The sequence below is a fragment of the Diuraphis noxia genome, unplaced genomic scaffold, assembly GCF_037042655.1.
Source record: "Diuraphis noxia isolate RWA-SAM2 unplaced genomic scaffold, SU_Dnox_SAM2 contig0004, whole genome shotgun sequence".
Taxonomy (NCBI): domain Eukaryota; kingdom Metazoa; phylum Arthropoda; class Insecta; order Hemiptera; family Aphididae; genus Diuraphis; species Diuraphis noxia.
The window spans coordinates 33,871,616-34,005,875 of NW_028301714.1; the positions used below are offsets into that span (position 1 = coordinate 33,871,616).

Genomic DNA, 134,260 nt, shown 5'->3' on the forward strand with positions numbered 1-134,260 from the left:
ATCCGATATGCCTTTTCGTATATGTAAGCAATTTAAAGTCATAGGCCGTGTTTGATTACCTATCTAGCAAGTCGGTCATCATCGGCAATAGTCTATAGCAGGGATCGGCAACTGGCGGATGGCAAAACTATGGACCCTGTCAACACATTGTACTTCATTATGTTATTTTCTGTAATAGTATTATTATTAATACGGACATTTATTTAATTTAATTTATCAAACTCAGATTATAGTTATATCATAATTCATTGAAAAATATTTTATCGGGCAGGTAATAATCGGTTTTATTTCAATGTTATCGGCCGACGGCCGAGTCGCAACAATACCAAATATTTCGATTTTCTAAGAACTCCGAAGAACCGACGGCGTAAAATTATATTTATTGCTTATCGTTAACTAAATCGTTAACTATTTAGTTTTAGTACGGGTACATTCGCCGGTGGATACAGTGCGTGTTTCGTTTTATATTATTCGTTCAATATGTTGAGTAAAAAACGCAAAATCGACAGCGAAAATAGGAAGTTTATGAACGAGTGGACTGAACTATATTGTTTTATATTGCCTGAAAGGGTTGGAGCCATTCCAGTCTGTTTAATTTGCAATTCAACTGTTACTATTATTAAAAGTGGAAATTTAAAACGGCATTATGAAACTACTCATAAAGATTTTCATACAAAATTTCCTCCAGGCAGTGAATTGCGTAAAAATAAGCTCCATGCATGTATGTTATCTTACAAAAATAGTACGACTACACTTATACGGTGTATGAGTGAACAAGAGAAATCAACTGAAGCAGCGTTGCGTGTGTGCTGGGTTCTTAATAAGCACCAAAAACCGTTTTCCGATTCCGAAATAGTAAAAGAGTGTATGTTGGAAGTGGCCACTGCACTTTTTCAAGAAAATAAAAAAATCGTTACCTCTATCCAAGATATTCCTTTGTCGGCAAGGAGTAACACAAGAAGGACAGAAATGTTGGCAGCCGAAAACAAAAAAAGCTTATTTGAACTTTTACATAAGTCACCGTGCTACTGCATTGCGCTTGATGAATCTTGTGACTTAGTTGATTCTGAACAAATGTCAATTTTCGTGCGATTCTTTGACATTGAAAATAAAGTGTTTAGAGAAGAGTTACTAGCAATATTGACATTTGAAGGCAGGACTCGTGGAGAAGATTTATTTAAGAGTTTTGATGACTTCATGAAAAAATCGGATTTGAGTTATGATAAAATTGTGTCAATTTCCACTGATGGAGCTCCAGCGATGATGGGAAAAGAAAAAGGATTATTAAAAAGAATCCGGGATATTAACTTATCAATGCATAATTCACCAAACATCACTTTGTAGTAAACTCAGTGCTACACTGAAAGACGTTATGGACGGTTTGATCAAGTTAACCTAACCTAACCTAACCTATAGACTCTATAGGTAACTGACTATAATATTTTAGACAACACGTTGAACAACAATAAGTAACATTGCAGTGTTTCGCAGAAACTATAGTTTAAATATTATATATTATAGTCATAAGATCACATAATATAATAATATATGAAGATCGAGTGTAGTCACTCACATGGGCGTATACCCTATGCGTTTGCAGACCCTTCGGGCAGACGCTTGGGAGCACACGAACAAATTAGTAACCAAAAGTGTAAGATGAAATGTCATGCTCATTAATTTTAGGATCATTTATATCTGTGGGAGAGGGGCATATTTTATCAGCCGCATACCCTGCAAATAAAGTCTGCGCACGGCTATGGATACAAACAAGTACAATAATACTTAAAAAAGTATTTAAAATACCATTCAAAATACTTCATGCTGAAAGTATTTAAAAAGTTATTCAATAATTAAAAAAGTATTTGAATACTTTTACTCAAATACTTTACAGGACTGATTGTAGATAATACACAGTATCATCTACATTCTTCAGTCGTGGATCCAACTCTTGTACTTAAAAAAAATTCGTCGCGAGTTCGGTACGGATGGGCCTAACTTTTGCGATTTTTGGAATTTTGTATCTAACTCTTGATGGTTAGATTCAAGCAGGGTTACTCTACTATTACTTAAATTTATATTATATTTCAATAATTGCTGTGTAAATAATTAAAATTACATTTGTTTATAAATTATAATATTAGATACTCTAATTTATGATGCAGAGAGCCGGTGTATTTACCTATATTATATTGTAAAATAAAAATAGCTAATAGGAATAGATTCTACTGATTCTAGTGATCTAATGTTGTTTTGTGATTTATTCTTCGGTCATTGTTAATTTGTGTATTTTGACCAATTATTATTAGTATAATTATATATATTAGTATATTAATTATTAGAATAACCCCTTCCACGTCAGCCAACATTGACGTCGCGGATGATTACATAGACAGCGCTAGTGCGCTACAAATGATGTCCATTTGACCATTTGATTGCGATCCGTATCAGCATTCAGCACGCGTACGGCATACCTGTTGCCGGCGTTATCACCGCAGTTGTCACTTGCTGAAGTGGTGTCCACGGCGGAAGACGGATTAAAGACCTAAGAAGCTTAATGTTGTAGTAAGTTCACCATGATTTAAGTATTCTTAAGACATTTTTCTGAAATTTAGTTTTATTGCGTCCTCGGACGTTACTCGTTCATTGAATTCATGTTTTTCTTCTGTCGACAGGACAACTAAAACATATATTATTATACATACCATTGACGTCCATACATCGTTGTCAGCAAACATGATCCGGTCCAACATATTGAAAGTAATAATCACAAACATAATATTAAAATATGTATAGCATTCAAATACAGTCAAATAGTCTGTGAGTTGGTATAAAAAAACCTTTGTGTTGAATGTATTTACCGCAAAAAGTGGTTATCGCCAGATAGTAATTTTCTTGATGTAGGTAGTGATGTACTTATCTATTCTTATTTCAAATATTAGATACAAAATATTAAATACTTGTACAAATAATTGATTTTTATTTTCTTGATAAAAATAAAATATTTATTATTTATTGGTATAATATAAATACAATGTTTAACAGCTAAATCATGGGTAAAACATCCAATAACGCTACCTACTTAAACTATATACATTTTTTTTTGTGTTATGTAACTGTTTAGTGGGTAATTATTCAAACCGAGGTCAAATTATAGTTTCTATATTTCATTTTTCTATTTGATTAGAAACCGGATCGATTATTATTTGTCATACTATTCTATCAACTTTTAAAAAGTGTTTCCAGAATAAAATACTTTAATAAGGTTTTTTTAATTAGATAAATATTATTACTTTAGATAAGTCAGTATTCTTTTACATTGCATCTATTTCAATAAATACTATTACAATTATTTATGTTTATCATATTTATTATGTACATATTAGCTACCTACTTGACATTTACCACTTAGGTATAAATTATTTACAGGTTATTAACGGAAGTTATTGATTAATTATAAAGGATTTACATTTTCATGATATCTAATTATTTAAAGCGGTGTTTAGAACATGGTTATCTAGTACCTACTAGTAATGAATAATGATACTATTATAAAATTGAAAAAATAAAATATTCATATATCTATGATCATTAATCCATTTCAACATACATGTTTTTTATTATTTCTGTATTAATTGCACATACTATTAGAAAATTAGGTCTATAATACTTACATTTGAATACTCAAAATATTGATACCTTTAAATTATTTTTAATTTGTATAGTAATAAAAATAAGTTAAATAAGTAATTACCTATAAATCTAAAACTAGTTTAATATATTTGGGATTAATATAATTATTATTTTGCATACTTGGAGAACAAATATCAAATTATCATCACATATCTTTTAGAACCTATCTAATTAGTTAATTTTTAATAGTATATCAAATGTAATCCATTTTATCTACAATGGTTGTTCGAAATAAGTTCCTAACTCTACAGTTTTATTAACTTATCTAAGATCAGAGGTTATAAATCATTAAAATACAAGTAAAGACGTCAATGTTCAAATCTAACAATAATTAGTATCAAATGTATTTATAGTTTATTTTAAGCATTTAATAAATATTTGATTAATATGTTTTTTTTTTTTTTAGAAAAATGTATTTCAACAAGCAATTAGATTCAATGCAACATGTAGTGCTATTCCAAAAGTTCCAATGTACATAGATGGAACGTTTGTTGAATCAAAAACAAATGATTGGATAGATGTACATAATCCTGCTACAAATGAAGTAATCTTATTAATTTTACTAGTATAAATATAAATATTCTTGAATATAGAACAGTCTTGTTAATCTAAACCCTATACGAATCACTGAATATCTGGATTAAACAAAATTAAATGAAATTAGGAAAACACACTGTGGGCCAACCACTGATATCATAATGTAATGGTTCTTATACTAAAGTAGCCATCTACACAGTTTGTTTACAAATTGTAAAAAATAAAAATAAATTTGCATATACAATAAAAATCACCATAGATTTGAAAACAATTGACAATTTTTTTTTATTGGTGTTTTATGCGGGTCTGTAGTAACCAGATGTCCGAACTAGCAATGCTAGGATAAGCTAGACTACAATATTTCCATTACATTATTTTTTAATCAATTTATTAGGTCATTTCTAAAGTACCAAAATGTACACAAAGTGAAATGGAACATGCAGTAGAATCATCCAAAGCAGCTTTTAAGTTGTGGTCAAAAACTTCAGTGATGAGAAGACAACAAATCATGTTTCGTTATCAGGAAATCATCAAAGCTAATATGGTAAAATTATTTTTATAGTTTTATAGTATTCAATTTCATTAGTTCATTTTACATATTTAAAATGTATTTTCAGAAAAAATTATCTGAGAACATAACCAAGGAACAAGGTAAAACCTTAATTGATGCAGAAGGAGATGTAACTCGTGGACTTCGTAAGATTTTTTGATGTTTTATTTTATTGTAATACACAAATCACAAGTATATAATTATGTCAATTTAATGATTATGTTGTTCTTCAGAGGTTGTTGAAAATTGTTGCAATTTTACCAGCTCAATCATGGGTGAATCATTACCGTTAGTAGCTACTGATATGGACATACATTCTTATCGTGAACCTCTTGGAGTAACAGCTGGCATTGCTCCATTTAATTTCCCTGCAATGATACCCTTATGGATGTTTCCTGTTGCTATTTCTTGTGGAAACACATTTGTTATCAAGGTAAATATGTGCATTTTTTAATTTGCCCAGATTTAACAGATGTCCAGATCTGTATATTTATTAATCTGACATTTATCAAACATTCTTTTACTTAATGATTATTGATTGTTAAGATACTGTTAAATCATTATTTAGTTAGTGATAGGCAATAACTAAAAAGTAATAACACCTAAGTTTTTATTAGCAATATTTTAAATTAAATGTATTACTAATGTTTTTTTCAATTTTTATTAGCCTTCAGAAAGAGTACCTGGCAATTGTATGATGCTGGTAGAAATGCTGTCAGAAGCTGGCTGCCCACCTGGTGTTGTAAACATAATTCATGGCAGTGTAGACACCGTGAATTTCATATGTGATGCACCAGACATTAAAGCAATTTCATTTGTTGGTGCAAATACTGCGGTAACTTACAGTTTTGATGTATTAGTAATTAGTATATTAAGTGCTAATATATTGTGTATAGGGTGAACATATTTACACTCGAGGTTCTAAAAATGGTAAAAGAGTGCAAAGTAATATGGGTGCAAAAAATCATGGTGTAATAATGCCTGATGCAAACAAGACTAGCATGCTGAATTCATTGGTTGGAGCTGCATTTGGAGCAGCTGGACAGCGGTGTATGGCATTAAGTACGGCTGTGTTTGTTGGTGATGCCAAGAATTGGCTTCCTGAATTGAAGAGTCGTGCTGAAAATTTAAATGTCAATGCTGGTAAGTAAATTAAAGTAATCTATGTTAGTTTTTATTTTAGTTACTATTTATAAAGAATTAATATTAATTCATTATTTTACATTTAAGGTCATGTTCCAAATACTGATGTAGGACCAGTTATATCACCAGAAGCGAAAAATAAAATCCATAATTTAATCCAATCTGGTATTGATGAGGGAGCTAAAATTCTTTTGGACGGAAGAAACATAAGTGTGCCAGGCTATGAAAAAGGAAATTTTGTTGGACCAACTATTCTCACAGATGTGAAGGTAAAACTAATATTGTAATGATAACATTTATGATAAACTTAGGACTATATCTATAATTCATCCCACTTTTTTGGAAAAGTATGTCAGAGAAGGTGATTTTCTCTCAAAGGATTTTAAGTTATTTGTTATTTTTATAGTTAGATTTTTTTTTAACTACCTATATTGTTTTTTTTTTTCATTTTACTACAATACAGCCACACATGAAATGTTATACTGAAGAAATATTTGGACCAGTGTTGGTGTGCTTGACTGCTGATACCTTGGATGAAGCGTTGAACATAATTAACTCAAATCCATATGGTAATGGTACAGCTATATTTACAACAAATGGAGCAACAGCTAGAAAGTTTACTCATGAAGTTCAATGTGGAAATGTAAGCATATTTTTATTTTTATTTCGGAATTATACATGTAATATTGATTTGTATTTCCATTTAGGTTGGTGTAAATGTTCCCATCCCAGTTCCATTGCCAATGTTTTCATTTACTGGTACACGAGGTTCATTTTTGGGACAAAATCATTTCTATGGCAAACAAGTAAGTGTTATTTTGTTGGTTTAAACTATTCAAAGTTATATAGGAATGTATACATAACTTATTTCTCACAATGGGATTATTTTCTCTTTAGGGTTACCACTTTTTTACGGAATTGAAAACAGTTACACAACTTTGGAAAGAATCTGATGCCACAGATACCAAAGCAGCTGTTTCTATGCCTGTGATGCGATAATTTTTAACATAAGTCTGATATTTTATAGAGTTTATAATATAATCTTGTTTTTGTTATTATAATTTTTAATAAAAAAAAAATGTAAATTACAAGTATTGTTGAATATTTTATTAATTCTTTTAGTATTATATTTCCCAGTTTAAAAAAATTAAAAATGTTGCTAAAAACTAAAAAAAAATATATCAATTATTTAGAATATTATTTTTAGTCTTTAAGAGGCTACACTTAAGAAGATGTTACACCCACATTTGTTGTTTCACATTATAAAATTTAAATTGACATAATATTATTTTTAAGTAAGTTATTACTATTTTAAAATATACAATTTTAAAAATCATGGGTTTTAATACTAATTGATCAGTCTTGTACTCTTGTGTAACTATAGTGCCGTTTTTATGAACCATTTGTTTATCGCGATGCTGGATTTTAATTTTCAGGTACTTAAACTTAAATTTCTGTATTTGCACAAGTATTAAGACCTAATATATGATTTATAGAAACAAATTATGGGAGCATATATTTATATGTTATGGGTTCCCATATTGATATATAAGTGTGGATACATTAAGAGTTAATTAAAATGCCTAACAAATGTTTTCTGTCATGATACTTAGCTGGCATAGCCAGTTATAACAAAAAATTAAACTTGGAAAATAAAAAACTGCCAGTTAAAAAAAAGTGTACAAAGTGTTCACTGTAAAAATGTACACTGCGCATTATCTTATATAAACAAATACATTGTATTTATACACAATATTTTCCAGGCACCATAGTCAAAATAATTTTAAAAAATAAATGATAAAGTTAAAATTAATAAATAAATGATCAATCACTAGATATCGAAAAGTATTTAAAATATGTATTCGAACAGTCAACAAAAAATGTATTTGAGTACAAATAAAAATACTTGAAAAAAATACTTATAAGTTACAAGTGCCAAATGTCTATCGATCTAAAAATGAACAATAGCTCATTTTGTGAAATTAGAAAAGGGTACCTAATACTATAGGCACAATAGGCACATAAAACAAAAATCGCGTAAAATTTTGGCATTCCCATAACAACATATAGTCAACCATAACTATTATTAATATTATTATATAAATAACACAATAACAATAGTATAATATAATATATATTAATTATTAATATAAGTTCTTACTCAGATCCGGTGTTCGTACAAATTAAGCTTGAAAATAAGGAGCAAGCGTTTTTTTAAATGATGAATACCTACCGTCAGCCGTGTTTTTTTTGTATTTTATGAACCACATATTTGTCTTCGAAGATATAAAAGTATATACCTAACGTGAATTTAGTTTAAAATTTTCGATTTGTTTACAAGCTACATTTAGAAACCTTTAAAAAAACTGCCACCCGACGTGTTGGTATTGCTTTGTGATTCAACTATTCGAATGTCATTTTGTATTTTCAAATTGTGTTGTTAGTTTGTGGCTTGTCGCTTATGAAACTAAGGTTTTAGTTTTCAATTTTGATAATAATCATTAATGGCCATAAATTGTAACGTATGTTGGTATATAGTAATATTGTATTTGTGTACTCAATACCTTATAGGTACTCACTCCTACAATGTTTGACTTTCGTTTGTTTCTTTGTTACTGTAATAGTGTAATATAATTTATAGTATAAAAATATACAGTTTTAATTTTATAATTGAACGTATGTAGTATAAGTGCATAACTACCTATATAGTTTGTTCTTTGTTATTTGCTAGTTAGGTTAGTCAATATTTTACCCATAATAAGTACCTTTGAATTGGCTTCTTACTATTTTTTTTCAAAAATTATTTGGTTACCAAAATGTTGTCAATATTTTAATGTAAGGTTATATAACATTATGTAGTATAACACATTTTTATAAAAGTTTATACTAGATGTTATGTAGAATAATATAATAATGATAACTTATTAAGTTTTAATTATATTTTTATGCATGTGTTTATTATAATTTATAAGAGAAATAATAATAAATAGATACCTATATATAACTATAGTCACTATTATTAATATTTATAATATATGTATATATAATATATATGTTACAGTAAAAGATGTTAAATTTATATTTACGTAATTAACTAGCAATTAACGTTAATAGATAATAATAAATATTTTACAAGGCTTATAACGTTAATAACTAAGGATTTACGTTAATTCCAAACAATATTAGTTAATCATGTTATTTGTATTTAAATTGTTATATTATTATTTATTTTCACATGACAATAAACTGTGACATTTTGAATTGCATAATTTTCCTACTAATCGACAGGTGTATTTATTTGTTTTACACTTCATTTTACAGTGACATCTTTGATAGCCTTGTGTGCCCATAAGACTACTACATCCTGCTGCTTCTCGAAGTGTTATCTCTTTTTTTTTAGATGATTCAACCAGAGTTTTGAGATCAAGCAACATTTCTTTGCATGGCACAAGTTGAGATCTCGTATACTTGTGTTTAAGAAAACCATTTTCGGTACCTAATTCAAATATAAATACATAAATACCTATAAATTTAATTTTTCATTAACATTTTCCATCGTATGTGGAAATTATCGATAATCAAACCAAAAAAATAATAAACCACGATAATCTCTAGCTAATTAGGTAATTATTGTTATTTACTAGAAAATAACGTTATTTTGATGTTTAACATCATTTACTGTAACATATATATATATATATATATATACATACAATAGTTAAGTGGGTTGTGGGCATGTGTGATATATACGCCAGCATTATACATTATATTATATTATATTATACATTACCTACTTAGTAGGTATCGCCAACACTATAGTCTATAGCAGTGGCGTGTATCCAAAAAAAAATTGGTGTTGCTCAAATAATTTAACCCTTATACTTATGTAACACCTAGTACCTACTGATAAAATGTCGCTAAATTGTATTCCTATTATTTAATGTAATACTAATTTAATTTAGTAAATTACATTATTATACTAGTTGTGCATCGGTTTTAAAAAAAAATATATAAATAAAAAAAAGCGGATACCGCTCTGCTGTACATTAGAGGGGGAAGGGGGTTGACCTCTAAATAGGGTGATAGGTATCATTGTATACGAAAAACGATTCTGAACAGAGATGATTTGTCAGTCTAGGATATAGGTATTATATAACATATTGTCATATATTCTATTTTGAAACAAATATTTTATTTTTCAATTAGGACGCATTTTGCATAAGACAATAAGACATGGTTAAACAATTTTTTCAAAAACATTGCATGTAGTTGTAATCTTAGAATACACTATAAAGACAGCAACATGTACTGTCAAGAAAAATAAAAGAAAGATAATTGAATCATGATAAAATTATGTTTTTTAATGGCAAGTGGCTTATAAAGTCTAAAAATTGTATCCACAAAAATAACGTAGAGATATATTTTGAAAATATAAATGGAAAGGGGGTAATGGCGCCTGCAAGCAAATGTTTTTAAAACATCAAAGAAGAAATTTAGAAATAATTGTAATCGTAGAATACAATGTGAAGACAGCAATATGTATTGTCAAGAAAAATAAAAGAAGGAAAATTGAATCATGATAAAATTATGCATTTTAATGGCAAGTGGCTTATAAAGTCTAAAAATTGTAACCACAAAAATAAACTATAGCTATATTTTAAAAATAAAAATGGAAAGGGGGTATTGGCGCCCGCAGGCAAATGATTTATAAGGATCAGAAAAGAAATTTGGAAAAGATTATAATCTTAGAATACACTATGAAGACTGCAATATGTATTCTCAAGAAAAATAAAAGAAGAATAATTAAATCATGATAAAATTATGTTTTTTAGTTGAAAATGGTTAAAAAATTATAAAATTGTCTACACGAAAATAATATATGGATATATTTTAAAAGGAAAAATGGAAAAGGATTAGTGGTGCCGCAAGCAAATGATTTTAAAGGACCAAAAAAGAAATTTGGAAAAAAGTATGGTCTAGGAATACACTATAAATACTGTATAATGTATTCTCAAGGGAAATAAATGTAGGATAATTGAAACATGATAAAATTATATTTTTTAGTTGCTAGTGGTTAAAAAGTTTAAAAGCTGTATGCACAAAAATAATATATGGATATATTTTGAAAGGGAAAACGGAAAGGGGGTAGTGGTTTACGCAGGCAAATAAATTTTAAGGATCAAAAAAGAAATTTGGAAAAATTATAGTCTAGGAATACACTATAAATACTGTATAATGTATTCTCAAGGGAAATAAATGTAGGATAATTGAAACATGATAAAATTATGTTTTTTAGTTGAATATCGTTAAAAAAGTTTGAATATTGTGACCGCAAATATAAACTAGAGTTATATTTTGAAAATAAAAATGGAAAGGGGGTAGTGGCGCCTGCAGGCAAATGATTATTAAGGATAAAAAAGAAATTAAGAAAAAATAATAATCTTAGGATACGCTATGAAGACTGCAATATGTATTCTTAAGAAAAATAAAAGAAGAAGAATTAAATCATGATAAAATTATGTTTTTTTAGTGGCTAGTGGCTTATAGAATTTGAAATTTGTGTCCACAAAAATAAACTAGAGCTATATTTTGAAAATAAAAATGGAAAGGGGGTGTTGGCGCCCGAGGGCAAATGATTTATAAGGATCAAAAAAGAAATTTGGAAAAAATAATAATCTTAGAATACACTATGTAGACTGCAATATGTATTCTCAAGAAAAATAAAAGAAGGATAATTAAATCATGATAAAATTATGTTTTTTTAGTGGCTAGTAGCTTATATAGTTTTGAAATATGTGTCCACAAACATAAACTAGAGCTATATATTGAAAACAAAAATGGAAAGGGGTGTTGGCTCCCGCAGGCAAACGATTTTTAAGGATATAAAAAGAAATTTGAAAAAAATTATAGTCTCAGAATATACAATGGAGACTGCAACTATGTAAATTCAAAAAAAAACAAAAGAAGGATAATTAAATCATGATAAGATTTTTTTTTAGGATCGAGTTGCTTACATAGTTTAACATTTGTGTCCTGAAAAATAAACTAGAGCTATATTTTAAAAACAAAAATTGGAAAGGGGTTGTTGGCGCCCGCAGGCAAATGATTTATAAGGATCAGAAAAGAAATTTGGAAAAGATTATAATCTTAGAATACACTATGAAGACTGCAATATGTATTCTCAAGAAAAATAAAAGAAGAATAATTAAATCATGATAAAATTATGTTTTTTTAGTGGCTAGTGGCTTATATAGTTTTGAAATTTGTGTCCACAAACATAAACTAGAGCTATATATTGAAAACAAAAATTGAAAGGGGTGTTGGCTCCCGCAGGCAAACGATTTTTAAGGATCAAAAAAAGAAATTTAGAAAAATTTATAGTCATAGAATACACAATGAAGACTACAATATGTATTGTCAAGAGAAATAAAAGATGGATAAAATTATGTTTTTTTAGTGGCTAGTGGCTTATAGAATTTGAAATTTGTGTCCACAAAAATAAACTAGATCTATATTTTGAAAATAAAAATGGAAAGAGATATTGGCACCCGCAGGCAAATGATTTATAGGGATCAAAAAAGAAATTTGGAAAAAATTATAATCTTAGAATACACTATGAAAACTACAATATGTATTCTTAAGAAAAATAAAAGAAGAAGAATTAAATCATGATAAAATTATGTTTTTTTAGTGGCTAGTGGCTTATATAGTTTTGAAATTTGTGTCCACAAACATAAACTAGAGCTTTATATTGAAAACAAAAATTGAAAGGGGTGTTGGCTCCCGCTGGCAAACGATTTTTAAGGATAAAAAAAGAAATTTGAAAAAAAATATAGTCTCAGAATACACAATGGAGACTGCACTATGTAAATTCAAAAAAAACAAAAGAAGGATAATTAAATCATGATAAAATTTTTTTTTAGGATCGAGTTGCTTATATAGTTTAACATTTGTGTCCTCAAAAATAAACTAGAGCTATATTTTGAAAACAAAAATGGAAAGGGATTGTTGGCGCCCGCAGGCAAATGATTTATAAGGATCAAAAAAGAAATTTGGAAAAAATTATAGTCTCAGAATACACAATGGAGACTGCAACTATGTAAATTCAAAAAAAAACAAAAGAAGGATAATTAAATCATGATAAAATTATTTTTTAGGATCGAGTTGCTTACATAGTTTAACATTTGTGTCCTGAAAAATAAACTAGAGCTATATTTTAAAAACAAAAATTGGAAAGGGGTTGTTGGCGCCCGCAGGCAAATGATTTATAAGGATCAGAAAAGAAATTTGGAAAAGATTATAATCTTAGAATACACTATAAAGACTGCAATATGTATTCTCAAGAAAAATAAAAGAAGAATAATTAAATCATGATAAAATTATGTTTTATTAGTGGCTAGTGGCTTATATTCTTCAAAAATTGTGTCCACAAAAATAAACTAGAGCTATATTTTGAAAAAAAAATGGAAAGGGGGTATTGGCGCGTGGCAGGCAAACGATTTTTAAGGATAAAAAAAGAAATTTGAAAAAAATTATAGTCTCAGAATACACAAAGGAGACTGCAACTATGTAAATTCAAAAAAAAAACAAAAGAAGGATAATTAAATCATGATAAAATTTTTTTTTAGGATCGAGTTGCTTACATAGTTTAACATTTGTGTCCTGAAAAATAAACTAGAGCTATATTTTAAAAACAAAAATGGAAAGGGGTTGTTGGCGCCCCCAGGCAAATGATTTATAAGGATCAGAAAAGAAATTTGGAAAAGATTATAATCTCAGAATACACTATGAAGACTGCAATATGTATTCTCAAGAAAAATAAAAGAAGAATAATTAAATCATGATAAAATTATGTTTTTTTAATTGCTAGTGGCTTATATTCTTCAAAAATTGTGTCCACAAAAATAAACTAGAGCTATATATTGAAAACAAAAATTGAAAGGGGTGTTGGCTCCCGCAGGCAAACGATTTTTAAGGATCAAAAAAAGAAATTTAGAAAAATTTATAGTCATAGAATACACAATGAAGACTACAATATGTATTGTCAAGATAAATAAAAGATGGATAAAATTATGTTTTTTTAGTGGCTAGTGGCTTATAGAATTTGAAATTTGTGTCCACAAAAATAAACTAGATCTATATTTTGAAAATAAAAATGGAAAGAGATATTGGCACCCGCAGGCAAATGATTTATAGGGATCAAAAAAGAAATTTGGAAAAAATTATAATCTTAGAATACACTATGAAAACTACAATATGTATTCTTAAGAAAAATAAAAGAAGAAGAATTAAATCATGATAAAATTATGTTTTTTTAGTGGCTAGTGGCTTATATAGTTTTGAAATTTGTGTCCACAAAAATAAACTAGAGCTATATTTTGAAAATAAAAATGGAAAGGGGGTGTTGGCGCCCGCAGGCAAATGATTTATAAGGATCAAAAAAGAAATTTGGAAAAAATAATAATCTTAGAATACACTATGTAGACTGCAATATGTATTCTCAAGAAAAATAAAAGAAGGATAATTAAATCATGATAAAATTATGTTTTTTAGTGGCAAGTGGCTACAAAAGTTTAAAATTGTGTCCACAAAAATAAACTGGAGCTAAATTTAAAAATAAAAATGGAAAGGGGGTATTGGCGCCCGCAGGCAAATGATTTTTAAGGATCAAAAAAGAAATTTGGAAAAAATTATGTTTTTAGAATACACTATAAATACTGCAATATATATCCTCAAGATAAACAAAAGAAGGATAATTAAATCATGATAATATTATGTTATTTAGTGGCACGTGGCTAATAAAATTTTAAAAATTATGTCCACAAAAATGAACTATAACTATATTTTGAAAATAAAAATGGAAAGGGGGTATGGGCGCCCGCAGGCAAATGATTTTTAAGCATCAAAAACGAAATTTGGATAAATTAAAATCTTACTATACGCAATGAAGACTGCGATATGTATTCTCAAGAAAAATAAAATAAGGATAATTAAATTATGATAAAATTATGTTTTTAGTGGCGAGTGGCTTATATAGTTTTGAAATTTGTTTTAAATGTTTTAAGGATAAAAAAAGAAATTTGAAAAAAAATATAGTCTCAGAATACACAATGGAGACTGCACTATGTAAATTCAAAAAAAAACAAAAGAAGGATAATTAAATCATGATAAAATTATTTTTTAGGATCGAGTTGCTTACATAGTTTAACATTTGTGTCCTGAAAAATAAACTAGAGCTATATTTTAAAAACAAAAATTGGAAAGGGGTTGTTGGCGCCCGCAGGTAAATGATTTATAAGGATCAGAAAAGAAATTTGGAAAAGATTATAATCTTAGAATACACTATAAAGACTGCAATATGTATTCTCAAGAAAAATAAAAGAAGAATAATTAAATCATGATAAAATTATGTTTTATTAGTGGCTAGTGGCTTATATTCTTCAAAAATTGTGTCCACAAAAATAAACTAGAGCTATATTTTGAAAAAAAAATGGAAAGGGGGTATTGGCGCGTGGCAGGCAAACGATTTTTAAGGATAAAAAAAGAAATTTGAAAAAAATTATAGTCTCAGAATACACAAAGGAGACTGCAACTATGTAAATTCAAAAAAAAAACAAAAGAAGGATAATTAAATCATGATAAAATTTTTTTTTAGGATCGAGTTGCTTACATAGTTTAACATTTGTGTCCTGAAAAATAAACTAGAGCTATATTTTAAAAACAAAAATGGAAAGGGGTTGTTGGCGCCCCCAGGCAAATGATTTATAAGGATCAGAAAAGAAATTTGGAAAAGATTATAATCTCAGAATACACTATGAAGACTGCAATATGTATTCTCAAGAAAAATAAAAGAAGAATAATTAAATCATGATAAAATTATGTTTTTTTAATGGCTAGTGGCTTATATTCTTCAAAAATTGTGTCCACAAAAATAAACTAGAGCTATATATTGAAAACAAAAATTGAAAGGGGTGTTGGCTCCCGCAGGCAAACGATTTTTAAGGATCAAAAAAAGAAATTTAGAAAAATTTATAGTCATAGAATACACAATGAAGACTACAATATGTATTGTCAAGATAAATAAAAGATGGATAAAATTATGTTTTTTTAGTGGCTAGTGGCTTATAGAATTTGAAATTTGTGTCCACAAAAATAAACTAGATCTATATTTTGAAAATAAAAATGGAAAGAGATATTGGCACCCGCAGGCAAATGATTTATAGGGATCAAAAAAGAAATTTGGAAAAAATTATAATCTTAGAATACACTATGAAAACTACAATATGTATTCTTAAGAAAAATAAAAGAAGAAGAATTAAATCATGATAAAATTATGTTTTTTTAGTGGCTAGTGGCTTATATAGTTTTGAAATTTGTGTCCACAAAAATAAACTAGAGCTATATTTTGAAAATAAAAATGGAAAGGGGATGTTGGCGCCCGCAGGCAAATGATTTATAAGGATCAAAAAAGAAATTTGGAAAAAATAATAATCTTAGAATACACTATGTAGACTGCAATATGTATTCTCAAGAAAAATAAAAGAAGGATAATTAAATCATGATAAAATTATGTTTTTTAGTGGCAAGTGGCTACAAAAGTTTAAAATTGTGTCCACAAAAATAAACTAGAGCTATATTTTGAAAATAAAAATGGAAAGGGGGTGTTGGCGCCCGCAGGCAAATGATTTTTAAGGATCAAAAAAATGAAATTTATAAAAAATTATAGTATCAGAATACATAATGTAGACTGCAATATGTATTCTCAAGAAAAATAAAAGAAGGATAATTAAATCATGATAAAATTATGTTTTTAGTGGAGAGTGGCTTATAGAGTTTGAAATATGGGTCCACAATAATAGACTAGAGCTATTTTTTGAAAATAAAAATGGAAAGGGGGTATTGGCACCCGCAGGCAAATGATTTTTAAGGATCAAAAAAGAAATTTGGAAAAAATTTATAATCTAAGAATACACTATGAAGACTGCAATATGTATTCTCAAAAAAAAAAAAATAAGGATAATTAAATGATGATAAAATTATGTTTTTTAGGATCGAGTGGCTTATATAGTTTAACATTTGTGTCCACAAAAATAAACTAGAGCAATATTTTGAAAAAAAATGGAAAGGGGGTATTGGCGCCCGCAGGCAAATTATTTATAAGGATCAAAAAAGAAATTTGGAAAAAATTATAATCTTAGAATACACTATGAAGACTTCAATATGTATTCTTAAGAAAAATAAAAGAAGAATAATTAAATCATGATAAAATTATGTTTTTTTAGTGGCTAGTGGCTTATATAGTTTTGAAATTTGTGTCCACAAACATAAACTAGAGCTATATATTGAAAACAAAAATGGAAAGGGGTGTTGGTTCCCGCAGGCAAACGATTTTTAAGGATAAAAAAAGAAATTTGAAAAAAATTATAGTCTCAGAATACACAATGGAGACTGCAACTATGTAAATTCAAAAAAAAACAAAAGAAGGATAATTAAATCATGATAAAATTTTTTTTTAGGATCGAGTTGCTTACATAGTTTAACATTTGTGTCCTGAAAAATAAACTAGAGCTATATTTTAAAAACAAAAATTGGAAAGGGGTTGTTGGCGCCCGCAGGCAAATGATTTATAAGGATCAGAAAAGAAATTTGGAAAAGATTATTATTTTAGAATACACTATGAAGACTGCAATATAGATTGTCAAGAAAAATAAAAGAAGGATAATGAAATCATGATAAAATTAAATTTTTTAGGATCGAGTGATTTATATAGTTTAAAGTCTGTCAGCACAAAAATAATATATGGATGTATTTTGAAAGGGAAATTGGAAAGGGGTTAGTGGTACCCACAGCAAATGATTTTTAGGGATCAGAAAAGAAATTTGGAAAAGATTATAATCTTAGAATACTCTATGAAGACTGCAATATGTATTCTCAAGAAAAATAAAAGAAGGACAATTAAATCATGGTAAAATTATGTTTTTTTAGTGGCTAGTGGCTTATATTCTTCAAAAATTGTGTCTATAAACTAGAGCTATATTTTGAAAAAAAAAATGGAAAGGGGTGTTGGCTCCCGCAGGTAAACGATTTTTAAGGATCAAAAAAAGAAATTTAGAAAAATTTATAGTCATAGAATACACAAAGAAGACTACAATATGTATTGTCAAGATAAATAAAACATGGATAAAATTATGTTTTTTTAGTGGCTAGTGGCTTATAGAATTTGAAATTTGTGTCCACAAAAATAAACTAGATCTATATTTTGAAAATAAAAATGGAAAGAGATATTGGCACCCGCAGGCAAATGATTTATAAGGATCAAAAAAGAAATTTGGAAAAAATTATAATCTTAGAATACACTATGAAGACTTCAATATGTATTCTTTAGAAAAATAAAAGAAGAAGAATTAAATCATGATAAAATTATGTTTTTTTAGTGGCAAGTGGCTTACATAGTTTGAAATTTGTGTCCACAAAAATAAACTAGATCTATATTTTGAAAATAAAAATGGAAAGAGATATTGGCGCCCGCAGGCAAATGATTTATAAGGATCAAAAAAGAAATTTGGAAAAAATTATAGTCTTGGAATACACAATGCAGATTGCACATTGTATTCTCAAAAAAAACAAAAGAAGGACAATTAAATCATGATAAAATTATGTTTTTTTAGTGGCTAGTGGCTTATATTCTTCAAAAATTGTGTCCACAAAAATAAACTAGAGCTATATTTTGAAAAAAAAATGGAAAGGGGGTATTGGCGCCCGCAGGCAAATGGTTTATAAGGATCAAAAAAGAAATTTGGAAAAAATTATAATCTTAGAATACACTATGTAGACTGCAATATGTATTCTCAAGAAAAATAAAAGAAGGATAATTAAATGATGATAAAATTATGTTTTTTTTGTGGCAAGTGGCTTACATAGTTTGAAATTTGTGTCCACAAAAATAAACTAGAGCTATATTTTGAAAATAAAAATGGAAAGGGGGTGTTGGCGCCCGCAGGCAAATGATTTTTAAGGATCAAAAAAAGAAATTTATAAAAAATTATAGGATTAGAATACACAATGTAGACGGCAATATGTATTGTCAAGATAAATAAAAGATGGATAAAATTATGTTTTTTTAGTGGCTAGTGGCTTATAGAATTTGAAATTTGTGTCCACAAAAATAAACTAGATCTATATTTTGAAAATAAAAATGGAAAGAGATGTTGGCGCCCGCAGGCAAATGATTTATAAGGATCAAAAAAGAAATTTGGAAAAAATTATAGTCTTGGAATACACAATGCAGATTGCACATTGTATTCTCAAAAAAAACAAAAGAAGGACAATTAAATCATGATAAAATTATGTTTTTTTAGTGGCTAGTGGCTTATATTCTTCAAAAATTGTGTCCACAAAAATAAACTAGAGCTATATTTTGAAAAAAAAATGGAAAGGGGGTATTGGCGCCCGCAGGCAAATGATTTATAAGGATCAAAAAAGAAATTTGGAAAAAATTATATTCTTGGAATACACAATGAAGTCTGCACTATGTTCTCAAGAAAAACAAAAGAAGGATAATTAAATGATGATAAAATTATGTTTCTTAGGATCGAGTGGCTTATATAGTTTAACATTTGTGTCCACAAAATTAAACTAGAGCTATATTTTGAAAATAAAAATGGAAAGGGGGTATTGGCGCCCGCAGGCAAATGATTTATAAGGATCAAAAAAGAAATTTGGAAAAAATTATAATCTTAGAATACACTATGAAGACTGCAATATGTATTGTCAAGAAAAATAGAAGATGGATAAAATTATCTTTTTTTAGTGGCTAGTGGCTTATAGAGTTTAACATTTGTGTCCACAAAAATAAACTGGAGCTATATTTTGAAAATAAAAATGAAAAGGGGGTTTTGGCACCCGCAGGCAAATGATTATTAAGGATCAAAAAAAGAAATTTAGAAAAATTTATAGTCATAGAATACACAATGAAGACTGCAATATGTATTGTCAAGAAAAATAGAAGATGGATAAAATTATCTTTTTTTAGTGGCTAGTGAATTATAGAGTTTGAAATTTGTGTCCACAAAAATAAACTAGAGCTATATTTTGAAAATAAAAATGGAAAGGGGGTGTTGGCGCCCGCAGGCAAATGATTTTTAAGGATCAAAAAAAGAAATTTATAAAAAATTATAGTATCAGAATACACAATGTAGACTGCAATATGTATTCTCAAGAAAAATAAAAGAAGGATAATTAAATCATGATAAAATTATGTTTTTAGTGGCGAGTGGCTTATAGAGTTTGAAATATGTGTCCACAATAATAAACTAGAGCTATTTTTTGAAAATAAAAATGGAAAGGGGGTATTGGCGCCCGCAGGCAAATGATTTATAAGGATCAAAAAAGAAATTTGGAAAAAATTTATAATTTTAGAATACACTATGAAGACTGCAATATGTATTCTCAAGAAAAATAAAATAAGGATAATTAAATCATGATAAAATTATGTTTTTTAGTGGCAAGTGGCTTATATTGTTCAAAAATTGTGTCCACAATAATAAACTAGAGCTATATTTTGAAAATAAAAATGGAAAGGGGGTATTGGCGCCTGCAGGCAAATGGTTTATAAAGATCAAAAAAGAAATTTGGAAAAAATTATAATCTTAGAATACACTATGTAGACTGCACTATTTATTCTCAAGAAAAATAAAAGAAGGATAATTAAATCATGATAAAATTATGTTTTTTTAGTGGCTAGTGGCTTATATAGTTTTGAAATTTGTGTCCACAAACATAAACTAGAGCTATATATTGAAAACAAAAATTGAAAGGGGTGTTGGCTCTCGCAGGCAAACGATTTTTAAGGATAAAAAAAGAAATTTGAAAAAAATATAGTCTCAGAATACACAATGGAGACTGCACTATGTAAATTCAAAAAAAACAAAAGAAGGATAAAATTATGTTTTTTTAGTGGCTAGTGGCTTATAGAATTTGAAATTTGTGTCCACAAAAATAAACTAGATCTATATTTTGAAAATAAAAATGGAAAGAGATGTTGGCGCCCGCAGGCAAATGATTTATAAGGATCAAAAAAGAAATTTGGAAAGAATTATAGTCTTGGAATACACAATGCAGATTGCACATTGTATTCTCAAAAAAAACAAAAGAAGGACAATTAAATCATGATAAAATTATGTTTTTTTAGTGGCTAGTGGCTTATATTCTTCAAAAATTGTGTCCACAAAAATAAACTAGAGCTATATTTTGAAAAAAAAATGGAAAGGGGGTATTGGCGCCCGCAGGCAAATGATTTATAAGGATCAAAAAAGAAATTTGGAAAACATTATTATCTTAGAATACACTATGAAGACTGCAATATGTATTCTCAAGAAAAATTAAAGAAGGATAATTAAATCATGATAAAATTATGTTTTTTAGGGACAAGTGGCTAATGAAATTTAAAAACTTTTTCCACAAAAATAAACTAGTATTATATTTTTAAGATAAAAATGGAAAGGGGGGTATTTGAGCCCGCAGGCAAATGATTTTTAAGGATCAAAAAAGAAATTTGGAAAAAATTATGTTTTTAGAATACACTATAAATACTGCAATATGTATCCTCAAGATAAACAAAAGAAGGATAATTAAATCATGATAATATTATGTTATTTAGTGGCACGTGGCTAATAAAATTTTAAAAATTATGTCCACAAAAATAAACTAGTGCTATATTTTGAAAATAAAAATGGAAAGAGATATTGGCGCCCACAGGCAAATGATTTATAAGGATCAAAAAAAAAATTTGGAAAAAATTATAATCTTAGAATACACTATGAAGACTGCAATATGTATTCTCAAGAAAAATAAAAGAAGGATAATTAAATCATGATAAAATTATGTTTTTTTAGTCGCAAGTGGCTTATATAGTTTTGAAATTTGTGTCCACAAAAATAAACTAGAGCTATATTTTGAAAACAAAAATCGAAAGGGGTGTTGGCGCCCGTAGGCAAACGATTTTTAAGCATAAAAAAAGAAATTTGAAAATAATTATAGTCTCAGAATACACAATGAAGACTGCACTATGTAAATTCAAAAAAAACAAAAGAAGGATAATTAAATCATGATAAAATTAAATTGTTTAGGATCGAGTGTTTAGATAGTTTTGAAATTTGTGTCCTCAAAAATAAACTAGAGCTATAATTTGAAAACAAAAATAGAAAGGGGGTGTTGGCGCCCGCAGGCAAATGATTTATAAGGATCAAAAAAGAAATTTGGAAAAAATTATAATCTTAGAATACACTATGTAGACTGCAATATGTATTCTCAAGAAAAATAAAAGAAGGATAATTAAATGATGATAAAATTATGTTTTTTAGTGGCAAGTGGCTAATGAAGTTTAAAATTGTGTCCACAAAAATAAAATGGAGCTAAATTTAAAAATAAAAATTGAAAGGGGGTATTGGCGCCCGCAGGCAAATGATTTTTAAGGATCAAAAAAGAAATTTGGAAAAAATTATAATCTTAGAATACACTATGTAGACTGGAATATGTATTCTCAAGAAAAATAAAAGAAGGATAATTAAATGATGATAAAATTATGTTTTTTTTGTGGCAAGTGGCTTACATAGTTTGAAATTTGTGTCCACAAAAATAAACTAGAGCTATATTTTGAAAATAAAAATGGAAAGGGGGTGTTGGCGCCCGCAGGCAAATGATTTTTAAGGATCAAAAAAAGGAATTTATAAAAAATTATAGGATTAGAATACACAATGTAGACGGCAATATGTATTGTCAAGATAAATAAAAGATGGATAAAATTATGTTTTTTTAGTGGCTAGTGGCTTATAGAATTTGAAATTTGTGTCCACAAAAATAAACTAGATCTATATTTTGAAAATAAAAATGGAAAGAGATGTTGGCGCCCGCAGGCAAATGATTTATAAGGATCAAAAAAGAAATTTGGAAAAAATTATAATCTTAGAATACACTATGAAGACTTCAATATGTATTCTTAAGAAAAATAAAAGAAGAAGAATTAAATCATGATAAAATTATGTTTTTTTAGTGGCTAGTGGCTTATATAGTTTTGAAATTTGTGTCCACGAAAATAAACTAGAGCTATATTTTGAAAATAAAAATGGAAAGGGGGTGTTGGCGCCCGCAGGCAAATGATTTATAAGGATCAAAAAAGAAATTTGGAAAAAATTATAATCTTAGAATACACTATGAAGACTGCAATATGTATTGTCAAGAAAAATAGAAGATGGATAAAATTATCTTTTTTTAGTGGCTAGTGGCTTATAGAGTTTAACATTTGTGTCCACAAAAATAAACTGGAGCTATATTTTGAAAATAAAAATGGAAAGGGGGTATTGGCGCCCGCATGCAAATGATTTTTAAGCATCAAAAAAGAAATTTGGAAAAAATTATAATCTTAGAATACACTATGTAGACTGGAATATGTATTCTCAAGAAATATAAAAGAAGGATAATTAAATGATGATAAAATTATGTTTTTTAGTGGCAAGTGACTAATGAAGTTTAAAATTGTGTCCACAAAAATAAACTGGAGCTAAATTTAAAAATAAAAATTGAAAGGGGGTATTGGCGCCCGCAGGCAAATGATTTTTAAGGATCAAAAAAGAAATTTGGAAAAAATTATAATCTTAGAATACACTATGTAGACTGGAATATGTATTCTCAAGAAAAATAAAAGAAGGATAATTAAATGATGATAAAATTATGTTTTTTATTGGCAAGTGGCTAATGAAGTTTAAAATTGGGTCCACAAAAATAAACTGGAGCTAAATTTAAAAATAAAAATTGAAAGGGGGTATTGGCGCCCGCAGGCAAATGATTTTTAAGGATCAAAAAAGAAATTTGGATAAATTAAAATCTTACAATACGCAATGAAGACTGCACTATGTATTCTTAAGAAAAATAAAATAAGGATAATTAAATTATGATAAAATTATGTTTTTTTTGTGGCAAGTGGCTTACATAGTTCGAAATTTGTGTGGAAAGGGGGTGTTGGCGCCCGCAGGCAAATGATTTTTAAGGATCAAAAAAAGAAATTTATAAAAAATTATAGGATTAGAATACACAATGTAGACGGCAATATGTATTGTCAAGATAAATAAAAGATGGATAAAATTATGTTTTTTTAGTGGCTAGTGGCTTATAGAATTTGAAATTTGTGTCCACAAAAATAAACTAGATCTTTATTTTGAAAATAAAAATGGAAAGAGATGTTGGCGCCCGCAGGCAAATGATTTATAAGGATCAAAAAAGAAATTTGGAAAAAATTATAGTCTTGGAATACACAATGCAGATTGCACATTGTATTCTCAAAAAAAACAAAAGAAGGACAATTAAATCATGATAAAATTATGTTTTTTTAGTGGCTAGTGGCTTATATTCTTCAAAAATTGTGTCCACAAAAATAAACTAGAGCTATATTTTGAAAAAAAAATGGAAAGGGGGTATTGGCGCCCGCAGGCAAATGATTTATAAGGATCAAAAAAGAAATTTGGAAAAAATTATAATCTTAGAATACACTATGAAGACTTCAATATGTATTCTTTAGAAAAATAAAAGAAGAAGAATTAAATCATGATAAAATTATGTTTTTTTAGTGGCTAGTGGCTTATATAGTTTTGAAATTTGTGTCCACAAAAATAAACTAGAGCTATATTTTGAAAATAAAAATGGAAAGGGGGTGTTGGCGCCCGCAGGCAAATGATTTATAAGGATCAAAAAAGAAATTTGGAAAAAATTATAATCTTAGAATACACTATGAAGACTGCAATATGTATTGTCAAGAAAAATAGAAGTTGGATAAAATTATCTTTTTTTAGTGGCTAGTGGCTTATAGAGTTTAACATTTGTGTCCACAAAAATAAACTGGAGCTATATTTTGAAAATAAAAATGGAAAGGGGGTATTGGCGCACGCAGGCAAATGATTTTTAAGCATCAAAAAAGAAATTTGGAAAAAATTATAATCTTAGAATACACTATGTAGACTGCAATATGTATTCTCAAGAAAAATAAAAGAAGGATAATTAAATGATGATAAAATTATGTTTTTTAGTGGCAAGTGGCTAATGAAGTTTAAAATTGTGTCCACAAAAATAATCTGGAGCTAAATTTAAAAATAAAAATTGAAAGGGGGTATTGGCGCCCGCAGGCAAATGATTTTTAAGGATCAAAAAAGAAATTTGGAAAAAATTATATTCTTAGAATACACTATGTAGACTGGAATATGTATTCTTAAGAAAAATAAAATAAGGATAATTAAATTATGATAAAATTATGTTTTTTTTGTGGCAAGTGGCTTACATAGTTTGAAATTTGTGTCCACAAAAATAAACTAGAGCTATATTTTGAAAATAAAAATGGAAAGGGGGTGTTGGCGCCCGCAGGCAAATGATTTTTAAGGATCAAAAAAAGAAATTTATAAAAAATTATAGGATTAGAATACACAATGTAGACGGCAATATGTATTGTCAAGATAAATAAAAGATGGATAAAATTATGTTTTTTTAGTGGCTAGTGGCTTATAGAATTTGAAATTTGTGTCCACAAAAATAAACTAGATCTTTATTTTGAAAATAAAAATGGAAAGAGATGTTGGCGCCCGCAGGCAAATGATTTATAAGGATCAAAAAAGAAATTTGGAAAAAATTATAGTCTTGGAATACACAATGCAGATTGCACATTGTATTCTCAAAAAAAACAAAAGAAGGACAATTAAATCATGATAAAATTATGTTTTTTTAGTGGCTAGTGGCTTATATTCTTCAAAAATTGTGTCCACAAAAATAAACTAGAGCTATATTTTGAAAAAAAAATGGAAAGGGGGTATTGGCGCCCGCAGGCAAATGATTTATAAGGATCAAAAAAGAAATTTGGAAAAAATTATAATCTTAGAATACACTATGAAGACTTCAATATGTATTCTTTAGAAAAATAAAAGAAGAAGAATTAAATCATGATAAAATTATGTTTTTTTAGTGGCTAGTGGCTTATATAGTTTTGAAATTTGTGTCCACAAAAATAAACTAGAGCTATATTTTGAAAATAAAAATGGAAAGGGGGTGTTGGCGCCCGCAGGCAAATGATTTATAAGGATCAAAAAAGAAATTTGGAAAAAATTATAATCTTAGAATACACTATGAAGACTGCAATATGTATTGTCAAGAAAAATAGAAGTTGGATAAAATTATCTTTTTTTAGTGGCTAGTGGCTTATAGAGTTTAACATTTGTGTCCACAAAAATAAACTGGAGCTATATTTTGAAAATAAAAATGGAAAGGGGGTATTGGCGCACGCAGGCAAATGATTTTTAAGCATCAAAAAAGAAATTTGGAAAAAATTATAATCTTAGAATACACTATGTAGACTGCAATATGTATTCTCAAGAAAAATAAAAGAAGGATAATTAAATGATGATAAAATTATGTTTTTTAGTGGCAAGTGGCTAATGAAGTTTAAAATTGTGTCCACAAAAATAATCTGGAGCTAAATTTAAAAATAAAAATTGAAAGGGGGTATTGGCGCCCGCAGGCAAATGATTTTTAAGGATCAAAAAAGAAATTTGGAAAAAATTATATTCTTAGAATACACTATGTAGACTGGAATATGTATTCTCAAGAAAAATAAATGAAGGATAATTAAATGATGATAAAATTATGTTTTTTAGTGGCAAGTGGCTAATGAAGTTTAAAATTGGGTCCACAAAAATAAACTGGAGCTAAATTTAAAAATAAAAATTGAAAGGGGGTATTGGCGCTCACAGGCGAATGATTTTTAAGGATCAAAAAAGAAATTTGGATAAGTTAAAATCTTACTATACGCAATGAAGACTGCACTATGTATTCTTAAGAAAAATAAAATAAGGATAATTAAATTATGATAAAATTATATTTTTTTTGTGGCAAGTGGCTTACATAGTTTGAAATTTGTGTCCACAAAAATAAACTAGAGCTATATTTTGAAAATAAAAATGGAAAGGGGGTGTTGGCACCCGCAGGCAAATGATTTTTAAGGATCTAAAAAAGAAATTTATAAAAAATTATAGGATTAGAATACACAATGTAGACGGCAATATGTATTGTCAAGATAAATAAAAGATGGATAAAATTATGATTTTTTAGTGGCTAGTGGCTTATAGAATTTGAAATTTGTGTCCACAAAAATAAACTAGATCTATATTTTGAAAATAAAAATGGAAAGAGATGTTGGCGCCCGCAGGCAAATGATTTATAAGGATCAAAAAAGAAATTTGGAAAAAATTATAGTCTTGGAATACACAATGCAGATTGCACATTGTATTCTCAAAAAAAACAAAAGAAGGACAATTAAATCATGATAAAATTATGTTTTTTTAGTGGCTAGTGGCTTATATTCTTCAAAAATTGTGTCCACAAAAATAAACTAGAGCTATATTTTGAAAAAAAAATGGAAAGGGGGTATTGGCTCCCGCAGGCAAATGATTTATAAGGATCAAAAAAGAAATTTGGAAAAAATTATAATCATAGAATACGCAATGAAGACTGCAATATGTATTCTCAAGAAAAATAAAATAAGGATAATTAAATGATGATAAAATTATGTTTTTTAGGATCGAGTGGCTTATATAGTTTAACATTTGTGTCCACAAAATTAAACTAGAGCTATATTTTGAAAATAAAAATGGAAAGGGGGTATTGGCGCCTGCAGGCAAATGATTTATAAGGATCAAAAAAGAAATTTGGAAAAAATAATAATCTTAGAATACACTATGTAGACTGCAATATGTATTCTCAAGAAAAATAAAAGATGGATAATTAAATTATGATAAAATTATGTTTTTTAGTGGCAAGTGGCTAATGAAGTTTTAAAATTGTGTCCACTAAAATAAACTAGTGCTATATTTTGGAATAAAATTGGAAAGTGGGTGTTGGAGCCCGCAGGCAAATTACTTTTAAGGATCTAAAAAGAAATTTGAAAAAATTATAGTCTTTAAATACACATTGAAGACTAAACTTTGTATTTTCAAGAAAAATAAAATAAATAAAAAATAAAGGATAATTAAATCATGATAAAATTATATTTTTTAGTGGCAAGTAGCTACAAAAGTTTAAAATTGTGTCCACAAAAATAAACTGGAGCTAAATTTAAAAATAAAAATTGAAAGGGGGTATTGGCGCCCGCAGGCAAATGATTTATAATGATCAAAAAAGAAATTTGGAAAAAATAATAATCTTAGAATACACTATGTAGACTGCAATATGTATTCTCAAGAAAAATAAAAGATGGATAATTAAATTATGATAAAATTATGTTTTTTAGTGGCAAGTGGCTAATGAAGTTTTAAAATTGTGTCCACTAAAATAAACTAGTGCTATATTTTGGAATAAAATTGGAAAGTGGGTGTTGGAGCCCGCAGGCAAATGATTTTTAAGCATCAAAAAAGAAATTTGGAAAAAATATATGTTTTTAGAATACACTATAAATACTGCAATATGTATCCTCAAGATAAACAAAAGAAGGATAATTTAATCATGATAATATTATGTTATTTAGTGGCACGTGGCTAATAAAATTTTAAAAATTATGTCCACAAAAATGAACTATAACTATATTTTGAAAATAAAAATGGAAAGGGGGTATGGGCGCCCGCAGGCAAATGACTTTTAAGGATCTAAAAAGAAATTTGAAAAAATTATGTTTTTAGAATACACTATGAAGACTGCAATATGTAATCTCAAGAAAAATAAATGAAGGATAATTTAATCATGATAAAATTAAATTTTTTAGGATTGAGTGGTTATATAGTTTAACATTTGTGTCCACAAAAATAAACTATAGCTATATTTTGAAAATAAAAATAGAAAGGGGGTGTTGGCGCCCGCAGTCAAATGATTTTTAAGGATCAAAAAAATAAATTTATAAAAAATTATAGTATTAGAATACACAATGTAGACTGCAATATGTATTCTCAAGAAAAATAAAAGAAGGATAATTAAATCATGATAAAATTATATTTTTAGTGGCGAGTGGCTTTTAGAGTTTGAAATATGTGTCCACAATAATAAACTAGAGCTATTTTTTGAAAATAAAAATGGAAAGGAGGTATTGGCGCCCGCAGGAAAATGATTTATAAGTAACAAAAAAGAAATTTGGGAAAAATTTATAATCTTAGAATACACTATGAAGACTGCAATATGTATTCTCAAGAAAAATAAAATAAGGATAATTAAATGATGATAAAATTATGTTTTTTAGGATCGAGTGGCTTATATAGTTTAACATTTGTGTCCACAAAAATAAACTAGAGCTATATTTTGAAAATAAAAATAGAAAGGGGGTGTTGGCGCCCGCAGTCAAATGATTTTTAAGGATCAAAAAAATAAATTTATAAAAAATTATAGTATTAGAATACACTATGAAGACTGCAATATGTATTCTCAAGAAAAATAAAAGAAGGATAATTAAATCATGATAAAATTATGTTTTTTTAGTCGCAAGTGGCTTATATAGTTTTGAAATTTGTGTCCACAAAAATAAACTAGAGCTATATTTTGAAAACAAAAATCGAAAGGGGTGTTGGCGCCCGTAGGCAAACGATTTTTAAGCATAAAAAAAGAAATTTGAAAATAATTATAGTCTCAGAATACACAATGAAGACTGCACTATGTAAATTCAAAAAAAAACAAAAGAAGGATAATTAAATCATGATAAAATTAAATTGTTTAGGATCGAGTGTTTAGATAGTTTTGAAATTTGTGTCCTCAAAAATAAACTAGAGCTATATTTTGAAAACAAAAATAGAAAGGGTGTGTTGGCGCCCGCAGGCAAATGATTTATAAGGATCAAAAAAGAAATTTGGAAAAAATTATAATCTTAGAATACACTATGTAGACTGCAATATGTATTTTCAAGAAAAATAAAAGAAGGATAATTAAATGATGATAAAATTATGTTTTTTAGTGGCAAGTGGCTAATGAAGTTTAAAATTGTGTCCACAAAAATAAACTCGAGTTATATTTTGAAAATAAAAATGGAAAGTGGATATTGGAGCCCGCAGGCAAATGATTTTTAAGGATCAAAAAAGAAATTTGGAAAAAATTATGTTTTTAGAATACACTATGAAGACTGCAATATGTATTCTCAAGAAAAATAAAAGAAGTATAATTAAATCATGATAAAATTATGTTTTTTTAGTGGCAAGTGGCTAATGAAGTTTAAAATTGGGTCCACAAAAATAAACTGGAGCTAAATTTAAAAATAAAAATTGAAAGGGGGTATTGGCGCCCACAGGCAAATGATTTTTAAGGATCAAAAAAGAAATTTGGATAAATTAAAATCTTATTATACGCAATGAAGACTGCACTATGTATTCTTAAGAAAAATAAAAGAAGGATAATTAAATCATGATAAAATTATGTTTTTTTAGTGGCAAGTGGCTTATATAGTTTTGAAATTTGTGTCCTCAAAAATAAACTAGAGCTATATTTTGAAAACAAAAATAGAAAGGGGGTGTTGGCGCCCGCAGGCAAATGATTTATAAGGATCAAAAAAGAAATTTGGAAAAAATTATAATCTTAGAATACACTATGTAGACTGCAATATGTATTCTCAAGAAAAATAAAAGAAGGATAATTAAATCATGATAAAATTATGTTTTTTAGTGGCAAGTGGCTAATGAAGTTTTAAAATTGTGTCCACTAAACTAAACTAGTGCTATATTTTGGAATAAAATTGGAAAGTGGGTGTTGGCGCCCGCAGGCAATTTATTTTAAAGGATCAAAAAAGAAATTCGAAAAAATATAATCTTGGAATACACAATAAAGTCTGCACTATGTTCTCAAGAAAAACAAAAGAAGGATAATTAAATGATGATAAAATTATGTTTTTTAGGGGCAAGTGGCTAATAAAATTTAAAAACTTTGTCCACAAAAATAAACTTGAGCTATATTTTGAAAATAAAAATGGAAAGGTGGTATGGGCGCCCGCAGGCAAACGATTTTTAAGGATCAAAAAAAGAAATTTAGAAAAAATTATAGTATTAGAATACACAATGAAGACTGCAATATGTATCCTCAAGAAAAATATAAGAAGGATAATTAAATCATGATAAAATTATGTTTTTAGTGGCGAGTGGCTTATAGAGTTTGAAATTTGTGTCCACAAAAATACACTAGATCTATATTTTGAAAATAAAAATGGAAAGTGGGTATTGGCACCCGCAGGCAAATGATTTATAAGGATCAAATAAAGAAATTTATAAAAAATTATACTATTAGAATACACAATGTAGACTGCAATATGTATTCACAAGAAAAATAAAAGAAGGATAATTAAATCATGATAAAATTATGTTTTTAGTTGTACATGTTCAAAAATATTAGAACATCGTGACCACAAAAATAAAAAAAGGGAAATTTTGGAATAAAAATGGAACGAGGGTATGGCGCACGAAGGCAAATGATTTTTAAGGATCAAAAAAAGAAATTTGGAAAAATTTATAGTTTTAGAATATACTATGAAGACTGATTTTTGTATTCTCAAGAAAAATAAATAAAGGATAATTATTAAATCATGATAAGATTATGTTTTTTAGTTGTACATGGTTAAAAATATTAGAACATCGTGACCACAAAAATAAACAAGTGCTTTATTTTGAAAATAAAATTGTAAAGAGGGTATTGGCGCCCGCAGGCAAATGATTTTTAAGGATCAATAAAAGAAATTTAGAAAAAATTATAGTCTTGGAATACACAATGAAGACTTCACTATATATTCTTATGAAAACTGAATGATAATAAGATCATGATAACATTATGTTTTTTAGTTGCACATGGTTAAAAAGTTTGAAATTTGTGAACACAAAAATAAACTAGATTTTTTATTGTTTATTGAACTAATTATGATCAGAGGACGCATTATTTATTGTGAATGACATTAGTTCTTATGAAACACTGGTATAACACTAATACTCGTATGGCTTTAAAACTGTGATCCAAATTATGACAATTTCAATCAGGTATATATATTTTTTTAAGTATTTAGTATTCATTATAAAAGCTAAAAAAAAAGTATGTTTAATACACTAATATATAAGTATAATATTATATTTATTATAAATGTATTATTAATATTTTCCTTGTTGATTTTTAAATATTTTTCATTGTTATGTTGACAATTTCGAATACCTTGTTAGTTAGTAAGAAAAGATCTATGCAAAGGTCACGACCAGTGATGATAGTCATCTATCATCACTTGAGCTACACTTACCATTGTGTATAGGTACCTAACCTAAACAAACCTCCAAATGACTTAATTAACCATCTGCATGTCCGCGGGGAAGGCAGTGCCGTAGCCAGGGTTAGGATTTGAGGAGGGAATAAGTGTATACAGTACTATACACCCAATACCCCTCGGGAAGGCTGACTACGACACTGGGTTTAATAAGTATCAATCTAAATGATCGTAGAAAAATAAATGCTATTTGGGTAACGCGTGACAAACAAATGGTTAACTAGGACACTTTGAATAAAAAGATCCTTAGTTGATTTCCGATATATGTGTTTGATTATCAAGTTGTTCTTTTGATTGTTAACCTCTTAGAAATAGCTCTTATTATTAAGATGTTGAGCCTCTTGAAATATTTTTCTCCCTACTAGATTTTTAGGACTTCGGAGCAACTACTTCTTAGATAATATATTTCCTATGGATAGAGCCATACCCATTTTTTTTTTATGTATATAACTTTAAGCAAATATTTATATGACAACGAGTGTCTGGCCGCGATGAATATGCATAAATGAGTATACGTGAGGGGAACTGTTGTTAACACATCCATAACACACTCTATCAAGTCATAATCAAAAATTGTCATCTAAACTCGCAAGTATGATTGGATGTAAATTGTACAAGTAATAACTAATAATTATTAAAGATTTATGAGTTTGTATTGTCTACGACTTACAAAAGTCCTGTTGAAGAGAATGAGAGTGCGACATCCTCATTAAAGCAAAACAACTTTTGTAATATTACTACGATAATGGTGTAATATCTAAATTATTTCCCCTTCCAACACACTAAAATTATAGTTATCATGCTTTTCTGGGCCCAAAAACGTTGGGTGGTACTATAATGGTAATTTAATTTTTATTTTTATATGGTACCTAATAAAAACGACCCTAGACACCAGAAATTGAATTATTACGATTTTGAATATTTTGTTAAATGAAACGATCTAAAAAATTGTTTACACAATCTTTTCTACAGTAAAATATTATTATTTATTATTTCAACATAACACTTTGCAGTGTGATTGGTAATCTTTACATCACAGTGTCTGTACATTTTTTGTGACAAAGATCAAGTGTCCAGAAGAAAATTTAATCATCTAAAATATCTCAAATTACATACTTATTGTTAATTATTATTATTAAAAAGTTATAGTATGAAGTATAGTATCTCATATAGACTTAAACAATGTACAATTGGTTTCTTATTATTTTTATTATTACATAATATTCATTTTTTTTTTTTTTAACAAATCCTTCGGCAATTATATATCCATATTGCGTGTGTTTGTTTAGAAACACGTGAGTATGTGGGGTAAGGATTCGTCACTAAGAACCCAGGTGGTCACCCATCCAGGAGCTAGTGACGCCAGGCGATGTTTGACCACGGCAAACCACCGCGCCACACCATACCCCAAAATACAGTATACAACTAGTGTGCATTGCATATTCCAGGCCAGAGGCAATTTTTTTGTAACTGCATAACCTGATTTTACTGTTTGGTTTTAAACACATGTAAATAAGATGTGGATTCGTCACTAAGAACCCAGGTGGTTGCCCATCCGGGAGCTAGCGACGACAGTCGATGTGTTGTCCTTTAGGTCCAAAATTTAAATTTTTAACATACCAATACCATTTCTATTATATGAGATAATTAGTACTTGTACGTCTATTTTTCATCAAGTTAAAGAATTTTTTTTTTTTTATAGCTAATAATAACAACAACACGTATGTTACTTAAAATATTGAATACCTAGGTAATAAATACATACGTGAACAACAAATTTTTTTTTAAGTTCTAAAATCTTAAATTTAAAAACTCCATTAGACTAGTCGAAAAAGTATACGATAAACACTAGTATAGATTCCAACACTCAACTAAAATAATACTTTAAAAATGATTGTATTTCTCAGAAAAATTAGGTATCACCAGATCTTATTTCTTCTTTCCAGCATTAGAGATTTGGATTAATTTTAAAAAAACTAGTAATATAAGTTGCTTTCAATTTCATAATGAAATTCTTTGAACTCTTAATCACCTTCAAAAGTTGTTTTTCTTTTATCTGGACAAATTAGGTACTATTACAAATTTTTATTTTAAAATATTTTATGTTTTCTAGAGCAAAGACTTTTTATGCATTTTATATATTTTTTCTTTTTGTAAGCTTTATTGTATGCTTATTTCTAGGTTAGTAGTAGTACACAGCATATTTAAAAACTTATGTGATTAAATTCTAAATGTTTTAAGGGCATCTTTTGATAGTTTATCGAAAATCAAGCACTTAGTTAAATATTTTTATGGATCAAAATATAATTATATTAATTTCGATAGAAAAATGAAATTTTTACTCGCTTTTTAATTTTTTTTTTTTTTTTAATATATACAATATATCATGTGTCTCAAATAACAGGGTACACTTTATTGCTCATTAACCAGTAAATGTCTTTCAATTCTGTTTGTTAGGCATCAAACTTGACAAATCAATCATAAAATCCTATATGACTTAAAATTCTTATAAGTCATGTATTTCTTCATTATTTTTAAATAGAAATAACTATTTTAAATATCATTTTTGGATATCATGAAATTCTCATACAAGGAAGGGCTCATCTGATCATACCAATCTAGTATGTCGGAATACAAAAAAAAATATTTAATTTTCAATAATTTACAAAATAAATAATGACATTGTACACTGTAAAAAAACCAAATATACTGGAGACCAAACCAAAAAACTAAGAAGTATAAATAAAATATAAATAATCACACAGAAATGTTTTGATTCAAATAAAATAAAAATATATTATAACTATATTATAGTCCAAATGATGACTAATAATAAATAAAGATCAAATAAATATATTAATATAATATCAAATTTAGGTAATTAAAATTATAGTCAAAGCGTTGAATAATAATAAATAAAATATAATCCAAAGAAGATTAACAAATTTTTTTTAAAACAATTATACACAGAGTTGTTTAGATTCTAATAAAATTAAAGTTATAGTCCAAACGACGACTAATAATAAATAAATATAATCCAAAGAAGATTAATACAATTTTTATAATAGAATTTAACACAGAAATGTTTAGATTCAAATAAAATAAAAATATATTATAGCTATATTATAGTCCAAATGATGACTAGGTAATAATAAATAAAATATAATCCAAAGATTAACACATTTTTTATAAACGAATTAAACACAAAGATGTTTAGATTCAAATAAAATTAAAGTTATAGTCCAAACGACGACTAATAATAAATAAAAATAATCTAAAGAAGATTAATTATACATTTTTTATAAAAGAATTAAACACAGAGATGTTTAGATTCAAATAAAATAAAAATATATTTTAACTATATTATAGTCCAAATGATGACTAATAAATAAATAAAATATAATCCAAAGAACATTAAAATATTTTTTATAAATGAATTAAACACAGAGATGTTTAGATTCAATTAACATAAAAATATATTATAACTATGTTATAGTCCAAATTATGACTAATAATAAATAAAGACCAAATAAATATATTAATATAATATCAAATAAAATTAAAATTATAGTCAAAGCGTTGAATAATAATAAATAAAATAATATAATCCAAAGAAGATAAATAAATTTTTTATAAAAGAATTAAACACCTAGTCGTTAAGATTCAAATAAAATTAAGATTATAGTCCAAACGATGACTAATAATAAATAAAACATAATCCATAGCAGATTATCGGGAATATAATTCATAGCTGACTTTTAACAAATAATTCTGATTTAAATACAAAAGAAAAAAATAAATGTCCAGAAATAACAACAACGATCAAATAACTGAAACAAACAACAAAGTTTACCTAACATAAGTGTTCATAATCATGGACAAAATGAATTTTTCAATAATATCAAACAAATGTTTCTTTTTCAAAAATAATATCGAACTATAAGATTTCACTTTTGATATATCACATATAAATTGTAAAGAAAACAGAGTATCAGACGGGCTATAATACAATAACATAAATACAAACGATAATAACATTGGAATCGACAAATCACGTACGAATGTACGACATAAATCCATCAAATTTCAAAGATCAATACAATTTTGCAATTACAACAAAAGCAATTAATGAACCCAACGAAAATATAAATAAAAACATATTAAGGAAATCACAACAATTTGTCATAATAAATAACATATTATATTATCCAACGATGCACACCATATTATACTGATTATAGCATTTTTTTTTTCCTAATGCATGATTTTGAAACTTATTTTCCAACAGATATTATACTAATACCGGAAAAAGCATGCTTCACAGCATATAAAAATTATTAAAGGAACTAAACGAAATTAGGAATGTAATTCCACAAATAGTAAAAAAAAATGGCACAAATTAAACGAAAAAATTATTTATACAAAAGTCACGGAATAGTATGCTTTAATCCAGGTGACCAAGAATTAATAAAATTTCCATTTTCACAAATAAGCAAAACGCCTAAATTAGTATAAAAATACAGAGGCCAATTTAAAGTAATCTAAAATCAATAAATAAATATCAGAATTAAATTATAAAGTAAAATTAATCTTCGATAAAAAAACTAACTGAAGACATCATTCATGTTAGAAGAATAAAATCATATTATTACAAGTTAACCATACAAAAAAAATACAAATTTAACATAATAACCAATTAAAATGTCATAATTTACAGATTTCTACAAGACTATAGGTACCTAAAAATAATACTAAAAATCTAATTACAAATCAATGTTCAAAAATAATAAAATTAAAATTAAAATTTTTAATTTATAAAAATAAATAAATGTAAGCTACAATAAATTAAATGGATTAACCATTCAAATTCCAGATCATAATCATGAAATCCTTATACAAGAAATGGCTATAAAGTAAGGGTATAATTAAAGGGTAAAAGTGATAAAGTGTACCTACCCTGTTTTGTGGTACACACGGTATATATATATAAACATATGATAAATGCGTAAAATATTTAATTAAGTAATTTTTATAGTGTAATAAAAGAATGCAGTTTTTTTTAAGGAATATTTAACTGCATAATATATTTGATGAATTTTTAGTAAGTACCTACATAAAAGTCCTAGCTCTACAGTTATTACTTTATTAGTTATAACTTTTACTTCCAATCATGCCTACTTTCAAGTTTATTTTTTTAATCACAATCATAGTACAATCTAGTAAAGTAATATTAAACAAAAGTATTAAAATATTTTATTTTGAAATTGAAGTCCTAAGATGAATATTTTAAGAATGAGAATTTATAATATTTAAATTTTTTTACTTATCAACCCACAACTCTAATACTTTTTTTTATTAAGCATTACAATACTTTTCATAATAAGACTATTAACTATAATAGGTACCTATGTTTAATGAAATTGTAAATTTGTATAAAAAAATAAAATTTGTTATTTTAAAGATAATATTCATTTGATTGATGTGATATTTTAACAAAATATGTAATGACAAAGTCATACTTTTTACAAGACTTATAATAATGTAAACAATCAACAATCAAGAGCTTTTTTGACTTGATAACACCTAAGAGGATGTCAGTGCATTTCTTTTTTTTTTCTCTGACCCACGCACAAATATTACGTTCACTATGATCATAATAATTTCTAAAATTAGAGTGAAATGGCCTCTTTTAAAATTTTAAGATACTTATTATTAATACCTAGAGCATCTTATAGGCTATATTTGAAGCGAGTTATGAATACTTTAAAATACTCATAACTCAGTTAATAATTAAAGTATAATAAGCCTATGATATGCCCTAGATAAAAATCTAACCATTCATTTTTCTCTAATTTTAGAAATTATTAAGATTATTGTGAACAAAATATTTGATATATTGCGCATGAGTCGGAGAAAAAAAATTCCACTGACATCCTCTTAATCGGCCTAACCAACCTTCTCTTTTTATTCTATCCCATAAGTCGAAGGTTGTAAACCTTACCTAACCTGGTAGTATCACTCAAAGGGTCGAGTGACCTTTGCAATTTAAGATCCTTTCCTACATATTCAGAATTGTTAACATAACTATTCTACCTAACTATCCCCCTTCCCCCACCTAACCTAATCCTCTCTCTCTCTGCCACTACCCCTCTTTCTTCCTATCACTATCACGCCCTCCCCTTCACCTATCTCACTGTCGCTCACAACCTCTCACAATTCTCTCTCGCTTTTTGTTCTGTTCCCCCACCTAACCTTATCATCTCCCTTTGACACTACCTCTCTCTCACCCTATCACTTTCACACCATCCCCCTCACCTATCTCTCTCACACTCACTCATCTGATATTCCCCCTCTAATCGTTTTTCTCACACTTGCACCCTCTCTTTCACTTTATCTCCTTATCCTTCATCCTATCTACCTCTCTCACTCTCTCTCACACTATCCTTCTCACGCCCCCTCTCTTTAAAAGTCAGTATAGTACCTACCTTACCTAACCTAACCTAATCTAACCTTACCTCACACTATCTATCTCTCTACGCTACTTCTCACTATCTCTCTCTCTCTCTTTCCCATCTCTTAATCCTTCCCTGCCCCCACTCACACACTCCAAATCCCTATAGTACCTACAGGTCATCGTACCTGATAATTGGTAAAAATATTTAAACATCATTGAGGAAATTATTAAAAAAAGAAATTTTTTAAATATTATACCTGACCAATTTCCTAATTTTTATCACGATTTTATTGATAACTTGAATAGTGTTACACCAGTGGTTACAAAACAAATAATTTAAAAATTGCAAGTAATCTATCCCCTGATCAATTAATAAATTAATATAATAAAAATAAACCTACTGAAAAATAGAAAATCACTTACCTAATATCTGAATCTAGTATAAAACTTCATCTTTGAAACATTGTTAATACATTTCACACAGGCTTCACAACGAATATGATATTTAGTTGGCAAATCTTCACTGACGAATACCATCTCTGAAATTTCAATAAAATATTCAACAATATTTTCTGACCTAGGTATTCATTTTAGATTCTGAACGAAGTAATGAATGTATTGATTTTACAATGATGTGTGTTTTTTTTTTTTGTGTGTGTCTGTACAGCATAACTAGTCTAAATAATGCTTCAACTTCAAACGTTGGAGGTGGTTTCCGATATAAAAGTGAATGTTAGGGTAATCTATATACAGTTTAATTTTAGAGTTATTTATAGACCACTGAAATTTTAGATTTTTCTGAAAATTTTTTTTTGAAGTGTCGATAAAATTTTTTTGGCCCTATAAAAAAACTTGAAAACTGAATACATAGTTTCTAATAAGTTATTCTTATAGTGATTAAAAAATATAAGAATAAATAAGCAAAATTTTTTTTTATAAACGTTTATAGTTCAAATTTTTACGAAATCTGTCGAAAACACGAAAATTTGCAAGCAATTTTGAAGTTGAAAAATCAACAAATGATTGTGTTTATAACTAAGGATTAAAAATACAACACTAAGTTTTCCATACGTTTTCCCTCAAATAGCTATAGAGAAATCTCGAAGCATCATTATAGTAAAAATTTTAAGTGCGTTTGAATTTTAAATTTTTACGAAATGGCGTAACGATAACGATTTATCCTCAAACGATTTTAAATATTTGTTATCATTCAAAAAGTATAAGTCGTAGATACTTGAAAATTTTACCAGTTACTTAGATTGGCATTTTCTTTACACGATTTAATTTTCAAAATATTTTGACTTTTTTTGAGATATTTATATAAGTAGATAACTGAAATTTTCAATTTTACTGAAAATTTTTTTTTGAAGTGTTGATAAAATTTTTTTGGCCCTATCAAAATACTTGAAATTTTAATATAAAGTTTCTCATAGGGTATTCCTATAGTGATTAAAAAATTATAAGAATACCTAAGCACAATTTTTTTTTATTAGCATTTGAAGTTCAAATATTGACAAAAATTCTTCAAAACCATGAATATATATTTTTTTTTTAAAAAAACGTAAAAATCACAAAATTCGCAAGTTGTTTTAAGCTAAAAATTCATTAACATTTTCTGTTTAAATACAAGATTCCTTACAAATTTGTCATTCTTTATCACAAAAAAATGTGTTATTATATTAAGATGCGTTATTATATGAAAAATGTTTTGAGCGTTTGAGTTTTAAATTTTTATGAAATCGCGTAATGATAACGATTTATCCTCAAACCAGGTATACGAGTATGTATATCTATGATAATACAAGGTATTATGAATTATGATAACTACATGCAATGTTTTTGGAAAAATTGATTAACCATGCTTTATGCGAAATGCGTCTTAATTGAAAAATAAAATATTTGTTTCAAAATAGAATATATATGACAATATTTAAATATAATATAGCCTAGTTTGACAAATCATCTCCGTTCAGAATCGTTTTTCGTATACAATGATACCTATCATTGCATTCAAATTTAACCTACCCTTGTCAGAGGTCCACCCCACCCCCTAACCTGTACAGCAGAGTGACATCCACTAACCCACTTTTTTAATCTTTACAGATAAAATATAGCTAAACAATCCATTTAATGTTATTATGTGTTTTGATTATTTTATTCAAGAACTTATTAATTTTATATGGCTATAAAAACATTATACCTATTGTATGGCTACTACGCTACTAAAACTCTAGTACCTATTCATTTTTATTTTAATAATTTTTATACACACTTTAATTATTATTGCGTATTTTAGTTTGTTTATTTATTTTATTTCAAGAATTCATGAATATTATTATTATTATTCTATAATAATTTTTGAAAGATTGAGTTTTATAAAATGAATGAAAATTCGATTGCAATAAATTAGAGTTTGTTTATTTACCTTACTTTACGTAACTTCATAATAAATAGTGACTGTACAATTTTGAAGAAAATAATAACTCCCGTGTGTATGTATTAGGTAGATACACTATTTTAACAGTTATTTATTATATGTATGATAACTAAGTTATAATATATTTTTCGTAACCGCTTAGTTCACCACACAGTGATCAATTCTTTTAGCCTTTAGGTCATAGGGCTTTATAGGTGTACCTACAATGTAATAACTTAATAAGTACCTATGATATTAGATAGGTATAAGATAAAGAATAAAGGTTATAAATAACTATAAATATTTATAACATGCATAATTTATCGAAATAAAATATATTTAATTTTAAATTCCTTACTTCTAACGTTGGATTTGGAACAAATTACCATTTACGAATTAAAAATTGATCCCTATGAGTTTTGGATACTGGAGTTATTAATTAAAACGGATATAACAATTAACTAACTAAACAAAAATTAAAAAATGTCGATTACAAACACATACCTAGGTTATAATTATTATACGTCTGGCAACCTGAAAAACGACGCAGCGCGTTTATATTATTCGATCTCGCGTATTTCTTAATTTCGCGCTTAGAAATAAAATATGCGTCAACAATACTTGGAACTTGGGAATATATTTTTCGTGATGTTAAATATTTATTTAAAGCCTAACATTAGATTCAAGCCTCAAAAGAATATGAAAATAAACTTACCTCAAACATCGACTCTTTTTCGGGGTTTTGGTGAAATCCGAGACGTGTATGGGTACACTCCGAAATCGACGTAAGAACGCATCAGATACTTAATTGAAGTCTGAAAATATTATTAATTATGAAATTAAAATTATACGGAATACAGAATATTTTTAGTTAATGTTTGATCTAGTGATCATTGAAATTATAATTTTAGAATCTTTAATCGACTGCCACTTCTGATTCTGAAAAGACAATTGCCACAGATTATATTATGTTACGCTAATAGGATAAAACCAAAGATATTATGTAATATTTCAATAAAACTTATTTTACCAAGGAGGTTCACGTTTATCAATAATGTTCATTTAAATAATTAAATGTGATACAACAATAACAAAAAAATATTTGTAATTTTAAATTTAAATTATATTTTATTTGATTATTGATTACGATCATGCTTCTTTTATGCATTACAGGTATTATATATCTAAAATAATCCAATTAATGTTTAATTTTTATCTTCCCTACCTAGTTATAATGTGTTAATTTATTTTTTTTGAATATTTTATTCAAGATCTTGTTGTTTCTTCTCTAGTTCACTAACCACAACAAGCTATCTACTAAACCTCAGATACCTACCGGTTCGTTTTTATTTTAATAACGTAAAGATTAATTATAATTACTTTTATTAATGTTTATTTATGTTACTTCGATAATTTTTTTTAAATATTATTCCAATTTATTATTTATTAATTTTTGATTTATTGTGTTTTTTTTAGAAAATTAATAATAAATGCAATTTTAATAAATTATTGAATTAGGTACCTACGTAAAATATAAAATAACCTATTCATGAAAAACCCTAGACATAACTAATTTTTTAAGAAAAACAAAATTGTTCAATCTTATATAAAAAAAAAAAATGTTTTATCCTAATTAAATAACTTACCATTGTATTAGTACCTACATATTATATTTGATCATTATTGCAAATAAGTAAAACTAATGGCCTTTGTTGTCGATGTGAATATGCTCATTAAAAAAATATATATGTATATATATAAAATTGTTTACCTATATATCTGTAAAAATTTAATTTAATTTTAAATGGTTTAATTTTTAAGCAATATGAATTAAAAATATAATGTATAAATAGGTAATAATATATTAATCTATGTCAGTTGTTGGCTTATTGTATATATTTTGTATAATATTATTATATACCCAAATAAATACCGAATGCAATTCATTATATTAATCATTTTATGATAATTTCTAATGTACAAAACCTTATCAACCATAAATTTTAATTTAAGTGTGTTATTGTTCTATGAAAATATTAACAACTATTAAAAATGCAGAATTTAATATTACAAATAATATAATATTGGATGGTTAAATACTTCACCTTCAGTGATAAATACATGAATATGAGAACAGTAAGTAGGTACTTAGCAGCTACACAGTTGCAATTTTTTACAAGCTATATTATTATAATATTGATTAGACGATTTACCATTGAAAACCATTCATGACACATTCAAATAAATCAAATGAAAGTTCTCAAAATTTCATTGAGCTAGTAGGTGCCCATGGAAACTTAGTGTGATTAAATAACTGACTCTAATAATAAATAATAATTTTATGTTGATCTCAATGATCTTGGGTTTATGTTACAACACAGTTTGTATTCTGTTTACAGATTTAGATAATGAAGATTTTGATGATAGTATTAAAGACAAGGACTGGAAGGAGAATAAAAGCTCAGGAACATCATAAGAAAGGTCTAAAATCAGAATTTGATGACATTTTAACTAGAACAAGTTGTCATACTAAAGATTTTTGTAACAACTTTAATTAAAATACTATCGGTCAAATGGTGTTATAGAGAGATATTAAATTAATTAAAGTTAAAAAAGAATTCCCTGATAAATTGTTTTTACAACAATTTAAACAACTTTTGGCAAGCAAATTATCAAGAAATTATAGTTTTAAAGAAAAATAGAAATTCAAAAATAAAATTATCAAACATACATTACATATGAAATTTGCATTTATTGAAAAGCCTGGAATCTTACAAATAAAAAAGATTTAATTTAATTTTAAAACTTATTCCAGATACTTATTATCATTTTTATAAAAACTTGAAAATATCTGAAATTGATAATACTTATAACAAATACTAATAAAATAATAATAATAAAAAACTATGAAGATGGTGATTAATTTATATAATAAAATTAGACTTTATTTTAGATTTATTTTCAAAGCCATAGGTAGCATAATATTATTAAACATAAGGCCATGATAATTATAATGAGTAACTTTTTTTAGATTCTGAACGAAGTGATGAATGTATTGATTTTACAATGATGTGTGTTTTTTTTTTTTTTGTTTTTTTTTTTTTTTTGTGTCTGTGTACAGCATAACTAGTCGAAATAATGCTTCGATTTCAAACTTTGGGGGTGGTTTCCGATGTAAAATTGAAAATCTTTGGTGCATTATAGAGGTAAAAAGTAAACATTTTCCAACAGTTTTCAAAAAAATCGAGAAAAACAAAAAAAAAATGACAGAAAAACGGGAATTTTTACGCAAAATCAGTTTTCGACCAAATCGATTTTTTTATATGGTTGTAATTCAAAAAATAACTACTTTAAATACTTGAAATTTTCACCAAATGTTTATGTTAGTGTTCTCTATATACAGTTTAATTTTCAAAAATTTGACTTTTTTTGAGTTATTTATAGACCACTGAAATTTACATTTTTTTTGAGAATTTTTTTTTGAAGTGTCGGTAAAAAAATGTTGGACGACCAAAAAAACTTGAAAATTTAATACAAGGTTCCTTATGAGTTTTTCTTATTGTAGCTAAAAAAAATTAAAAATGGTAAGTCACAATTTTTTTTAATAAGCTTTTATAGTTAAAAATTTTACGAAATCTGTCGAAAACGCGAAAATTTGCAAGTAATTTTGAAGTTGAAAAATCATAAAATTTTTTGCGTTTATAACTAAGGATTAAAAATACAACACTAAGTTCTCCATAAGTTTTCCTTCAAGTAGCTATAGAGAAAACTCGAAGTATCATTATAGGAAAAATTTTAAGTGCGTTTGAATTTTAAATTTTTACGAAATAGCGTAACGATAACGATTTATCCTGAAACGATTTTAAATATTTGTTATTATTCAAAAAGTATAAGTCCTAGATACTTGAAAATTTTACCAGTTATTTAGATTGGCATTTTCTTTACATGATTTAATTTTCAAAATATTTTGACTTTTTTCGAGATATTTATAGACAACTGAAATTTTCTATTTTTTGGATATTTTTTTTTGAAGTGTCGATAAAATTTTTTTGGCCCAATCAAAATACTTGAAAATTTAATACAAAGTTTCTCATAAGTTATTCTTATAGTGATTAAAAATTTATAAGCATACATAGGCGCAATTTTTTATTAGCATTTGAAGTTCAAATATTGACAAAAATTTATCAAAACCATGAATATTTGCAAATTATTTTGAAGTTGAAAATCATAAAAAATTTTGTGTTCATAACTAAGGATTAGAAATACAACACTAAGTTTTCAATAAGTTTTTCTTCAAGTAGCTATAGAGAAAACTCGAAGCGTCATTATAGGAAAAATGTTTTGAGTGTTTGAGTTTTAAATTTTTATGAAATCAGGTATATGTATATCTATTATAATATAAGGTATTATAAATTATGATAACTACATGCAATGTTTTTGGAAAAATTGATTAGTCATGCCTTATGCAAAATACGTCTTAATTGATAAATAAAATATTTGTTTCAAAATAGAATATATGACAATATTTAAATATAATATATCCTAGACTGACAAATCATCTCCGTTCAGAATCGTTTTTCGTATACAATGATACATATCATTGAATTCAAATCTAACCTACCCTAGTCAGAGGTCTACCCCCACCCCCTAATGTACAGCAGAGCGATACCCACTTTCCCGCTTTTTTTACATTGTATTTCAAACAAGTATTACCTATATTATTAAAATAATAATAAATTATTCAAATTCGTACATAATGTTATAGTCTTGTACTCTTATTGTTAAAAAGCATTTGATAATTTAATAGTCATTATCAGTTTAGAATATATATTTTTATTAATTTGTCATATTATTTGTTACTTTGATACATAAAAATAAGCTTATTGACTTAAAGACAAGTGGTATTTTGTTTTTTATTTAGTGTTTTATAGTAAATTATTTTTAAAGATATTGATTGCATACCTACAACTATTAAATGATTAATTTTCATCCTTATATATATTACATGTACAATTATAAATTATAACACAACAATTTTAATTAAATTTCAAAAAAACTAACAATTAATAATATTTTATTATTCATTAATAATTCAATGTTCAATACTGCCATAATTGGATATATGACACAAAAATAAACATAGCTTAAATTCAATACTGCCATATTTTGGTATGTCTGAAAATCAATTTCTGTATGCAATACAGCCACATATCAAAATATGACAGTCTTGAATTTACTTAGAAAATTGTAAAAGGCCATAATAAGTCTGACTTTTTGGGTTCAAGGGAATATTTTATTATATTAATTAATTAATTTATATTATATTATATTTATTTATTTATATTATATTTTATTTTAATATTTTATTATATTTGAAAAACTCACAATATAATGTATGTTTAAAGTGCCTATTGTAGTTTTTAGTTTCAAATGCATAGGTGAAGAACTCTTTGCAAACATCACCATTGTAAAAGTGTACGAACGTGTACCTCAATTTTTTTATAATATTAAGCCGCAAAAGAATTGGTATTAAAACAAACTTACCTTAAATATCAATTATTTTGAGTCCGCGACGTGTATGTACTCCGACGCTGAAATGGAAACGCATCAGATACTGCTGAATTGAAGTGTAAAAATAATGTGATTTATGAAAAAAAAAGATTAAACGGAAAACAGGACGTTTTTCGTTCATGTCTACTTTGCTATCTAATTGAAATGTTAGAATCTTTAATAGACTGCGTCCTCCGCAACGACTTTGACAATCGCCATGGATTTTATTGTACTAAATCAATAAGAGAAATCCATAGATACCTAGGTATATATTATAATACTACTTTTGTATCAACGATGCCCTTGTATACAATCTGTTCATTGCAGGGCATCGGGCAATAATGAAATGAGATAACTATACCGAAATAATGCATAACTTTAAATTTAAATTATGTATAACAAAATAAAGTAGGTACCTTGGTATTAATTTAATTATTTTTTTAAATTTATTTATTCGATTATCGATTAAGAATATTTAAGATGGTGTTTAAATGTTAGAAGCACGTGCATATTTTTACTAAAATATATTTCTTTATGAACTATTAAATAAAATAATGTGATTACTGCTTCTTAAAGTTAAAATTAAGTTATACAGTGTACACATTAATTTTCCGTACCGACCATGTAGTCGGGCGACAGCTAGTTTGTAAAATTCCAAGTCAAAAGTTTTGTCAGAATACGAAACTAATAATTAATTACAAATTTGTTATTTATTATAATTAATTAATTATATACGGCAAAAGCCACCGATATGCCAATCATGTGCCACCACAATCTCTTTAAACACATCTTCGTAGCATAATAATATTGTTAATCATAAGCTCATGACAATTATAATAAGTAGGGCTAGGGTTTTAAAGCAAATACTTCTTTTTTAATATAGGTACGAGATAGAAATTTAATTTTTATATATATAAATTAGACTCACGCTATTATTATTCCAAATAAATCAATTTATTTTAGCTTTTTTTATTGTTTCTTTCAGTTATTTTAGATGTCGAATTTGTATATTATGTTTATAGTTATAACTTAAAAATTATAATATAGGTACCTACTATTGTTTTGAACATTTCCTATGTCGTACGTGTGTAAGACGGAGACAACACATGCGGGTTAGACGTCCTCTTAATAATAAAACTATAGGTATACTATAGGTAGGTATATATATATAGCCAATAGCCATATATAAGTAGGTACTCACTATGACACTACTCACCACTCGAATAATTATATTTATATTGTATTTTTCTATAAACACTTAATTAGTTTATTATTGTAATAATATTGTCCTTCTAGCAATACCCATCTAGTACCCACCCACCCACCCATATAATATAAGGTGTTGCTTCAGCAACACTTTGACCCAAGGTTACACGCCACTGGTCTATAGGAATAATTAACAACGCGAAGGAGTAAAGTACTTTTCTTTATTTTCTTGTTCCCACTCCACTACAAAAATGGTAGGTATTACATATATTATGCCGATCGCTCTAACCCTTTAACCGATTTCAACGAGTTATTATTTTTATCGTGTAAGTAGTTACATCTTTATATTGTTCGGTAGAAGTTTCATGATTTTTGGTATAATATTATATTTGATGACATTATGAAGACTGAGTGAGATAAGTATGAATTATGAATGCATAATAATAATATATTTGAAAACATAAAATAATAATAAATATTATATTGCAATACTAGGAAGATGGAACCCAAGACTGTTTTTTGAATTTTATGTTTAATAAGAAATTAATGGTGAATAATGTAAAAAGTTTCTGATTACGCCATCAACTGGTAACTGTACGTTCTCGACGAATGCTTGTAATAATCGAAAAACTTTATATGAAATATTAATTCGGGACTTCATAAAATACTTCACGTTTCTTGTATGAAAAATTTCCAAAGCGAATTAAAATGTATTGATTTTTTTACGGTTAACTTTAACATTCAACTAATGTTCTGACCTCATAACGTTTTGACTGATAAAAACTGTATCGCAATTGTATAAGTATTTACTCGTGTATCGTGCACTCTCGTGCATGCTTTGTTGTATATATTCTTATCCAGTACTATATTTCTATCTTGATGACAATTATTAATAATATAATTCAGAAATATGTCTAAAAAATCCATTGACTATGATACCACCACATTGACATTGAAACGGAAAAAAAACAACAAACAATTTTTTTTTTATGTCCTGAAAATTATGAATAACTTTTGCACTAAAATTTTTTTACTTAGTAAATGATACTAAAAATGTTAATAGATTTTAAAAAGTTTAATTGAAAAAACTGATTATTTAAAATCTATGATTATAATAAATATCTCATTTGTTTCTTCCATTTGTTATTCATATTAGATTCTGATGGAGCGAGGAATGTATTGGTTTTACAATGATGTTTATTTCTTTTTCTTTTTTATTCTGTAAACACTTTTTCTCCCTCTAAACTTGCTCAAAAGTATTAAGTATAGTATTTTTTCTGAAAGATAATCTTGAGCTGGTACTTTAGAAAGGTCATTTTTCGATTTTCGAAACGGTACTCGAAACAAAAGTGGTTAAAGGAGAAAAAACGTACGATCTCACGAATTTATAATATTAAATAATTACGAACGACGTTTTTTTTTTTTAAATTATAACAATATAATTAATATAGTATAACAATATAATTAATATAGTATAACTTGAATGATAAACCGTGTCCACTTAGAATCGTTTTTCGTATACAATGATATTACATCATTGAATTGAAATTTAATACCATCCATTACAGTAACCCACTTGTAATTTACTGTACTGCAGAGCGACATCCACTTACTTGCCCATTTTTTTTTGTTTTTTTTTTTTTTTATGCTAAGAAAAGATCAATAGATCATTTATTAATGATTTGTTAAATTTTTGTAAAAATCATGAGATGTTAAATCTAAAAACGAAATCTCAAACACAAATTTTGAATTTGAAAAAAACTCAAAGGCCTCAAAACTCCAAAAAAAGAAAAAAATGCGAAATAAAAACTTCATTTTTAATTCCAAAATTTACGAAACGTATATATTATAAAACGAGCATCATTTAGCTAGCTTTAGAAAACAAATTCAAAGTGCATCAAATCCCAGTCTTAAATGTGATCTGTTGACAGTGTTGTAAAAGTCTGCAGGTATATTATGACGAATCGATAATTAAGGATTATAAGAATTACATCTACAATCAAAAATTCACAAATTATATTAAATAATATATACATTACATTTTTAATTACATGAATGGTTATTTTATTTTATATTATTATATTATATCGAACAATATAATATAATATAATAGGTATCTATTATGATATATTTCATTGACTATCATTCGTTTCGTAATTGAATTGTATTTATTTTAACATAAATATATAACATCATATAAATCTTTAAATATTGAAAATTTCAATAAATATTTTATCTATTGATATTTATAAATTTTAAATCATAAATTTAATTTTGATACACTCTAGTCTTTACAATCATCTGTTAATTATTACTGAGTTGTGTTGCTTAATAATTTCTATGTAGTATACTAGTATGATGTATTTTTTTTTTTTTACTTACAGAAAACAATGAACACATTTGAATTTTAATACATCTATTTTTACAGTATCTACCTAAGCATTGAAATTTTTGAAAAATAAGATGCGTATAATATGATAATCGTGTTGGTATTATGTTTATATTTCATACAATTGTGTTTTGTAATCATTTTGTGTACACAAGTTATTATAACATAACCGAATGCACAGTGAACAAAATGTTTTTTCTAAATGTACCATATGCCACACATAATTGTTTTTTTTTTTTTTTTTTTTTTTAGTAGCTAACACTTTATAATATGTATAGGGTGAGATTTTTTGTTACACCAGAAATTTATAAAAGTAATATTTATTATTTTTAAATTTATGTGTTATGCCAACTATAATAAAATATAATACTATACATTTTATGATAGTTAATATGTTATAGTTGAATACTTATTTAATTTAACTTAATAAAGCGTTTAATATTTGTAATTTTATTATTTTTGTTTAGCTAATGTCTAAGTATCATAATAATTTTAATGTAAAAAATATATAATATAACATAAGAATAAAGAAATCCCTTAGATATACTCAAACAAATCTTATTTAAAGTACCTATACAAGTACGCGACAAGTGGTATACTATGTGTCATGTAATAGGTATACCAATACCACTTAGGGTAGGTAAACTATGCCTATGTTCGTAACATACAATATTGAATTTCAAACGTTGGTATTATTAAATTAAACTGAGCTACGAAGCTAAAAAATATATTTTATGCGATCTTGTGTCATAAATATTATGCACAACTATCATAAAATACAATAGAAATTAAAGTTATTTGTACTTTTCATGATTTGCACACTTTAAATAATTTTTCAGAAACGCTATAGAAGCTTTATACGCCATTTACACATACTAAGATTTTTCAAATTTCAAGACATTTATATTAATTGCATACCTATTGTTTGGTTCATTTATGATTTTTACTCTATTTTTTTGATTCTAATATGTCGGATTTATACGTAAAAGTTTCATATATCGCTTATATCCTACTAATTTATTATTTAACACGAAAATGCGATCCGTACATAAATATTTTTGTATTTTTTTTTTGTGATTTTCTGCTAAAATGAAAACAAAATCTATATCCTATATAAAATGTATGCAAATTTTTTACTACAGAAAATTACTTCTCATTAGCATCACAGTGTGTTGATGTGTGTGTGTGTGTGTATAAGAGAGAGAGAGAGAGAGAGACGAACACCTCGACCACTGAAATTCGAGTAGTGAAAAGGACTTGACATATTTGGGACGCGTATCAGTACACAAAATCAATTCAACTTTACCCTGAATATATTACATAGTACAGACGAAAATCAAAAATATGACTATTGCCTGTAAATTGTGGTTATTGGCTGTGGTAGGTACAGCGTTCTTATATCAGGATGGCCCACAAGGCAATGGCGTTTTATGCGTAAAAAAAGTCGAACATTTATCCAAAGATAATTCGTCCGGAGATATATTATCTGAAGAAAACAATTCCAGTAGTGAGGATGATTTGGATGGTAGTGGTATGGCAAGCGACATCAAAGATTCCAATGAAGATGATGATGATGATGATGATGATGATGAGCGTGGCATTAAATCGAAAAAAGGATCCCAAAAAAGTAAGAATAAAAATGATTATGATGACGAAGATGATGAAGACAGCGAAGACGAATAAGACGAAGAAGATGGAGAAGATGAAAATTCAGCAGATAGTTCGGACGAAGATTATGAGAAAAATAAAGGGCTCCATAAGAATATCAGACATAAGATAAATAATAAAAATAGAATCGGGGAAATGCAAATGTCAACGATAACTATCATCACAGGAAAACCAGAGGATATCTTAAATTATCTCAACGCAGGTTTTTAAATTTGTTTTACGTTATTGATAGTTTATTCAATCGTTGTATTTAGGACATTTAGGTACTCTTTTGTTTTTTTCACCCAATCTAAATATTTCATGAATCAAGTTTTTGTAAGCGATACAACGAGTTTTTTCATCGAGATACAATTTATATGTGTATTTGTAAAATTGTGTTGTTTTATTTTAGATATAATGCCTTATCAACCAGCTGCTTTAAATTTTAAAAATAAATCAAATTCTAAACTTCTAAAAAAAATTAAAAGTGCAACTACAAGAACTAAGTCAAGCAAGGACAAAAAAGAACCAAATGAAGATTTGAAGAATTACATGAGGCTCATCTTTAATAAGAGTTCAAAAAATAAAAACAACAAACAAATAGATTCAGATGAGGTAAGAGTTTTTAATTATCATTTATCTGTCTTAAAAGTTTAGATTTGTATTAACAATAATAGTTTTCTCTTCTTTTTGATACTTGGTAAATTTCAATAATTGAAGGGTGGGCGGGAATAACGTTCTATGTAGCCTAATGATACCTATCATTGCATTCAAATTTAACCTACCTAGTCAGAGGTCCACCCCACTCCCAATCTACAACAGAGCGATACCCATTTACCCGCTTTTTTTTCGTTTTTTTTTCTATAAATATCGAAAAAAAAATTATTAGTTGGGTAGAAAAGCTTGAAAATTTAATACATGGCTTCTAACATATTGTAACAATAGCAGTTGAAAAATATTCAAAATACATAGTCATGATTTTTTTTATAAGTATTTAAAGTTCAAATTTTGACAACATACGTAAAAATTACGAAAATTCTCAAATTATTTTAAGCTAGAAATTCATAAAAAAATTTCTTTTTATATCTAAGATTTGTAAGATTTGAAAATTTTTAATAATCTATAATTTATCCTAGACAGATAAACCATCTCCGGTTAAATAAAATATTGAAATGTCATTATTTCCAGAAACAAAAATTCTAAAAAATGGTCATCTTCAATTTATTTTGGAAATAATTAAATAAAAAATATTTGTTTTTAATTATTCTAGCAAAACATTAAAATAATTTAAAGAATAATATGATTGTAGTTCTTATCCCGGTGAGTTATATTATATTATTATATTATATTATATTATTTTATTACAAAACCAGAATTTTGATATCTCCATTATTTCGTGAGATATCGTGATGGGTAAATTCTCGCGGGATACCCGTATAGGAATATTAATAATATACTCAATAAAATTAATTATCATTGTTCTTAAATATTAAAAATATGATTGTATGAAATATAGGTTAATATGTAGGTAGGTACAAATACAATTATAATTAATGTTGTTTTTGGTACCTATTTTATTTTTTATTTTTCCATCAATATTATATGGATAATAAAAAGATCATAATTAGCTATAAATGTAATAAAAATAATTTCCCGGTATTTTTTTAACAATACTTATAATATATGACTAACCTAACCTAGCTGTAACATAATATCTAACTATATAAATGTGAAATGAAAATCTTTGTACGGGGTACGCTCTGTAACTACTTCAATCAGATTTTCTTGATTTATTTTTTAAACAGTGGAGCAAGTTTTTTGCATATATTTAGACCAATAAAGTTGCGGGGGTATAAATATGCAAAATATTAAATATTATAAGGTTACTATTGGTTTCAATTCTAAGGTGGATTATTTATTAATTATAGCCATTTATTATTGTTTTCACATTATTTATTATTTAGCCTATTCGTGTTTTTGTAAATTTGTAAATTTGTTGATCTACGGGACTTTGTCACGTGAAGTTTTGAACATGGTTAGTCGGGTATTTAACGACGAATTTAACACAAATTTTTAATCATATAGATTTGGTATCTTTAACGGCCAACGAAGTGCAAGGGGGTCAGCTAATATATTATATACGTCTGTCTCAAATGTATGGGTACTAATATTTTTTGATTATAAATGTAATCTTTTGGAATCCCTGGAAATCTCCAATAGTCCTCAGCCAATAGACGTTCAGCCAGCGAAACCAATCTAAGTTGAGAAGCAACTGGTCCATAGTTATGTGGTTCACAGGGGATATTCAATCTAAAACTAGCAAACCTCATAAATTTACGCTGAACCCTTTCAACAAATAATATGCTCAATGTGGGGTCTCGGATCAAGATCACTACTATATTTTTCCTTTTACCGAGGTCTAAAAATAATAATTCCAAAAAACATTTAATATTTTAATTATTCAAATACAGCAGTAATTATTGATTATTTATTTTTTAATATATGAAACATATTGTTTTTTGAAATTGGTTAAATTTTGAATGAATGAAAGCAACATATACTTTAAAAATATATATGTAATATGCATAATATTGTAAAATTGTATGGTTTTCAGTTTTCACACTATGAAAACTAATGCTTGTACATTAGATAATGAAGAATATACTATAATACCAGTACTCTGCAGAAGGTACTCACGCCGCTACTCGAAAATTGTACTCGTTGTGATTGTATTTACATTTTTATTTGTTTTTATAATATTGTTAAATATATCCACCATGGTCTGATACGCACAAGTCAGTTTTATATGGTCATGATTTTTTTAGAACAATTATAGAAATATTATTAAAAGGAATGTGTGAGATTTTTCCAAGCGACGTATATTACAACTATAGGTACCTACTTACACAAGTCATGTGCCTATAAAATTTACTTGTGCACAGCATTTAATGGCGGAGATATTGAAGAAAATTTATAAGACAAATAAAATATATTACCTATATTATACAATTTCAACGAGTAGTGTGCTATATTATACTGTATTTTTACCTAATATATGGCTCGTGTTTTCACAAAATTTCATACAATTTTATGGGCCTCCTATATGGCATATAGGCAACGCCGGGCGTAAGCCTAATAGCTAGTAATATAATTTATTGTATTACTATCATGGTAATTTATTTTATTATTATAGTACGGTTGGTTGAATTATTTTTCCCGACAATATATAGCCTTTGTCATATTATATAATCCTATATTTGTATAATAATATATTCATTTTATTAACATTTGAGTAAATATTGAATTACTTTATAGGACGTGTGATTAGGTTACATTTACAAGCCTTAGCTAAAAATATTAGACGTTTAATAGGTACATCCTTAACTACAATATAATTTGAAAATTTTTGATATTTTGTCAAAATTTGAACTTCAATTGCTTAGATATTAAATCTTGCCTATGTCTCTGTAATATTTTAAATAATTTGATAATAACGACTTATGAAACCTATTATTTCAATTTCAATTTTTTTTTTACCGAGTGAAATGTTTAATTGATAATTATTATTATATAAAAAAAAAAAAAAATAGAAGATGTAAAATGTCTATAAATAACATAAAAATAGTCTAAATAATAATATTATTAATTGGATATACGAGTTGAGTTGAAAAATTATAAAATACATTTTTAATTACCTAAGTAATTAGTTAATAAGTCCGCCTTTAGATTTACCTTGGTTTGTTTTAGTATATCAATATACGTCTTTATATTAGTGTACATATAATATATATTATTCTAAAACAACAAATTTTATAGTTGTTACTTAATATCGTAATATTAAATGTTAATATAATGGTTTTTTTTTCTTACAGATTTTAATGACTATCCTGAAGTCTACGTTGTTACATTTATTAAAAGATATATAGTTGGAATCCTTTGAAAAATCTATCAGTGTACTTTATCACCAGAATGTGTTGGATATTACACTTGTGTACATGACTGCAGCTGTAATTAATGATAATTAAATATCTTCAAAATATTTAAATACATCGTCTAGAATATTATGTTTTTTTAGAGCTTCCTAGATAATTTTAATTGCAATTCAACCATATTCATACACCTATATTAACGTTTAAATTTTTTTTATTCTATTAAAGTTTTTTTTTCCATATTTTATACATTGCGCATAATAATATACATTATACCTTATGGCTGTAGTGTTTGAAGGCAGTGACGGTGTGAAAATATGAATGCTTTGAACTCTTTGAAGCATATTGTAAATTTTAAAAAATTTACCCCCCCCCCCCCCGCCTCTAATTAGCAGCAGGGACCAAAGGGCTTTTAGACATAAAGCAATTTCTTCAAATAATCCTATGTCACGCCGCCACAGTATGAAAGAAATGTTATAATCTATAAGAGTTTTGAGGTTTTTTATGAATACTCATAAATTTCAAGTCATTTTATTGTTATCGAGTTTAAAATTTTATGCCAAAATGTCTCGTAAGAAAATAATATTGATGAAGGTACCTACTTATAAATTTCATATAACTACCAACGTTATTGGTAAACTGTAATTGGTAAATATAAGAGCAAATCATTTACACGTTTTCATGGAATTTGATTATTTTTTCAAAAATAAAAATGGTTCTAGCTCATTCATAATATATTTGTTTAAGGTTGGCATAACTTACAAAAATGACTGAATGTCCGTTTTCTAAAACTTGCCAAATAATTTATTGTGACGTATTGCCAAATTTTTATTTCTTAAATTACATTTTAATATAAGACGAACACTCTAATAAGTATAATAAGTATACATTAGACAATAATTTTAAAAATCTTAGCACTAATTCAGGTAATTCTTATTGGATAATCCGTTTTATATAAGAATAAAATGAATCAATTTTCAAACGTTTTACTGTATTTCATCCGTCGTTGTAATAATCGCTGATTCACTGATAATTTACTAAATACCATCATTATAGGTACCAAAAATAAATACAGGTACCTATTTTATAGGTAGTACTAAAAATGAAAAATAATCAATATAAATTGTTTTCGCTTTAATAGTAATCTCTTTCATACATAATACACAAATAACAACAGTATAAAATAACATGTTTTTTCATGTAAAATAGGGTTAAAAATTAGAAACGATTCAGTCGTACATTTAACCACGTACGTTAAATAGACTTAATTTCATGCAATAATCATCTGTTTTGAAAAAAAAAATTAAATAAAACAATATAAAATACAATTTAAGAATGAGCCAAATTAGTTATTTTAGCATTTTATTTCGCTAAATCGCATTATTAATCAATACGTACAGTATTGTAATTACTCTGCATCAATAAAAAATTGCTCATTTTATAGTTCAATCTTAACAACTAAATTATTAAGTTAACAAAGTCATCCAAATGGAAAAGTTATGGTCTAACAACTTGAGAAACATAATATTTGAATTGTCTGAAGGACAATAATGATTTTCTATATAACCTATTCAACGTTTTTCATTCTATTTATTTGGTCTAAAACATCTAGAATTAAAAACTTAACAATAAATTATATAATAATAATAAATATGTATAACACTTAGGTGTGTAAGTTTTTCTAAACATTCAAAAGATTCTAAAAAAAAAAAAAATGTATTTGCGTGAAAAGTTCCTTGACCAAAATTGGCCCCGCATCAAATACCTATTATAATACATCCATGGAATCTTTGGTCAGCTTTTCACACGCAATTTATTAACCAGAATAAAAACTTTGGTAAACAAAGTATGATTTATTATAATATTGTTATATAATATGAACTTACTAAATAATAATAATATTGTCTTATTATGATATAATAGATTCATAAAATGTTGGGAATATCGAGTTTAGACTCATACAATTGCTCAATAATAACTCACGGTATAATAATTTTCAATATTACGCGTGGTTCGAATTATATTGATTTGTAGAAAAAAGTATAATATTATGATTATTGCCAGGGTCGGCCTCAAAAGGAACTTTTAACACATCTATCCACGCAGAATACATTGTTGTATGTATATAATAATAATTAATAGTATTATAATAACAATAAAACATCTATGAAAATGAATAAATAGAATATTTTTAAACATTTCCCGTAAGAATAGTCGTTACATTATAATATGTATATTATTTTAAAAATGGAAAGTGAAAAAGTGCCCAAAGGACGATTTATTAAACTTACAGTGGAGATTTTTAAAGAATCGTATGTAGGTGTACAACAATCGTCAGCTCATTTATTTTATATATATTTTTTTTTAAAGAATGGCAGTGCGTAAAATTTAACTGTTATTTTTAATTTATTATTATTTATTTTGTTTTATATAGAATTTTGAATATTCTGAGCACGGTTTTTGTCACCTATGGCCCAACACCTACACTTAACGCGTCTTTTTCGACTACAACATTCTGTAGAACTTGCACGCCGCACAGCATAGCTAGTATATATGATACATATTAATTCTTATTTTTTTTTTCATAGCATAACATAATTACTATAATACTAAAACAGGTAGGTACGTAATATATATAAAATATGCGTAAATAACATACCTATTATAAAATATCGTTTTGACGTGGGTAAAATCACAATGAATATAATAACAGTATATAAACAATATTTCGTAACAGTAAATTATAATAATAAATCATTACCATCGAAAGGAATATTGAGACGTAAAACGAAGACAGGGTCCGTCATTCATACGGTGGACGACGACGATGACGGTTCGTTTGTTTTCCGTATTTTTTGGGTTTCGTTTAAGTCGTGTCGCTTCTGTTCCTGGTGACCGTGGGCCACGTTTCGTGACCTCCGTGGAGGTGACAGTCGCAACCGCAACGGCTATGGTCTGCGTTGGTGGAGGACGATCGCCGACGAGGTCTCATGGACATGGGTAAAACGGTGATTTTCTTGGGCGACTTGGGCTTGAACAACGCGTTGCCACCACGTTTGAGGTTGTCATCGTCGTCGTCGAAATCGACCCAGCGGCCTCTCGAACAGCTCATCGGCACGTTAACGCTGCGAGCTCGGCGGCGTCTTGGAGGATCGGTAGTTGGTGTCTGGACGATGGTTGCGGGTTTGTTGAATCTTCAGGAAAAAACAAAATCTTGTAATTATTTTTTAAAATCGGTTGTTATATGATCCGCAGTTTATTAGGTATAATTCTATAATAGCCAATATCCAATAGCCAATATAGGTAATGTAACAAAGGTATAGAAAATTAGAAAGGTTTAAAATATAATATGTGACAAAGTGTATTGATTCCTTAGTTTGATATGAAAAATACATTTCTATATTTATTTAAAAATTTCCTACTTTAAAATCCCCATAGAGACGTTTTTAATGGGGAGATGGGATGTCCTATAGTTGAAACTTTTTATAAAGGCATTTTTATGTCTATAATTATTATTTAATCTTATTACATTATATATATTGTATAATATAGTAAAATATATATTATTTTCGAATAATTAAGAAATGAACATATTGGGTATATTTTATAATGCTATACATTAGTTTGTAAAAGTGTATAAATTAAGTTGGGTTCACAGCTTCGTCATCTAATGTTTTGTTGTTTGCATTTCTTTTATTGTATTTTCAATTTTGGTTAAACGTTGTAGTAATCATGGCATTATTTACTAACCATATAATCTACCAAGAAATTTTCAGAGTGGGGTCGATAATTTTTGGACTGATGACGTAGTTGTGAACCGGGTTTTAATCAGTCTCTATCCCGTACAAATAATATAAGTAGGTATTATAGGTGACATTATGTATGTGGGTTATACAGATAAGTCTTGTTTTTATGTCCTACATAGGCCATCGAGCACCCTCAGTTCGTATCTTCGGGAAATGGGCGATGCGTGTCGTTAGACCGGAAATTATGACATTTGCAAAAATATACATACATGACTTGTTTGGCAGGAATTTCATCGCTACCTATATATTATGCTCACTCGTGGGCGATGGCGTGAAAACGGACTGATCAACGTGGAGATAGGGTTTTTCTAAGACTGATCGACGAACGTCGGAAAAGATCACGATTGTCCGCTAGAAAATATACCGTAAAAAATATCGACCACGTTCGCCGTATTTAAATTTCGGCCATTTATATCGGGTTGGGGTGATATTACGCTAGTGCCGTATTTTCACCATATTAATAAATTACATTTAATTTCAAAATAATTTTTTGTCGGAAATCACGATTTTCATTATTATGGTGAGGTGTGAAATTGATTTTAAGCCAGAAATGATAGTTATTAAAATTAGTAATGTGTCGTTTAGGTTTTTACCTAACTAAAATGTAGGTTATTCCTGCAGTCCTGCACGTCTATAAAGTATTCAACTGTTTTCAGTCGTCTTGGAAATTGCAGGAAGTAGTAACCTATTGGTTACGTAAGTGGTTGGATTAGTACTTTAGTGTGAGTTAAGTATGGTTGGTAATTTGGTGTGATAGTTGAAACTTGAAGTAGGTAGTTTGTATAGGCGTGTTGCAATTGGTTTTTTCGATCTACGGAATATTTTCAAGTGTTAATTTTGCGTTCAATTCTAATATTTAATTTTGAGTTTTTACAGAGAAAGTAAAATATTCGTTTATATTTTAATGTTTATTTATAATAATAATTAAAATGTAAATAGTTGAATATCAGAAAAACTGTTCTACCACCGCCCACTGCAGGTACAAGATCATATTTAATTGATGATATTATTTTATGTCTGTATAAAATTATACGACGATGCGGTTTTACTTTCGACAATAAACATATACGACATATTATTTACATGTTCCCTATATCTACAGTCCGTCACTATTTTATCAACAAAAAGTAGGTAGTGACATTAGAATAATATTCGTTAAAATATAATGTAAGATTTATCAAAGTCTCCGAAGGATATAATATATCAATACTATTAAAACAATTTTCCCGCGGATTTTGCATGTGATACCTATATATATATATATATAATATTATTATATGTATATTTATAGAGCATCAGCCAGACCACCGTTGCACTAGTTTCAAAAATATATTATAATAAACATGCGCTGAGTTTAGTCATGACCATGTGGCGGTACTGCTTCATTAATACGTGTATTTTAAACATAATATCGATAAAAAAAAATACTTTGTATTTTAATCGTACCATCATCTGTACGTAGCGCATCGAGCAAAGAAATATATACAAGATGTAACAGAAGAACTGAATCAATATTTTTCATTTTTTTTTTTCATTAAGCTATCCTAGCGCTACATGTATAATACATTTTTTAGTTCTGAAAATAAAAATAATTAATGTAGTAAAAATTTGTTCAGATAAATTCAAAATAGCCTATTTGTGAATCTGATTATACGGACAATTTTGATGATGAAAAGATTTATCTAAGCCAAGTAGTTTAATTTTTAGAATTTTTTAAAATTCAATATTTTTTTGGTTAAATTAATTTGCAGGAAGTACCGTATAACTTTTTTAAAAATATGATTTTTGAGAATTTGCTTCCATGAGTATAATATTTATTAAATTATTTACACATCATATAATACTAACGATTATTGTCATACGTTTAATTAGCATAATTATTTTTTAGGTCTTTCTGTTACACCCTGTATATGTATATGTATATACAATATACATAAAGCCGTAAATCTTATAGTGTGGTTTTTATGTTTACTTGTTTGTTTTCGTTTAATATCGCTAACTGCAAAGCATATGGAAAGGCATCGGGTTTATTGTAATCGATTATTTTCACTTGTTCCGTCAAATGTTCAAAAGTTTAACACGGTCCATAATTTATAACGATTGGATTCCTCGATGCCCGATGGCAATGAAAACGAATTCTAACCAAGTTTTTTTTGGGTATGCAGTGGTATCCTATTGTTTTATTTGCATTGTAATGATCATTATCGCCAAAAATGATGGCTATTTATATTTCAATTTTTGTTTAAAAGTTATAGATGGTGGGTTAATGCATTATTTTGAACATATTATAATATGAATTGTATTACAATAGATAGGTAGGTTGATAATGGGTTATAGAGTTTCTTTGATATATTTACTTGTTTCAAAACCCAAAAATTATTTATTTATCTCAATATGTTTAGGTATTAAGTCGTTTAAAGGCATAGTTTGTAATATTTATATTTATAATATATTCAATATAAAATTATTTCAGTTTAACAATATTCTAGTTTAAAATATGTATAAAGCCTTAACGAGAATTATTTCATGCTTTGATAAAAATAAAAAATAAGACTTACGGGTTTATCGCTATTTACAGAAGATATGATTACCATCGGATATTACGATAAATAAAATTACTGGCTACATATGAATATACGTACCTACTCGAATATGTTTAGGGCTTAATACAAAATATTATTCAATAAGTACAACTAAATAAATATCTACATCGTAAATGTTATATGAAACTATAGTTAAATATAATATAAGTATCACACGTAAAATAGTATAACAGTAATTGTTTCATTATTTAAAATATGCTCAGAAGGTGTAAGATGTGTATGCTAAAATTTTTGTTTTTTTAACAATTTAGATTTACATGTATTATAATATTAGGTTAAGAATTGTGGGCATAAATGTTTTGAAAAGCTATAACAAATAAATTAAAAAAGACATAATATTATTTTAAAAAAATAAAATAATCTTTTAAGTATAGGTATTATGAATGAAATAACTATCGTGTTAAAATAAACTAAATCAAATTATATATTATATATATTATATTAAACACATAATTAAAATTGAACTTATTCAAAGAAAACGTACACATAAAGCTTTTTTAACGCAACAATGATTCCAGTCTACATAATTATATTATACCTATATTTGATGTGATGCGTACTGACATTGCTTAGCGCTTAGGTATAATTATTGTTGGATGTTAATGCATAATTACTTTATTATTATTATAAATGTGTTATTGGATATGCGTATATATTATATATTTACATATAGGTAAAACACAGGTACATGCACACGTGCCATAATATATTCTTTTTTGGTTATCGAATCTTTTCGTACCTTGTTTTTGTTAGAAAATTTTGGTTTATGGTACACTATTTTGTCAACGAAGAAGATTGTTTCTTCAAAACTAACGATTTTCTGGAAAACAAATTCATCCGTCTACATATTATATGTACTATATATAATACTTTAGTAGATGTACTTATACATATATTGTATATTATTGTATTTACACTTATAATAATATGTATGACTACAGTTTGCTCGGTTTCACGTGGTTTGTTAAAATATGAATCATACTCGATATAATAATAATAATCAGGGCTCGGATTGAATGATATAAACCTATGTTATAGAACTATTTAAATTTTTTGCATTGGTCAATGAAATATACGCATACATAATGATATGCTCTAAAAATACTTAAATAATCAATGTACCTGATACTATATCATATTGTTTTTAATGAAATCATTATTTTTTTTATTAATTATGCATTTACAAGTCAAAAAGTTAAAAAAAGAGCATTTTTTATTTTTATTATTATGAAAAAAAATTTGTATGAGCAATAAGTGTATTAATATATTCGATTTATTCACAATCGAAATAATTATCAACTCTATAGTATGGTTTAAAATGCAGATAAACATGGTGCGCAAATCCTCTTTATTTTTTAACTAGATTATTCTATATACTTAGTTGATTTTTTTTTTTTTTATTAATTAAATACATTTTAAAATCCCTTGAATTTGGAAAAATATGCGAAATTATGAAGCGAACATTTTTACAAATTTTGGGGATTCGTAGATTTTTAATAATATGTAGCTTATTAACAATATATTTCAACAAGTTTATGGTGTTCCGAGTCCTGATAATAAATAATAATGCTATCTCAATGGCACTTACTTCGGTAGTATGATCTGTATTTTATTGGCGACAACCGGCGAGTCTTCGAAAGCGGCTGCGATGGCGTAAGTTCCTAGTCCCGAAGGTAAATCGGTGGCGCTGGGTGTGCTGCACCGAGGAGTCGGCCTATCCAACGAACAAGTCTTTGTATCTGCAATCCGATGCTTGACGGGTATAATTGGTACGGCCACCGATCTAAAAGCAATGTCAAATTTACAAGAAAATAAAGCGTAGTTTTTAAATCTATAATACATCTTATTGATATGTATGACAAATTAGAATTACTATGTAAAACTACCACCACCGCTCATATGTGCCTTTACAAGTAAGTTACAGTTTCCATTGTATATTGAATACTTTTATTAAGGACCTATCTATTATAGCTCATAGGTTACAGTAATCGGAAAAGTTACCGAAAAAATCAGATTGACATATATGATCGTATCGATACATTTTCTATATTACATCAAATACTAGTTGGTGAGTGAATTACTTCCACGCTATTCTACGAAACAGTTTAGCACGTCTAAATATCGTCTTATTGAGAACAGTAAGAAAAGTTATAGATTAGGTACCTTCGTGGAGGGTCAACAGAGTTGGTTTTAAAAGTAAAGACAAAGGCGTTAAAAAATAGTACTTATGTGTGTTTAATGAGGGAAGGCAATTTCAATCTTGAGTGGAATGCTGTCTTTGTCTGCTACTCGTGCCGCACCTCATCGACGATTAAAAATTTCATTACCGCTTTAACATATTTTGACGTTAATCATAATATGATTTTGATACACTTACTAACCGTAGAAATGAGGCCAATATAACTTTTCTTTCAAATCTTCTAACCAACATTGTTGATTTTCATCTCTTTTACTTTTACCACTTATCACTAATTAACTAACTTCCGAATACCAACTCTAAACACACATTCTCGTAATTTTTTTCCATCGCTTTTATTTCTAATAATTTTGGATTAAATTTTTCAATTATTAGTATGATGCTATTTGTTAATAAGAATCCCTCATTTACTCTGTATTTGCTTAGTATATTGTATACTGATTCATAATTAAATTATATTATAGTAACAATTTTAAATAGGTACAAATGAATAATATAAATATTATAAATTAATTGTACATACCTTTCTAGTGGAAGTGTTGTTGGAACGTGTGGTAATTCTTCTTCTACCGAATTTGGGTGGCTGAATAATTTCTTCTTCTCTTCTTCGGTGGCCGCAATTGAAAGCGATGACATCACTTCTGAGTCTGGTGACGTATCGTTGCTGTTGGCCGAATGCACCGGATCTTGTGATCTGTTTAAACGTTTTAACGAACTTATAATATATAAAGATATTATATTATAGAATTATTTCAAAGTAAATAATCTTGTACATTATATAACACAATATTTTGATTAACAATTATTTACCTACTGAACCCGGGTGATAATGACGACTCTTCGAGTTTCATTAAATTATTTGTAATTTTGCCATCACTTATTTCGTCACTGTTCCAAATGTCATCATTGATTTGAATATTTTTAACTGTATCATTAACAACATTAACTTTGTCCATTGATTCTATTAGCACTTTGTTTTGATGTGTTACAAAATCGTCAATTACTTTTGTATTCGATACGGTTTCTATTTCTACTTGCTTAGGTTCATATGAGACGTGAACAACTGCCCTTGTGATATTTGAATCTGAATCGCTAACAACGAGTTCGTCCAAACTATCATTAGGGGAGTGCAATGGAATTATAACCGTATTCTTCTCTATCTGAAAATCATATTACCACTGTGACGTTTTAACATTCAAAAGTGTTTCAATCATTTGATCAGCACTTACATCTTGATTGAATTTGAACTCCACGTTAGTGAATTTTGGATCAATATCAACAAACTCTGATCCGTTAGATCGTTTTGGAGATTTCTTATTAATACTTCTAAAACTGCTAGCTCGGTGTAGAAGTGATCCCAACAGCGAACGACTCGATCCTCTACGGTCCTTAGATTTATCCATTGTACCTAAAGTACATATATTTTATAATGCCATCATGGACTGAGAAATCTAGTTAAATGTTAGTAGATAGAAAATAACACACGGAAAACTAATTGGGATGGCGAACAAGTAGGTCTCTGTGCGTCTTCAACGAGAGTGTCCTTCCTCTGTTGATTCTTTCGCGTTTCAACACCCCAGGAGGACTTATATCCGATATACACCATCATATATTATACAAGTGTTTGAAAATACCACTATGGAATTACTAAAATTTCTCCTAAGACTTATCAAATAACCGTTATAGTCATAAATTATGTATCATTGCTTAGTTTAATTTTTTCAAATTTCAACTAGATCACGAGTTCTACGCGCCAATAATCTATCTGTATGGTTTAATCTAAATTAAATATAATATAATTATATTTTGAGTATCTAAGCCTAAAGAGCTACTAAGTGTATTTTTTATCCAATGTTCATTTTTATTATATTAATATTTTTAATCTTTAAGTTTAAGAAAATATATACATTGCATACCTATTTGAAAAAAATATTACTACTCTGAGTTTTAAATAATATTCTGTTGTTGTTATACTCAAACTGTGTGGTTATCACATTTAAATTTTTTTTAATTTTATAATTTTTAGAAAATTGATCAAATTGTGTTAAATAAAAAACAAAAAAATAAATTCTCTTATTTTTATGAAAATACTGATTTAGTTATGTGCCTAAAATTTTTTTAATGAAATAAGTTGATTAATAGAATTTAAGTAAAATATATTTAATGTAATTATTTACGTTTTAAAACTTTCCCATATAACATGAAATTTAGCGATTTCGAAAAAAAAATAATTTTATTGAAATACCATGTTAGTTATGTTAATATTTTAATTTTCCATGTTAGCTTGGGATAATTATTATTTAGATGATATATTAACAAGTGTAAATATAACAATTATTTATCACGATCAGCGTATCAAAAAATATATTAATCTGTTATGCGCACTAAAAAAAGCAATTAAGAAAGCACTGGGTTATTATGATTTGTTTAATAGCTAAAAAAAAAGTAAGGCGCCGAACAAAACCGATTTTTGGGCATTTTATTGGTTACCGGTTTTCGGTCTGGCTTCCTTGGAAGACTCGGAACGCCTCCTGAGGATCTGAGCTTGCGATGAAGAGACAGATTGTAGTTGACCTGAATCTTCGTCTTCGCTTTTAAGTGGTATGATTTTCACTAGATCATCAGATTTAGGTCTTCCTGAATTTTTTATGACTATTTGTTCCGGCGGTGGACTTCCAGGTGTACAATGTACTTGGACTTTAATCATTTGCTGACTTTTTGCGGGTGGCGCAGGATCACATATTCTTCTACCCGATGAATCATCGTCTGGCTCACTTATAAACTTTTGGAATTCATCAAGAATTCCTGGACTTACAGATCTACTACAGGAAGCTTCATCTGGATGTAAATCATTATCGTGTTTTCTGGGTGGCGGTGGTGGTAGTAAATCATCATTACCTTCTGGTTCTACAATGAATTTTTGAAACTCTTCGTAAATGCTTGGTGAGATCGAACGAATATTACTTGAAGTCGACAATGAAGGACTACCTTCTATAGGGTTTTTGTATGCTGATTGAGGTAATGTTTTATGTATGATACCTTTTTCTTCGTCGTCTGGTTGTGCCATAAATTTATGAAATTCTTCATGTATTGATGGAGATAAGGATCTTCCAAGATTTGGACTATCTGTCAGTCCAGACCCAACTACAGATTGTACTTCACGGCTCGTAATGGAAATGGCTGAACAACGATTTTTGGTTTCAAGTTTTGTAACATTTATATCTCCATCTTCTGGTTCAGAAATAAACTTTTGAAACTCTTCAAATATTGATGGTGACATAGACCTGGAAGAGCAATCTTGATCTATAGATTTTCTTTTAGTCATTTCAATGCTCATTTGTTTTCTTAACTTAACTGGTTGTATTGGAGCTCCGTCAGCTTCTTCATCTGCGCTTGATATGAACTTTTTAAATTCTTCTCTGATTCCTGGTGAACCTGATCTAATCGGTCTCCTTATTCTTTTAGAAGATTCAATAGTTGCAGGATCTCTATTAATAAAATCTACCAATGTTCGATTTGTAAATGGCTTTAATCGCTTAGGGCTCGTAGGATTTACAGATCCTTGTTCGTTCGGATCAGGGTTTAATGGAATGTAAATTTGATTTTCTCCTGTAGATATCTTTGGACGAGATGACTTTTCCATTGGTATAGCTGTGGGAACTTGTTTCGATGCATTACCCTGAATTATTTCTATATCGTCGTCATCAAGACTGTCTAATGGTACAAATTTTTGTGTTTTAGGATTATCAAGAACGACTTTAACTTTTGAAGTAGGCTTTGCTTTTGTTTTTTTATCTTTTGATTCGTTTTCCATGGTCAGATCTTTTTTAACTGCTATGTCTTTGACCAATTTTATATCTTTAACCTCCTTTGTTTCTTTTGATTTGGTTTTCTTTACTTTCGCTTTAACTTGATCGTTTTTTATTTCTTTTTTGACAGATTCTACGTGCACTTTTTTTGGTCTCCTTTCTGTTTGAGTTTCAATGTCTGCTAATTTTGGTCTGACAGTTGGTTCACTTAAATCGTCGTCGTCGTCGTTGAAAGGAATCAGTTGTCGATTAGCAAAGTGTTCGGGTGATTTCGGACCACAAAACGATGTCTCCAAAAGAACTCTATGTGGTGATGAACCTCTAGATGCTCTGGAATAATTAGATGCAGCAGACAAACGTGATGCTGCAGAAGCTATGGAAGCAGTGGAGTGTACTGATCCAACTGAAGAAACTCGGCTACTACGACCACTAATGCACAGAAACCCGGATTCGCTAGCTGTATCTCTTCGATCAGCAGCAAAATCCGTATCCATAGTAGCGTCAGAAACCTGCAAACGAAACAAGAGGTATTAACTAAATATTTAAAAATAACATGTTTGATCTAATATCTTAACTAAATATTAAAGCTATCATTTTTTTATAGCTTTTCTGTTATATATTGTTAGAACTTCGAAATAATTACATGTATTAATTTGTGTGTTTATTATTGAAAATTTAGTTACTATTACTTAGTGAATATTTATTTTGAATTTATTACTCAAATTATTTACTACCTCTGTAATAAAATGTTGTATTCCTTTTCAGTTTTTAAATAATCAATACAATTACAATTTTTTTTTTAAATTATCGTTTTATTTTAAAATTCACTTTTTGTAAGCATTATAGTAAATCAATTATGATTTACTGGATTTATGTGTATAATTATTGATTATAGGTACCATTGTTAACTGGGAAAATATATTTTTAGTTTGATAAAAAGTAAGTCAAATACAGAGTAAAATGAGTTTGAATATTAAAATCTATGTATGCTGAAAAACAATATTTAGTATAATTTAAAAATGGTTCAATTTAATAATGTAATTTGTCAAAAATTGTAATCATAGTGAGGGATTATATAAGTATTTATGTTAAATTAATACCGCGTATTGAGGTTGCAGTTTTGACCGCCGCCTTCTGATTTCCGATTCAGTTAAATCGTGAAAGTTTAATTCTTCAGTACTGCTATGGAGGTCAGGTATTATCTCTTCCGTATATCCTAGACCAGATTTAACAGATTCGACTGATTTTCCGTCCGCGTCTAATACAAACAAATAACAATACAAATAATTTTTAAAAAAAATGTAATAAACAAAAATCAAATTATAATCAAATGTTTTACATCCTTATTACACGCTTAGGTTGATTTTAATTATAATATTAAAAATGTTTTACTGCGTCTGTTAAACACAAAATGTTAACCCATGTATACTGAAAAGGTTTTTATAAAGCTAAAAAAGTAATATCTGGTAATTATATCTGTCAAACTCTTGTAGAGTATTCCATTTAATTGGATGTAATGTTTGCCAAGATTATATCATATAAACATTTAACCGGCTGATAAACGGATCTGTAAAATGTGTAAAATTTGCACCCTTCTCATCACAGTTGGTATACTACTTGTATCCATTATTTTTAGCTATTACGTATTAAAACGTTTTATTATAAACCTTGCTTGAAATTCAGTTTTGGTTTTGGTGGCCAAACGAGTTTGAGTTTTGGACGTAAACCAAAAATATAAGAATGTTGATATATGAACGAATACCACGTATAAGTCTATCTCAGGGGAGATTGAATGAAGGAAAAAGGAGCTCCAAGTGGGCGTAGGCATTTTAATTATAATAGTAACAAAGTATATCCTTGTAACAAATTTTTTACGGCGTTGCAAGACAGTAAATGCACATGTCAATAACCCGATATACGAATACCAAAGCGTGTTTATATCAGTTATACGCAGTGCTTGATTTCAAATTGGGAGGGATGTATTTTTTTAATTTGTTTACCTATTAACCTATTTATTTGAAATAGAATGCTTTGAACGCAACATTTCCTATAGTGAATTTGTAAATGTGTTTTTGATGCAAAACAAACTTATAATATATAGCCATATATTTGTACATTTGTATCGATTAGGAAAGTAAAATTTGATTATTCAAATTTCTTATCGTAAAATATAATAGTAATAAGAAATTGCATTATGCCCACAGATATATAAACATATATATGTGATTATTCCATAGATAATAGATATATTTTATGGATTATATCTTTATAAAATGTAATAGCTTGATTAAAAGTGGCAAGAGAAATTCAGATGAAGTTAATTGTCCTAAATAATCTTTTTTAAATAAAAATACTTCATATGAAAATGTACATGAGCTTTATTTAATTCGTAAATAAAGTTTTGTTTTTTTTTTTCGTAGAGTAGATAATGTTTTAACAAAAATAATAAATAAATAATTGTTTCTTTTTTTAAAAATATTTTTGTTTTGTAAATTGAATGATTTTATGGGATAACAGATGGATATAGGGGGTGTGGTAGCTTTGTCTTCCACGTTCAAATGAGAATAAATTTTGTGTAGAATGCTGGTTTATTCCTGATGAGGATCCACTGAGATCGTCTTCTAGTTTTTTTTTTCAAAATCAAGCGTGGGCCATAAAACACACTATTTTAATGATACTTTTCATCATTTATGATACTATACTTACACTATATTATGTTTAATTTTCATACAATGAATCATAAAAATATGCTATTGTTATAAAGTATTAAAATTAGTTCAATTTGATTCCTTAAACTCCCTCCTCTTCCTTATCAATCCATTAATACCTTATAGTTACTAAGTTTAACCAGTCTGACTTAACAAAGATATGCACTAAGAAAAAAAAGATTTAGTAGGTATGGCTGGTTTATAGACTGTAATAATATGATAAATTCATGGTACACCTATATTATTTACAATGTTACAATATTTTATGTCCTTAAACTCACCGACAAACAAATCTCTCTCAGGACTACTGTCGTCGTGATGCGAAGAACTGCTGGCTCGAGAGATGTCTATCCTCGGGGTGTTTGGCATCGCCAAACATATTGTCTGTTGTCTTGACGCCTTGGCCGGCGTGTTCGGAACTTCCTCGATGTCTTCCAAACATTTGTTTTTAGCTTCAGCTTCCGGGCTGTCTAATAAATCTTCACTGAGATCTTCGGACGAGGCCAACGGAGGCAATTTCCTCACGTGTTCCGCACGCTTGTCCATGTCACGCTAGCGGCACGGTTGCCTGAAACCATCATTGCATAGGTATTTATATAAATTATTTATTTAAATATTTCACAAATATTATACTATGAGACTAGTGCTAGTTACGTTTACATTAATTGCTTTTTGTTCTCATAGTAATATTTTTTATTTTCATTTTTAAAATGCCCTGGGGCTTTATTATTTATACGACCCTAAGCCCTAAGGTCTTTATAAATATGTTCAACAATTATATATATTTTACATACTAGATATAAATTATATATATAGGTACTTTACATGTTGAGGCAGTAACTTCCAATGAGGTGATTCCTACCAATAGTAATATGTAGAGTTCAGAAGTTATAGGAGTTGCATATTGTTCTGTACGCTCTTAATTTATCGTAGACCAAGCTAGAAATTTGAACTATACAATGTTATTTAAAAATTGAAAATTAAAAATATATATTTTGCATATTTCGTTGATTTTAATTGATTTTCATATATTTAATATTTTCTAAAAAATTAATTAATATTAAATTATTTATTTCGTATTTCAAAAATAATGAAAATATATTTGTTTAATTATTTTTTCAGTTCAAAATAATATTAAATGACAACTGATTATGCGTTTTATATTTTAGTTATCAATAATACAAGTTTTTCAAATATAGGTTTTCATATTTTTTTCGTGTACCTATATTAATAAATAAGTATTAAACTTTTAAAAAATAAATAAAATATATTTTTTTGCATATTTCACATTTTTTCATGTATATTTTATAATTTTTTCGTGCATATTTTGCTTTTTTTGGCTCCTATAACTTCCAAACCTTATTAATATGTATATCAATTTACGAGATAAAAACGAGTTTTTACAATAGTTTCTAAATCTCATCGATCATGCTTGAACCTGGCTTCACGAAAAACAAAAAGAAGATATATTTCATATGTTATTTTATTTATTTATTATTATATGATTATATATCTTTTATTTATCAATTGAAATCCCACATATTTTTTCATACAATATCAATACAACTATGTTTTATTTATAATTTATTCCTATATAAGCCATCATGTGATATAGTCGGATATTACCGGTTATACATTTGTACTAGTAAATAAAATGTAGAAATATTAATTACATAGTTATATCATTACAGACATTTTTCCAACATAAATATGCGTGTGTTAAAGGTTATTTATTTATCATGGGCTAGAGCGTACAACGCGCGTAGTGTGTATGTGTGTGTAAGTAGCATCGCTTTATCGATCCGTGGGACATCAGCAAGTCCCAACGACCTACAAATCGGCCACATTTCATACGTTATACACATGTACCTGCTGACATTCAACGAATTCCCTTCGTCTTTGCATTGAGGTTAAAAATAACATCGAAACCGTGTCCAAGTTATAAAAGAAATGTTTTTTTTTTTTTTTTAAGAAATATTTCAAGTTCGAGTTGATCTATATGGAATAGTTCTACCCAATCGCCATGAGTAGGTGTCAAAAATGAACGAAACGAACAATAATAATTTAGGATTTTTGACACATGAATAATGCAAATTCATACAAAAGCATATTTTGTGTTAATAATATGCACTTATAAACGCACTTCAAAATAATGTCATTAAATGTATATACGAAACACTCAAACGAGATGTGTATTGGTGGATCCTTCGAGTATTGAGGTCAAGTAGTTTCAGTCACCTAATTGTATGTGTAAAATATGAATTGTACCTGGACCAACGGGTGGGGTGAAATCTAATACCTCTTGCCTTTTTTTACCTCTCCTAATAAAAATCAATAGCACCTGAAGTCTTATCTTGATTTGGATTGGAAGCCCTTCAATCGTTATATTACTATTATATTAGTCTGTGTCTTGAACTCGATGTTTGTAAAGTTTAGTTGTTTTCAGATAATTTTGTCATATAGAATGCGAGGTAAATAATATTTATTTTCCCAAAATATATTAGTTATCATTAAAATCATTATCTAAATAAGATTAGTTTTTTTATGTTTATATTATTTAAATTATTATAATTATTGTCAATATTAAATCCATAGTAAAGTCCAGCGGTTCCCAAACTGTGCGTCACCGTCGTATTGTCTTTACAGGGGCGCCGCGCTGCCATTAATTTAATATATACAAATAAATATATACCTAAATCTTAATATAACTTATGTTGTATAACATATGTATAATTGCAATTAAATAAATATTTTCATAGTATACATTAAAAATCGTTCTGATTTTTTATTATTTTTTATGAGGGGCAGCATATAAATCTCTTATTTAAAAAAGTTTGGGAACCTCTGGAATAGTCACAGTAGTATAATATTTAATATTATTATTCAATATAAGTCACTAATTAATGTATAACACATAAAAGATTATTACAGTACCTATAAGTATAATTAATAATTGATATTATAAGTTAAAGTACCCATTGGAGGCTTAAGATATAGTTTTACTTAAAAATAGAACCATCTACGACCACATTTGATATATTTTCACAAATTTGACTTGATTAAGTTAATAAATAATAATATTTCTCAATTAAATTCCAAAAATTATATATCTAAAATTATCAATTACATAGTTTATTACAAATACTATTTAATGATAATCAAAAATTATACTTGACATTAGTTCATTAATTAGTTACTAATTACAACAGGTATGGGACTATAGAATTAACATAATAATTCGTAATTTGTAACTAAAAAAATATAAAATTATAGGTATAGTAAATATTTACTTGAACTTTGAGATATTGCAAAATTATTTAACTCGAAATACGACAGTGTTGAAAAGTTTGAACAAATACAAATAAGTAAAAAAAATGCGTAAATGATAATACTAAAATTCTTTTAGATTACGTTTTTATCGCTATTCGTGACTTAATAATATTTACATTGGTCAAAACAAAATATAAATATTTATACAATTCACTTTTAAATGTGTTATTATTGGGGTGGAACATAATGCACTCTAATATGAAAACCTAGCAGGGGCGTATTTTATCACTCGCAAAGGGAGGGGGGGCTAATTGAGGCTCAAGAATTTACGTAGTTATATTTTAAATTTATATAAAATTTTAATTAACATAATATGATATATTATATTACTAATATATATATATATATTTTGTTATGTATTTGTTTCACAATAACAGCATATTTTAAATAGTTATATTGGTATCAATTTTCATCTGAAACCATATATAAAAGACATTAAAAGTAATATTATTCAAGTAATAACAAAAATGAACTGTTTATTTAAAAAATATTTATATAACATTATTTATTCCAAGTTTGTTTTTTTTAACTTTTGAAAATCATTCAATGATATTAATATATTAATATATGTTGATAGTTTAGACCATATTCTTCAAGATGATATTACATAATAATTATTGATAGGTGTATCATAATAATACTTGTCTTAGAAAAATAAATAGCTTACTCCCAGGGGGGGGGATAATGCCCCCATAGCCCTTCCCTTAAATCCACTACTAAAACGTAGACGTATAGATATACATTAACTAGAATGATAAAGCTGTACGATTTTATTTGTTAGCCACGTTACGTAGACCATGTACATTACTAAACATGACAGTGGCATGTCAACAAATTGCAAGCATGATTATATAATATAACCACTGGAATTGTCCGAGTGCTGAATAATTTATGGACAAACGTTTCTAATATTAAATTGTCTTTCAAATTTTTTATTGGAAAATGTTTGAACTTTAGACACAAACAATTCATTAAATATATCTGTTGTCGTTAGGTACGTAGGTAGTTAAAATGAATGGTTATATCAGAGGAAAAATTAATTTTATATCTTATTAATTATTATTATAGTAAAGTTATAATGCTTAATCTGAACTATGGACTAAATGAAAAAATACTATTGGAACAGTATCGCAGTTTTTTTTAATTAACTTTCTTTTTATTAAGAGGCCTTTAATATTGAGTAAATGTAATTTTTCAAGTGGTAATTCACTTGCGAATATTTACATAAACATTACTATTATATTTTTACGATTTGTGTTTTAAGATTTATCTTTTAAACGTTTATTAATATTTTATTAATATCTTAAGAAAGATTTTATAATAATAACAGATGACTGCAGTGTGCTATATGTATTTTTCGTTTAAATTTTAGGCATGAGAAAAATTCAATTAAGATTTTTGGTCGTTAAAGTATAATTTGTGGTCTATACTGTAAGTTAAATTACGTTTAAAAACATATCGACTCAGTGGTGAGGTCTTTTTTAATTTACGTTTCTTATTCTTAAGCATGGTATGATCATAAAAATAATAAATATTTAAGTGCTGGGTAAAAGTAAAACTTTGAACAAGATTTTTCAATGCAGATACACAAAAATATATTATATACGTTTTACTGTATCAGGATTTTTTTCATTTTATTTCATTAGAACTGTCTAATATTTAATATGAACATAATAATCTTGAACAAATATTATTATATTTAACAAATATGTAGGTACATGATTTTATAATTGAAATAATATTTTATTATTAGTTGGTACCGTTTTGGGAAAACTGCTCTGTTACGTTCTTACTTTGTGCACACTGCGCCACTATGCAGGATGGGTCTCGTTTACGCGCATTGAAATATCAATATCAACATAATATTATGTTAAAATATACAGTCAACAACCAAGTAAGGATCATTGTGTCTACATGTCAAGCTCATCCGTCATCCTGCAGTTGTATATTGTATGTACTACGTTCAATACATAATAATATAGCTGATGCTGACGTTTCGTGATTATTTCGAAATATGTACTTACCGTTCGGTTTAAAATATGTGACGGTCACTGGTAAAATTGGAGACCAGCGAGGGTATCTCTCGGTTGCACCATCCCTTCCATGGAAATTCAACACCATGTTATAAAGGGTTGTGTGTATGGATTATATGGTTATATAATCCATTATATGGTTACCGGAGTGATAATATTATAGACCGTAGTCATTAAATGAACAATGGACGTTACCGTGGGGGTAATTTGTAGTTTACTCCCGAAGATGTTGGTTTGTTATTTTAATTTTAAAAAGAGTTGTTTAAAATGAGCCATTTAAATTTTTTTTTTAAATATTTTTACATTTTACACACTAATAATTCACTTTAAACCTAATGTACCGTAAAACACTAGTAATACAATTATAGGACAATTTTGATATTTATACATTTTCACACGTTTGTAAAATGCTAAAACAAAAAAATCAAGGGTGTGGCATGGGCTCGCAAAAATTAAATCTTATAAGTGTGATTAGTTAGGGGGGGGGGGGGGGGGAGAGAATAAAAAAGTTCTTCAAATCTTAGCTAAAATAAAATTTTTATATGCATATCTAAACATTCTAAACCGTGTCATTTTACACTTATTTTATGTAGTATCCCTATATAAATATTAAGAAAAAAAAATTGAAACCTCTCTATAGGTAATAAGGTGATGGCATGAAAATATTAATTATTAAATATTACATTAGTATTAGTTTCTGCGGGGAAGAGAAATAATCGCTTCATTTCTCCCCCTCTAATGGGACGTCTTCTTAACGAGTGTGTGTCATATTGTATCATTTGTATAGGTAGTATTCAAATATTGTTTCACTACAGTATTGCTTAATAATTTATCCTAAAAACGGGTGGATAATAATAACGATATTCATCCGTGCGTATTGTCTTGCAACCTATATGTTAGCCACGTTTGCGGAATTAATATTACTCGTTTCCGAAATAATTTCCGCGTCTTCCGAAATCTAATACCACCGATCCAAAACAGCGTTTCCCGCACCCGAATGATAAATTGTCTTAAAATACAATTTATCATCTATATAATAATATAATCCTATAGATTTCCATTGTTTGATTACTATCCATTGTGCTCTGTTTTGCTTTTTCATATTTCGATTGTAGCCCGTTCAAAGTAGGTAGAAATTAACGTTTTTAGTAATATTATTAAAACTAAATTAGCATCCCAATTGTGTTATGCGTATTTTTATATAAATATTACATAATGGCATATTCACACGAACTTAAAATATTTGGAAGATATTTGAACGGAGGTTTATCAGAAGTCCATCAAAAAAGAAAGCGAATAAACTGCAAGATTGTAAAGGTATAGTGGGATACGGCTGTACTACGGTTGGTACAAGAAGAAACGAAATGGGAAATATAGTTTATTAGGTAGGTATACTTAATAATTAGTAATATTTAAATCTACGTTTTGCTATAAATAAAAAGTTAAACGAATTAAAACAAAAATATTAAGTGGTGTTGTACAAAAAAAAAAGTTGTAAATGTTTTGTTAAACAATACAAAAATTACAATATTATATTTTAAGGTCTGTAACTGGTTTTCTTCAATTCGGGACGCACTACGCATCTACGGTCTAGTATCATCAGAATTTTGGTCATACAATATATAAGGCCAGATCAAGTGGGGAATGTTGGGGAGGGGATTCTAGTTCTAGAATCCATTGAAGTCCAGTAATATTTAACTTTGTGTTATTTTACGAGAGTCTGTTAAAAGATCTACCATGAATTGAGGCCCGATGAGGCGTATCTGCAATCCGGTCTCAATAATAATAAATATTTTTTTTTAATAATCATCCCGTGGCAACTTAGGCCATTGGGAGGGGGTGGTACTGCTGGTTTGTGGAACGGTAGGTGGATAAATATTGTGTTCTGAAAACGAATATGTAACGGTCATTTATATATGTATTTTACAACCACAGCGAATTCACGACGCTAAATTCATCGTCGTGGAAACATGACGTGTTTATAATATAGGTTGACGTATCGTGTAAATCACCAGTCACTGAACGACGTTTAAAAGAAAAATGGTTTAAAAAAACACCCATTATAATCGTATTGCCGTCGTTCGCCGATACCGGATCAGATGGCACCGCTAACGCATTATAATGTTGGATAATATCATTATTATACAATAATATGTTTCCCTCAGAATTATAAATTATATTATTAATGCCACCGTTGGGCGTCGTTACTCGTTTGTATAATATACATTTCGTAGTTTCCCAAAATTATATACCCTAGCCACCGTCTCTTTACCGATTTTACAATGGAATAATATTCTATACACAATTATAATATTATAAAATCTATATTTATACGTATATAGTACACCCAACGCTGATAAAATCACATGATATAGAAATATCATTACACATTCACTCCCGACTTTAAGTACGACTATAACAATGGATATGGAAAACGAATGTTTTCGGCGCTTAGATTAAAGTTTCGGGTCATATTAGCAAAAGCTATAGAGTGTTTTATTCATTATTTATATTTGCATACAAAGCTGGTGAATATAATTTATTTGTTTATACGTATTTTGGCAGCGTTCAATCCGATAAATATAGGTAGGTACACCCATTCATGTCAAATAACGAAATTAATTACATGGACGTGGTTTTATAGCTATTTATGCCGTCATCGTTACAATCCGGGGTGTAATGGTATCGAAAACAATTAGCAAATAAGCTTTTTTTTTTTTTAGTAGGTATTTAAAGCTTTTTTATGTATATTATACATCTATATAATATAGGTGTTTATGATTCGTCTACAAAGATAAAAGGCAATTTAAAAGTTATTTTATGATTAGTGCATCAGTGTATAATGTATTCGAAAGTTTCATTACAATACGAACATGTAAATAGTTAATTTTTTTCAATTTTCATTGTAGTTTGTATATTATATTATGTTTCAAAATAATAAGTTCATTTAAAAAAGTAGTTGAATATCATCCAAATGTTGGATTTCATAATAATTGTCTTTAGCTACTCGCATAAACATGTGATTTAGTGGTCGAAATGTTTACGCATTTAGAATAATATAACGATAATTTATCTAAAGAGTATAATAGTGGTTTCATTTTGGGTTTTCTTAGAAAAGAAATTTTAGTGGTTAAGTATAGATGTTACTTTATGGTGTATTAATGTATTATACAGGATCCAGTGTTTCATTTAATGTGGAAAATGCATTTGATCGGTGCGTTTTTATTATTTTCATAGTCTTATTAAGACCGAGCAAATATTCTTATATAATATATATCTACTATTTTTTACTATTCTATGCTTGCAAAAACTAATTTAACTATCAAGTTGGAATTTATGCATTTGAATTATGATAAAATATGGCAACACTTATTTTTATTTAATATTTTGAAGCTGAAAAATTTTCTAAATGATGGTACCAATACGTAATAATAACATATTGAGTCAGTAATCTATGCTCTATACATAATTCTTTTAAAAATGTTAGTTTAAATATTTGTTATTATTCTACTAATTTAAAAAAAAAAATTATAATTTAGAAGAGTGAAAATAATAGTAATATTATTTAGAAATTTAAAAATCAAGGAAGATTAACAATTAACTCGTTTCGAAATAAAATACAGTATAATAATAATAATTTCTTTAAATTTAAGTCACACGGCACATACCTATATAATATATATAAAACGTAGATAATGTATATATTTATTTACAAATAAAATATAAATTAAATTAAACGAGAAAAATGTGCGTTCAATGGATCACTCGGTCGTGGCATACTTGGGGTTGTATTCCATTCATTCGATGAGTGGATAATCCTATTTGGAAAATCCAATTGAGTTGGAACATGTATTTTCGTTAGTTACATGTTATGGTATATATAGTATAATGAATAAGGCACTATATTATTTGACCCTAAATAATTAAAGTAGTAATCAATAATCTGTAACATTTGAATTTTTAAGCGTATACTAATGACTAGTAGTTGGTATAATTTATTCTTAGGTAATAGACAATAGTTAATATATGCATAGGTTAATAACACATTTTTTATTCATTGGAGAAGTACAATTTAAAAAAAGGTTATAATATAATGTTTGGAGTAATGATTTAATTTATTGTGGTCTTTGTTTTTAAATTTAAAAAAAATTATTCAATTAAATATCATTTTTAACTTTTACCATCCATTATTAAATTTAACTTATTTCGAATAAGTATTAAAATTTACATTTTATGTTGTTATACTTGATTTACATTGGCATACGTAAACCTTTTTGATTTGTTTAGTAGTGATGGCATTTATTAGTGTTTCATGTAGATTGTAAATCAATTTGTCTTGGTTTTAAGGTAAACCATTGGGAGTTCTCCACATTTTGAATGCAAACGAAATTTAAATATGGCTTATTATTTGCGCAAACATATTATATAATCTAGAAATTTAGGGTTCAATGTTCAAAAAACAAATAAGAATGGTTTTTAATCGAACAATCGTTGTTTTAAATACACATAGGCTATAATATTATTATTATCTCATCATCATATGTGAAATAACTGAATATTATAGTGAACATCAAACAATTATTATAAAATTACTAGTAAATTTAATTTAACCAATATTGCTTAGTATTGAAATATATTTTAAGTTTACTCAATGTAATATTCATATTTAATTAGAAATCCTATGACATAAAGATAAATACAGGTAGTTACTCATTCATATTGGAAATATTGTGAAAATATCTGCGACAGACAATGCCTATTACCTATAAGCGAATTATCTCAACGTTTATAAATAATATTAATTATAGATCATGGAATCCATAATATAATATACTAATACAGTAGATATATTAATATAATATGAATATAAATAATTTACACATTAGATCAGCGACAAAACCAAAACTTAAATTCTTATGTTTTAGAAGATGAATTGAATAAAAGCAACACATTTTTTAATGTTATCTAGAGGCTAGATGAGCCATTGAGATATTAAACGGAGTAAATCATTTTTGAAGTAATATTTAAATACAATTATGAAGACCTATTTGTAATATGTATAGCTTAAATTGTATGCGTTAAAATAATTTCGAGTAGTTCATTGCGTTGTTCAAATATTTGAATAGGAATTTTTGTTAAATAATTCTTTTAGTTTGAGTTGATTAAAAATCCTTCTATCTTTGTCTGATCTGGTTGTAAAATTCCTTCGATACGGCATTTTATGAAAGAAACATGAGGGAATTATTTTGAATTATATAAACTACTTAAATACATTACAGTAGGTATAAACCATATATTATATATACAGTTGATACTACAGTATAAACTTGTATATTATAATTATTATTATTAGAAGCCAAAATATTGTAGATTATTGAGTGTATTATTATTATTATTTTTATCGTGTGTATGGCGTGATCGTCCAAAACGATAATTTAACGGATCGTGTGTACAAGTCGTCACACCATCGTGTTAGCTGGTTATTATAAGCACACACTTGGGGAGGCATAAGTCAACGTTCTCAGCAAAATCATCATAACTTAACTTATCAATGCAACAACATGATGGCCACAGGAGTCACGTATAATACATGTTGTCAAAAGCGTTCTCAGGATTTTTTTCATTGGTGGGGGGAGGGGGGGGAAATGAAAATGTATTGTTTAAATCAATATAATATTATGTAATAAATATTAGAATATTACAGTTTGTAACCGTGATACCTATGTAATTTGTGATGTATACACCAATGGCATGTTAATTTATTTAATTTTCATTAAAAAATATTACATATCATCACTTATCAGTGAATCATGAAAATCCATTTTAGCTAAAAAAAATAAGGTGATGGGAGGATGCATCTCCCATATACTTCCCCCTCCCTCCCTCCCTCCGTGAAAACGCCTCATTATGCGGTTTGATCAGTCACTCCAATGTCTTGTAGGCCATTAATTACGTAATAATAATGATAGCGTCGTTAGGATCGATGGCGCGATAACCATTCGTTGCGGATAGATGAAGTAGACGTAGGCGGTGGGGTCGTGTGCGAAACATTTATCTTGATAGTGTCTCTTAACCCCACCCAGCTAACCGACAAAAATCGAAAAACCCGTAGGTAGTTATCCGTGGAAGAAGACCGCGTAAACGTTAAACGGAAAAATAACATAATATAATCATGTCGTCACAGTGAGATGGGGACCGTTTGAACCGACGACGATCGGACACACATTTCCATTTGCCATGCCGAGCACCTACCTATGAAAACGGTATACAGGAGTGGACCAAATTGCGGTTAAAGTATATAAAGGTGTACAAACCATCAAAACGTTATTGTACAAACATAATATTATAATATTATACAAAGAATAGATAAATACATAGTGATTTTATAATATAATATAATATAGGTCACGATTTGCATCCCTTATAGATTGTCACGAGATCCGATGACGAAGGCGGCGGTGGTGGTAAAGGCGATCGTTGGTCGATCAGTTCAGTGACCTCAATTTTAGAATAACTTGATAATAATACTATTGTGAAACGACTTGGACGCAAAACAAACAATCTTGCGAATTTCCCTCGCCTTTACAATCCTCAATATAATTTATATATAAACACGGTATAATAAATTTGCGGAAGTAATGATAAGGACTACGATCAGCGGCTTCGGTAACTTGTTTTGCTAACTATATTCCTATAGGTCTAATATTCCATCCACCCACCAAATCGACACCCCACAAAGGCATATAAACCGTTATATTTTTAAATACGTTGTCGTAACAAATATAATAATTACTATAATAGTCATTACTAATTACAAAATTATTACCAAACGGCCATTGCCCAGACGTTCTTGTCATAATACTATATCGTACTATTCTTCATACGTACCAATGTCGGCGAATAGATGACGGGCGTCATGACGGCGGCGTCTGGCGCACGGCGTTTTTCGTCGGCGACGCCCCAGCTGCGTGGTCTTCGGCCGCACTCGTAAAAATATTTTAACAATAATGCCGTTATTATTACAATATGACGTATACGGCAATGTTGGAGTCAGCGGGGCACGGGCAGGATCGGCTGTACTAATAAGGCCGTAAAATATGACGTGTACCGCGCGCAGTCCGGTGATTGTGCTCCGGTACGATACGTGCTGGCGTGCCTGTACCGTGGTATACGCTGTGTGCCGGTACAATCGAATATACGAACGTAATAAGTACGACGACCGCAATATCACAGCCAACAATGTGCACTGGGCCAGATGCACGGGACGCGCCGATCCGCCGACTGCCGGTGCTGACGCTGTCGCTGTGCCGCCGGGCGGCGTTTGCGGGCTCCCAAATCCCTTCCCGGCGCACCCGTCCACGCGCAAACACACACACGCACACACCAGCGCGCGCGCGGTCGCGTATTCGTACGACGATCGATTTGCGCACGCACCGTCGGGGATCCCGGTACACGTACACGGGCGCGCGGCGCGCAAAATCGTAAATAGCTATACCTACACACGGCGGTCGTCGTCTTCCGTCGCAGCGGCGTATTGTATAATATACAACGCTGTACGCGCGCGCGTTCGCCTCCGTTCGCTAGGTCGTACGGCGCGACCGGCGAGCGTAAAGCGCCACGTCGACCCACCGTAAAATATAATATGGTATTATAGTAAGCGTACGACCCACACGCACACGCACACGCACAACGCCATTTGCGAATGGACGTGTGCGTGTACGTTACAAGCGTCTAACGCGAACGGCCGCCGAAATATCATTTATACTACCTCCTCCCCATCCACCCTCCCCCCAGACCACTCCACGGATACGGAACACCGCGCTTCTGTTTCCCACATACCGCGAGTAAGGGTAGTTTTTTCCTTCCGTTTCTCGGCACGCGTTGACGTGTGTGCGAGCCGGTTAGGTGACGGGCGAGGGGTGTTTTTCCGACCGGCGCGGCGGTACGACGGCGGCCGCGCCCGCAGACGAGACGGTTTGATCAATTACTTACCTCGTGTGTCGATATATGTGCCGAGGTGTGGCCGCCCACCCATCACCCGCTCCGATTTCCATAATCTCTTGGTGGAAACTCACTAGACGTTATTCTCACCCAATACGTATTATAATTCATTACATGTTTAGGTACTATAGAAGATCTTGTACAGTACAATACGCGTAAAAACGTATTTCTCTTGCACCCATAAATCAAAATCCTAATTTTCTCAGGTTACGTTTTGTGGATCAGCTCCAAAAATAAATGGTACTCACCTACAATAACGAAACTAATTATTATGTTATAATTAATGTTAAAAATAAAATTTTGAAAATTTTGATTAGGATTATGAATCTGAGGAATCATCTATTTCATGTCACACCGCTTTGCTAGAAAAGCCGTGACTTTTTTAGTGTTTTATTGTAGGTATATTATGTTATGTGTTTTGAAATAAATTCAATTGTATTTACGAAATCTAATAATTTGTTTGATCCAGTAGTTTAAAATATCAGATGATGTTGTAGTGTTAGAAGGTCAGAATGTCAGAATTTAGCATTTTGCACATCACTATTATCTGTTGTATTCTCAAATTTCACGATAATTTAATACTATAATGTTACGAAGACGATAATAATTTATCTATATATTTTATATGGTAGTTATACTTATATGGATTTAAAAAAAGAGATGTGATTCAAATTATTACTTGAAAATTAAATTAAATTAGTTATTAGTGTTATTACTCATTTTATTATACCAAATTTGTCTTTAAAGGGTGTTTAATTATAAAATTATAACCTACGTCATATGCGCGGGATTTCAGCTTGACCTCGTAGTAAAACACTATCCTTGATGGGTCTATACGTTTTGTCGATGGAATGTAATAAATTATATTATTTTGTTATTATATCCACACATTTGAATTTTCGTCTGGAAAACATAGCGATCGAGGTTTGTACATGTGTGTGCACTCTAAATTATAATCGGTAAATTATTATTGTACGGCACTGTAATGGGAACTCCGGTCGAAAAATTAATATTTACGATGCGCAAAAACCAATTTCAACTCGGAGAGAAATAGGTTTATTTGCCCAAAAACGTGTTTACGTTATAAACTTATTACGAGTATATTAGGGTATATACGGAGTAAATCTATCACGTGTCTGAACAGTTTTAAAATTATTCTACATTGTGAGCCTACACGTGGTTTCTATTTAATTTGATCTGATTAGTATTCCGAGTCATCGTCTTTAATAACCTATTTAATCTTAATAGTTTAAATATTTCAACACAATTATATGAATATTGTTATACAATCCACTGACTAATTGAAATTTGTTTACTTTTTATAAGCTATAGTCCTAATAAGCCTTAATTATAGAGGATTCAATTTTTCTCTGAAAACAAGTATTATGCCATAGCGTATGTCCTTCGTAAACTTTTATCTAAAATGTTCAATTTACTTTTAAATCTGCCTCAACAGTTTTATATTATACAGCTTTTAGATGATTAATGAATTAAAACTTTCAAATTCGTTTGAAGTTATATTATAATAAGCCATGCTTCAGAGCCAAACCGTTATTAGTTTCATAATTTGTTCTCCATCACATAGAAAACCATAATGTAGGTGCCGACTTCGAATTATTATTATGCATGAACGCCATGAACTACAAAAACGGTTTAATACGTTTGGAGACTTCGCATAAATAAAATCAATTATTTCGATGTAAATGTTTGCATATGTGTCGCATAATATATAAACGTAAATGTTCATAGTGAACACAAACCGCTGTGGTAATGAAATGTATACAATATGTACACGGAGTTGCGACTTCCGGATATAAACTGAAGTGCAAAGTCCGGAAAAGCAGAAATCGTAAAACCGAGTATCCGGTTTTCTACAGGCTGTTTTTAAAAACGATCTTGAAGTGGTGTTATAGGGTAAGTGTATATATTATTGATCGCCACCCCGTCATGGTCCATTTTGAGATCAATAATAGCCACTGGCATCGTTGGTGGCAAGGCTTCGATGTCTAATTATAAGCCTAATGAAAAAGTCTACTGGGCGAGCGTCTCTTATACGGTCTGATAATATTTGTGCTTATATTATATTGCTTGATAATATTACTAATGAACGATTAACGACATTCGGTAATATTATATATGACATAATATAATATACCGATGACCTATCATATCTTGTGCATAAGTATTTAGTTTGTATATTAGGTTTTTATTAATTCATATTGGACAGAACTATGATTATCAACTACTAATTACTAATTAGGTATGTATACAGTCAAAAAAGTTAAAAGAAAACAGTAGATCAACATTTGAAAACTGATATCAATATGTGTTTAACGTTCGAATCTAATATCTAATTAAAACGAGTATCATTCACTTACGAAGACGATGAACCCGTGGTACAGTCAAACCAACTTTGTGTTGTTATACTTATTTGCTATTGCGGTGAATTTACTCGTCATCAAATTTAATAGGTTCCTTTTATCAAAATAATTTATTTTGAATATTTCACTGATTACTATTAATATTTCGATTTCAAAATTGTATTATTTTATATAATTTAAACATATACTCAATTTAAAACTAAAATATCTATAATTATATTAATCTCTGAGGTATCATATACAGAACATTCTTACTATTTTTATCATATGAGGATTCACTCTACATTAAATCATAAAATATAAAATTGATTCTGCCAAACACAGATTTGCTGTGTTGGAGACCACTTAACTATTTCCATTCTTAAATTCTTGACAATCTGCTGTTGTAATGAATTGAAAAAACACTTAAGTGACGTTCTTCTTTGTTTTTATATTAATTAGTTCAATTAAATCATGTATTGTTTTTTCTAAATATAGAGTCACAGCTGTGAATTCGTTTGATCGTTATTTGGGAATTATATATCATGTCAGACGTACCAAAGTATACTAATTTATTCGATTAAATCAACACAAGCTTTTCGTGAATAACAGAGTTTATACTTGCGTACGTTTATTAATGTGTTTTACAACACGGTAATTTTCCATGGTCCAGCTAGGAATGGCCATTTGGCGAAGGTTATCGTCCCACAAACTGCTTTACGGTCAGTAAATTACTACAACTGACACGCAATAACTTTTAAAAAAACTTTTGTGGATTTGAAAAATGTCACGTTTTAACAACGGTTTAGCTATTAAAGTATCACAAATAAATTTGATGTGAATTTTAAATATTTTATTGTTTAACTATAGATTCTTGTCAGGATGTGGCTTGATTGGTTCACATAAATATATAACTTATTATTATAATTTGTAATATGTATTGTTATTTTAGTTGTAGTTTGTAATATCTATTACACGGACAAAATAAAAATAACGCAAATCTAAAATAATATCAGATATTAAACTTTTAAAATCAAACATTTCAATGTGAATGTACAATTTATTACTAAAGTTTTATTATTTTAACTAAACGAATAATTGTATTTAAAACATTTAAAATTATATTATTTAAAATGGTATGCATAGAAATTTTCGTAAAAAAATTATTTTCAAATTTTTACGACAAAGTCCGATTTGCATTTCATTTTCGATTTTAAAATATGTGTGCACATGTAAATTTGTTTCTTTCCCCTAGAGAATAGGAAGGCTCAAGCTAAACGTATACTTAACGACCACAACTGTAAAACCTTACGAATTATTGAACCATTTCCAGAATAGCTTTTAAAAAAAACTTCACAGAGCGTTGTTTATGACTTTTTTTATCGGGTATACATATTGATTGCTATTTGGTTTTCAATATGGCCAAAGTACAAGAACATTTACTTAACTCTAAATATTTTTTTATAAACAGTATTTCCATGTTCTATTTTACGTAAAATATAGGAAATATCGTACTTTACAACTAGACTATATTTAAAAATCCATATATCGTATACGTGGTAATGATACTATATAATAGAGTTGCATTATGTTATAAATTATAATTAATATTGTAGTTAGGTATATAAAATAACAAAAACACAATGATTTTTAGAAGAATGTGCTATTTTTTTTACAGTAGGTAATTGTATAAGTGAAATTTTAATTTTATTTTTAAACTAATTTTTTCAAGTTTATAGACATTGTAATATTACTATATCATTTAAAGATAAATTTGACACAAAATTCTAAACAACATCGTCTATAAATAATGTTATTTAATAAAATGTTTATGAATACATTATGTTCTTAAGGCTAATTTACCTAATCGCGGACTCCCGATAAAATAGTGCTCAGTATTCAGCTTAAACAGAGCATAGATTTTGGAGTTTTCACAGTTATTCAGGACGGCGTTTTAGTGTAGAACACAAATAAAAAAAAAAAATTAATTTGATCTAATTCCGAGCTATAAGAAAAAATCGTAAAAATACGTTCCATTGAAATGTATGGGTACAAAATATTAAGAACACTTTTAAATAATAAACAAGTGCTAAATCTATAAAACTTTTTGTTCCGTTAAGTATTTTTATTTTCTGCCCAATAGAATTTTTTAGTTCTTACTGAACAAATGTCCAATGCGACCAAAATTACAATAAATGTTATCGTATTTAATCCTTTATAAATATTAATATTATTAAAACGTCAAAATAAATGTTGCCTTTGGAATTTTAAGAATAACATTGGTGGAATGTATCCAACTATAATATAATATAATATTACCTTTTTTTAATGTTCCTGGTGCGTCCAAAATAAGGTAACACCATAGTGGCCTAGACGCCTAGTGTGTCCTCAAAAAAGGTCATATTTTTGACATAGCCTTATGCCCAGTTCATTTAGAATTAACCAGGATCTACCACGAGGAGGTGAGCTGACTAAGTCATAGATTAACTATGACTTATACCTCAAAAATGTTTTGTAATTCTTATTCATGATAATATATATTTTTATTTTAGCTTTTACCTTTGAATTTGTTTCTTTAAGAAAAAATGTTATTTATTTATTTATCTGGATGGTGTATATAAAATAACGAATTGTACTTATGAAGAAAACTTTAACAAGGATTTGTCATTCTTTCAAAAATACTACTCATTTCAGTCCTAGAAATAGGAAATTTTAGAGAACGCACTCGGTCCATTCAATATAATTTGTTGATAAGACTATGAACGCACACTCAGGTTATAAAAAAGGTAAAAATTAAAAACGGGATGCATACGGAATATTTCCAATATTTCAATATACTTTCTAAGTGGTGGTTTTATGGGTGATTATTGGCGGTGTATTGCTCCTTAGAGTCATTTAAGTTTTTATTTTTATTTAGAGTTTAATCAATTTTATTAATCATAAACTATAACCAGCTGTTAAAAATTTAATAATAATAAAAAACTTATTTCATTTAATAAACTCTACAGAAGGGGGGATACATTCTGGTTTCCTATACAATAGGCAATTAAATGTTTAGTTGCATCAAGTTTAATGGCGAGTTTTAATATTATATTATCATACATACCTATTATGAGCAATGAACAATTGAATGTAAACAGTTTGTTCTATTATAACATGTTTATTGTTCATAGTAAAAAAAAAAAAAACAAGTAAGTGTGATAATAGTGTAAAGTATTATATAAATTATAGAGATTAACTATAATAAACCAGTGGCGTAGCCAGGAGGGGCACATGGACCATGCTTCCCCATGGGCCGTACCATATAATATCATATTATATATTATAAAAAATAATCGTAAATTTATTAATTTTGGCTATGTACCGGTTGGGAGTTAAAATTTAAAAAAATGTAATGTTTATTGTTTATTGTTTATCAAAACACCGTAGATTGATAAACGTGTCATTACATTAATATTTTCTAAATATTTTGAAAATTAAAAACACTGTTATTCGAATGTTATTTATTTAATTTCCTTTTTTACCCTCCTCCTCCTTGTAGAAATCCTGGCTGCACCACTGTAATAAACTATAAATAATTCGAAAAATAGACAATCATGAAAATGATTTTACAATGTAATAACTTATTACATTTTATAGCATTAAGCCATTCGGGCAGTCCGTTATCTACTAATAAATAACAACTATACCTATATAAAGCATCTAAGACATTCTACAATTAATTATCTATATTATATATTAAAGACTATACCTATCCTTATTTGTTTAGATCCAATATTGGAGTGAATATTTTGGCAAGAATAATTTTTTTTTTCTTTGTATTTTATTGAATTTTAAACGGATGGTTAAATTTTGAATTGAACTGAATCTTGAATCAAACTAGATTCAGGAATTTTAATTAGTAATACATTTTAATAAAAGTACACCATGGTTTACAGAGGTATATATTAGTTTAAAAAAATAATTTTCTAGTTCCATTACGTATTTTATTTATTCTGTTCAAGTGGGTGGTTTTTTTCATATAACAAAATAGTCTATACAAAATTAAAATATAGCAGCGCTAAGACAAATAAGGGGTGTAGTCAAGACTCCCATTTGTATTCGACAAAAGTACCCCTCCAAATATTTTACTGAATCACCACGGATGTAACAAGTACTGTTCGTTATTTAAGTAAGATGTGTGTATAGGTACATAATTTCCCATTTACTAATGTATATTTGCATAATATTTTGATTATTTTTAGTTAGCTTAATACGTTGATATTATAGAGCAGCGTAAAAATATAATTATTTTGCTTAATTTTTATTACATGATATTTAACATGATTTAGTTAATAGTACACACCCTTAATGTTATAATATTATTGTTTTTAGTACCTATAGGTCCTATTAGTTCTTAGGATTAATAAACTTTCTAGTTTCTACCACCCCTTATCTATAGTTTGCACGCTATGATAATTCATGAGATGTTGCTTACACGATGTGATTATTTTGTATATAAGATCTTATACTCACTAAGTTACAGATTTAATTTTATATAAAATGTATTAATTTATTGAGAATTGGATTATTAACAATGCCACACTAATGTTCACTAAAAACTATAGTACAACAATAAAATTGTAGTTTTAAGCTAAACATTTTAATAGGCAGTTTGAAATGTTACAAAGTACTTGAATATACATTATGTATGTTATTCAAATTGAAGATTGTTAAACGTTAAGAATAATTTTCGTTTTTCTTAATTAATATTATATATAAATGCATGACACTTGGTCAATATTTTCAAAACAATTTTAATGAAAGATTTCGAGGTATATTCTATTTTGTGATTATCAATACCTGCGCAGTATGAACTTAACCTAGCTATTATACTAAAAGAAATTACATTTAAAAATTATTTTTGTATAGTTATAGCTATTATGTATTACGAAATTGTACAGTTTTCATTATCTTTTAATGTACATTACAATTCAAATAATATTATTAAGAAAAATATTGATTTTTATGTTTAAAAAATAGTACAATGCGTCCCCCATCATGTATAGTGTATTGGAAGGTGACTATTTTTATTTGATAGTAACAAATGATCTTGGGCTACAAATTGGCAAAGTGACTAAGCGTGGCAATGAAACGTCACAAAAATCATTCAATTTGGTCTGAATAATTCTGTACCTATGTGGTTTTAGTTGTGTATACGACATATTTTAGATATTTCAGAATCACTATTGAATGAAACGCCAAGTATAAATTGAAAAGTTATAGGGGTAGTATGATGTATGACGTAAGTATTGAAATATTTTAGGGACTGCAATAAAATTAAAATTAAATTAAAATAATATTATTATTATTTATTTAACCGGGTGTAGGCGTATTTTAGATTTTGAGCATAACTATGAATGTATTTATTTAACAATTATGGGTTTTTTATTTACATATTTATTTATTTTTTGTGTTTGTCATTACCTTTTGGAACGCTAAAAAATAGAGAGTATTCAATTTTTAAAATTATATAATAATACATTTTGGCAGTAAATCGGATCCCCAGCAGTTTTTATAATAGTCATGAAAAATAAAAAAGTTAAGGAAAAATGTGTGTTTACTGTCTTCGATGAAATTGATTTTGTTATATCTAATTTTATTCACAAATGAATAAACACGGGAACTTGAGTTTTCATTAATATTAATGTATCTACGCATTTTCTAGAGAGATATTAATTAAAAAATATTTTGACTTTTCTTGTGCTATTTATATCTATATTTTATAAATTACAGAAATGTTTTGCTTTTTTTAGTTTATCGATTTGTGTATGATAATATTTTTAGCAAATAAAAAAGTTTTACTAAATGGATTCAAGATTCCTCTTAAGTTGTTCTCACAAAAATCTGAATAAAATTAATCTACTATTTTTTTTATACTAATTTCAAGTTCAAATTTTTGATAAAATTGGATTTTTAAACAAAAAAATAATAATTTAACTTTTTTTTCGTAGTTCAAGAAGTATTATTCTTAGAGACTCGAAACTTTTCGACAGTAAGTTTATTTTTAATTATTAAACTCAATACAATTTTCAAAATATTTTGTTAATTTTAAACTATATGCATATACCTACCATTAACCATTCTAAATTAAGCTAATGTTGACTTATGAATTATAAGTTATAAGTTAATAACGATAAAATTTAATATGGTATTAAATTACAATAATTATTATTACATAATAATATGATATGTGATTTGATTTTGACAAAAATTTTATCTTTTTAAACCTATCGTAATAAGCATAGAAAAATAAAATACTAGTCTCCACGAAGAATCATTGTTTTTTCCAATTATTTATTATTAAACTCTGATTTAACACAATATCAATTACAGCACAGACTAACTATCAGTATTACCATTAAGTACATCAAGTACACAGAAGAGCGATTTCCCAGTTTTTTTTTTATGTCACTTATTAATTGTCAAAGGGATTCTAGCAAAAATTGGGCTTAGATTTTGTGCTTATGACATAGCAAACCAAACTTTATATTGTACACAAAAGGTGACGTAAAATGCTTTTAAAGAATATTAAATACCTATAATCGTATAATTTTATACTTCATCACGTGGTTATAATAATCTCAAACAAGTATCGAAAATCGTGTGTTAATGCGTTATACGCTGTTTACTCCGCGAGCAAAGGTTGAATCGACTCTAAAGAACACATATTTTGTTATTTTTTGGTTTTGTTACCAACATCACCGTGTAACGATAATCGACAGACACACGTCATTTATATCCACTGCACGTGAGGGTTGGTTGATGACACTCATGACAAAAATATAATACGAATGTGGTTTGTTTTTAACCCTAGAAACCAAAGCGGGATAGTTTTATTTTATTTATCTCCTCCCTCATAATTATCCATAAATTTTCTTATTTTTTTTTTATTTTATGGCTCTATTACACTGAATATCGAAAACCGAGATCATATAAATATGAATTCTTATATAAAGCGTATTGCATGGATGACGCCCACATATAATATCCGAAATCTCTCTATATTTATTATACATGAGTACATGACCATTTGAAATCGAATGAACATTATCTGGTGATATGAGGGTGTATGGGTAATGATAAATAAAATATGATATGTATCAATCCACCAAACATGAATCCAATTATGTCAATGTTATTTTTTTATTATTATTGTAATAACATTAATAATACTAATAATTGTCATATTGTCATATATTATTGTCTTTTAAAGTCAGTTAACAGTATTATTATTCAGTGGATGAATACCTGCAGCATAGTAATAGGTTAGGTAACTATAGTAGTTTCTTCGGTTATACTTGTTCACAATGCGTGTCCTATTCATTTATAATATATTATTATCTGAGACTATACACTGAGTTAAGACGGCGAGCATAGGCAAAATACTGATATGGCGGTTTTAACTAGTAATGAAATGATGAATAATCACGCGGCTGCGGTGAAAGATGGGCGGAGAAATTTGAACGCAGCGAATCACAGTTGAAGCCGATGTGATCGTGATTGAGTGGGAATAGGGAACCACTGAGAGACAAAAATCAGTTTGCTGCTCATGTCATAATAATAATATACGAGTAAACAATACAGATAGGTACTCATGGTTTTTAATTTGTTTTTAACACAAGACATTGTTTTTTCGGTCAATTTGTATGTAGGTACTCGTCATTACAAATGTGAACATTAATGCGAATAAAAAAGTATTGTATTTTTACGAAGATTTTAATAACTAAAGTTGTCAATATTTAGATTATTGAAGTATATTTATAGATTCTGAGTGAAGTGCTGAATTTATCTGTTTTATAATTATGTGTGTTAAAAATTGTTTTTTGTGTCTATCATCTAACTTTTTATAATAGTAAAAGTTCCTTAGTTTTCAACATTAAAGTTGGTTAGTTGGACCTAGTTGGTAGATTTGGTGATTTAAAAGAAACTTTCTAAACTTTTATAGGTAATTAAGTAAATTTCCTTAGCAACAAAACGAGATATTTGTATAAACCATAATTTATAGTTATACATTAGTTTTTGACCAAATTATTTTTGTTTTTTTACATAATTCAAAAAGAGTTAATCCAGAAAGTAAAATTGTGGAACAAATATTTATAATACCATATTTTCTTGGTATAATAAAATTCACAACAACTTAAGATTTTTGTAATATTTATTTAAGGCATTTTAAATTTTCTACTTTTATTACCTAGTTTTTATTTCAATTTTTGTATGATATAATAAATATCATTGCTTTGTATATAATTATATTTTTTCAAAGTTAATATTTTTAACACGACCAATAACAGTGACCTACATAATGACGATGAGATACAATTGTGGAAACCTACTATACAGCAGAGTGACTTACTGATTTTTTATTAATTAAAGTTTTTTCAATAGTTAGTCAAAATTATTTATAAATTAAAATCTTTATATGTTTATATAGGAGGATTGAAGTTGCTGCAGCTGGAGATAAATTATAAATATATACGCTTATAAACTCATTACTAGTTTCTTTTACTTTTCCACTTGTCTTATATTTAATACTTGTCATTGGTTAAATTTTTTTGTAGAGACATTAAAGTATTTAGAAACATATTTTGACTTAAAATATGATATTCTTTATCGTCTTAAAAACTAATGGGAAATTTCAAGTATCACTATGGTAAAAAGTGCTTCTATTTTGAACACTTTTATATTTAATTATATCAAATTAATCGAAAAGATAAATATATTTAGTTTAAAAATCACTTATAATTTTATGTAATGAATATATAATTTATGTTCTACAAATGCAATTTTATTGCAAGTTTTATTACTGCAATGGCAATAAGAATCTGTTTTTAATTCATCGGTTAAACAGTGAAATTTTATTTGAAAAATCACAATACAGTTAACGTTAAATATAGGACCAATTTTATAGAAAACTCTGCACAGAAAACTAACCGTTCACAGATCTTGGAAAAACAATTTTTCTTTGATGTTTACATTTCTTAAGTGACTTGAGTTGACTCAGAAACTTTCATTCAAAGAGAATATAAATATTGTCGACGAAGATTCTATATTATTCTTCAAACAAATATTACGCAGTGGATGTAATTCCTTTCATCATCTTTGAGTTTTCTGAAATAAAATACAAGAATATCCGTGCTTTCATGATTTGTTTTTGTTAATAGTTAAACAAATACATTATTGTTTTAGTCCTAAAATAATGTGTTTTTTCTACCTGTTTTTGTTTATGTACGTTTATTATTCAAACTGAAAATAAAATAACAAATATACCAAATAAACCTAATATTTTGTCTCAAAATTTTGAACTCGTTTTTATTACAGGATTAATTTATACTTCCAGAAAATTTGGAAGATTACTGGAATATGTTCTGTAGAAGGTAGATATATAGGTAAGTTTAAAATACAATTTTAGGATTTTTGAAAATCAGAGCATGTCCCCTGTGAGTTATTTTATACTTGAAATATACCTATAGAGCACATAATATAAATGAGCATCGAGCTTTTCATTTTCGAGGATTATTGGGATGGCATGCGGGGAGACAGGAGATTTTAAACTAAAAACGGCTTACATAAGCTTTATAAAAGAAAACAAACAGCAGTTTGCACTTTGGCAGGTGGTAGTGGACGATGGCTACCAGTAGGTCCGAGTATGGATAAGTTTATTGGAAAATGTATAAAATTAAACAACGTATTAATTTTAAAACAATTCAATTTCATTTAGTGTACATTTAAACTATATTTTATTAAAAATATTATCAAATTATATTCGATGAATACGAAATAATATAATTACTAGGCATTCAATATTTTGTATTTAAATTAGAGCATAGTTAATTAGTATTTACGTCATTTTGCAAACTAAGTTTTAATTGAAAAAAAACAATTTAAAAAAATTAAAAGAATTTCGAATTTATTTAAAATTTATTATTACAGTAGCTTTATATTTTTATTTATAAAAAATCAGAGTAAAAGGCATAAAGTTCTTAAGTATAGTCCAAATGACCTTGGATTAAAATAGCATGTTTCGTATGAAATGTTCGAGTTTATAGTAATACTGTAACATTTCTTTAATCAGTATTGTTTACAGAAATTGTTTTTTTATTTTTCTTCGACTTAGTTGATATATCAGCTTAAGTAGAAATATCAAAACTATTACGTATTCACCGAAGCAACAAATCTTTTCACTCTGGTACAAGTAGGTACAACCGGAATTATTTATACCTATAATATTGTAATAATATGTTATAAAATAATTTAGTCAATATCTACATAGTTATCAATATATGGTGATTGGCACAAATGATAAATACTATCCGTACTTCATGAGACCTATTCTGACATGTAGATTACGTGACCTGGAAAAACAGGCGTACTCATCATGTGCAATGTAGGTACATACGTTTAATGCATGCATATAATATGCAACAAAAAGGATCGCGTAAACCGGGTCATTGGCTTCATTAACCATTTTCTTTTAACCATCGAGTATTTATATATAGAAAATTGTTCACAAATTGGGATTCACGTTTCGAAAAGCTTTTAAATTCTAAAAAGTTACTAATCTTACAAATCTGTAATTTAATCACGTGGTGTATTTGAAAATTTACATATATTACTACAATTATTTCGCCCATGTTATTCAAATAATTTAATTTTTAATTTTATCCACAAGTATTATATTTTTATCATTTAAATATACTATGTGTTTTGTATAAAATATTATATTTTGCTTTATAATTTCAACTGAAATGCTCATTAATTAATAATTTTGTTCAAGTCTGATTAAAATATAATGAGTATACAATTCATGCATACTTTATCTTACTTGGAATACTTAAGGTGTGTTATCCTGGCAGCCCAAAGTCAAAATTTCGACTGGAAAACTGTTTGGTATTATGTTATTTATTATGTAACATTTTGTAACCACATCGGTACCCCGGAAAACGGCATTACAAATTCCAATAAACCACAAAAAAAAATTTTTAACGTCACTGGTACCTTAAAAAATTGTGATTTAACTAACTAAAATATTTAAGTATACAAATCTAGCATGGCTTTATCGTTTATATTATTTATTATTATTTTTGTTTTAATACGTTCCACATTAAACGTGAAATAAACATGAAGATGTACTGTAAGTCTTATAAACAAATATCAACTGGCTTACTTATGAATCAAAAATAAATTTTAACGAAGCACTGTGAAAGCTCCATGCACTGTATCGATGCACAGTGACGGTGGCACGTTTATGAAGATAATAATGTATCGTTTAAAAATGATAAGTATACAGTAGGTATACACTACAAACCTTATGAATTACAATATGCATATATTTATTCCCTAAAGGATTACAAAATATGTTTTTAAAATATGCATTTAAAAAAGCATATTTGTAATTAATAAGAATATTTGAAGATATGATACAGAAATAGATAAATTTGATCATATATATAGATTAATTTGATTAATTATCTAAGATAATTATTTTTTTTTCAGGTTAGTTTTCATCATACATTAAGTTTTAGTATAAAATAAAAATGGTTAATTTTTTTTAATAATCAACTTAAATTGAATATATTATTATTAATATAGTACTAATTACCTTGAGCATTACATTAAACTTTTAGATATTTTCTCAAGTTGGAAATTAAAAACTTACTCATTCATATAAATAATTTTCAAATATGCAAAATATGCAACTATAAATTTGAAATATAAACTCGTATTATAAGTTAATAAATTTCTATATTACTTTGCTATGTGTTTAACGATTATTTAAAAACATGCTAACTCGAAGACCCGAGTTATATTTATCAGCATGGTTGTATATTATAATAAGATCAAGCTATCTTATATTGTACAATATCATTGGACATCCATAAATAATTAACTACTCATATTTTAATTTATTTAATTTAAAATCATTGTCGTACAAATAGTACCTATACCATTTATACCTATTTAGTATTTAAAATTAAGAAGTTTGTAAGAGGTTGAATTCAAAGTCACTGCAATTACCAAAATATCTATTTTTATATTTAAATTAAATTATTACTGTTGTGTTGTTTATTTTTATAATTGTATTATAGTCCCTACTTATTTAACTATTTATAAATATTTAAAAATATAGACAACGAGAACATCGTAATCATTTAATTTCTATTTCCACAATCAATTCTACTATATCGTGAATCGTGGATTTAAGTCAAAACTCAGCTGGTTCCTACAGTAAAATCATTGTTTTGCGTGTTTTAAATTATTATTTTTTCATAGTTCATAATATTATTTATATCTAAAGTGTGTTTTGTGTAAGGTAAGTAATTATATTTTTAAATAATTTAGAATTATGAATGAAAATAAAATAATAATGAATATACAAAAATAAAAAAAAACTGCTATAGGTATATTATAAGACGTGATACCGTTGATTATAAATACTAGTATTTATAACCAATGGTGATGCTGATGCTTATACACTGAAAAAAAAACCTTGGTAATATCATTGTTGGAATGACAAATTCATATAAAAAAAAAGGCGGAAATGTCGTGGATGTCGCTCTGCTGTACAGTAGGTTACAAGTGGATAACTGTAATGGATGGAATTAAATTTGAATCCAATGATATTATACCATTGTATACGAAAAACGATTCTGAGCGAAGATGGTTTATCTGTCTAGGATATATTATAGATTATTAAAACTTCTATCGTAAAAATATGTTGGGAGCCTTGTATTTAATTTTCAAATCTTAGATTTAAAAAGAAAATTTTTTATGAATTTCTGTCTAAGATAATTTGAACATTGCCGTAATTTTTACGTATTTAGTCAAAATTTGAACTTTAAATGCTTTAAAAAAAAATCGAGCCTACGTATTTTTAATAATTTTTAACTGCTATTGTTAAAATGTGTTAGAAGCCTTGTATTTAATTTTCAAGCTTTTCTACCGAACAAATAAATTTTTATCAATATAAACTAATAATGACCGAAAATTTCAAATGCCTATAAATAGTTCAACTTAAGTCAAAAATTTTTGAAAATTGCATGGTGGATAGAATATACTTATATAAATATTCGGTGAAAATTGCATGTATCAATGGTCATTTGTTTTAAAATTACATCAAAAACCAAAATCGATTTTGTCGAAAAATGAGTGTGCGTAAAATATCCCGTTTTTCCCTTAATTTTTAGTTTGTTTTTCTCGATTATTTAGAAAAGTATTAAGAATTGTTCACTTTTTACCCCCTTAAGTACCAACTAGATTCACTTTAACTGATCGAACGAGGTACTTAAGTCAAAAATTGAAGCACTTTTACTGCCCCAAAACGTGATGACAGACACACAAAAAAAAAACACACATCATGGTAAAATCAATACATTCATCGCTCCGCTCAGAATCTAATAATTTTAATATGAAAAATAGTAAAATAGTTATATAACTGACATCAATTAAAAATCCATATTTTATTAAATATTATTTTGGACATTACTTTGTACTGTCCCCCCCCCCCGTTTAAGTAAAAAAAATAGTAGGGGTACGCAAAAAAAATTAAAATAGTAGGGGATCTCCGTCACCCCGCTCCCTCCCACGCACAAAAAAAAAATCGTGTTCTGTACATGCACTATAACAAGTAAATGACAATGAAGTAAAAAAAAAAAGTGAAAATGTGAGTTAGGCTCTGCTATACACTATACAGTAGGTGTGATTAAAATGATTATAATACCAATCCATAAAATAGCAGAGGTAAAATATGTAAGTGATAATAATATTTAAAATAAACATATAAATACAATAATTATAAGTGGCATAAAATGTAAGTTGTCAAAAAAGGTAATATAGTATAAAATTATAATTGCAATTAAATATATATAAATTATAAGGATATTAGGTATTGCAATTTGTAACATAAAAAAACACAATTAATAAAAAAATTGTGTAAAATGATAGGTAAAATTTATAAAAATAATATGAATAGGTATATATAATAAAATAATAAAATACAAAACAATAATTATAATTACACTTACACACATCTAAAATTAATCACTCTGTTAAAATATTCTCTTTGTACAAGTTGAGCTACTATTTTTATACTTTGATTATTATTTACCTATTTACCTCCTCCATTTTACGGGTTGGTATTATAAACCTGAATTTAAAATATATCAGAGTATCCACCACCGGTATATTAGTTTGTGAGCAAATGACAAATGGTACATTTGGTTGAGGGTATAAATGGTATATTTTAAAATGTAAAAAACAGCCGTTGATGGAAACTAGTCAACAACCGGCCTGTATGCCTATATAATATATTTACAAAGTATTTTATGATAATATTGTAATTTAAATAATTTATTATAGTCTTATAGGTAGATTGCAATCATTTTTCCCTAAAAACTTGCATTAAAATCTAAAATCTAATACAATTATAATTCATAAAATATAAAAATATATGTATGTTAAATGTTTCAAAAGTATCACCACACAAATATTATTGTGAAAAAAAATTGTACCTATGCAGCATTTGCAGTCTAAGTATTTACATATTTTTAAATTTTAACAATAACAACTTATGGAGGAACTTGTATACAATTGTGAAGCTTCTTAACCTCACGCATCATTTCTCGATTGTCGATTGTCTTATACATCTAATAAAGTAATGTTACACTGGCACTCGGAATTTGTAACGCCGTTTTCCGGGGCACTGATGTGGTTACACAATTTTTTTTGCGGTTACAAAATGTTACACAATAAATAACATAATACCAAACAGTTTTCAAGTTGAAATTTTAATTATTTAATGTTTGGGGTGCTGGGGTAACGTAACCCTGGCACCCGGAACTTGTAACGCAATTTTCCGGGGCACCGATGTGGTTACAAAATTTTTTTTGCGGTTACAAAATGTTACATAATAAATAACATAATACCAAACAGTTTTCAAGTCAAAATTTTAATTATTTAATGTTTGGGGTGCTGGGGTAACGTGACCCTGGCACCCGGAACTTGTAACGCCATTTTTCGGGGCACCGATGTGGTTACATTTTTTCACGGATACAAAATGTTACATAATAAATTACATAATACCAAACAGTTTTCAAGTCGAAATTTTGACCTTATGGTGCCAGGGTTACACACCTGAATACTTATACTTGAAATAAAAATACAATGAGATTAAAAAAAGTATAAAATAAGTGTACAATAATAAAGAAACATGGTTTTGTGAAATTTCTAGTTATTTATATTCTATTACCTGCACTTTAAAGATCATGTTAAATTTTATATATTTGTTTATATAAATAATAATTCAAGCTGTCCGTCAAATTTTTATTGATTACTATAATCTATATGAGTTATTTAAATTACGTTAAAAATGTCAAATTTTAAAATGTATTGATGTTCAATAACCGGATATTTACTATGATAAAGTTTGATGGTATTTAACTTGAAAGTTTATGGAGAAAAAAATGTAACTATACCAAAAATAAACCACTATCGTTTATATTTGCTATCCATACAATGCAAGTAGGTACATTATGCATTTACCTTTTAGTAAATATATTAGATATGAAAAAAAAAATACAGTACTTTTTTCTAGTACTTATCACAATACCTAATTATATTACCATGGTTAGTTATTACTTAAAGTTAGTTATATATTTTTATAATTGAGTTCGATACTTTTATTTATTGGTATTTTACTTTTTATTTTTTACTTTTATCACTTTTTTATTTTACAAATTTTGTAAACATAGATATTAGATATATAAAACTACTGTATGGCCAACTAATTGTTATCAAATAGTTTTTCCACTATCTGGAATTATGACTGTGAGATTGTGGGTTGTAATATGTGATAACATATGTAAACAAACCCCACATAGCTACATATGGAACCCAATATCAATGTTATACATTGGCTGCAGCCTGCAGTATAGGGAAGTCGGCTATCTAGTAGTTAGTTTTTAAGCATTTTATTCATAGATAATAATATTTTTTCGTAATTGTATAAAATTGTTTTAAAAAATATTTTTTATTCAAGTATAATTGTTAGCAGTTTCATAAATATTTTTTTAATCTTTCTTACACTTTGTGTGTTTTTTTTTTTAATCAAATTTGTTATTTGTGTTGTCAAAACCTCAAAGATAAATTATAATAAACACAATACATAATGTATATATGTATACGACTAATACAATCAGTTTACAAAAAAATACAACATTTTTATCACTTTAGACGCTATAAACTCCTTTGAAACACTTCGTTATTCTTTAATCTCATTAAATTTAATATTTTTTGATTTTTTCACCGCCTTCGTTTTTTATACAAGTGACATTTATTATACTGTTCTCGTGTTGGCAAACACCAGAAATGATAAATTTGAAATGTTTTGATACAACTATAGGTACTTTAATAAACGCCACGTGAAGAATGATAACATTCTCCATATTGACCGATGTGACGTGAATTAACCTACACCCTTATTTTAATTTTGTTTTTAATGAGATTAAATCGGTTAAAGTGCTCCTTTGAATAATTTACAGCACATGTGCAGGGTTGTCTTTTTTTCAGTCAGCGAAATTAAATTATAATAAAATGGAGGAGTGTACTACGGACGATAAAAAATTAAATTAACAATCAATTATATATATATTGATATTTATCAGTTATATACTATAGTACGGGATTGAAATGAACCACTCTCCATTTTACTTCTTTTTTAATATTCCGTACTGTGTACATCATTATGAACCATTTATATACAAACCTGGATTTAAAGTAAGGCAATAAAGTCCGACTCATTATGACTATAGGGGAGTGGGAGAGAGAGAGAGAGAAGGTGTTTGTTTTATCGATTGTAATTTTGTAACATAAATCCATCGGATACTTGGAAAACCATCAAATTGGTGAGGGTCCGAATAAACTCTTAGTTTTGATTTCTACGGTTAGCCCCGTGATTTATTTATTTTATAGACTAATAGAAACACTACATATACATTCACAATCACATACATGCACACACAGTCGTCACACTCAAAATATATTATTTACAACGTATATATTATACATGTGTTACAGTATTCCAGTTGATTACGATTTCACGAGCAGTTAGTTTACTTTCAATGTCAATAAATAAAAGTTTGACCGGTAAAAAATAAAAATTTGTGTTTTTAAAATTAAATCGTGTTTTTAATAATATGATTAAAATGTACAAATATATAAATTTGTGTTAATGTGAATATCGAAAATGAACCATTTAGTAAAAGTTTAATAGTTATTTTTAGTATCGAACATACTAACGAACCTTATACACAGATATTTAAAACGTTTAAGATGTTTTTCAATACCAAAAAAAAAGTTATCTAATGTGTACTTACGAGTTTTATGCAGTTTAGAAACGGTTAAAAACATAATAGGTACCTATATGCAAAGAGATTAAAACTTTTCCACGATAATATAATTAAATTTTAAAATTTAAAAAAAAATGTCAGTCAATGACGTTTCAAGCGACGGATAAAAGAAGGATCTATGATTATTTTAAAAGTATGCTGAGTAAAAAATATCATGAATGATAATAATAATATTTGCAAGTAGTACGAAATTTTTCAGTGATCAATCATAATATTGCATGTCTAATATAGATTGAAACGATAGACTAAAGCTACATTTTCCACAAGATGCCTTGCTACCCCCAGAATCGTCATCAGTATCATCAGAATAATGACCCAATAAAACACAACTCATAATTTGAGTACATTTTGCTTAGTGAAAAAAAAATTATTAAATTATTTTAGTACTCTATTATACCTAATTATGTAATTTATTAAATAACATGTATATAAAACACGAAAAAAAAACAAAGATTTTGGTGAAACAATTAAAATTTAATAAATGAAAAAAAAAATAATATAGTTTATAGGTGCACATAGTGTTATAATCACGTACGTGTTATAATCTTAATCAAAATCGAATTATTTTAATGACCGAAAATGTAATGCTTTTTGTTTAGTTTATGTTTTATTCAACGTAAAACCGTTTTTGAATATAAATTTATATCACTCAAAGTTTTATAATAAATTCATCCGGTTCTGGTTTCAAATCTATGCGCGACCCTTGTGTCTGACCGTCATGTCATAATACGCCGGACGCACTAACGCACCACATAATCGAAATTTCCGTGGCCCAGAGACGTCACAGAGTTATTTTTTGAACTTATGTCTCTGACCCCGTTAGGTCACTGGTCTGCCGTCGAGCAGAATTTTGTATTTAGACATCGCTGATATACATATATTATACGATATACTATGTATATACTATATATATAAATATATACACAGTGGCGGTGCCGAAAAAAGTTTTTCCCGACGGATGGGGTGGGATCAATAGTTCGCCAACGTTACTGACGACGACATGAACTCAGCAAGAGAGGACGGAATATTGTTCTTTATGCATTTAAATGGGTGGCCGGCAAACAACGTGTGCTCGACGAAACCGTTTAATATTATTGAAAAAATAAAAATAACATGGATTCCTTTAATTACTTAACCTATATTAGAAATAAATATTATTCTTATATTTCTATACCTAACCTTACTTACCATTTTATAAAACCAGCAGCATCTTTTTTTTTTTAATAAGAACTCTTACATCAACTAAATTTATTGTTGATCAGTGATCACATAGACTTCTTTTTTATGTCACATGATTATTTCAAACAAATTGTATATTTAGCTTAAAATCTGCTATATGCCTTGACAATAATTCGATAACGTTAATATTATAATAACTTAAGAATTTGATTAAATAGTTGATACTAAAAATAAAACATTATAACAATATGAAACTGAGTTTAAAAAAGTATCTTCTGTTAAAATTAGAATGTTTCTGTATTGTGATATTTATGTTTACTATCAACATAATATAACATTATTTTTAGGATATAATGTGTATATTTTAACTGTATAATATTTATAATATTTCAATTATAATCATAAAAAGGTGGTGAGTGGGTGACGCTCTGCTGTACAATAGGTTATAAGTGGGTCACTGCTATAATGGATGTCATTAAATTTCAATTCAATGATTTAATATCATTGTATACGAAAAACGATTTTGAGCGAAAGTGGTTTGTTAGCTTAGGATATATTTTTTGTTGTTATTTTGGCTACTGTAATTTGAATTAATATTATTTATACTTATTTTCATATTTATACATAATAATATACTTCAAAAATTTTAAATACTCAAAGAATATTTAAAATTACAAAAGTATACCATAACTTACTGAAATTGTTATATTTGCTTGTTTAGTGTGTAATTTAATGCAAATTTGAACATAACATCTCTATATAAAAAAATGTTTATATATTTTAAAATTTTTTTAGTTACAGAATTAACTACTTACGGGGAAGCTTGTTTTAAAATTTTAATCCTTAGTTATAAAAATAGAGTGTTATAATATGTCATAAATTGTCAACTATTACATTTTCAAGATTTTTAACCCAATAATGAAAACAATTTTATTGACATTTACAAAAAATAAAAATTAATAAAAAAATGAAAACTGAAATTATCAGTAAGCAGTAAGTTCAAAACGCCTCAAAATATGTGGAAAATGTCATTAAGTATACCTATAGGAAATAATGAAATAAATATTTTGTGTAAATCTAAAGTATTTACAGTAATCCGTTTTTGAATTACAACAAAATAAGAAAATTATTCCATGAAAATCGAGTGAATATTCAATGTTGTTAAAATATGAACTTCAAGCACTCATAAAAATGTAATTTGATTTTCCAGTGAACATATTTTTTTTGTAAAGGTAGATAAACGTATGAATAATATATTATTACATTTTCAAATCTTAGATTTAAAAACTTTAACAGAATCTTCAAATGTTTGTGATTTTAACTTATTTTGTCAAAATTCGAAATTTAGATGCTCATAAAAATCCATTATGGATTTAGGTTCAACTTTTTTTTTGACAAAAAATTACGAGAAATCTTGTATTAAATTTTTCAGTTTTTTTGCCGAAATTTTTTTATCGACATTACTCATAATAATTGAAAATTTCATATGCCTATAAAAAGCTCAACATTTTTTAAATTGTATAATGTACAGAAAATGATAATATTAAAATTCCTTGGAAATGTCTTGTATCTAATTTCATTTTTTTTTAGAGTTACTCCAAAACCTACATTTATAGTGTATTATAGTGTATATAATATATATTATGATTAGTTACGACAATTTGACGTTAATTTTAATGCTGAAACTATAAATTTAATGTTTTTATAATATTATTAAAATAATTGTATGTAACAAATGACAATTGAGTTTGATAAAAATTATTCCATTAAATCGATATGCGTTGTGGTGTGTTCGGTCACCATGCATCTACAAAATAATAATATTATGATATTATGATATTCAGCAAGCTATATTTGAATTCCACCGGCTGCCAGTGAGGGTTAGCAGTTGTCGGTGAAATGTATTCGGCCCCAGTTATTAGGTACATTAAACCCTCAAAATTAGAGACGAAAACTCTAATTTTTTTTTCTATTGAAGTTTCTTTTCGAAATTGTTATTTCCACCACAGTCGCTCGACGTATGCAAAGTCAATATTTATTAAATTATTTATTAATCCAGTTCCGGTGCATAGGCTTGCGTGTTATTATTATTATAAATATATTTTTTTTTTTTGAACGATTATAAATAAATAAATTAAAGTCGTATATCCTCGCATATTTTCGACGGTGGCACGATTCGTAAATTATTATACGTGACATATTATTAAAATAATATAAAATGCCTTGTTTATCGATCTTCAAAATTACGCTTTACCATGACAAAAAATCTATGTGATTTAACTATAGTAATTATACATACAAAAAAATGTATCTATTTTAGCCTATAGATAATGAAAATCGGTACAGAAAATTGAAAGCCTTTACGCGGAGGATAATCAATCTGATTTTTTTTTTTATGTTTCGAGAAAGATTTTTTAGACCTAACCTAGATTGGTTTTAATGAGTATTGCCTCTTCCTACATGTATATCATATTTTATGAAGGTTAAATTGCGAAGAAAAATAGAAATATTAGAAGAGTTAGCTATGTAGTATTAATATATTACGACAAACCTAACGTCAATTACAGTCGTCAGTCAATCATTATTTATTAATATAGGTAGTTCAAAAGAAAAATACAATTTGATATAAATCGGGATATTTAAGTTAAAACTAAAAACTTTTACAGTGATATATCTAGTTCCAACACAAAATGTTGTAGGACACCTGCTTGAAAATCTGTCGTACTATACCTACGAAAGCGTATAATTCTGATCAAATTAGTCTTATTCCAGTACAATGTAATATAAATACACTGTACACAGTGCAATATTAATAATTGTGTACTTTTAATCACACGGTAGCATTCGTGCTATAACAATATCGCTGAAACAATCTTAAATCGTTGTATTAATCAGAGTAATAATTATTATCAAACCACTTGAACTGAAATAACATCAACGCGAATTGATTACGAGACCGAGAAATCATTTATTACAGTATGACTTGATGAGGGACATCTAATACTTTAAATGTAGATAAAAATATATAATTGTCACGTGATGTTATAAATTTAAGTATTATCATTATCGAATTAGGCATAAGTTGTGGACATAATATATAAAACGACTGCGCCTCTATATTATTATACGGTGTGAGCTGAGATAACCTCAGCTTTATTATATTATAGGTATTAGATTATTAGACTATTTTTAAACTGAGTTAAATTAATTGTTTCAATTGTTAAAGTTAATAGTTACTAAATTTTTTTTTCTTAGTGAGTAAGTTATGTAGAAATCAACAATTTACTTGTAACAAAATATGTGTTTTTTTTTTTCATTATTGCTGTACTAATATATTAATATTATTTTTCTAATTTTCTTAAATACTAATATGGTATAAAAAATAAAACATTTTTAACGAACGAATTTGGCTAATTGTCAACAACAAGAACTCAAACCAAGTGTTATAGTGTATAATCAATAATATTTTTATGATATTTATTATCTAATAATTTATAAATAAACTTAATTAGGATTTTAATGAATGTAACTTTTATGTTAATATCAGTAAAAATCTATTAAGTTATCTAAGCTAAATCTAAAGAAGTTTAAATTAACTTAAGTAACTTTAACTTAATATCTCTCTTATGCCCAGCGTTTCCATTAGGTAATTAAAATATATAAAATAGTAATAAAATATGAACACATAAGTTATAATCATGTAACTAACAACTATGCATTAGGTACCATATAAAATATGTTATATTTTGTGCTATATTAACTATATCAAATATGAGTAATTATGTGTAACAAATATTAATATTACACATGCTTGTTTGCTACATCGTAATCCCCACTGGTTTTGTGATAACTCAACATTTGAATGGCCTTGTGTATACGGCGGCTTTAGATTAATGCGAGGTTATATCAGATGAAGATTATAAACTCGAATGACGATGATTAGTGTCGATAAAATTCGTTGTTTAACTCGCATGTCATTGTATTTGTATTATTAATATTATTATTATTATTGTCATATTCAAAGCGTTACCTACTCATTGTCATGTAAATAAAATGTTTTAAATCTATTGTATGCGTATATATTATACGTGTTTTTCTCGTCGTGTAAATTGTGTTAATTATAAAACATATAATATTAATACAGAACTATGGTTCTGGGCGTTTTCGATTATGTTGTGCTTACGGTCACGTTGCTCGCTTCCGCCGCCATTGGAGTGTATTACCGACTCACTGGTGGAAAACAGCAAACGACACGGGTAAAACATAAAAATATTCAAGTATCGTACATAACATTACAATATATTTTTACTTTATGTTTTTGTCGTACGACCAAATATATACAATAAAACATATATTTAAATTATTTGAACGTATTCTTGTGACTGGAATAGTTGGGCAATACATCAACTTTAGTAGCTATATATACAGAATGATTCACCAAAAATGATTAAGCCAATTTTTTTAAATCCTAAATTTATTAAAAAGGACCATCTTTTTAAATACTCAGATTTTTTATAAAATTTAAGGAGTTTTTACAGGACTGTGAGAATACATACTTCTTTTTTTCTAACAAGAATTACTCTTTTTTTTCAAAGACATTATTAATCAGATTAATTTTTAAAGAACATTCATATATCATATGTCTAAACCAAAATACCCTCTGGTAGATTTAAACTATTGTTCTATCAAACTTTAAATACAAGAAATATTAGTCCACGATGATGGGTTTAGTGATATGTGAGTTTTTATCATTTGAAAATTATATTAATTAATTGTTATTGTTATTTAACTGTTTTAAAAAGAAACAATGATAGAATTTGAACATAAATGCCTATATTATTGCATACTGCATGCACGCTCCGAACTCGGTGGATGGTGACAGATTGACTTCCTAACTGCTATTATATACAGTTACAAGATATTAAAATGAGAAAAACGGTCTCCGTTTTCGTTGTGGACTCGTGGTCAGTCGACGTGCGACGATAACGTAAACATAATATAACAATAATCGCTAATAGGTTGTTGCCATCGTGGTCAGCACGAAGCATGACGATAACACAAAAATGAAAAAACATGCATACATAATAATAAATAATAATTAAAATCACTACATTATATTATATTATATATTTTTTTATTTTATTGATCATAAGCCCGGCAACTATGGCCATTAGCTGTTTGTAGGGAAGAAACGGTTGGTTTGCAACTTGTAATGTATGTATGACGAGGATTTGTTGCTAAAACCCCAGGTGGTCAGTGGTCACCCATCTGCAGGGTGTCAGCAACATCGGTCGGTATATACTTTCAGAGCGTTTCCACAGTTGAGCGTACGATTTATCAGTGGCGTATTTAGGACAATAATGGGGGATATACGTTAGCAAACATTTAATTTACCTAAGGGGAGGAGGTAGTTCACTTACCATCGACATCACAATATTATAAATAAGTAACAAATAAGAAAACAAGGGGGATCTATCCCCCATATCCGTAAATGTGCCTCTGTTTATATATATAAATATGTATTTAATTATTCATCAATCTTATTTTTAGATTCTGAACGGAGTGATGAATGTATTGATTTTACAATGATGTGTGTTTTTTTTTATGTCTGTGTACAGCATAACTAGTCGAAATAATGCTTCAATTTCAAACTTTGGGGGTGGTTTCCGATGGAAAAGTGAATATCCTTGGTGCATTATATAGGTTAAAAGTAAACATTTTCCAACTGTTTTCAAAAAAATCGAGAAAAATAAAAAAAAAGTGATATGGTTGTAATTCAAAAACTAATCACTTTAAATACTTTAAATTTTCACCAAATGTTTATGTTAGTATTATCTATATACAGTTTAATTTTCACAAATTTTTGAGTTATTTATAGGCCACTGAAATTTTCAATTTTTTTTTTTGAAGTGCAGGTAAAAAAATGTTGGACGAGCAAAAACACTAGAAAATTTAATACAAGGTTCCTTATGAGTTATTCTTATCGTAGCTAAAAAATCGTTAGTCACAATTTTTTTTTATAAGCGTTTATAGTTCAAATTTTTACGAAATCTGTCGAAAACGTGAACATTTGCAAGTAATTTTGAAGTTGAAAAATCATAATTTTTTTATGTTTATAACTAAGGATTAAAATTACAATACTAAGTTTTCCTTCAATAAGTAGCTATTGAGAAAACTCGAAGCATCATTATAGGAAAAATTTTAATTGCGTTTGAATTTTAAATTTTTACGAAAAAGCGTAACGATAACGATTTATCCTCAAACAATTTTAAATATTTGTTATTATTCAAAAAGTATACCTAAGTCGTAGATACTTGGAAATTTTACCGGTTATTAAGATTGGTATTTTCTTTACATGAGTTATTTTTTTTTAAATATTCTGACTTTTTTTGAGATATCTATAGATAACTGAATTTTTTTTTTTAAAGTCGATTAAATTTTTTTGGCTCAATAAAAATACTTGAAAATGTAATACAAAGTTTCTCATAAGTTATTCTTATAGTGATTAAAAAATGATAAGAATACATAGGCACAATTTTTTTAATTAGCATTTGAAGTTCAAATATTGACAAAAAAATTCGTCAAAACCATGAATTGAAATTTTGTAGTTCAAAATTCATAAAATTGTTTGTATTTTTATCTAAGGCTAAAAAAATTCAACACTAAGTTTTCCATAGGTTTTGCTTCAAATAGCTATAGAGAAAGTTTGAAGCGTCATTATAGGAAAAATGTTTTGAGCGTTTGAGTTTTAAATTTTTTATGAAATCGCGTAACGATAACGATTTATCCTCAAACCAGGTATATGTATATCTTTGATAATATAAGGTATTATGAATTATGATTTATGATAACTACATGCGATGTTTTTAGAAAAATTGATTAACCATGCCTTATGCAAAATTCGTCCTAATTGAAAAATAAAATATTTGTTTCAAAATAGAATATATATGACAATATTTAAATATAATGTATCCTAGTTTGACAAATCATCTCCGTTCAGAATCGTTTTTCGTATACAATGACACCTATCATTGCATTCAAATTTAATCTAACCTAGTCAGAGGTCCATCCCACCCCCTAATGTACAGCAGAGCGGTACCCACTTACCTAGATTTTTTATTTTATTTAAACCGGCATAAATGGGTAATACAGCTAGTTAATTGTTATTTTTTGTTAATTTGCTAATGGTGTGTGTCACATTGTAAATTACATATTTATGCACACACATACACACATATATTATTTATTATATTTCTAGGAATACATGTTTGGAGACAAGAAATTGTCCATTATACCTGTGGGGTTTTCGTTAATGGCCAGTTTCTTGTGTGCTACAGCCATGTTCGGGCTAAGCGCCGAAAACTACTTGAGAGGAACACAATTTATGGTCATTAACGTATCAAACATTATCGGCACACCTATCGTTGCCTATGTTTTCCTACCAGTATTCTATAAACTCGGATATTTATCAGTCTACCAGGTAAATTAGTATTATACTATTATGTCAAAATCAATTAAAATTTATTTAGTAATATTTTGTTATCATCTACAATTAAACAATGTAATCAGTAATCATATAGTAGCAATATCTCAATTAAGTAGGTACTGAATAATATATAGGGCTCGGGTTTGAAAGCAAATACTTCTTTTTTTTATATATGAGATAGAAATTTAATTTATATATACAAAGATTCGTTTCACGTCATTCTCACTCCAAATAAACCAATTTATTTTGGCTTTTTTTGTATAAATGATTTTTTTCCTTTTTTCAATTATTTCAGGTGTGGAATTTGTATTTTATGTTTATTATAATATAGTAATAAAAAAATTTTGATTTAATTCATAAGAAAATCTGGATTACGCAGTACGGACTAATGTGTATAAAAATATTTGATCAGACAATAGAGTCAATTTCACTACCTTTTCTGAAAATCTTACCAAATACATAGTAGTGAATACTTTTTTTAATTTAAATTAATTTTCAATTTTTTATTCAGTTTTACAACTAATTCATATTTTTTTTTTTTTTTGTCATGCTTTATTTTCGCAAAATAATGTTATGCTTTTTTTGTTATTTATTATGCTTTAAAAACTGAACCCTAATAATATACAATTATAAATTAAAATGATTTAATATTTTAGTGATACTGTTGGAAAATGTTTAACATGATACGCAGGTATTTAATAAATCATAATTAATTTTTTTCTTTATTTAAATTTTAAGTGCTTACTTATAAGCTGGTAATTAAATTTTTCAAATACAAATGTTTCGCGATTTAAATTAACGTTATCGCATACATATTATTATGGTATCGCTATTATTATGATATGTGTTTAAAATAAAGTAAAATAAGTGCTTTGAAAATTGAAATACGTATATACTGTAAAATTAATGACAGGAAACTGAATTTATCAAAAATATACAAATCCCGGATACATATAAGCAGGATTCGGGACTTATAGCATTTGCATACTTTTTTTATTTATTGTAAAATGTAGCCGAGTACGAAATAAAATTAATTTCTCAATGCCGTGATACCAAATATAAAATTTGAATGTGCATAATTTTGCATATTTCATACATTTTGCAGGAAAGTACTTATTTTTACGTTATTGTGCTTATTTTGCATAAATTTGGAAAATTATCCAAAATTTCAACCGATCTAAAAAAGAAAGTAGTAATGCAATCTTATGTACCTATTTACTATAGTTTAGTACTATACATACTATATAGTATAGTTACCATTATTATATAGTTAACGAATAAAATTAAAAAAACTCGGAAATTCAAGAAATAATCAGTTGATTTTTTTTTTCAAATTTTTTATGTGACATTAATTGTAATTAATAATTAGGTATTAATAAATTAATAAAATAATTAAATGCATATTCTAGGGTTTTTAAGTGCTATAAGTCCTGCATATAAGAAACATTATTATGGTAGCTAGCTAATATATTTAGAATAATTCTCAATATTCTATATTTCTATACATAACTTAGTACATTATTTCTATTAATTTAAAACTATTGAATATTTAATACCTAAGTATCACATTAAAAAATGAAGCTTTCCATGTTATTTTTGGAATACCTAATTGATAATTGGTGTAAAATAATTTATTTACACGCCATTGGTTTCATAGTAGTTAGTTTTTAGTTCTCTCAAACTTTTCGCTGAAGTTTGCTCGGGTAGTAATTTTCAATGGAATTTGCCCGGTTGAAGTTCTTGTAACTATGTAATGTTTCTTTTGTACATTTCTTTAAGCACATGTAATTGAATGACGTCATTCAAGCTTGATCGGGAAATGTGTAGGTAGCTCAAAAGAAAACCAAAACATAAGTAATAAGAAAACAGCCTATCCATCACACATTATTTTAGAAAACTAGCATTTATAATAATATTCGGTATATTAGCATAACATTAAAGTAAACACCGTAAAAACTTACCAACTAACATAATATAATATTACTCAAACATGTATGTTATACATGTATAGACTGTATATATAATATATATATATTTGTAAAAAAATAATTTTCTAAAAATATTAATAAATTATTTGAATTAGAAATGATATCGATAAAAATAAATATATTATTATTATTATTTCAGTATTTGGAAGAGCGATTCGGCAAGTCAACCAGAATCTTTGCGTCTGTGGCGTTTAGCATCCAGACGGTGCTGCGAACTGCACTGGTACTGTACGCGGCCTCGCTGGCTCTGAACGCGATTGCTGGATTTTCGCAGACTGCATCCATGGCGGTCGTTGGCATTTTGTGCACGTTTTACTCGACTGTTGGCGGCATCAAAGCCGTAATCGTCGGCGATTTGTTTCAGGTCTGTCTTGGGTCTTAGGTTATTGATCCTACTTTTAAAGTAATTAAATTGTAACGATTTTATGACGGTGATTATATTAGTGTTTCATACTCGTATCGTTATATATGTTTTTCGTTGTGATTGTAAATGTTACGATAAACCTAATCCATCCGAGTAAAGCGCTACTATTTATATCAGTGTTCTAAAAATACATACCTAAAGATTTATCAAATTGTTCTTTGATCTTTTTTGTAAATTAGTTTTGAATTTTACATTGATTGCAATTTTATACGATATTATCTAGGTTCCTCATTGTCCATTGGCGACATGAAAAAATGTGTTATCAAATATTTGATTGTAAATAACAAAACTGTGATGTACACAGGTTTAATTAAAACGTCCATGTACGAATTGCTATTGTCGTCCATTACGATCAATAAGGCGCATGTTAAAACCAAATAGTTTTGTGCACATATTAAGTCAGGGACTACGAACGTAACGTGACTGTTACACAAATAACCCTCCTTAAGTCCCCTCTGAATTAGTTTTTTGAATTGTATTTTATTTAATTTTGAATTCATTACTTGATGATATTTGCACCGAGAAGTGCAATATCAATATTAATGTAGCAATAATCAAATTCAAATATCATATTATAATATATTTAAGGAATTGACGGATTGTATTAAGCAATTTATAATAGGCTTACAATTTCCATTTACCTACTCGTCAATTAAAATTATATTCATAATACATTAATACCAATGTAATGTATGTACCTATTATATGTACCTTATGATAACATGCTGGAGTACTTATTGAAATATAATTCAATTGCTATAATTAAAGGCAAAGCATAAGCTTATAAATTATTTATATTTATAATATAAATTTGACTCTGATATCTAAAATGTTATAAACAATAAAATACACTACTTATTTAATGTTCATGTTACATTTTTGTGTTATTCCTATTAATATTCCTATAATTAAATGTTATTTATATTTCACCATATTGATTATAAATATTTAATATTATAAAGAATTAGTGGAATTTTATAATTAAAATCAATGACCATTGATTGGAAATAACATTTTCTGAAACAACTCCGAAATTATTTTCCGATATTCATTAATTATTTTAAATGTAATAATCTACTTCAATTATTATTATACATATTTAATAAAGATTAAAGTTTAAATATTCTTATGACGATATTCAAATTTTATAAAGCTGTACTTAAGTACGCTGTAGGTATATACGAAGTCTGGAAATAACGCGTATAACATAAAAAACAATAATGATTATTTTATTTTCTCTTATTTGACCAAAGTTCAAATTACATTTTGAAATAATTATTATATAAATGTTTTCATTTTTGAATCTTTGAAATGATGCAATAAGCAATTCTTGGTTCAATTTTGCTAATGACTTAACATACCATATTACATAACAGTCTCTGACGCCAGTGATTAATTTGTTCTAAAGTTTGTTCTCTATTAGTAAATTACTTATTGTTGTTAATAATGAGTAGAGTACTATATTATATATAGAACTCGAGCTTATAAAAATATTTGTTTCTAAGAAATTAATTCCCAATCCCAAGACACGTGTTTTAGTTCAAATTTTACATTGAATTTGTGCTTTAAATTAAACATATACGTAGAAATCAAAAAAGTAAACATAACATCATCGCATTGCTTATACCTACAATTATGTAATAAGTTGTTTAATAATCAATTTTAAAATTATAGACATTTTAATGAATACATTATAAACCGTAATATATATAATCCGTCATTTTAAAAGAGTTGTAATATTCAAAGGTACCTATATCAACTCATTACGTTTAATAATGCCAACGATGATTTAAATTAAATTATGTATTTGTCTGAATATAAGAAATCTTTAGTTGAAAAAAAAAGTTTTTATCATCAATTAATTTCTAAAAGGACGATGAAGAGATGTCGAAGGAAATACCGTATTTATAGACATTTTGTGTAAAATGTTTTTTTTTGTCAAATACAATGTAATATTTAGAATCGAAAATATTTTAAGTCAACTGTCGTTCTAACTTTTAATCAAAGTAATTGGCATTTTGTCAATAAAATGGGCTATAAATAATATTACTACAGTTAATATTAGTGATTTTTTTTTCAAAAACCGTCTATTATCCTCACGAATATGTATAATTATAAATGGGACTAGGTATATAATGAAATGCGAGAATCATAAAATAAATCGTACATTATACTAAAACAACATATTTTAATTAAAATGGGTTTACAATACTTTAATATTGTTTTATCTAAAATGTAATAACTGTTTTTGATTTATGCAGTCCTTGCTTATGTTTGGGTCCATTTTCACGGTTATTGCGGTAGCAGCGGCTAATGTGGGCGGACTGTCAGGAATCTGGAGGATTGCTAACGATTACGGTCGCGTTGAACTGTTCAAGTGCGTTGATACGAGTGGGTACACAGTATATAGGTGCGTTCTCTAATACTAATATACATGAACGTTCGGACAGCTTTCAGATCGACCCTACAGTCAGGCACAGCTGGTGGTCACTGATGATAGGTGGAATATTCACGTACGTGTCGGTATACGGTGTCAATCAAGTGCAGGTGCAACGTTACCTAACCATGAAGGACTATGGTACCGTGGTCAGGACCCTGTGGTTCTCTTGGCCAATAACCGCGTTCCTGTCACTGTCCATGTGCTTCGCGGGCCTGGCCATATTCTCCAAGTACCGGGACTGTGACCCGATCAAGTGGGGACCCCTCTATTTTGCATTCGTCTATAAAATGACTTACTGATAAGGTGTTTGATTTTCGCGTGTGTTTTTGTGTATTAAGGGAGGGTAGAATAACTAGCGGCGATCAGCTGATGGCTCTGTTCGTGATGGACACAATGACCGACATACCTGGATTAACCGGCCTATTTTTGGCGGGTGTATGCTCATCGGCGCTGTGCTCCGTGTCCGCAGCCCTAAATTCTCTGGCAGCCGTCACACTCGAGGACTACGTCACAGTAATATTTTACATTAATTTTTTTATCTCATCTGTGCTCTATTTCAAAACATGTATAAACTATTATTATACTTGGAAGTAAAATAAACAATAATCACATGAAAAAAGTGAGAAATATAAAAAAAAAATGGTTGATATAACATCCAAAATATACAATTAGATATTAAATGTAAACAGTAGTACCTGGCGCAATTGGATTGGCTCCCCAATACAGGTAGTCAATATTGTACTCTAAATAAGTACTTCTGAATTGGCTTCCTACTAATTTTTTTCAAAAATACATATATTGGTTACCAAAACGTTGTTAATATTTTAATGTTAGGTAGACATTATGTCCTAGAGTAGTATAATACATTTTTATAAAAGTTAATACTAGATGTAATGTAGAATAATATTATAATAGTAATTTATTAAATTTTAATTTTATTTTATGCATAATATTATTATTAAGTATTATTGAAGTTCATTATATGTAATTATATGTAATTAAATAAATATGTATAGGTATAAATATAATAATGTAGGTATATCCTTCGCTATACTATATTTGAGTGCAAATTTCCAGGCTATATTAATAATATGAGTTTGATGTCTTAAAAGTAAACACATATAATATGAGAACACCGGATTAAATAATAATATTTTACAGCTTAGGCCAATTCAAATATACATTTTTCAGGAGCCAATTTAATGGTCAAATTCATATTTACCCAAAATTGGAAGCCAATTCAATAGAGCCTGTTGTACCTATGTATACAAACACTTTTAATCACAGGTTGAAATATCTATCTATATAATATATTATATATGTTACCGGAAATGTTGACAATTTAGGAAATGATGACAGTTCCTAGGAAATGATGACAATTCCTAATAGCGGAAGGAAATGATATCATCGCCTAGGAATTGTCATCATTTCCGTACTTTTTTAGGCAATATTATCACTATAGGGCTCGGATGTTTATGAAATTGTATATTTTTTTCTATTTATTCAATTTAATGCTAACCTAGGTACAAATTTAATTCATGCTTTACTGAATCAAATAATTTTTTTTTATTTTTCATATTTTTGTATTTTTATTGGCTAAAATACATATTTTATAATTTTATTTATTTATATTAGAGTAGTTTTAAGTGCATAAACATTCGAGCCCTCGTTATCACGTATCGGTTCTTACACGAAAGCATTGACGATTATGATGTTGCAGGTCATGTGGCTTTACAATGTAAAGCTATTATAACGATAACTATTAACTAACTCGGTACGGTGAGATACTAAAAACCATTATACTGCCATTACTGTCAATATTGTCCGTGTTCTATAAAAAAATATTAGGTGGGTAATGACTGATATTTTTAAAATGGTTGATTGAAAAATGACATGGCTATCACATAGGTATCGCATAATAACATTATAATAACGTACCATTTACTTGTTTTTATTAAAAGTGTCCCTCTGTCCATACAACACTGTCCGTTTAGTAGTGTGTGCCTATCTTCTTAGTGCAGTACGTATTATTTCGTTAAAATGGATTTGAATAAAATGCGAATTGAATTTAATGAAGTGATTAAAAAAAAAATATTTAATTTTTTATTAATATTATTGATCATTGATTATTTAGTAGTGTAATAGCAGGGTAATTAATAGTTGTGACAGATCACAGATTAAATTAAAATATCTAAGAAAAATATATATAGCATCTTTGCCTGATATCGTTAGGAAATGATAACATGAACTAGGCAATGATATCCTTCCGCTATTAGGAATTGTCATCATTTCCTAGGAACTGTCATCATTTCCTAAATGTCAACATTTCTGGTAACATATATATCGCTTATATACCTTCTGTATATTTGTACTCATCATAGTGCTTGTCCTATAATATTATTATTTTTATTAAAACATTGTGAAACGATAATATCATCAGAATTAGTTTCGGATATGTATGTATGATTGTAGCCAATGATGAACGTCGATATACCAGATGAGAAACGCGTCCTGTGGCTCAAAGTCCTAGTTATCGTCTACGGGATTCTATCGATACTGTTAGCGTTTTATGCGCATTTTCTGGGACCGCTGCTGCAGATATCGATGACAATTTTGGGAATTATTGGAGGACCTATGTTGGCGGTGTTCACTCTCGGTATACTCGTACCGTACACAAACCAAAAGGTAACCTTTAATTGTGATTCGTTGTACGCGCACATTCGTAACATCCAATAATACTAGAGACTGATTTAAATAACACGCAAAGTGATAAAAATTAAATTAAAATAATAGACTAGAAATGAAATTTGCAAGCGTATATTAGTCGTCTTTATAGAGAAGGGGCAGAAGGGACTGCACGGTGCCTTTAAAATGTCCGGGAAAGATTTTATGATTGCTATACATCGGTTTTATAATGCTTTATTATTTATTATATCATCATCTGTTTTCAAAACTATTTTTCTAAAAAATGGAACAATTGTTTGAACGTTTCGCAAAAGACCTTATGTGGTAACTATTATGGTATACTTTTGAGTTATAAATAATTATACTTGGAAGTGAGCTATCATTGATATCATTGTCTTTGAAAGAAATTATATACGTTAGTTATTGTAATGTGTCCAATTTTTCTATTATACTTAATAAAAATTAAATATGAAAAAGTGGCACATAATTTTAGAGTGCCATTTTTCCTTGTACTTCATCGGGTACTATTCGTTTATTAATATTATTCAATTTTAGAGTACATTAAGCACCGTATTTTATTATTTTAGTAAAACCATAATTAATGTATTATAATATTTCTAAAATAACTAAACACATTTTCTTATAAATGTACGCATTTTAAACGAAATTTATAAATATTTTATACACACTATAAAATAAATGATGGCTTTACTAAAATAAAACTGTAAAAATAATTTTCTTAATTTATTTTTCCTACTTAATACTCTGAGCATAAAAAAATTAATAACAAAGTGAGAAAAAATAATCAATTTTACAGTATGGTACACTATTTTTTTATATTTTCAAAACTACTAAGTAGTAAGTACCAACAATAATTATGTGAGAAATGATTTTAAGTTAGAATTATATTTACATTAGTGTATTGTGCGATTCGTTTTTCGTTGATTTTGTAACTAATAACTTATAAGTAATAACCATCATCTGAGAATCAGAAAAAATTAAACGAAATTAACATTTTTTTTAAATAGAATACATTTTTTTAACTTTATTTTTTGTATTTTTTTTTACACTTCACATTTATACAATTTTTTTTTACACTGATTGATTTTCTTAATTTAATTACAATCTTTAATAATTATAAAACTGAATTCACGCATGGATAATTATATTAGTTTTAATGATATTTACCAAAAATAGCTATAAATTCTATGATATAATATAAACAAATAATATATTATAATCAGTAGATTATCAGCTTAAAAATTAATGTGACTTTAGTAGTAGCGTGCGGTGATTTACTTTGCACTTTTAAGCGTATTTGGTTATCTATCAAATTTTATAAATTTTAAAGCGTGTAATATAGGCTGACAGAGTATCGATGATGATCCGACGGTCATACTTGCATATTTTTTTCAGTTCAGTTACTATGTTATTATAACGCTGCATACTTATAATTATGTGTTATGTACAGGGTGCTTTAATGGGTTTGGTCACAGGCCTCGTGTTTTCATTTGTCTTGGGACTAGGAGGACCCAAACCACCGGTCCACAATTTGCCCACTTACACCAACGGGTGTACACCAACCTCGTTTTATGATTTCGACCTAAACGCTTCGTCTACTGCCCCTTTAATATCAACATCGACGACCACACTAGAGTGAGTATCACTATGTATTATTTTTCGTGTACACAACCAACAGTAGGGCTTAAAATGTAATACAATTATTATAACGATACTTTATATATTTCTTGAATTGAGTTCAAATGATCAAGATTTTATTGGATCAAGTGTAACATATGAACATGGAGACTTCATTGGAATGTGGACTCCCCATCTCCATATTATATAATGTTAGGCCAATCGATACATCCTATGTGTGTCGTATCACTTAACGTGTAAGAAGTATCATCTACATTACCTTATAAAATATAGTTTATTAGATCAAGACATACGTATGCTTACCGAGTAATCACTATATTTAAGGTAAAACTAAATATTTTGAGTTGATGAGCATTTACATAATTGAGAGTTTTTCGTTCAGTGTCCTCTTTATTTTTTCTACTCGTGGACAACACTATCGCTGTAGTCCGCTCGGCCACTCTGCCCCCCCCCTTTAAATTAAACAATATTTAAATTAATCCAATGTGAATTAATATGGATAGAATTATAAAATGATACAGCTCTACAGATTTTAAAATACATACAAAATAATATATGATATATGTATAATAACTATTATATTCGTAAGTATTATTTTCAAAATTATTATCACTGAATTTAATATATTTTCAATGCATTTTTAGAATTAACTAAATTTATTGGTTGAAGTTAATTTAAGTTTTTAGTACCTATTCATTAACTTTATTTAAAATTAATTGATGTATTAAAAATGTCTTTGTATAAAATTAACTTTTATGTTGTGTAAAAAAAAAAATACTTAACTTAACTAAGTAAAAATTATCATTAACTCGCCCAACCTTGATAAAAAGTCTATTATGTAGTAAAAAAACTTCGAATTAAATTAAATATATTTGGACGAATAGTTATAGTATTAATTTAAATCGTGATCAAACTGTATGCAGAAGTCATGTAGAATAATATCGATATCAACACATTTTCTGGATTTGGTACCTACATGAATATTCGATGCTTATACTTTACTATGTGTTAGAATTTATTGCTAATTATGTATAAAATTTAAGCATCTATAGTAAAATGTTATTTAATATTATTCATATTATTCATCTCATTTTATTTTTATGTATATGTATATTTTAAAATTTTTTCTAATGATTATTTTTATTGTGTAGGCGTGTATTATTAAATAATAACTAATAAGTATTATTTTAATATTACAACTTTTAATATGAGTGTAAAAGATCAACAATCAATATAATAATTTTTTTTCGACATCAAAGTATGAAATTTCTATAGAACTAAAGAAAAAATTGTACATTATAACTATTTACATCTACATTTATATTTACACATTTGTATTCGGGATATCCTGTATCATATTGTACTTAATTAAATAATATCATTTTAGGATTCATGAAGAAAATTACATGTATTTGTATAAGATAAGTTACATGTATTATATCGTCATTGGTTTCGCAACTACCATATTAGTGACTTTGGTGGCAAGCTTGTTCTTCGAATCAAATGTAAATACTCTTGATCCGAAACTATTTTTCTCGGCTAATCCAAAGGGTGTAGAAACACAAGTTGAAACGAGACAAAAAAGACCTTCAACAGTTTCAAAAACCGTCACTTTTTCCATTAATTCGTAAAAAAATCATTGTTTATTATTATTATTAATATTAATAATATATTTATGATACCATATGATAAGTATTTTTATTGTTTGATTTTATTATTCTAACTCAAAAGTGATTTAATTATTTATAATATGTTGCTAACATAATTCATATATACTTTTAATTTATTAGTTATTTAAGCTTTAAAAGTATTGGGTTTTATTAAACGCAATACTAAACAGTTTTCTTCTGCCCGTTGTCTCTGAAAATTATACTTCTCTTTAGTACGCTCTATTATATTAGAATATGGTGTGGTAGTATAGCATCCCTACCTAGCCAAAGACGAACTAAGAATCGAGCGTGTACAAAATAGGTTTCTTTCCTACATTGCCTACATAATGATGATACCTCACCCTGCACATGACTATTCCCTAATACGTAGTTCATTGGGAATACCAATGCTGTCAACTCGTCGACAAGATGCCGATGAATTCTTTATAACCTCGCTCCTAGGTGGCACCATATAGATGCACCCGATCTCCTCTCTAAAATATGTTTTCGTATCCCTTCCTTCTTCTCCAGAAATCACTCACTTTTCCAAGTTCCAATTCACAATGCATTATACAGACATAATCACCCCTTGCACAGAATACTTCGTAATCTGAACTATCTTAATTTTGATTTTAATATGTAATTAAATATACTGGTTATAAATATGTTGTACTATAGTTTTATATTATTAAATAAAGGTATTACCATTTAGTTTATATTATGTTGTATTTTTCCATATTATAATCTTTTATTTTTTTTGTATTTGTATTATTATACTATTATTGTATCTATTAACTTTTAACTTTAACTTATTCTGATATTTTAAAATTGCCGTTTGGCGTTTATATATTATAAATAAATAAATAAATATACGTATAGGTTACAATATTTTGCATTAACGGTATGCACATTATCTTCAATATAGCTAGTGTATGATTGAGTTGATGGGGATAATACATAACAGTAACATATTATAGAAGTATCTACATGGACGCAACTAGGATAAAATTTATGGGAGTGCTAAAATCTAAAGCACAATACGAGAACCCCCCCCCCCCCTCTTGTTTTAAAATTAGAAGTGTTACTGTCACCGATAATGTAAAAAATCGGTACAGAAAATTTGGGAGTGCTAATTTTGATTTTGGGAGTGCTAAGCACTCCCAAGCCCCCCCTAGTTGCGCCCATGTATCTACCTATATATAATATAATATATTAATGCATTAATTAATAAATAAATATTATCTAAGTAGTAATTAACATATATACATTAGTTAAGAAGTTATATTAAATAATATACATACCAAATAGTTAAATTTACATATGCAGTGCTAGACAAGTTAACGAATTTGCTTACCTTATTATGTTAAGTTAATAAAAGATAAAATAAGTTCATAATTAAGCAAAAACTAACTCAGTTAACAAATTAATTTATATTTATATTTTGAACATAATTAATATATTAGAGATTGAAAAGTTAAAAATCTACTCCTATATTATGACAGGTAATATTATTATTATTATTATTTTATGCAGGTTGATATAATCAATAAAGAAAATCTTGAATGATGAATTTTTAAATAATTAAGTGGTTGGTACGTATTTTAGATTCTAAACGAAATGATGAATGTATTGATTTTACAATTATGTACGTTTTTTTTTTTTGTCTTGTTTTTTTTTTTTTTTGTGTCTGTGTACAGCATAACTAGTCGAAATAATACTTCAATTTCAAACTTTGGGGGTGGTTTCCGATATAAAAGTGAATATCCTTGGTTCATTATAGAGGTCAAAAGTAAACATTTTCCAACAGTTTTCAAAAAAATCGAGAAAAACAAAAAAAAAATGAGGAAACGGGAATTTTTACGCAAAACCAGTTTTCGACCAAATCGATTTTTTTATATGGTTGTAATTCAAACACTAATCACTGTAAATACTTGAAATTTTCACCAAATGTTTATGTTTATGTTAGTGTTATATATATATACAGTTTAATTTTCACAAATGTTTGACTTTTTTTGAGTTATTTATAGACCACTGAAATTATCAATTTTTTTGAGAATTTAGTTAGGTAAGGAAGTGCAGGTAAAAAAACTTGAAAATTTAATAAAAGGTTCCTTATGAGTTGTTCTTATTGTAGCTAAAAAAAATTAAAAATTGTAAGTCATAATTTTTTTTTATAAGCGTTTATAGTTCAAATTTTTACGAAATCTGTCGAAAACGCGAAAATTTGCAAGTAATTTTGAAGTTGAAAAATCAACAAATGTTTGTGTTTATAACTAAGGATTAAAATACAACACTAAGTTTTCTATTAGTTTTCCTTCAAGTAACTATAGAGAAAACTTGAAACATCATTATAGGAAAAATTTTAAGTGCGTTTGAATTTGAAATTTTTACGAAATAGCGTAACGATAACGATTTATCCTCAAACGATTTTAAATATTTGTAATTATTCAAAAAGTATAAGTCGTAGATACTTGAAAATTTCACAAGATATTTAGATTGGCATTTTCTTTACATGATTTAATTTTCAATCGATTTTTTTATATGGTTGTAATTCAAACACTAATCACTGTAAATACTTGAAATTTTCACCAAATGTTTATGTTTATGTTAGTGTTATATATATATACAGTTTAATTTTCACAAATGTTTGACTTTTTTTGAGATATTTATAAACAACTGAAATTTTCAATTTTTCAGAAAATTTTCTTTTGAAGTGTCGATAAAATTTTTTTGGCCCTATCAAAATACTTGAAAATTGAATACAAAGTTCGTCATAAGTTATTCTTATAGTGATTAAAAAATTATAAAAATACATATGCACAACTTTTTTTTATTAGCATTTGAAGTTCAAATATTGACTTAATACATAAAAATTACGGCAATTTTCAAATTATCTTAGATAGAAATTCATAAAAGTTTTTCTTTTTAAATCTAAAATTTGAAAATTTGATACATGGCTCCTATCATATTTTTACAATAGCAGTTGAAAAAACAATATTTATGCATAATTTTTTTTTAAAACCATTCGAAGTTTGAATTTTGACAAAATACGTAAAAATCATGAAAATTCGCAAATTATTTTAAACTAGAAATTCATAAAGTATTTTCCTTTTATATCTAAGATTTGAAAATTTAATACAAGGCTCTTAACATATTTTTACAATCGCAGTTAAAAAATAAAAGAAATATATATTGTCACACATTTTTTTTATAAGCATTTACAGTTCAAATTTTGACTAAATACATAAAAATTACGGCAATGTTCAAATTATCTTAGATAGAAATTCATATAAGTTTTTAAGTTTTTCTTTTTAATTCTAAGATTTGAGAATTTAATACAAGGCTCATAATATACTTTTACAATAGCAGTTGAAAAATAAAAGAAATATATAGCCACAATTTTTTCTTACATGCATTCAAATTTTAATTCTGACAACATACGTAAAAGTCACAAAAATTCGTAAATTATCTTATCCTAGAAATTCATAAAAAATTTTCGTTTTATATCTAAGATTTGTAAATTTAATACAAGGTTTCTAAAATATTTTTACAATAGCAGTTGAAAAATAAAAGAAATACACAGTCACATTTTTTTTTTACAAGCATTTAAATTTTAATTTTGACAACATACGTAAAAATCACGAAAATTCGCAAATTATTTTAAGCAAGAAATTCATAAAAAATTTTCTTTTTAAATCTAAGCTATGAAAATTTTTAATAATCTATAATGTATCCTAGACAAATAAACCGTCTCCGTTCAGAATCGTTTTTCGTATACAATGATACCTATCATTGCATTCAAATTTAACCTACCCTAGTCAGAGTTCCACCTCACCCCCAATGTACAGCAGAGCGATACCCACTTACCCGCTTTTTTTGTTTTGTGTTTATAATAATTAATAAATAATCAAACTATGACTACGGTGTTATTGTTGAAAATAATTATATAAAAATTTTGTTTTTAATTAAATTCTCTGTACATTTTCGATTGCAATTGAAAATTATAAAAGCTTCTGTGGTTAAACATTTTTGTGTTGGTTTTATAAATGTTTTCAATTTTCTCTCCGATGGATCAGAAGAAAAATCAATTAACGTGTAATCCAATTTAAATAAATATTGAATATAAATTCACTTATTTACTTAGTTGTAGGTGTTATAACTTTGATAAAGTATTATATACTACAATTAATGAACATAAACTACACGAATATCAGAACTAATTTTTACATAATATTCGTAAGTTGGGTAACAGTTTACTTCGAACGATATTATAATGAACAAAATGTTTGGTGTCAAATATCAAGTGAATGAATATAAATTTACGAATTACCAGTCGAAAAAGTTTTTATTCTTTAGACGTTGATAAATATCAAATACACCATTATAAAATACTATGTACCAATACTAAAGGAAATAAGAATATAGAATATTTTAAAAGTGAAAAGGTAATATAATAAAAGAAGAAGTAAATATTTTTGAATGTGAATACCTACAAATGAACCAAAATAATATTATGAAAATAAACTTATGTAGGAAACTGAAATGATTGAATATTATGGGATGCGCAAACATTTTGTAAATGTAATTTATTACAAAACGACAGAATAAAGTAAAAACTAACAACATTTTCAATACTTGCTTTAATCATCAGAATTGTTTATTTTTGTCCAAAAGGTAACTCAATTGTCTATGAAACAGCTTTTTTCTAACTAATTTTTTTTTCATAAAATTCTTGACATAATAATATAATAAATTGTAACGATTGTAGTGTAAATCTATAATTGGCATTAAATAGACTTTTAATATATAGTTAAATGAGCTTAATAAGTGCTTAATAAATAATATAATATTTAATTTTAAAACATACTAATTGTTTTTTTTTTAATTTAAACATTTTCGTTTTTAGGCATGGAAACCTTCAATTTTTAAGAAACCATTAAAATGTATTATTTTAACTAGAAATTAAAACGTTTTCGTCTAATTTTAAGAGTGTATTTCCAAAATAAAAATTTAATTAAATTATTAAAGGTGATTATAGAAAATATATATTACACAATTATATAGATTTCAATTTTTTCTATTTAAGTTCTATATTTCATCTCGAATGTATTAATATTAATTAGTTCATAATTTGTTCTTATTCAATTTAAGCTAAATTCTTGTTTACAATAATGTATTTTATATTTTGAATATTCATAGTAAAATTATATTATTATAATATAAAATAAATATTTATTGTAACATAAATAATTAAAAATAACACAATTAATTTAGTATTTAAAAAACAAATTGTTTATAGTGTTGTATGTTATGAATATTGTATACATTATAACAAATTATTCAAACATATGTCATTATTATTATGAAAGTACACTTGCTTTAAACGAAAATATATTTTGTTTTCTAGTTGAAACAACCATGCGTAGTACACTACGTTATTCATTTTAAGTTATGAGAAATTTACTTAAAATTAAATAAAAATGTCTCTCTATCAGAATTGCATCGTATTATTTATAACTTATAAGTATACTCTATGGATTCTGATATTACAACAAATTCTACACACATCTTCCGTTACTTCAAATCGTAAGCAAATTAAATTGTTAAGATATAATATATTTATGAATATTTTTGGATCTAGTTCTTAAAATTAAATCTGTTTAAATTTAAAACCAACTTGGAGAATCAAAAATTGATGTATCGATAATAATAATTATTGGTTATAAATCATATTTTAATATAAATAGAATATATTATTTTAATTCAACCAAATAAAATCAACAATATAGTATACAGAAAAATATTAATTATAAGGAATTTTCTTAAATTTTTATCTATAATTCATAATTTATTAATTTGATTTGATTTTAACTCTTTATGTAAAACACATACATTTATTACGATGGTTAATCTAAAAACACAGATGATAAGCAACTACTAAAATTTGATTAAATGTATTAGCTTAAACTTAAATCATATATTAATATATGATGTAAGAGTTTAAAGCAGAGGTCACCAACCCATGAGCCATATATTGTGGCCTTCATTTTAATTGTATGTGGCTCACGTAAAAACGTATAATTTGTAAAAAAAATTCATGATTCATGATAGTATGTCACTGCAGGCAATTGTGGATTAAAACGTTTTTTTGTAGATAACTTGTTAAATTAATAAACCTAACAGTCATAAGAACTCATATAAATTTAATTTTATAATTTTTACATTTTTTTTTGAAATAAAATAAGGTGTTTCATTTAAATATGGAAGCCGTGAAAAAAAATTTTTTTTGGCCCTTCACATCAAAAAGTTTGCTGAACCTTAGTTTAATATACACGCTTTATGAAAGATGGACAAATAAGTGTAAAACAATAACAATTTAAGATCTGAATAGAAAATTAATAAACTGAAATATATTGATTTAAACTGACTCAGAAAACCTAACTGCCATTAATCACGATCCAAGACCTATATTTAAAAATTTAATAAATTGACTATAAATAGTAGTTAAAAAATCATGTGAATAAATTAAAAACAGGGTTTTAAATATTAATTATATTTAAACTTTTTAAAATATAGATACATATTTGAGTGACTATAATTTCATTTAAAAATGTTTTGAGAAAACTTTGTCTATTAATTGAAGCTTAAAATAACACTCTTTTTCAAAATTTCATTAGTAAAAGAGGATTAATAATTAACTTTACTGATTACTTTAATAATTAAAATTGTTATATATTATTAATTGTTTATATTTTTTGGTTTTTATACCTAGATTTTGACTACGAAGTATCAACACAAAGTAATTTACCATTCATTAATTATCATGGTATACCTGAAACCAAAGATGAAATGGAAAAGAAGAACGCTATGGACACATATAATTTAGAATTAACAAATTATATGGATGATGATCAATGGACACCTAACCTTATTGACCATGGACAATATAATAATAATGATAATACACACAGTTTAGAGATACCATTTTATTGGGTAATTGATGTTGATGGCCGAAAGTATAAAAAAAAAAATCCCCAAGCTCATTTACGAAAATCGAAAGATGTAACTTATAAAAAATCTTATCATAAATCACCAGTGAAATTAAGTACACATAATGATCCTGAATTCAATAATCGTTTAAAAAAGAAAAATAAGAGAAGTACACATGATAAATTACATTATAAACACAAGTTGATGAAGACATTAGACGATAAAACAGGTGATAAATTAAAGTTTGAATCAAGTGATATATTAATTAAATATCCGCATATTTTAAGAAGTAAACAATCGAAAAAACCTTCATATCATAAAATACACAAGAAATCAAGTAAAAATCTAACAGATACAAATATTGAAAATAATATGTCGATGAAGAATTCAGATAAATTATATAAAAAAGTGAGCCAAATAGCCGGATATAGCTTAGAAGATTCAAGTAAATCAGGCAAAGTTATAAAAAATTTAGCAAAAAAACATTCAAATAGAAAGTCAGGCAAGATATCAAAAAGTCAACCAAAATTAGAAACACATGATAATTTGGATAAACCTTATAATATTTTAAAGGATAATTATCAAAAATATAAATCAAGTAGTAACATAGATAAGCCAAGTAAAAAGTTAAAAAAAGCTCAAACCAACCAATCAGACAAATATTTAGACAAGCATCTGAAACAAAAACATAATAATAAACTAAAAGTAGCAACAAATAATGAATTAGATAAAGACATAAGCGATTCGAAAAATATTGAAGACAGTGATGAAACAGACGAAAACATTAATTATTTAAAACATAAAATACACCAACAAAAAAGAAATAGACAATCTGGAAAAACACCTAAAAATAATTTTAAAAAAGTGACGGACAAATATCATAATGATGTAATAGACAAACCTACAAAGTCAAGTAATAAGGCAGATAAAAGTTTAATTGAAAATGAATTAAAAGAAGAATCAATTGTTGATGAATCAGACGAGAAATTAAATGATTCAATAACGAATGAATATAGTGATGTATCTAACAAACGTAATAACCACAAAAAAAAAAAATCTAAAAACAAAATCGGCCAAACTTCAAATAATAAATTAAAAGAAGAACAAAGATCAAACAAAAAATTAAACAATTCAGTACACGATGGACATGGAAATGAATCTATTAAACATGGCAAAAATTTAAAAAATAAGAAAAACAAACCGAAATCAGATAACAGAGTGGATAAAAATTCAAAAAATAAATTAAAACATGAGTCAATTATTGAATCAGATAAGCATTTAGATAATTCAATGCACGATAAACATAGCGATGAATCTAATAAAAATATTAATTATTTAAAAAAAAAACATCAGCATCAAAAATCAAATAGTAAAAAAGGCCATAAATTAAAATATGGATCAAGTGGAGGATCAGACAAGAATAATTCAAAAAAATTGGCAAATAAAGAATTGATCACTGAATCGAATAATTCGCATAAGCGAACTCGAAATAAGGAATCTAGAAAAAAGTTGGAAACTAAAAAGAAAAAGAAAGATAGAAAATGTATACACAATACAGGTAATAAATTAGATGAGAATACAAACGATGTGTCAAACAAAGAATCAACCGATGATTATGAACGATTATGGCTTCTTACATCAAAAATTAACACAACAATTAAACTCTAAAACAAAGAAGAAAAATACTAAGCTAAAACAATATTTGAGAAATAAATCAAACAAGGGCTTAGAAAAATATGACCAATCAGATGGTTTGATAAAAATTAATCAACAAAGTTATTTCTCTAATCCTCGTTTTAAATACAAGAATGTACCTAATGATAGATGAATCAAAATAGCATTCAAATATAAAGCAAAACAAACATTGTGCACCTCAAAAAATAAACGCACAAACGAGTAATTAATAATGATGTAAAATATATCATTAAATATTCTAGGTTTAACAATATAATGAAATAATTAAATTGAAATAAATTTATGTAAAAAAAAAACAACTGAAAAACAATGTTTCAATTTGGTAACGGATTTGAATTACTAGCCTGTAAGTGATAATTTTGTTAAAACGTTCTAAAGTGTAAATTGTGAGAAACATATACTTTATAACAATAACTAGGTATTGTTATATTTATTGAGTTATATTAAGGACCAAAATACAACAAAAATAGTTTGCAACATAATAATTATGTTTAAATGTTGTTATTTATTATAATATATTGAATAGGTACTTATTACTTGCTCAGATCTTATAAAATAATATACATATACGTATACATACTTTTTGTTATTAGAGCTATCTCAATCATCTCATGCAACGTTTTCATTCAACTTTTAGGACACTTATACTTTTGAATGCATGTTTAAATTTGAAATAAAAATCAAATACCAAAATAATGAGACATTCAAAATCCTATTCATATTATAATATGATACATAATATATAATATCTATTACCAAGAAGCTGCACTAAAGGCCCAGTGTTGGGCAAAAAAAAAAATATAATTTAGAAGTATAAGATTATTGTATGTATGATTTAAAAATCCTAAACATCATTAAATATCTATTTATTGTGCTTGTAAATGGATCGACAAAACGTAGTAATAAATAAAATCGTATTTTATACGTAACTAATAATAAATACATTGAAAAAAAAATTAACATGAATTATAATTACTAGTTGTTTTACTTCTGTACCTACTATAACTAATGTTTTCATATTCAATTAGTACTAAACTTAACATCAATATGGCAATATGACATAATTTAGTCTTCAAGTTTTAATGAATTCAATAAATTATGATCCATAAAAATCTATCAATTTTTAATTACAGTGCAATTTTTATAGACTTAAATCATATATGTTTAGCTTAAAGTCTTTTTTGCACAACATTGTATGGCATCAACCTTTATTATTTACTTTCGTGACTTATTAAGCAACTCATATTATAAGTGAGGGCTTATACAACAGTATTCTTACCATCGTATGGTAGGTAGTTATATAACCATGAGTATTGTATATGAATAGTCTAAAATATGATTAACACGGGCTTTAATAATACATTTTGCAATGTTATTACTCGTTGCTGTAGCCGAGTGTTTGACTTGTATCTATAAATACTTACTCATGTACCTATTTCATAAAAAGGTTTTTCAAACCAAAAAACACAACAGCAATATTTGTTTTAAAGTTATTTTTATATTTATAGTCTTAAATGTGTTTTATATAGTTATACACCGAATACTGAACATATTGCATACTCGTTCATACATAATATAATTATTATAAACACTTAATTAATGTATCGTTATGTGTACTTATTAGTTATTGTTATAACATAAATACTGAACTAAATAAAAAATATACTTTACAATAAAATGTCTCTTACACGTGATAGGAATCAAATGATTCGTATGATAATAATAATATAGATAGGTATAATAATAGTTAAATAATAATGAACATTAAAACATTTTATTACACTAATAAAAAACAGAAACATTCAAACACAACATAAATAAAATACATAATTGTTCGTATTATATCGCAAACGAAATAACATGATGGAATAGATAAATATTGAAAATACATCAATACCTATATTTTTTATTGTTATAAACGAACGCGTAAATAAGTTTTTTAGTAACCGATTAAATTTAACATCGAAAAGTAA

The 134,260-nt window shown here is 27.4% G+C and overlaps 4 protein-coding genes, 1 long non-coding RNA gene and 2 pseudogenes across 9 annotated transcripts; 5 read left to right on the forward strand and 2 right to left on the reverse strand.

Moving 5' to 3' along the window:
- The first annotated feature begins 480 nt into the window (after positions 1–480).
- Positions 481–1,344, forward strand: LOC107171184 (general transcription factor II-I repeat domain-containing protein 2B-like). Its single transcript, XM_015521416.2, has one exon. It carries the CDS (start codon positions 481–483, stop codon positions 1,342–1,344), a length of 864 nt encoding a protein of 287 aa, XP_015376902.2.
- A 1,062-nt stretch (positions 1,345–2,406) lies between these two features.
- On the forward strand, positions 2,407–7,011 carry LOC107171186 (putative methylmalonate-semialdehyde/malonate-semialdehyde dehydrogenase [acylating], mitochondrial). Its single transcript, XM_015521418.2, has 12 exons — positions 2,407–2,562; positions 2,673–2,757; positions 4,097–4,234; positions 4,622–4,771; positions 4,845–4,923; positions 5,011–5,210; positions 5,445–5,612; positions 5,674–5,920; positions 6,008–6,189; positions 6,384–6,563; positions 6,628–6,726; positions 6,818–7,011. Exons 2-12 carry the CDS (start codon positions 2,734–2,736, stop codon positions 6,917–6,919), a joined length of 1,569 nt encoding a protein of 522 aa, XP_015376904.1. The 5' UTR covers positions 2,407–2,562; positions 2,673–2,733; the 3' UTR covers positions 6,920–7,011.
- A 2,270-nt stretch (positions 7,012–9,281) lies between these two features.
- On the reverse strand, positions 9,282–46,708 carry LOC149055985 (uncharacterized). The gene is made up of 4 exons (XR_016191313.1): positions 46,625–46,708; positions 41,796–41,895; positions 39,088–39,203; positions 9,282–9,416 (listed from the first exon to the last, which is right to left on the reverse strand). It is a non-coding gene; the product is annotated as an uncharacterized LOC149055985 (long non-coding RNA).
- A 4,741-nt stretch (positions 46,709–51,449) lies between these two features.
- LOC107165885 (uncharacterized) lies at positions 51,450–55,917 on the forward strand (annotated as a pseudogene). The gene is made up of 3 exons (XR_016191352.1): positions 51,450–52,095; positions 52,285–52,487; positions 55,745–55,917. The product of XR_016191352.1 is annotated as an uncharacterized LOC107165885 (transcript).
- A 1,003-nt stretch (positions 55,918–56,920) lies between these two features.
- LOC107165888 (uncharacterized) lies at positions 56,921–83,588 on the reverse strand. Of its 2 annotated transcripts, XM_015514324.2 has the most exons (10): positions 83,176–83,588; positions 71,206–71,492; positions 69,317–69,474; positions 66,898–68,725; positions 65,637–65,815; positions 65,218–65,567; positions 64,931–65,101; positions 63,799–63,993; positions 62,950–63,030; positions 58,858–58,995 (listed from the first exon to the last, which is right to left on the reverse strand). In XM_015514324.2, the coding sequence occupies exons 2-9, from the start codon at positions 71,468–71,470 to the stop codon at positions 62,985–62,987; spliced, it is 3,192 nt and encodes a 1,063-aa protein (XP_015369810.2). In that variant the 5' UTR covers positions 71,471–71,492; positions 83,176–83,588; the 3' UTR covers positions 58,858–58,995; positions 62,950–62,984. The 2 variants fall into 2 exon arrangements, with proteins under 2 accessions (XP_015369809.2, XP_015369810.2); XM_015514323.2 differs by lacking the exon at positions 62,950–63,030 and having other exon boundaries at positions 56,921–58,995; positions 83,176–83,587.
- Positions 83,589–109,212: 25,624 nt separating this feature from the next.
- On the forward strand, positions 109,213–125,160 carry LOC107165884 (putative sodium-dependent multivitamin transporter). 2 transcript variants are annotated; one of them, XM_089227899.1, is made up of 9 exons: positions 109,213–109,527; positions 112,530–112,751; positions 114,885–115,109; positions 117,431–117,546; positions 117,620–117,862; positions 117,948–118,122; positions 120,082–120,294; positions 121,766–121,950; positions 125,136–125,160. In XM_089227899.1, the coding sequence occupies exons 1-9, from the start codon at positions 109,420–109,422 to the stop codon at positions 125,143–125,145; spliced, it is 1,497 nt and encodes a 498-aa protein (XP_089084025.1). In that variant the 5' UTR covers positions 109,213–109,419; the 3' UTR covers positions 125,146–125,160. The 2 variants fall into 2 exon arrangements, with proteins under 2 accessions (XP_089084025.1, XP_015369804.1); XM_015514318.2 differs by lacking the exon at positions 125,136–125,160 and adding an exon at positions 123,341–124,318.
- Positions 125,161–129,018: 3,858 nt separating this feature from the next.
- Positions 129,019–133,130, forward strand: LOC149055986 (uncharacterized; annotated as a pseudogene). Its single transcript, XR_016191791.1, has 2 exons — positions 129,019–129,188; positions 130,375–133,130. The product of XR_016191791.1 is annotated as an uncharacterized LOC149055986 (transcript).
- Positions 133,131–134,260: the final 1,130 nt, after the last annotated feature.

Coding starts and splice junctions, on each gene's coding strand:
- LOC107165884 (XM_015514318.2), top strand. CDS start 109,420: ATGGTTCTGGGCGTTTTCGATTATGTTGTGCTTACGGTCACGTTGCTC. Junction 115,110..117,430: donor TCGTCGGCGATTTGTTTCAG/GTCTGTCTTGGG, acceptor TGATTTATGCAG/TCCTTGCTTATGTTTGGGTC. Junction 118,123..120,081: donor CACTCGAGGACTACGTCACA/GTAATATTTTAC, acceptor GTATGATTGTAG/CCAATGATGAACGTCGATAT.
- LOC107171186 (XM_015521418.2), top strand. CDS start 2,734: ATGATCCGGTCCAACATATTGAAA. Junction 5,211..5,444: donor GAAACACATTTGTTATCAAG/GTAAATATGTGC, acceptor AATTTTTATTAG/CCTTCAGAAAGAGTACCTGG. Junction 5,613..5,673: donor TTGTTGGTGCAAATACTGCG/GTAACTTACAGT, acceptor TATTGTGTATAG/GGTGAACATATTTACACTCG.
- LOC107171184 (XM_015521416.2), top strand. CDS start 481: ATGTTGAGTAAAAAACGCAAAATCGACAGCGAAAATAGGAAGTTTATG.
- LOC107165888 (XM_015514323.2), bottom strand. CDS start 71,470: ATGGACAAGCGTGCGGAACACGTGAGGAAATTGCCTCCGTTGGCCTCG. Junction 65,568..65,636: donor AGTTCAAATTCAATCAAGAT/GTAAGTGCTGAT, acceptor TATGATTTTCAG/ATAGAGAAGAATACGGTTAT. Junction 63,994..64,930: donor ACAACACTTCCACTAGAAAG/GTATGTACAATT, acceptor CATTGCTTTTAG/ATCGGTGGCCGTACCAATTA.